The sequence below is a fragment of the Pagrus major genome, chromosome 13 (genome assembly GCF_040436345.1).
Source record: "Pagrus major chromosome 13, Pma_NU_1.0".
NCBI classification, from domain to species: domain Eukaryota; kingdom Metazoa; phylum Chordata; class Actinopteri; order Spariformes; family Sparidae; genus Pagrus; species Pagrus major.
This window is the reverse complement of record NC_133227.1, coordinates 985,080-1,106,975: the sequence shown is the minus strand read 5'-3', so window position 1 is coordinate 1,106,975 and position 121,896 is coordinate 985,080. Positions and strand designations below refer to the sequence as shown.

The following is a 121,896-nucleotide window of genomic DNA, read 5'->3' as shown; positions in this document are numbered from 1 at the left end:
AGTAAAACAGAAATTGTGTTGTCCTTTAAGGTCAGTTTGTTTATTCAGTTTATTCAGTCATGAAAACAAAGAGTTTGTTTATTTAGTTTGTTTAGGTATAAAAAAAAAAATCAGTCAATGAAGATCTTTCTCTTCTGATTTAAGTTTCTTCCCCAAAACTACATAATGCCTGGTGCCCCCATGTTAGAAAAACACTGCAGAACCCTTGGGTGCCCTTCCAGTGGACAAAATGTGCCCTCTGGTGCCCCACCGTATACAGCTGGTGCCATTTTTATTTTTTCGCCCCTCAAACATCTTCCATCGGCATAGATAATAGCCATTCTGGATGGCTGGTGGGTCAGTTTACCAATTTGGTCCAGGCTGAAATGCATCAACAACTATTGGATGGATTGCAGATCGAATTTTGTACAGACGTTTCATGGTCCCCTGAGGATGAGTGACTTTGGTGATCCCCCAGCATTTCCTCCAGCACCAGCATCAGGCTCACATTTGTGGCTCAGTGTGAAATGTCCCAACAATTCAGTCATGAAAAATGAAGAGAGTTTGTTTATTTTGTCTGTTTAGGCATTAAAAATCCAGTCAGTGAAGAGAGTGCACCTTTAAAACCATTGTTCCATCATTACAGCCTTAATTTACGCAGCATCTTGTGTTTGCTGCAAATCAGTCGCTGTAATTATGTGTGGGCAGTGGAGCCTGTTTAATGGGGCCTTGGTCGAGAAAACTCACTTTCGGGGAGCTGGTCACGCTCTCCACGTCTACAGTATAGAGTTGGCAAACAAATCAATAAGCTTGAATACATAAGCCGAGATTTGCATGAGGCATGCGGTGCAGGACAGACATGGGACTGATCTGTCGTAACTCAACCGGAAACGAGGAGATGAAACAGCCGAGTTTTACATTTAAGCCTGGAAGTAATGAGGGTGGATGAGTTCTGTTCTAATTAGGCAGGGTGGCTTGAAGGGGGCATGGTGCAGTGCATCTTTTATCTCATGTGGGAACTGTGACAATATTTTCAGCATTACCCCACAAACGGAGATAATTCTGTGCCGAACAAAGAGTTCAAGGAAGGACACATTAATTAGCTAAAGGCACAGATAATGTTAAGTTTAATGAAGTATATAAGTGGTCAGTGAGAACAAAAGTCCATAGTGAGAAAGAGAGTTAGAGGTTCAAAAAAAAAAAACCTTGTGATGTACTGTGTTCAAAAGGGAGCAAGAACAGAAGTAGCCCACAAATGCAACGATGAAAGGGAGGAGAGAACAAAAGAGGAAGAGGCTTTAGTTGCTTTTTAACCGACAACAAATACAGCACGAGCTGAGGAGGAAACATAAATAAAGAAGAAGTCAGAGAGAGCGAAAGGTGCAGCACCACGGATAGCTCCAAATGGCAGAGCGCTGCAGAAGAAAGGAAAGGAAGAAAGTCCAGACGAAAACAGAATCTGCACCATGGGCAGCACAGAGGAGGGAAGCACTACTGGAAATAATAGACTAGGGAGAGAAGTGTTCCTCGTTGTCATGTTTTAAGAGACACTGATTCAAAAATATCCTTCAGGATGACAAACCAGCAAACCAAGTTCATATCAAACTATTCAGGTTTTACTTAATTAATGCAGAGTGACAGTAAACTCTTATTCAACGGCCACAATGAGCAGAACTGTTCTTCTTTTTCACTCTTTCTGTGTGTGTGTGTGTGTGTGTGTGTGTGTGTGTGTGTGTTTGCAGAGTGAGTGAGAGCACACACCAAGACAAAGAGCATCAAACCATGCTGTGTGTGCTCCGTCCCGATAAAGCAAAAAAGTTTTATCTGCCATCTGACATTAAGGGCCAGCTTTTTTCAGTTATCTCCAGGCTTTCACTGAACCGCACAGAAAAGGAAAATATTCAATGTATAACTGGCTTATTCAGTCAAAATATTCATTCATTTGTGCATTGACATGGTAATCCGCTGTCCGTCACACTTGGCAAACTTACAGTAAGGTTAGCAGACTCAGTGTCTGGAGGTACAGACAAAGATCTTTGAGGAGATTCCAGACTCCCTAAATAAGAATGAGCTAAGAGATGACGCTGACCAAGAATCACACATACACTGTCTGGTACCTTCCTGTCAGACGACATGCTGAAACAAGCATCTGTATGTTACTTTAAAGTAAAAGGTTCACCCAAAAATGAAAATTCAGGCGTTATCTGCTCACCCACAAATGCCGAAAACATTTCTGGAGCCCCACAGCAAAACAGAATTCCTCAACTGAAGAAGAAAAACATAAAATGGCTCCAGTTTGTTGGGTGTAATCCAAATCTCCGGAAGCCCAGAGATCCCAAATTGTTTTGAAAAGATGTTATTTACACCCTTTTTTAAAGGTGCAATCTTCACTGTGGCTGCCAAGCTAAAAGCGTTAGCGTGCACCCCGTCTGGAGTGAGTGTCGAGGGTTTAAATATTGCCTTTTTACACATTTTGGGATCTTGCGACTTCTGGAGATTTGGATTACGCCGGATGAGCTTTATGGAGCCATTATATGTTTTTTTATATGTCTTCATTGTGAGTTGAATGCTGCAACACAGTTTTGCTGTGAAGGTCAATGTTTTGTGGACCTATCCTTTAAGCTTTTGGTGTCGCCGTGTCCATGTATACATGCCGTACCAAGATCTTCTCTGCTGACAGACTGTGTTTATATCAAACTCATATATTCGAGTAAGAACAACTGAGGTACATAGAGTTCATTCCTGTCTTCATCAAAGTGAAGCTAGACACAAAGTACCAGTTTTCCACATTATCATCTGTATGAATACTTTTCTTGTTATGAATTCTTTAAATGATTTAGACCCTCAGCACTATATATCCAGCCTATATGCTCGTCTCACAGGGCCAGCTGTAAATGCAGGTATACCACGTAGCCCCTAAAATTACATCCCTATTACCCTTTTCTTTCTCTCTCTAAAATCAATAGGCACTAGCTTACAGCTATAACAGCATCCAGACTTTTGGCTTTGCAATTTCCACAAGATTTTGGAACCTGGCTGCAGGGATTTGTACCCATTAAAGTCTCAGCAGCACTAGTGATGTTGGGAACTGAACTGATGTTTGATGGCACAGGTCTCAATTCAGACCAAAGGTCTGCGACGAGGTGGAGGTCAGATAAGTTCTTCCACACCAAACTGGTAAAAACATTTATTTTTGGACATGAATTTGTGCATTTTATTTTTAGATTATTATTTTTTTGGCTTTTTTGTGCTTTAATGGCTAAGACAGGCTGAGAATGACAGGAAATTGGGAAGAGAAGCGGTGCGACATGCAGCAAAGCTCCACGGTCTGGAAACAAATCCAAGCCGCTGCGGTGACATAGCCTTTGGACATGGGGTGCACATGTCAGATGAGCTATACAGGCGCTCTGGTTTGTGCATATTTTATGTTGATAAATGTAAGAAACTTCTGCAGACTGTTGCCACAAATTAGGAAACTTATCAGTGTATGCTTTAATACAAAAAAAATAAATAATATAGCTAACCATGAAAAACAGCCCAAAACCAAAAGTACACACAATCATCAATAGAGGGGTCCACATACTATTAGTACCATAGTGTACATACAGTTTGTTGATTATTGTTACAATGCAGTAGAATCATAACTAACTCAATGTTCTCTTGTTATAGTAGAAAGGCAAAGGAACAGATATGAGACTCCCAGCAAGAAAGCAAATAATGACAAACTATTTTTTGAAAGGACAATAGGAACCACAGAGGACATTTAGGCCTTGTGTTTGTTTGTATTTAACAGGGCCAGTGGCACTGGGGAGTCTTGAGCTGATTGCACTTCGCTGTCATGCCCAAGAGCACTAAATCTGGAACGGACGCACAGAAAGGGCTTTGGTGGGGGGTGTAAATATAGACTCTGGGAGACGGAGAGACAAGAAGACAAGAAGAGATAGAGAATGATGGCGAACGGCCTCACTGCTGGTGCTCCCGATAAGCACAAAAGGCCATATTAACGTCAGGTTGTTTTGCCTATTAAGGCATATGGGACAGTATTTCTTCCTCCAAACACACAAGGACATCTGCTCAGTCCTCCTCTTCTCCTCTCAGGACCCCTCCGCCTGCTCCACAGGTGTCTGCTCTATCTGCCGGTGCACAGTGCTGATTTAGTGGTGGCTGCTATTCACAGGCCGTTGCTGGGATATTGTTATGGTGCCCTCCTTGTGGCCTCTAACTTGACACTGAACCTCGTAATTGATTTACCCAAGGCTGCCCATCCCTATCTCCTGACTACAGTGTGTGTGTGTGTCTGTGTGTATTGTGAACTTGTGGGTGACCAGGTGCCAATAACCTTGGCAGGCTAGTTTTACTCCTATCCGCAGGTGTGTCTCTGGTGCACATGCTAAATTAGCAGCTACATACTGTTTTTATACGTGTACATATGCTCGATTATATTCTGTGTGTACTTTTGTGTACTATTATATCAACTGCAGATTGCTCCTGCGGTTCACTCACATTTTGATTCCTTCCTTCATCCTTGCTGCATCATTCGTCATTCATTAACCTTGTTTTTAACAGCCAACCTGGTCCGTCCTTCATCCTCTGTCCAGCTGGTACATGACTGACGCATGCTGGACTTACTCATTAAATATGATCGAGTATCACTCAAGGACACATTCATACATACTGTATGCCATGCAGGAGTCAAGGCCTGAAAATATCACCTGCACAGAATAGTTGGTACAGTAGATGTAGATCTGCTAGCATGACTAAACAAAATGTTGCAATTCATAAGCACAAGAACAAATTGGCATGAATGTGTAATTTTACTGAACACTTATTTTAAATAAATAACGGGGCTCACTGGTGCATTCAAAACAACTCGACTTCAGCGCAGCATATCTTAGTGAAAGAGCAGCGGGAGAGAGAAGGGACAGCTGTGCTTGCTTAGCTTTAATGTAATTTAAACGAGTGAGTTTTATAAAAGTCCACACCCACTTCAGTTGTCATGAACGTAGAAAGTAGTGATTCGAGACTAAAACTTTTTTTTTTTTTTTTTTTTTTAACCAGGCTGTAAACATGTTTATTCCTGCTGTAATATGGGGGTTTAAGGGTATTGACTCACTCGCTCTCGGAGCCAGCCTCGAGTGGCCAGTCAAGGAAGTTGTCAGTGCTTCTGTGTTGGCTTTATTTTTCAGCTCTGAGGCAGCCGCTTGGTAAATCAATATCTGCACTTTGATCAACTCTCTGGCACAGTATTAAACAGAGAGAATACTTTGAGAAGAAGCAACATCAGAAAATACAAAAAAATTATCTCGCGTCTTTATTGACACAACTAACATTTACTTTGTTGAAATCTCTTAGCGGGAGCTGTTGAAACCAGCATTTGTGTTTACTGATAAAGCTGGGATGGACACAGTATCACAAACAACTGTGTTATTAATGCTTATGATGCCAAATTTTGCTTGTGACAGGGTCAAAGAGATGTTATTCAAATGTTTTTGAGGCAGTAGTTTTTGATGTGGCGTTCACTGTAAGTCGTAACACAATTTTCTCCTTCCAGTTCCCTTTTCCAACGCCACGTTCATGCTGCATTCAGCGGATTGGTCTCTCGAACTACTGCGTCAAACTTTCTCCTTCAGTTTGCAGTATTGTTTCTTCAGTGGATTCCGCCCTTCTTCTTTCCTTTGACGGATTAGCAATGTTCATTTAAGTTTTGCATGAAAAGCACTTAAAGCTTGAGAACTAACTTTAATAAAAGGGATCATTTCCTTCCTGCTCTGCAGAGGCACAACTCTGTTAGCTATGAAAGAGACTCAAGGAGCTTTTGTACAGTATTTGCAGGATCATTACCGGCTTGAGGCGCACACACTTGTGCTGCTGCTGTCCGTTCGATGGATGCCAGGGGATGTGCTGCGGTACACCAGGGTGCTCTTGGGTAGCAGAAGTTTCATCTAAAATCCTCCCCAATCTCTCTCTCTCCAAGCAACCGGGGGGAGAAGTTGAAGGACTCTGTAGCAAGTGTAAATAATGTGGTTTACACACACACAAACACACAAACACAGAGGGTCTCATACTATCTATCTGACCAACAACATCAAACTCTTCAGAGAGGAGTGTGGGTGCTCGTAGGCAGGACGGAGATCAGAGTTCATTTATCTCCCCTCCAAACAACCCACTGCAAAACACCTCAGAGTCGAAAACACCATGAAGATAGTAACACATCACCCGCCTCACTCTTTATCTCCTTCTCCCTCCCATCCCAAATGCAGTCTATTTGCCTGCTCCACCTGTCTCTCAATCTGCCCATCTGTCTATCCGCGGACCTGCTCCTTAAACAGTACTCCACCACCGGATGAATAAGAGATGAGGGGATGAGTGAGGAGAGGAGAGGGAGGAGGTGAGGGAGAAGTGAAGAAGTGCAGCAGAGTCCCGTCAGAGCCCTTGTGGTGATGAGGGTGTAAATGGATCTTGAGGAGCCGGTGTCACCTGTCCCGGGACCATTAATTAGTCATTTAGACTTGTAATGGAGTGAGCCGTGGCCAGACAGACACAACCGGCCCAACAAAGCCGAGTCACTCAATCAGAGGAGTTAGTTGTGGCTGCTGATCACACTGTGAAGAAAACTATAGAGTGAACAGAGGAGTCATTGAGTCAATGTCATGTCATTATATTTGATTAACATGCAGGCAGAGGCACTGGAATATATTCTCATATATTCAGCAATTCTGTGGCTGTGTTTTGCAGTAATGAAGTGTTTGTCAAGCGACGACTTTCCCTTGGGTTCCACCACGATGTTTAGGGAATTGTTCGTCTTTAGCAGTCATTTTTCCTAGGTAAATGTGAGACGTTTGCCAAGCACATGTCTGCGTCCTCAAATCTGGAAACAAGGAAGTGAATTCGCTGAAGTCAGCGCATGACGTGAGCAAAGTGAACTGCTATGACTGGCGATTGGTCAAATTTGCAGGAAAGTTGTGGTGATTGGACAAAATTGCAAGGTCGCAAAGAATTCAGGGTGATTGGTTGAATTTGCATGAATTTTGTGCGATCGCAACATCGCCAAATCCTGGAGGGACGGAATAAGAACAATAACAATAAAAACAACAACGATGACAAAAACAACAACAACAATAAGAATATTTAGGACAATAACAACTATAAAAATTAAAATTACAACAACAACATCAACAACAGAACAAGCATGTTATTCATCTTCACATGCACAAGAGTCACACAACAAAACTTGAATGCAAACAAATGTGATCAAGGAATCAGGGGTGATAAGAGGCGATACACGTGAACAGACAGTCATGACTTTCTGTACCTTTTTAAGCCCCAAACGTCCTGATTGCTTTACATAATTGGTATTACACAATAACGGCTCCTCCGGTAGCCGGCTGGATTAGTTTACATCTCTTCCCGGTTCATAAAGAACATTGAGTTTTTAACAGTCACGACAAACGATATGGATACTTGGCTCCCAATGTCTATTTAGATTGAATTACAAAACGGTTGATATCTGATGTTCAGGTGACCGCTGTTTGTCCTTCTGGCTGTCATTGACCGACGCCACCAAGGCCCCCATGGCAGTTAAGACACTCAGGCTGAAGTGTATCAGTGACACCTTGGAAAGTGAACCAACTGCACCGGGTTCAGGCAGACACTGGCCTGCCGCCAGTCCTGTTAGAAGGGGTTAATCAGTCCTCGGTGATCCAGTTTCAGTGCCACTATACGGATAAAATGTTTTGGAAAAAGGAGAATTGCTTCCTTCTGTCTATTCGATAAAAGCACTTTAAAAACTGAGTATTTTCACAGAGCGGTATTTGTACTAAAGTAAAGGATCTGAATACTTCCTCCTTCGAAGGGCTGGGGTCAGATGTAACTTTTGTCAGGGACAGGGTGAGTTTCCAGAGTCCATAGAGGTCATCAGAGTCATCAAGTGACAATGTGCTGAAACTGGTTACCTAATACTTAAATACCAATGCTAGGCTATCCAAATATATAAAGTAAACTAAAGGACAAATAGAGAGAGTCATAAAATGTGTATTGTGGTGTCTTCAGCCTGACATCACTCCCTCAACCTCTTTCAATAAACCATGGTGCTGTCAGGCTGTCCTGAAGGGGCAAAATAGGGGACAATATTTATGTTTGGCAGGGCCAGGCAATCAGAGTAGTAGTACCCTCCATCCATCACCACTGAGACTGCTCATCACTTCGCCCCATAGTCAGGGTGAACTTTCCAGGGCAAACCGCTCCTGCTCTGCTCTGCACCCGGGGCAGCAGGACACTGAGGAGATGGACGAGCAGCAACCGGTCTGGTGCTCTCATTTAGTCAATTATTGATGCATTTGCAGCTGCTGGGAGATGTGGGTTCTCCAAGACTGTGTGTGGTCAAAGTCAGAAAAAGTTACAGGCCACAAGACACTGCTGGAAAGTACATTCAATCAAGTACGGTGCTCACAGTAAGCTCAATTTGGGGCATTTGGTACTTTTGAGTATGTACTGTATATTTACTACTACTGAATAGTTATACGCTACATTTCAGAGGAAGTATTGTATGTTCCCACTACTACATTCATGTGTTAGCTGTAGTTAAGACTCAGGCGAAACACGGGTGATGGACAAAGGAAGACAACTCAGGAGAGTAACACAGGACGAACTGACAAAGACATGACGGAGCACAGACTATACTGTATACACACACAAGGGCTGATTACAGACAAAACACAGGTGGACACAGAAAAAGGGCAGGAAATCAAACAACGGGAGGAAATGAACAGCAAAACATGACACATGAGGGTAAAACTTCAAAATAAAACAGGAAACCATAGAAGCACAACCAGAATCATGACATTTATAAAGGCTCAGATGAATAAACAAGAATTTTTTTAATGGTCTTCAATATTGAAATTTTAGGGAATGTAATGAGGGATTGTACGAGGCAAAAAAAAAGGTGTATACACAATAATTCAGTGTCATTTGTTAGTCAACATTTTAGTAATTTTTTTTCTAAGTGATGGGGACGCAATGGGTCATTCCAAAAAGTGGTGGGGACATGTCCTGACCAAGCTTTAGGACTCACACAGTCCTTGTATAAATAGTCATCACAGCAAGGACAGACGCATTTGACTTTTGGAAAAAAAAAGAACCTTAAGCAGTTTACTAGTGTTGATGAGGGAGTTTATCAAAATAATTGCCACATAATGAGAAAGGCAGAAAGGAGACCCCCTTGTCAACAGGAGGACCAGAAGCATTATCCCTGCTGAAGTGTCCTTGAACAGGACACCAAATCTCTACCTGCTCTGCAGCTGATCCAGCACTTCTTGAGAAGGGAAGAAAGTGAAAAGGAAATTTCCCTACAGAGGGCAATAAAGCATCACATTATGCATTAGAGGGAGGGACAAATGATGAAGGAGAAGCATGAGCGCTCATAGAGGGAAATGTCTTCATCATCCATCCACGTTTCAGCGCGGTGCTGAAAATACTCGTGCCATTACGGCTGAGGACAGAGGGGGACATTTGCAGAGAAAAGGAGGCATGGATAGATGGACAAGAGGGGAGAGATGATCTTTATTATGCTGGAGCTTATTAAGAAGAGGAGGTCATTATTTTCTTTTTTTTTTTTGGAGAGAAGAGGGAGAGGGACCTATTCTTAGCTTTTACCCCCATGGCTCGACAAGATCAATCTGCAGTTTTATGTGAGCCTGTTTTAGAAAACCCAGGCCCGACTACAGCTTCAAACAAACACAAAATATGTCCTGTTTATATTATCATTGCTTTGCCAGATGAATATACTTTTATCGCAGTTTTAAAAAAAAAGGGTAGCAGACCTTTTATTCCTAAGTTAACATATTTAGTACCTCAGGCGCCAGAGGGGAGTGCTGACACCACAGAATATAAACTAAGTAAATAAATAAATTTCCCCAAGGGCGACTTTCTCCTTAATATTTTATATTTGCTTTTGAGGTTTGAAGTATATCACCTTATTATTCCCTGGAGTGGAATGAATAATGTCAGCAATATTCAGCCTTCATATCTGGGAACATCATAACAAGCGAGCAGACTGTAGTCAGGGGACGGAGGAAAGCATTCCTCAGTAGAGCCTGTCAACAACAACTTGTATCATTTTGGAAAATAATGTAACGACAATGAAATTAAAATGATGCCAAATAAAAACGTCAATTTATGATTTAAGCTGCTAGAATCAGCTGGTGTAAGAAAGTTCAAACTTAACTTCCCATACTGTTAACACTGTTAGAAGAAGAAGCTTCATAAAGTCATGCAAAGTATGATGTAGTGAAACTGCTTCTCTGCATTTAATCCATCCCGGAGCAGCAGTGGACGGCCAACGTACAGCGCCCGGGGACCAACTCCAGATCTTAGCCAGTGCCTTGGTCAAGGGTGCTGACTGGAGAATTAACCTAATGTACATATTTTGATATTAAGTTAATTCTCCAGTTAGCACAGAGCTTTGGACTGCCTGGATAAGAAGATTTCAGGCCCGGGGTTGGGGGGACATAGCAGGGAAAGCTTTGCGGAAGGGTTGCCAGAATGGGACCAGACCGGCAGCCGGGCAAGTGGGCAATTAAATCAGGCTCAGTAGCCTCTCAATTAAAACAGTCCGACCAAGATCGAATACAGCCTCGGAAACTGAAAGAGGCAAGTTTGATGACAGGGAATACAGTACGGAGGTGATTTACAGTGGCTATGACCAGGACTCTGATTCCACGGCAGGTTCATGAGAGAGGAGTGAGACGGAGTTCGCCCAGAGGCCAGAGCTACGGTATACTATTGGAGTATCGCCTCTTGAGGTACAGAGCATTTTTACGGAAAGGAAAGGCCATGGCTGTCTGGTCAGCATGCTAACTTCAAAAGATATCTCTACAACACAATACACAGACACCTTTGCCATAACACCAAAACTGTTATTTCTTTACATTCTGTTGATATTTTAGGTAATTTTAGTCAATCTTTGACTGTTTTAAGACCACAAATGAGGAAAACTCATGATCACCAAAGTCAGAGGGATTTATCCTCTTGGGACCATGAATACCTTCACATAATTTCAAGGCAATCCATCCAGCTGTTGATCCAGTCAGATCCAAAGTGGTGAAACGACCCACTGACCCCTATCCACAGAACATTTCCGCTGCACCAGCATGGCTAAAACTGTTCAAGATTATGTGCCAATCAAACCCTAACCTTGTGTTTCGAACTGCTTAGTCATAGACGTGTGACTGTGCTCCAGCAAGGTGAACTGTTGTAGGAGAGTGATTGCCAGCGGGGCTGCCGCCCCAGCTGACCCTCGCCTTGTCCAGTACTGTACACACCTTTCATGCACAAGTGCCAAATTTAGCAAACCTCCCCTCTGCTCTCTGCAGCCGTAATTACACCAGCTCTCAAAGATATAGATCGTGATTATCATCCAACCAACAAGCACGTTCTCTCCTTTTCTAGTAATGATTTGGATGTTGAATGTGTAGCCTGCAAGTGCAAGCACAAACTAATGAGTCTTTCTATTTTTGTTCCAACAGAAACCGAGAACCACCCGAGTCTTTCCTAAATGTCTTAAATACATCATTGTGCTTAACATTCAGTCTCCAGTGACTATTATTTATCGTCAGCCATTTCCATATTAGTCAGTAATAACCTTGCCTATGTGAGAGAGTGATGGGGATTTTATTTTTACATGAGCACAAGCCAAATTACCATCGTCTGCATCATGTATCAGATGTCCTGTGGTGTGAAGAGAGGGGCTGAAAGATCGAGGAGACTGACTGAAGGAACAAATCCACTTAAAGGCAGACGCAGACATCGGAGAGCTTGAGGGGGTCAGAGCTCTCAGAGTGTGGAGTGAAGGGCTCATGTAACTGTCAGGATGGGAAGAAAGGCAGCAAGAGGGGATTTTTTCGTCTAATAAAGGTGAACATGAGACCCTCCTCAGGGGTCTGCATGGGAGGATTTAAAGTGCAGGTTGATGGAGAAGTGGTGAAAGGGATTCTTGCTGTGTAGGCATTAAAATAAAAGGAAGTTATGATCGCAAAGAGCAGCAGCAGCAACTTTACTCAACATAAAATTATTAAAGCTTCAAAAATTTGATAAGAGCTTTCAGCTTCTGTGTCTTTGGGGTTTTTCTGAGCTTGACCTTTGTGCTTTAGACAACCAGTTTCACAAATAAGGTTTGGTGACCAATTTGGTCGAAACTGGAATTTATCAACAACTATTGAATAGATTGCAAAATGAATTTTGTACCGACGTTGATGGTCCCCTGAGGATGAACCCGACTAACTTTGGTGAACCCCTGGCATTTCCTCTAGCAGAAGCATCAGGTTCTCATTTGTGGTTCAGAATGCAGGCATTTATGCTCTTTGCTAACACTGGTGATGGCTTTTCATTTGTATTTTGGTTGATCTATTTAATGCTTTGGTTTTATTTACAATGAGCATCGCAGCTGCACTTGGTCTCTGGTGTGGCTGTAAACTCCAACTTTTGAAATCTGTCTCATGTGAGTCTCCCAACCTAATACAGTGTACTCAAAAAATGCTGGATTGGTTAATGACGGGATTGGGATGGTAATCCAGGCTTTTGCTTCTAAAATATTTATCTAATAATATATAATGATACACGATATAATTAATTGTTTCTCATAAGTAAAAAAAAACTTGCATGCTTCTCACTGTATTATATATACTGTGTCTCATTGGAAGTTTTTTCCTGTTTCTGTGTTGGTGATTTCACAATGAGAACAGTACTATCACACGCTCTAACTGTGTGTCAGGTGAGGACTTCACTGTCAGTGCTTTTTTCTTCCACTTTACCGTTCCAGCCACACCTTCACGCTGGAGGTTAGAGTTCATTGTTATGGTTACAGCTGTGTGTATAATTCATGCAGGGGGTGGTTGTAAGGTTGATGACCAGCGGCTTACAGGAGACAGGGTGAGTCAGGCTCTGGTTGGTTGTAACTCTGTCGGTCTGTGTTACAGATATTGACGCAGGCTGCGTTACAGAATACACACGCGACTGCTTTTTGTTTGCGGTCTGGCCAGTTTTGATTGCATTATGTATAGCAAGACATCTGATAAGCCACTGGAAATGGCCTCAAATGGCACCGGACAGTCGACTAAGTAACCTGTGATCTGATACTAGTGCAGCGAAGGGATGTCTGCAGTCTTATTCACGCTCCTTCTCCCTCCTTATACAATATTCACAATTCACAATATTTAATCGGCTTTTGTTTTTCCTTTTGAACACGAGCTCATTTTCTTCCTGAGCTCCTGACTGATAGAGGTATACAAAAGCAAGCAAACAAACAGAAATACCTCAGAGATAAATGAGCAGTTTGTGTGATTTCAGCTCTTGAAATGAAAAGAATTGATGAGGGGAGAGCAAAGACAGACACAACTAGAGCCAGATTTAAAACAAAGTCCTTTTATACATCAATAGTCTTTTATCAGTGTGTTTAGAGAGGAATATTACTTGATTTCAACATCCAAATACTATATATTTATTTATCTATTTATTTATGTAATCAATGTTATTTCTAGCTTTATGTTCTCCAAATGTTAAGCTGCATCAGTGACTCTCCTACTGTAAGAAGACATTATCTGACATGTCATGTAAACATTATGTTAATATAAAGCGGCTCATTAAAAGGACAAACTCAAGTTCATTTGGATTTTAAAAATGTATTGTTTGCGGAATGGATGAAGACATCAGCAGGATTCAATGAGCCAATTCTCTGATTAATACCAAACAAAAGTGTTTATCTATATATGTATTACAGCTTGGAATTACTTTGACTTTATAGTCCTGTTTTGTATTGTTTGAATTGCTTTGTTTGGCAAAAAACATCCCTGAACTTGAACCTGTTTAACAAGTTTAACAAGACTTCTTTTAAAAATGGTTTTCCCAATCCCAATCTACTTCAGTTGTTTGGAGAATGCTGCAACGCTGTTTTGCTGTGAGGCTCCAGAAATATTTTGTGGACTCGGAAACTTTACACAACTTTTCATCAGCCTGAGGGTAGATAATGTAGATAGTAGATAATGACTGACTGAACTGTTGGTCGGACAAAACATGACATCACTGATGCCACTTTAGGCTCCTGGAAGTTATCGTGGACATGTTTCACTGTTTTCTGATGTTATACAGAACAAACCAAGTCAGCAGATTATGAAAATAATTGTTTAGTGCAGCCATAATCTCAGTTGTCTCAGAAAGCCTTGGGTGTTTTGACTCGTAGTTGACCCCTGTTTAGTTCCAGCAGTTCATGAATGACTTCCTTTGTACCCGAGGCGACCTCGTCACAGCAATAATCAGCAGGAGCCTGCCCCGTGGAGTCTTACATGACTCCTCAGCTGATTCCACCAGCTGCCTCTCTGAGGTTTCTGACTTGACCTTGACTTTCTGTAAGTACATAACAGATCCACGTCTGTCGAATTGGCTGCCCTCCAGACACCGGTGATGTCTAACTGGCAGATGCCTCAGGAGTTCCAGCTGTGATCGAGATTTCATTGTCTTTGCGCGACAGGAGCTGTCCATCATTTCCAAAACCAATGAACCTCTACAGCAAAGCTCACAGTGATCAGACCCTTTATTTAGCAGCTGTTTATGTGGCACACGAGAAATTATTCCTCATCATTATTTACATAGAAGGTTACTAATTGATTATAAGTTCAAAGAGGGGAAAAACCTTAAAATAATGCCATAATAGACTCATAAATACTACAATAATATAAGTTGAGGGTATAAAGGTCTTAATAGGCCATGGCGTGGGTACTGTAGGTTCAAGAGTCAGAGCTACATCCTGCCTTCTGGCCATCGAAGCATGAAATTGAATTTGTCAGTGGGTAACTGCTGCCACCTAAAGGTCAGAGGGCTACCTTTTTGTGTATGCAGTATAGCCAAGGGTATCTGCAGATTGTATAGATTGCTTAACTTGCTGGAGTGTAAATCAAATCTTGAGCACAATCATGAAAAACACACAAATTTACTTCAGTCTTGTTCAGAGGAGTGCATGCAACCTGGAAATACCTGATGGATAAGTTGCTTCACAGTGCAAGACCACCACTGATGCATGAAATTGAAATTATTGATGGATACATTCTGACACCAAGAGGTCAGAGAGCCCCAATCAGCTGCATGTATACCTGTGGCCATTTGGTAGCTGTGCAGACTGGCATGTCGCCTCTATAGCTTATATAGTCTACTGTATATCATTATAAAGTACCTGGAAGTATACGCACAAGTGCTTATATAAACAGGAATACATACAGAAGCATATAGAAAAATGTAAAGATTTTAATGTGTTTTCAGAGTTCAAAACTGTAACTTATATTGTGAGAGATTTACACTCTTGACTACCCTCGTAGACAGTTCTCCATGGCTTGCAGCTCCTGTAATTCATGAGAGCGAGGGCCACAGTGAAGGCAGAGGAGCCGTCTGACCTTGGGGATGACAGAGAGGGCCGGGCCTCGGGCACCACTGGGAGAAGGAGAGGAGAGAGACAGTAAGGACAGTAGGACCCTTGTGAAAAAAGCAGAAAAATATTGTACGGATACATTCTGTATTAAAACTGTAAGTATACTCCAATACTCTTAGAATGCATAAAAAGTATAGTTTTTAACAGTACACAGCGCTGTTTTTTACTAAAATATACCAATAATGAAGTGAAATTAAACATTTGAAGAAAGCATACTGACAAAGTGTTACAAAGGACGTGAAAGTAGTATACTTTCTATAAGCACACTAGAAGTATTTTAAAACTATTTAAAACAACAAAAGTACCACTTCAAGTATTGTTGAATTAGTGTATTTGTTTTTAGTACACTGAAGTTGGACTTAATGACATTTATTTCACTTACACTTTAAATACACTTTAAATTAAGCACAAAGCATACTTAGCAACCCTAAAATATATTTCTAATACATTAACGTATACTAGTAATTCAAATTTGTATTATTTGTACATTTAAAACACCATTCTCCTCACTGTCTGTATGACTCACTCACCCATTGAAGTGTAGCTGAGCTAATTTGAAGAGCTGATGACCCAGTTCAATGCTGTCTTCTCCGTACTGGGAGCCGATAGCTACAGTGCTTCGCTCCAGATGGGAGGCTGCATTTTTCCAGTCACCTGCAGAAAAGAAACAAAACAGTACGAGGACTGATAAATCTTAACTGTGTAAAACTCTGACTAAAGACTAAACAGAGCTAACCGTCAGAATGATTAATAAGACACCCATTTGGTTTCCAGGCCTCAGCTACATATCTATAATTAAACATGATACTATGAAGCATTTTAGCTAATTATCACAACAACATGTGGCCAATCATCACTGTGGCTGCTCAGTAGCTGTTAGTGAAGTGTCAGGACGGTTAGTTCTGACCTAAAAATAAGCCTTTCCCTGCCAGATTGTTGCTAGGGCTACATTTTCTCAGTGTCTGTTGAAAGGCACACAACGTTACTGCTGTTGCTTGATACTGTTTGTATATGTGTGTTAGAGTTTATGCCTGTAACTGAGAAACCTCAACCTCAAATATCAACATCATTTTGGACACTTTTAAATGTTTTGTAATGAAAATACAGTCACTGCTCAGATAAATCCATGGTGATACTTCCAATTCATGTTAATATAATGATTCAACAAAGCCAAATATAAGCACTGTAACAGCTGTGGACATTTACCATTGAAGAACCAAGAAGAGAATCCATTACCCCAAAAAAGAACTACATACAGCCTGAGTTAGCGTTACTTACTGCATTGTATATTCATTTTCTTTATCTTGATTTTCTAGTATTTCTCTTTATTCATCAAGATGTGTAATTAAAAATGGCTCTGACTTCACTTCAATGGAGACAAATCTATGCAGATTGACATCCCCGCTGCTTAACCAATAGGTAATTTTTCAAGCAAAAATAGCAAACATCTGCTGGTTCCAGCTGCTTAAATGTAAAGATTTGCTACTTTTCTTTGTCATGTCTGACAGTAAATGGAGTCTTCGGGTTTTGGACTGTTGGTTGGATAAAGGAAGCAACCTAAAGACATCACTTTGGGCTCCGGGGAATCACAATTTTTGGCATTTTGTTTAATCGATTAATACATATCGAAAATAATGGTTAGTTGCAGTCCTAAAATCTATCTAAACTGATGGTAACTCAGAACACCACATGAAGCCCCTTTGCAAAAGCTCAAGCATTCTTATTCTCACCCATTGTAGCATATGCTCTGGCTGTAGCATCTGCCAGCTCCCCCTGTAGAGGATGTGTCTCTGCGAGGATCAGTCCTGACTGACACTGGGTCTTTCTCAACAGCCTTAGAGCCTCATCTGAGGAAGGGCAGAGCAGAAGAAGAACATGGATATGTAACAAAATGAACAAATGATACACACATTCAGTACTGTATCTGTAGACTGTATTACAACCACCTGGCCTCTCTCTCTCCATGAGCTCTACAGCCTTCTCCAGGTCGACCCTGATCTCCTGCAGCCTGTTGCTTACTTCCGATGAAGACGTGCGATGACCACAGGATGACTGCGAACATGTAAATCCTATTCCTCTGCCCCCACTGCTTTTCTGGAAATCATATAAAGGGTCTTAACAGTAGTATATTTTCTGTCATTATAAATATAAACATAATAAATATAAATATATAAATATATATAATTAGAACAAGTTAAAAAATCCACAAAATAAACACCTACTATGAGAGATCCTTTGCACTTGCTACACAGCAGACTAGACTCATGTAGACTGCCTCCAGCAGCTGTCCTCTCCTGTCTGCCCTCTGTGCCCTCCTCCTCCTCCTGCTGCAGAGAGCAGGCCTCACACTGACACAGGAAGTAGTACTGTTCCCGCAGGAGACGCTGGCGCTCTTGGGTCGCCATCCTGCTCCTGTGGGGACCTGAGAGAGCGAGGAGAGGGCACAGCAGCACAAGTCATAGGTCACAAGATGGAAAGTAAGTGAACAACACTGCAATTTTAAAGCGGTGACACACTGATTTAAGTGGAGAATGCAATAAAAACTGTATCTTATTTTTTAGCATCCTAACAGTCCCTTCGCCCTCATTGGACTCTTACCATAGCAGTGCAGGATCTCTTGTCCAGGAGTGATAACTTTGGCGGCTCTGACAGTTACAGTGACTCCGCAGGCTGTGCTTCTGTCCTCAGCTACACTCTCACTGAGCTCTGCAGACACAACTGAACTGGAGGGATCAGCACTGGCTCCAGTGCTGAACGCCAGGCTGGTGTTGGGACAACAGGAGTGATTCAGAAGACTGAGAGTTGGGAATAATGCCGTAGCAATGCGGATTTCCTTGCTGGACTGCACTGGTGAGTTTGCTGCTCCTGTGAGAAGCAAAAACCAAATAAAGCAAAAGGTCATTCGTACCCGAAGATGCAGTTATTAAAAAAGCATACATTCTGCTATAGTGGATTATACCACAGTATAACCGTGGATGCAGTTACAGTACAGTTCAGTTCGTCTGAAACAAATACTACTATCCTTAACGGGACAAAAATTGAAAGATCAACTTCTAATAACTACCAAGTTTCTGACTAGATGACAAGCTATGCATTAAAACACATATTAATGAGGCCTTAAAAGCAGAACTGGCATTTTTCTGTAGAAATAACAAATATATTAGTCAAAACAGCTTGTCCAGTCAACATTTTTATCCGTTATGGACTGTTTTGGTGATTTATATGCATTCCCCTGCCTCCACCCTTAAACCTCTCAGTGTAGTCTATCACTCTGCCCTCAGGGTCATCACTGGGGATGAATTCAGAATGCATCAATGTTTACTATATGAGACAGTTGTACTGCATTCTGTTTATCTATGAAGCACTTCTTGGCAAACTTCCTGAGCATTTCTAATGTCCTCTTAACTGTGAATTAAGATGCACTTGGTCTTCAGACTATTCAGTCCTTGAGGATTGGCAAAATGGCTCTAAAATACTATGAACCACACAAAGGGAACCACCTGCAGAAACTCTTAAAACTCAAAATCAATTAAAATCTAGTGTAATAGCTATTGAGCAATGTGAAGGTAGATGTTTTAATCCCTTTTAATCACTTTAGGTAATGAGCTTCTCAAATGTTAACGTTTGAGGTTTTTTGAGGTTTTCTATGATAGAAAACTAAATGACTTAAAATTTTGGACTCTTAATCAGACACAACATAGAATTGAAATATGTCAACTTAGCTCTGGGGCCTTAAGACTGCCATTTAAAAAAAAAACTACTGTCATACATTTTATATACTAAACAATTGAAGGCAAAAAGTATTGAAAGTATTCTAAATTACAGAAAATAAGTCCTTTTCTAATTTTATTCTCAGGCGTTTTCTAAGATCATATTGTTTTAGTAAAATATTCAGGACATCAGGAAATATTACTTTTACGTGTGTGGAATCATCTTCTTCCTTCTGATTCACTGATATTCTGTGCTGATGCAACACTGATTAAACTTTAACATGCTTGAGGCAAGGTGTGAAATCTATACGAGAGTCACCTATATCCTGCAGCATGATGATCGCCTGGGCGTTACACCTCAGCTGCAGGAAGTGCCTCAGAACTGCACTTCCCAGCAGCCACAGCTCCGAGCTCCGATCTGCTCCCTCCTCCTCTGTTGATTGGCCGTTTGCCCCTGAGGGTCTACCGAGGTCCCAGGGTAAAGGTGTAGGTCCGGCCTTGCTGAGCTTTAGGTAGAGCGTTGCTACGGTAACCGCACACAGGAAACGCAGAGCAGGGCTGTGGCGATTCAGGTGGTGCAGCAGGTGGAACACACTCAGGTAAGAATCACCGTAGTGTGAGGAATGACATGGATCAGAATCACTGGACTGTCTGTCAAGCTTTGTGTTCTTGTCTCTGATTGGATCCCTGGCCATTCGGATGTTTTTTAACCCCGCCTTTAAGGTTACCCTCAGTGCGAGCTGCGACATCACACCCATCACCATCAGATCTGCTCCCAGCGGACACTCCCAGCGGTGATGTTCTTCCCAGGCATCTCGCTGACAGGAAGTTGAGCAGTATCGGCTGTAACTGCACCCCTCACATGGCACAGGACACAGTGTTTCAATCAAACACCTGTGACAGCGCCTGTGCTCCACTCTAAACACCCCTCTCTCTGTGTTCTGCCTTCCCCCCATCCCTGTCACCTCCTCCATCCCTGGAATAAGGACAAAGCTGTATGGCCTGTCGTTGAGGATCACCTCTCCAGCTGCTACTCCCTCTGTAGCCACCAGGTGTCGACCTTTCTCCAGGCTGAAGCTAGCAGCAGCTTGAGGACAGATCCCAAATGTGAGAGGTCCCTCATTCTGTAGACCTTTCTGATTCTTTGAGGCAGGATTGTGATGATCCTCTCTTGCATTTTGATCGGCAGAGAGGTGCTTAAGGCACTGTGAACGGCGGTCCTCTAGTTTGTGTAAAAGGTGAGAGGGATAGCCGTTTTTCAGAGCTTTGTCGATGTCATCAAGGGACGCCTGAAGAAAAACAGAAACAATGTGAGCTACTACAAAATCCAAGATTTGGAGCACAACATAAAGACAACTTTGAATAACTTTTTTGTTTGCATCAAACCCATGTAGCTGGAAAATGAGGTGAAGTTCTGTTCTTAACCAGAGAAATGTCCAGAAATGTTTGTGGACTACCAAACTTCACCCGCCTTTCCATCTGCATGGGAGTGAGCAGATAATGACAGAATCTTCATTTTTGTGTGAACTTATCCTTTGATAACTTATAACTTAACTTATCCTTTGGTGTTGAGACAAGGCTAGGACTGAAAGTGGGTGATTCTTATCTGAGAAGGCTATGAAAGGAATAATAAAGCGATTTTTGCGGCACAATAAGTGAGGAGTGGTCACTGTGGCATATCGGTAGAAGCATCATTTCCGCTCCATTTATACTTCAAAAGGCCATTCAATACCTGACTATCATGCACATTTCTGATTTCATCCGTAGAGTCTTTTAGCCTTACACGAGTAGTAACGATGGAGCATAACAGACTCTGAAATTTGTCTGAATTGCATTATTAAATTTAAAGAAATAAATTATTGAACCAAGGTCGAGTCAATTAGTCAATCATGAGGCCGACAGGCTTCAATTAAATTAAGCATAATAGTAGATTAAACCCATCTATCTTTAATAATCTCTGTTATACTACCTGGGAAAGGTTCCTGTAGTGAAAATCATGTATTATCTGAGTGGCTGAGTGACAGATGCACTTTAATGTCACTGATACATGTGAGAAGGTCAAATTAAAGACTGTGAGATCATTCTGAAATCAACTTTTTTCTGTGCTCTTACAAATCATCTGCTATTTGTGTGGACTTCGGTATGAACAGCATGGTATTGTTTCCATGCAATGCAAGGTGCTGTTCAAACTGATTACACAATGACACAATCTAAGATGCAGAACTGGTTTAAACAGGTTTTTTATGATACCACAAGTACGACACGACCTCATTATTTGATTGTTGAAAATGGAGCCAACTCACCTGGTAGTGCTGCAGATGGTAGAGCGCAGCAGAGCGGTTGGCATAGCACAGAGACAGCTGCTCCGAACTTAGGGGAGCAAAACACACGCCCTGTCATGACAGGAGACAAAGAAGCTGGATGTTGGTACATTTTAAGAAGGACTGGGAGGCATACTACTGTGCAATACATTTTACACTTTATATGTAGATTACAAGTTGATGAAGACGTTGTTATCATTAGCCATATACAACTTGATGATTACTATATCCTTGTATTGAATCAGAACCATTTCTACATGAAAAATCAGCCATCTTCTACTGATCTCATTACTCAAAAACAAACTAGAACAGTTACATAAGCATAAATGTAAACACCAATGTAAAACGAATGAAAGGGGGGCAATGGTTTTAGTGGGTTTGAACATGATGTTTCACTAATGTTTCTATTTTATAGCTCATATGGAGAAAGTGAATATCATTTTCACTTCACCTGTGAATAGTGCAGAGCAGCTGCAGTGTAGTCTCTGATCTTAAAGCTTGAGTTCCCCCTCTCCCTGCATTTGGCTGCTTGCTGTGTGTCCTTCTGTACTCCTGCAGAGATTGACTGCACAAAGTCCAGATCATCTTGGCTGTGAAACAGAAATGGAGAACATTACGAGCAACTACATTTAGTCACTCTGAGTGTTCCCAAGCCGCAGGAAAACTGGGGTTTAATGTTTATAGTCCCTTACAAGTGGTCCAACCAAAATCAACATGTAAGTTACTAATAAACTGTGTACTCAGATTGATCACACAGAGGCTGTAAACCCACATCAGTAAACTCCAGAAGTAAGCTAGCTACTCACGTTGTCAGAGTTAGGGTGTATTTAAAGACATCATCTATTTCAAGCAGGGATGTGAAATGCTCCTTTTGATCGGGGTCGAGTGCGGTCCATTTCTGTGCAACGTGATCTTGCCACTGGACACACGGAAGATCCATCATGAACTACAACGCAACCACATGGGCAGCGGAGGATCATTTGGGGTTTGTTTTGAGTCCGTGTCATGCCAGCTACATCCACAGTTAAGCTAGCGTGGACCAAAAGGAAGTTACCGACTGCAACATTCAATATAAAAGATGACCAATTAATGTCCAAGGAAAATAGAAGATTTAGGGCCATTTTCTTTTTTCAATCATACCTAAATTGATAGTAATTAGACTTCTAATTTGTTTATTTTGATACATGTATACTAGCTGTCTGTCTTATAACATCCCGATCGAATGTACTCCTTTATTTTGAAGTCATAAATGTACCATATCCTGTCTTGTTCGTGTTTTGACATACTTACGAAAATCTCGTTCGCCTCTCTTCTCTCGCGATATGTTCCACACCTCCAACTTGACTGCAACGTCTGACAAAAGCTGAAGTCTGCTGGCTCTGAGAAGCCCTGTACCCAGGAAACATGAGTGTAAAACTCTCTGAGGGGGCAGTTGAAGTAAGCATACATATTAATATGACTAAATTATTATTTTATTTGTCTTGACTCGATGTCTCGAGGCTGGCAATTAAGCAATGTAGCACTACCAGCCGCAGCTGCTAGCAGTGTGAGCTAACGAGATTTAATGTCAGCTGTCAACAGTGCCACTAACAACTCAAATACTTTGCTGTTGTTGTTGTTTTAACTGTCCAATAGTAAGTTTATGTGGTGAAATAAATGCAGGATTACTTAATTTACTTACATAACGACGCAGAACAAGACATACTTACGTGGTAAAGTCTTACCACTTGGCCAGTTTTTCCCAAACGTGTGGTCCTTTGAGTTGATTGAAACAACAGGACAGTCCCGTCCTGTTTATCCACTGATGCTTACCTGCTAGTGGCGAAACAAAATAATTGCCTCTTCATTAATCTATAATTAATGTTAGGCTGTACCTTTTCATTAGCAGCATGTTAATGTGATGGGACAGGATGGGGCCAGGCAGTAGATAATAACAAGTCCTTGTTTGTTATTGTCTAGGCCGTGTGCAGAGGCTTAGAGGTGCAAAATCCCGTGCTGCAGCTGCTGGTAAGTGCTTTAAGGAGTCCACTTGACCAACACATCCTGCTATATTGTACTTCAAGCTCCACCTTAGAAGTGTGCGATGAAACCCTTGTTAGACCAGACAAAATTTAAAGCATATAGGAATAATCTACTTTGTAACTATTTCTGTCTTATCTGGATTTTCCACATTGTTGCCTATTCATTCAGTAATCAGAATCTTAATAAGCATCTGCAGTTGAATGTGAAAAAAAAAAATCAATGTTGTTGTTTTGCGTATAATCCATCCTGCCCTCTGTTTGTTAGAACATCCGTCATATCCCTAGTGCTGCTGGTCCACCCAGGTTCCGGCTCATGATGAGTGACGGTCAGCACTCTTGGTCATGTGAGTATCTTAAAAGTAGACTGTGGGTTCAGTTTGCCAAGGTACATGTGGCGTCTTGTTGACAAACAAACATGTTGAATCCAACAAGGCTAATATCATGAATTATATTCCTTTTTAATCTGTAACTATTTATTTGCGTGTCTTTTGTTTTTATTGTCTTTTAAATGCTTTTTTTGTATCTCTAACTATTTATTTGGTTATATTTTCTTTTTGTTTTCTTGTCTTTTAAGTGCAACTTGAAAATTTTCTTAATGTCTTATTTTTAAGTTATTTCTATTATGCCCTGTAAAGCACCTTTAATTGCCTTGTTCCTAATCAGTGCTATATAAATAAACTTGCCTTGCGTTATAATGTAGAACAGTTGTGCTGAGGAAAATTTCTGCTCAGAAGATAGTCAGTGATAGATAAATCTGTCGAATTTTTTCTAAGATGTACATGACTCAGTGTGTGTGTGTGTTTGTGTGTGTGTAGCCTTCCTGCTGGCCACACAGTTAAACAACCTGCCAGAAGACAACCTCCTGGTACCTAACTGTGTGTGTAAGCTGAAGAAGACCGTCACCAACACATTGTCAGATGGCAGGTTTGTGTTTTCATTTTTGTGTCCTTCTATCCTCTCTCTTCTATTTGTTTGCTGCATGAAATCCCCTTTGGCTTTATTTTTACCTCCTCCTTCTTCTTCTTCTTGTGTGCCAGGACTGTGGTGATTGTGATGGACATGGAGATATTGCAATCGGCTGAGGAAACTGAAGGGAAGATTGGAAATCCCACTCCATATACTAAAGACGGTATGGTTGTTTTAAATTGTGCATGCACAAAGTTAGAAACAGTAATAAACGGCTTCCACAGCTCCCTTATGGTGTTTGTTCAACTTACAGGTAAGACGTCATCCCCACAGACTGAAGTGTCAAGTTCCTCTGTCCCACCTTCTCCTCCATCTGCTGCAGCACCTGGACCCTCCTATTCAAACAACAGCAGTGAGTTTCATGTCAAAACTTTTAAATAATTACAAATGGATGCTGTTACAATTATAACAGCTATGATAATGATAAACCTGCTGTTTTTTTTTTTTTTATTGCTGCAGGTATCAATTATTTTCATTATCCATTTATCTGCTGATTATTTTCACAATTAATTGATGGATCCTTCAGCCATAAGATGTCAAGATGTCATGAAAAAATGCCCATCACAATTTTCCAGTGCCCAAAGTGATGTCCTCAAATTGCTTCTGTTGTCCAGTTATTTGTTTTATCCAAAAAGCAGCTAATCCTTAAGAAGCTGCAACCAGCAAATCTTAACACTTGTACTTGAAAAATAGGGATAAATGGATTATCAAAATAGTTGTCAATTCATTTTATTTTGATCAACCACTGATTAATCGACTCATTGCAGCTCTTGTCCTGATACATTCAGTTTTTGTCAATCAGGACAAATCCAACAGAGTTTTCTTGCTTGTTGGTCCTTGTTTATCAGCTGCTTGCCTGGCAGTAGTAGCTCTTCTTTTTATTGACTTCACATTCACAGCAGCAGTAACTGAAGACAAATTGATCGGTGTTGAGCAGTTTCATACTCTACCCGAGTTTTTCCAACTAGAGCCACGGAGAACTTGTTTTCTAAACATTTTCTACAGCCAACAAAATGTATGACTTTAACTTGTATTTCTCAAGCACACACTTATTGATTATTGCTCAGACATCCTCCATAGAGTATATGTTATCCTTTGCTATAAACTTTTGCTTTCCATGTACCAGTGTGTGGCATGAGGCTGATGCAGGTTTGATACAATGCAGACAGAGGCAGAGTTTGGTGCAGTCAGATTAAAAAAAAAAGCTTTGGTCTGTTTTTTTTAAACCACTTGCACACATGGAGTATTGATGGTAGTACAGAAAATATATATGTTAGCTTTCCCAAGCTACTGCATGCAAGGTGAGTTCAAATCATTTTAAACTCAACTAAACAATGCACCCTTGAGTGCATGGATATTACATGTCAAATAGACTGATACTACTTATTTGCTGAGCAGATTACAACAATTAAATATCTCACTAATTTAAACAAGTTCTAATTTCTTCATTTAGCAAAGTTAAATGTACTGAGCAGTAGGTTGTTGCCCAACAACAATACAGAATACAGATCTGTCAACTAGAAGTTTATTATTTATTCCGCAGTCATGCAGACGCAGCTATTGAAATCTACTGTTAATGGAGGACCAAACCATATTTTGTCAAGTGAGCAGGGATCATTTTCAAGTACTAACTTATTCAACATTATTTTGGGCTTCGTGAAATATGAGCTTCTCAGTGAGATGATGAGCTATGTCTTTACTTTAAGTTCAACATAATAACAACATATTTTACTAGTTGTTTACACCAGCCATTATCAGGTCTGTTCCACTGTGGTAAGAACTGAGCAGTAATTTTGGAATAACAGGAAATTTTAGATATTAGTTGGATATTTATTGCAGTGGAATTTTGAATACTCTGTCAGGCCTGCATTTGACCAACAGAGGGAGCCATATACCCTTTGAGAGATGGCTGCTGATGAAGATTCGAAAGATTTGCACTCTTCACTGGTTTTTCTCCTCAGTACTGTTGTTCTGCGGCCATAATTTGGGACCAGCAGAGTCTTTGTTGTTTGGTTCTCAATCTTATTCACCATACCACACTTAAACCAGCACTACAGACTGAGAAATAAATCCTGGTTTTCCTTCCTTTTGATATTCATAGCACTTCAAAGGCTGTAGTCTAAGCGTGGGTTAAGAACTAGATGAAACAGGATCATATGACAACAGGGGTGGTTTTCAACCAGTTGAAGGTACCCGCAGGAAGTGCCAAATTAATGGGAGTTCCTTTAGTACAATTGTCCCATTTTCATATCACATTGTGCACTTTAGATATGATATGATGTGATCTGAAAAAGCTCCTGCTATAAGAGCAGGAAACTTATCTTGTTGCCCAGTAGCCACTGCGGCTGATGGAGTCTATAACTTTCACCTTTCACTATTTTACTACCAACCAAATATTTATAAGAGACTAGGGCCTCCAAATGATGGTTGGTTTTCTGCCAAAATGGCTGATGCCATGAATCATGCCTCAAGTAGCCTGTGTTTTATTGGATCTTCTTTTATTAGCTTAGCCTTTGTTTCACTCAGTTGTTTTATTCTACCAACTGCTCTCAGCACTGACATTGATTTTTGTTATGTGGCAGAAACATACCAATAGTCCTCCTCAGTGGAGGATGTAACCATGTGGGTGGATAATGAGTGCTTGGTATATATTGTGTGTTTGTGCGTGTGTAGGTGTGTGTGTGTGTGTGTGTGTTGTGACTGAGGGAGCTTGTGTGGGCCGATGGCTCCTCCAGTTCATGGCTTCATGAATATTGTGTTGTGGACTGAATCCCCTCGTAGCTATGCACAGACGGAGGGAGAGGGGGAAAGTCAACTAATTTGACTCAGAAAAGATGAGGCGCTGCATTAAGTAGTTCATCAGACTCTTTCCTCATTGTCTCCTCTAAATCATGTTACCTCAGAGATCCCGCCTGATAGAGAAAACCTGCTGCTCTGTTTAATTGTCCTTTTAATAAAATGGTCAAGCATCCTTCTTTAGAGCCAAAAACAAGCTTTGTACATAAAGTTAACAAGTATTTTCTCCCACTGAATGAGGCCAAGTGTTTGATTACTTTCCATTATTTTTGCAAATTGCATTTTCAGTAAGTCGATACATTTGCGTGCAGTCACAAGATTGCTAAATGCCACAAGTTAAGTGTTTCCAATGAGGTGTGGGCGATGTAATGTGGAGGGAGGTTTCTGTTTTATTAGAGGGTCTGAGTTCAAGCATCTGTTAGTCCTTGAGAAACACTGAATCCCTGGGTGCCTCCATTTGGCTAACGTGACTCCTTCCCTCCCTCACTTGCATTATTTCCTCCTGTCACAGCTCCTCCAGTTGGGATGTGAGAGAGGGGACATCCTCACCTACTCCAAGGTTATTAAAACTAAACTAAGAAATAAAACTAGGTGTGAAAAATATTTTAGTTGACTGAACTAAAGACAAATTAACTGAAACAATATTTTATACTTACTAAACTAAATAATGATTAAAATATAAAGGAAATGTCTTTAGTTTTAGTTGTTGTCAATTTGGTCAAATCTGTCAATACAACAAGCGTGAAGAGGCATTGGAGCATATGTTTATTGAGACCGGACACTTTACAGTGTGTTGTGTCAAAGTTTACTTATTGACTAATAAACTTGTGACAAAACAACACAAACACACTCACACACAACACCTGTTACACCGACTTCTTACAAAAAATAAATCACTATTTGCAAAGTGTGTTGCAAGCTGTGTTAATTTACTGCAAATGCAAACCGAGCATTTCCTTCTGTACTTTTGAAGGCAGATCAATTTTAAATATATCAGGGTGTAGTTTTATACAGTCTGCTGGGGTAATGGAACAAGAAGGAGCTGTTAAATGAGGAATTGAAGGCGACAGGCAACACACCTCCAACTTCTCTCCCTTGCCCTCATTTACGTTGCAGGTTCCCTCTACCATCATCTTGTCAATCAACTCTCCTTTCTCTCATTACATGATAAGTGGTGGACAAGTACTGTGATCAGTGTATGCCAGACTACCGTGTAACACAGGTAACGCCGACTACCGCGGCAAGCCTGCTGACAATTACCACCCATATTATAATAAAAGAGAAACTAAAACTGGTACTAATAAACACTCAATTAACCAAAACAATGTAAACAATTAAAACTCAACTGAAACAAGCAGCCCGAGCCAAACTCTAATAGACATGCTTTAGTGGAGAGATGCCAGAGTGACGTGGCTGCAACCTAGCCAGCGTCCAAGCGAAAGGGGTTTGGCAGCTTGCTCATGGGGCATCATGGCAGAGCCCGGGAGGTTAACTGGCACCTCTCCAACTACCAGAGAGACTCCATAACAAGGTCTGGTCTTGAACTGGCCAAGTCCCTGCAGACAAGCTACTGCTGCCTGCAGTAGTGAACTCTCACCTCTGACATCCTTGTAATGGGAGGATGTGGTTTTTCCTCTGGTGTCAGCAGAGTTGAAGGAAATAATTTCAAATGTTTCAGTTTAGAGTTAAAAATTGTCCGAGCACATCTTTAAGCTCTGTCAGTCGCAGGTGACACGGTACTCCCTCAGTTAAAAAAAAGCATTTAAGTCAGAATATTAATATTCTAAAAAACTAGTCCTTCAGCTGTAGGTGTAGAGTCAAAGGTTGTGACACAGTTGTCACTGGCGGTTCTGTGTTCACATTTAAATATTCATCATCAGCTCTCCTTGAAATAGACTACCTTCAAACTGCTTTGCAGATGATATTTAAATTCCAAAAGGAGACATGCACTTGCTGAAGTGCAGTTAAAAAAAATATTCATTATTCATCACTAACCAATCTCTGCAGGTTTCCTTTGTCCTCACAACTCTCTCCCTCTTTTCCTCTCTCTCTCTCTTTCATAAACACACGCACACTTTTACACACTCGCTTTCTAACTCACTTTCTCTATTTATTGCTTTTATGTTGTCTAAATATTCCTCTCATTCTCTTTTCCTACTGTATCCTCACCACCAATCACTCTTCACAAACAGGAGCTGTTGAATATGTTACCGGCATACTTATTAGGACTCGGTACTGATCCTAATCACAAAAAATGAGGATCCCTGATAAAACTGTGCCCCTGTCTTTGCTCTGTTCATCACCCCACCTACCCATCCCCACCTATCATCTCTTCTCCAATTTCACTACCAGCTCCTTCCCTGTACCGCTCTATCCGAATAACGTGTGTATGAATATTGATGTTAATTACCCCTCGCCTGAAAATAGCTGTTCAGTCTGTGATTTCCCCAAGGAATTTGCTCATGACACACACATACACAGACACATACACATCTGCAAAGGATGGTATCATAGAGGTGAGTGTTTGTTGTGCTCCATAACAGGAGCTTAAATCAGGGGAGTGGTCCATGTGGAATTGCATCTTTTTACCCCAAACAATTCTTTCCTCAAATGCTGTTCCTCAATATGGCAGATCATCCCTGCCAAAATGAGGCATTGCATAAATTATATTTTGTCAACAGCCAACAATCGAGCCTGAATCACTGCTGATGGGGCTGATGCTACTTTACTGTGGGAGGTGAGGTAACACCTTGTGATTCTGTGGGCTGGTCCGAACTGTTAAAGTGTTCTGGCATTATTATTTGTTTGGAAAAAAAAAAAAAAAAGGCTGAGCAGGTGTTTTAGAAACAAAGGGAACTTATTCTTCACTTTTTTTTCATATTTTCGTTGTTTCATTTGTATGTGAGACTTTGTATGAGATCTGAGTTGAGTAAGTGCACACCTCATTAGAATTCACTTCCACACAGGACAGAATACTGTGCTATTAAAATATTCTCAGCTTGATTAATTACACATAAGGCTTCAGGCGTTTATCTAATATCTGAAAAATTCAACATTAAGTGGCTAAAGTACCTATATATGTTCTTCTTACACAATATGATAATTGATTATTAAAAGCATCTGTGTGAAACAACCTATAATCTTGGGCCTCCTCATTTATTCCTGCTATTATATACTGTTCAGCCTATTTTAAGATCCCCTCCACACATGTATTAAGGCATACATAAAACTTCTCTAATGAGTGCCTGTCATGGTTTTTAGAGAAGAAAAAGTATATTTACCACAAGAGATGTGACGATGTCCATGAGACCTTATGATTCATGATACTTACTTAAGATTCTTTCATTGTTTTTGTTGGTTTTTGCTTAAAAAAAGATTTTTCTTCTATCAGTGATGCAATGAAAATATTTGTTCTCTAACAAAATGTAGTAGTAAGTTATTCCAGTTATTCCAATGTTAGGTTTTGTTTTAAAGTTTTAAGAATATTTAGATGGTTATCGGGATAATAATGTGACAGGCTAATCATGACATGAAATTTCAGTATCGTCCCATGCCTATTTACCGGATTGAAATCCTTAAAATGGCACCTACTCTTTCTCGCTGATTAGGAATTCCAGTATATATGAGTATGCAAATATTTTTAATTTCATGAGTTTAATTGCTGGGTACCAGCTTCACTGTTTGAACCTGGATTGGCATCCAAACTTTTTGTGATGTCACGCATCATGCTCGTTGGCCCACCTCTTGAAATCAGATTCTTTGTGCACAGAGAAAACTTTCACCTCGCCATACATGTGAAAACAGCCTTTTAATGTCAAACTCTGCACATACAGTACGTCATTCTACACAGTGAAGCTCAAACATTTAACTGTAGGAACAAGAAAAAAAACACATTTTGGACTGGAGGGCAACTTTAAACTAATCAAGTTTCCTTTAAAAATAAGCCTAAGGGTTTCTTTCTGTCTGGCTCAAACTAAATATAAATGGTCACGATGCATGATTGTGGTTAAGACTAGTATTTACAGATTAATGCCTGGTGTCTTGGCCACAAGACTGATATTCTGATAACAGATCCTAATTATTCTTTTTCCTATGACTAAAAGGCACAAGTACAGTAATTATGAAATTAATAATTGATTGGCAGCCCAAGAAGAAAAACACAGTTTAATTCATTGGCAAAAGCTGATGTTAACAGGGAATTGAGTAACTCTACAGAGAGATCTGTGGGGAGAGTTTAACTTTCTCAGGCAGTTTATCATTTTGGCAGCTGCTCTTAGATCAGATAACAGTACTGCCACTCGTGTTCAGTTAAGTTTCTACTGCCTAATGGCAAACTGGTAGGTGCTCTAACAATTATTATATACCATTGTCAAATTAATTTGTCTACGTCAATTCCTGTTGTTGATCACTTTGGTAAATCCTTTAAGGTAAAAAGTATCTCACAATGTGTAGAACTTCAAACCAGAAATTCATTTAAAGAGGAACTCCACCGATTTTGAATATCAAAGTCTGCTTGCAGGCTTTGAGGAGTACTACTCCATATGGGGAAAAAAGTTGCATAAAGTCTTTTGTGGCTCCAGAGGGAGCTGCATGAAGTCTGATAAAAGTGACATCACTTGAGGCAGCGTCGGCTGGGTCTGAAGACTACAAGTTTGGAGATGAGAAAAATCTGGGGGTGTGGAGTTAGAAAGAAGCGAGCGTACCAGACCTCCGTAGCCTGCTCATATCTGCTTGAGGCTAGAGGCTCGAGGCTACATTAGCTGACATAACACACCCAAATCTCAAACCAAACGGTTGACAGTTGAGTTGCATTGTGGGTAATGTAGGCGTCAGGTTTGACAGGGAAGAACGTGTGGAATAAGAGATGTTACCTATGGTTCTGCTGAATCTGAACAAAAATGTCCCATCATTAATCCATTATGGGATTGCAATGCTTTATCGATGGAGTGGAATTGTTCAATTTCATGGTATATTAGTGACAATGGCATGAATGATTAAGTACATTATTAAGTATTTGGCAGGGTTCAACATTAATGTGTTTTTTTCCTGACTGGGCAAGTGGGTCAGAAATCTGCTTGCTTAAATGAATCAATCCAATCCAACTTTGTTCATATTGTGCCTTTGGTGCAAAATTGCAATACAAAAGGTGCTAAACAATACAATTAAGTATAGAAAATACAATGAAAATAAAATAATACAATTTCAATAGAGTGAAATAATACAGTACAACTAATGTAGATAAATAACAAAAAATGATAATATAGGAAATAAGACAGACCAGAGTAGCACAGGAAAAAAAGCAAGGACACTGTCTGACATCGGCACAAAGCAACAAACATCCTTGCATATCGAAATTAGTCTTTATCTGCCTACAGAGTGCCTGATGGTATTGAAGATGTACATCTCTCAACACAAAAAACGGTGTGTCTGATTCTTTTTTTTATCACTTGCCAAATTCGGCCAGTGAGCTGCCAGATTTATTACTTGGTTTATTATATTTTTTACTTGACCTGGGTAATCTGGAAATCCTTGGTATCACACTGGTGGTTCAATTATAGGACTGAAGATCACAATTATTACCATTCTATCTCCTTTTTTTTTTTTTTATGATTTTCTTTTAAAGAAGTCGACTTTAAAATACCAGATAACAGTGAAAAGTCTTAACAACTTCCAAGAGCCTAAGGCAGTTCTGTGCTTGTTTTGCTCAACTAACAGTCCAAACCCCCCAAAAATATTCAGTTTACTTTTAATGAAACGGGAAAAGCATAAAATCCTCACAAACTACAGGGGGTGTAGAACCGGTAAATACATGTTTGTTTGTTTTTTTATTACATTATACATTAATTACCAGAATATTGTCAATCTCTGTCGACTAATGATTACTAATTAGCTAATCTTTCAGCAATATTAAATTGCCATCTTGTTCATTTGGAGTATTCAAATAAGTATCTCACTTTGTTTCCCAGGAGCCCTTTCTCCTCCCCGAGGTAGTGGAAGAGATTTTGTGGGAAAGTCACCCATGAAGGCTTCACCCTCAAGGTTTCCACCCTCACCCATGAAGGCTTCACCTTCAAAGTTTCCACCCTCACCCATGAAAGGTTCACCCATGAAGGCTTCATCCTCAAAGTTTCCACCCTCAGCCATGAAGGCTTCACCCTCGAAGTTTTCACCCTCGAAATTTTCACCCTCAAAGTTTTCACCCTCAAAGTTTTCACCCTCGAAGGCTGGAAGCTCTTCTCCAGGTTCATCAACCAAAGAGATTCCTATTGCTCAGCTGAACCCCTACCAAAGCAAGTAAGTTAAAGTGTGTGTCCACGTCTGCATGTGCCTGCTTTCATATGCATTTATAATACGTGTAAAATCCCTTCAACACAACTTCAGCTCTGTCGTGAATAATGGCACATTGAACCTAAGTTACATGCATTTCTACCCAAATTGCAAGTCAACTCTGTACTGTGTGATTTCACTTATATTTTTTCTCCTTCTGCTCATTCATCATCTAAACTATTTCCTCTCATGCTGTGACTCTACTTCCCTGCTTGCTGCCATTTCTGAGTAGCACTTTGGGGCATTTTTTGAACTGTGTGTGTGTATGTGTTTGTGCATGCATGTGTGAGCATTATTTTTTCCCATATCGAGGCGTGTGTGTGTGTGTGTGTGTGTGTGTGTGTGTGTGTGTGTGTGTGTGTGTGTGTGTGTGTGTGTGTGTGTGTGTGTGTGTGTGTGTGTGCGCGCGCGCGCATGTGTGCATGCTTGATAGTCAGCCCATCTGCATGGAAATGAAGTGAAATGACCGATCTTGCTTCAGAAACGAACACTTTAACGGCAGGTACTGCTGGCTCTTTATGGTCTGCTGCTGAGGTTTTGATTCTGTTATTTGGCCTGGTGGGGAATTGGCCAACTTCGTTTTTTTTTTTCATCCCCTTCCTTCCCTCTCACATTTTCTTTACCCCCTCCAGGGCTCCATTTTACCGCTGTTTTCCCCCCCTTTGCTTCTTATCATTTCTTCTGGCTTAAGTCTCTAACCTTAAAGTTTGCCAAAAAAAGACAAGAGAACTGTACAGCAAGATGTAGTTGTCCAGATTGGAGTAGAGGAACCCTGTCAACTCTCTGCACTATGTTTGGGCTCTGATAACGTAGCCCTGTTTGAAATTGCAAGCTGTAAAGATAACTGTGCCTCTAGGTGTTGTAATAAACTGATGACTGTTCTAACTTTGAAGTTGGAGGAGTACCTACAGTGAGTAAAACAGATGACTTCAGCAGCTGTTCCTCTATGTATATTTGCGTAAAATGAAACGCCTGTGTGTGACACAAAGCGTTACATCCAGTAGATTATGTAGGGATGCTGTGTACGTGCACACAGTCTTTTATGGCCGCGTGCATCGTTTTCTCATCCCATTCTCCTGGTGTTAAGTAATAGCATCTAGAGCAGACTTTAATTGGCTTTTGGCTGCCATAAACCTCGGTGTAGCAGTCTTATCCATACTGAGCAGGGAATGGGGTTCACTCTGGGCCAGCAGCTGCTCTCATGATAGGGGATTTAATTGCAGGCAAAGTTATGGTATGAATATCCTCCACTGCACAATTATCAACGCAGTCAAAAAGCTCACTGCTGCATAAACTGCCGAGCTTGGCTGGCTGTTGTTAAAAACAGAACAAGAAGCACATTTTAAATGCATCCAGGAGTTGGCGGATGTACAACACCTAGTTCAGTCTTTGAAAAGAAAAGTTGCTGGATGCTATTTCTTTTTCCTTTCATGGAACTTTAAAAAGACTGGAAAAGACACTCATCCAATTTCCTTGGGAATTGTTCTTTTGTGCTGTTGTGTTTCACATTGGTGACTGATGTGAGCTGAGTTGGGATGCTCATTAACAAAAAAAGGAAGCTTTTTTAAGTGTCTTTGCAGCATCTTTTGCTGTTTGTGCTGACCTTTAGACTGCAACTCCTGGTAAAAAAAAAAGAGACTACTTTGGAATAGAAAATGAAAACATGATGGAAGACAGGTGAAACATTTGCAAAGCTAAGATTTTGGTCAGTGATAATGTTTTGATTTAGATATTTTTCAGTTTCAAAGTATTGGGATGTTTCTCCCACCAAATCACTGAAATCACATTGTGTTTTAAAGGCTCATTATTTACAGTAGGATTCAGTGGCATCTATCAGTGAAAATAATTATTAGTTGCAGTCCTAGAAAACATAATTATGAATAATGTATTGAATTTATGGCCCTAAATCCCACTAAATCCTACACACTGGACCTTTATGTAAGTTAGTTTTGTCGACATATACTTTTTAAGAGATAATTCTTCATTACAAGTGTCTACCCTGTGTATATCCCTAGGTGGACTATCAGAGCCAGAGTCACCAACAAGTCCAGTATCCGCAACTGGAGTAACTCTAAGGGAGAGGGCAAGCTCTTCTCTTTCGAGATAGTGGATGAGAGTGTGAGTAGAGGACTTCTGTTGTGTGCATGCATGTTAACATACTGTACGTCACACATGGCTGTTTTTTGTTTTGAAATGAAATGTGGTTTAATGGAAATATGCTGGTCACCAGGGAGAGATCAGGATCACAGCCTTCAACAAGGAAGTGGACAAGTTTTACTCTCTAGTGGAGCAAGGCAAGGTGAGCAGATCCCACTCACCCATTTCCATTCTCACTTCAAGTGATAAGAGTTTCCTGGAGACTTCACTTAAAAATGATAAGTTTTGTACATATTGCACATCGCCAATTGCTTAGATCACTGCAAGGGAATGTTTGGTCTTACGTTCCAAAAGTGGTTCTGATTTAATTTCTTTGAAGCTGATTGAAAAAAAACATTTTAAGGACGATAAGACATTGTCTAAAGGTGATGGAAAATTAACTACTTGCAGATTCAGTCTCAGGTATTTATTTTGTGTGCACACAGCACCTCAAACAAATGCATCATTGGTAAAATAGCACCTAATAAACCCCTCTGCGAAATCCTCTCATGCCTGCAGGACTTCTGGCCAGTGAGTGAGCCAGAGGCAAGTATTAAAAGGATTTTGTGGAAGGGATTTATTAAGTCATTACTGAAATATATACTGTATGTGTGAGACATATTGAACATTTGAGTGGATAAATGCTGCAGTGTAAGAAACTTGTCGAATCTGATGTGTTGATAATGTTAAATGATATTGTGTATATTTTTTCTTATATTTTCTCTTCTTAAAAAAGAGTAATTGATACAGAGTTTATATTTTTTAATTTAAGTTTTCCTAGGTTAGGTTAGACTTTTTTATTTTTTTAAGTCTACCTCTATACAAGGCTCATATGCCAGATGTATGTTGAGAGCATCATGGGTCACTGCAATGGCTCCTCCTCTCCATGGTGGTAGTCAAGCAATCCCTTCATCGCGACTATTCTGGAAGAGATGGGGAAAAAAGGTCTATATTCTGTGCAAAAATGCATTCAAAAGTTTGGCCAAAGGTAATGTGAGACTTCAGCAGTAAGAGTTATACCACTTTTATTAAAATAGGCGATAAACTCCTTTCCCATTGCCAGGAAACGGTATTGCCTTTCTGTTTTTATCCTTGTGTGTCACGTTCGTCAAATGTTCAAGCGCTACTCGCGTGTGGGTATCTGTGGCTATGGAGTCGCATGTAGGTTTATTACCAGTGTTTTGTCTTGGCAATGTAAGTGCCAGGATGTATGAGCCACAGCTTAGTAGGAAGACATTGTCCAGGTTAATGAAAAGAGGGAATCATCGTTCTGAAATAATTCACAATACATCTTGCACTGAACAAGGACACTGGATTTTGTCACCTTGCCCTTACAGTGTAGTCATGGCACAAGGGGATCTCTTCCCAGCAAGCACGAGTAGAGGAGGAATGATCACAGTGACCAATAAATCTTTCAATGTACATTGGCTTGTGAATATTGTAATTCGGAACCTACCCGAAAGCTCTTTTTACATTAATCATATAGATTAATACTTGAATTAAAGTCAGTCAAACACTATTACATATGAATCTTCTTGGTCTTTTAAGAATGTTGGAGGTAGCATCTGGTGATAGGATCATCTTTCAACCAGAGCGCCCTGATTCAAGACCTTGTGTCGGCAAGCATGTGCTTTACTGTCCTTTAGTAAGAAATACCTACCAGCTCCTGTTGCATAACTGACACTGACGCTCACCTCTGACCTTGCTGGATTGCCTTAAATCTAAATTTTATACAAGAATTAAAGCATATACAGTAGGATCCTTAAAAGGATCATGAATATTAAGGGATCATTTGTATTTGAATTAATTTCTTGTGACTCTATATTGCAACCGAGTGGTTAAGCTAATGATAATAAGTAAAATGTCAGATGGTGTGTACAGATGCATGATGACAGACAATGAGATAAACAAAGAGAGAGTTAGCACCAGTTAACTCCCCAGTCTCCAGTCTCAGGGACCAGTTAAAAGAACCTCTGTTTGTGCTAAACTGGGCGGTCGTCAGTCTAAACACCCAGAACGTGCCCTTTGCATTTTCCCTTATACCTGTGCAATTACAGACAGGTAGAACACATGTTTAAGCTCTTGCTCATCTCAGTCTGGCCCCACAGAGCTTAATAACTCAATTAACCCCTGCCATCATTTTGCTCGTCACACTGGCTCAGGTATCAGCCACTCACGGTGACTCCCAACACAGCCCCACATCCAATTTGTGCCCTCTGCCCTCCAAAGATAAATAAAGGAATGAATCCGTCTTCCCTTCGTGATCTGAGTATTGACAGAACAGTGAGTGGCTGTGACTGGCTCTGAGCGACCAGAATGCTTATCACATTAGTTTCATGCTCCTATCTCTGTGTGGGGTAAATCAGAGAGAGCCATCGAGAAGAACTTAGAGGCAGAGAGAGAGAGGGGGGATATTGGAGAACGGGAGTAGAGAGTAAATGAATGCGCCCTGCATATTGAGTTTAAATTGTGCTGTTTAGCTGACTCGCTCTCAGCTCCTTCTTATTTTCTGGTGAATTAGAGAAGTGATGGGGCTGATATGACACCACATCTTAGTTGGACCTGAAGGTTTTTTCCATTCTTATTGAGAGTTTTTGGTAGAGCAGAAGCCGTATTGTAATTCTAATAATTTCCCTTGCAGGATCAATAAAGTAGTCGTCCAATTCGATCAGTCATAGTCGCTCCAGATTCACAGGAAACAACCGGTCTGAATAGATCAAATTTTATAATGCCAGTGCACCTTGCTCGCCCATTCTCTACAGGTGTACTACATCACCAAGGGTACACTGAAGGCGGCCAACAAACAGTACACCACAGTGAAGAATGACTACGAGATGACCCTCCACGCTCATTCATCCATTGTGCCATGTGATGATGGTCAGGGCATCCCTGCGGTGCACTGTGACTTTGTGCCCATCGCACAGCTAGAGAACAGAGACAAGGACGCCATAATTGGTAAGAGAAGAAGTTTATTTGTGCATTTATAGCATTAACATTAAGTGAGCAGGTAGAGCTTTAGTGCCAAGTGGAAAAAAGCTCAATTTTTGCAATCAAGACTTGAAAACCTGAATAGTCAACTGATCCACAAAATAAATGTGTCAAACCAATCAGCAATCTGCAGTGAGGGCTCCCTCTACGACCTTGTAACAATGTACCAATGTAACAAGGTGTCAAAGATAGAAATGACATCACAAAACGATCTTGACCTTCGAAATCAAAGGTGGAATCAACGATTTAGCCACGGCCCCAGTGTCACGTCAGAGTGGATTTAGATTGGATCTGGCGAAAACCCCAGGTTTTCCCATTCATTTTAATGAGGGTAGTCCATTTTGGCTACGGCGGTGCCTGCAGAAAAAGTTGAGACGGAGCCCGACGTCACGTTGCGTTGGCCAATCTCATAAGCTGGTGTTCATACTACGACTGAAGCCACAGTGGAGTGTAAAGTAATGTGTTGTGTGTATTCACTCAGTGTGGCTTTGTACACCAGTTTAAAACACACAGTAATGACAGTAATGACTTTATTGTTATTTTTAATCTGTCAATGAGGACAAACAATCACTAGTAGGTCCAGCATGCTAGTAGCAGAACAACATAGCAGCTTCGTCTTTCGGCCAACTGATCAGCGGTAGACAATCGATGTAGGTGGTATAACATGTAATGAAAATTACAGTTTCACACTGCTGAGCTTCAAGTCCTGCTGTCAGAAATCAGAAGATGAAAAGATAAGTTTGCAGAAATTGGTTTAAAATATTAATATGACAGCTGTCATCAGAGCAGTGCTGCACTGTGGCAGATATAAAGACTAAATGTCTTTCTAAACCAAAGCAGTCAATGACTAATATGTAAGATGGTCAAGTGACAGTCTGTGATCTGCAGGAAGACCCTGAGGCAGCTGTCGGAGTGAGAGAACTACTGACCTGTAAAAGTTTCTGTGCCAAAATATGCCGATATATGACGCACACAGTGCAGGGCTCCAATATCTACTTATTTAATGCAGCAGAGTAGTGATGTTTGGAGTCACACTGCTCTTCATCAGACATCAGTCTGCTCTTCATCAGACTGATGGAACCCTGCAGTGTGCAAGCCGTCTTTTTGTTTCATGTTTTGCTCACTTTCAACCCATCAGCTGCCCTTTTGGTTTGGATTTGTGTGTAAGCTCCTATTTCTCTGAAATATGCAAATAAAATCTAAAAGAGATCTCATTAATTGGCAGCAATGATGAAATAATCAACAGAATGATATATTTGCTTGGTTATGTTTTTTTTATTCCTGCTAATTTCAATAGCCTGTTCAAACTCAGATTAAAGCATTATGATTGCAGGTGAAATAAGTGTTTTTTTCCCCCCTGGAGAGAGCCAGACTATGTACATGATTGTACGATACTTGTGAATTGATTTTATACCTAGGAGAAAATTAATGGTTCCTCCATGAGGCCCATTGAATAACCAAAAAGTGGACCGGTGTTGTCAAGCGAGGAGACCATCTGGGTTATCAACTGCATCATTTCTCTGACTGCTCAGTCAACCCAGGCAATTACAGGTTATAGATATAGATGAAAAGAACATGACTGACAGGCATGTGCCAGTCAGTCATGTTCCAGGTGTCGTGGAAAATACATTATATATCAGGGTCGAAGGGAAGGTTAATTCAGGCATATTGTAAAGAGGAGAGATAAAAAGGTGATAATGCTCATTCCACTGTTTTTATGAAGGTTAGTTGCGGTGTCTGCCCTCTGCGTCTGACAAGAATGTCTTATCTCTGCGACAGGTAAATTGGGATGGTACAAGTGTAGATTGGGGTTCAAATTAGTGATTCAACAATCTGCTCCTGGCAGTCTTCTCAGTGTTATTAGTGAGATGATGCACAGGTATGACAGTGATGTTTCTGTGAATGTGGCCATGAGGATGTCATTTTTAAAAAACTGGTCTTGGTCTGTATGCAAGTTGAAGGGTGATGACATAACACTTCATGTTAAGTTTTTTCTGTGTCCATTTTTTGAAAATGTTGATTTTGAAAAAAAATGTATGATTAGGGCTGGGTATCATTTGAAGATTAGAATACTAGTGACGCTATAACGCTTACAGCAGCTTTAATACCCTACATTTGTTGGGGTCTGCACCAAACAAGAGAACCCGATTTGTAGATCAAGACAGTACTTCATTATAATGCTGTTTTGTCACACATTTTACCTTTATAAAATATTGCCATTGCACATTACCACTACTGCACAGGGTCAGCAAAGCATACAGCAACTGCTGGATGTAGCGCAAGCATGGCTATTATTTCTTATAAGTGTCGGACACGCCATATTACAGAGCGAATTAATGGTCGTAAAGAAGTGCAAACAACATGCCATAACCTACTGAGAGGAAGATTTGTGTGGGTTTATTCAATGCATGATTACATTGGTGTAAACTACAAGTAATGCACAACAGCACACTCCACAGTCAGTGTAGAGGTGCACTGAGCCGTTTACCTGGAGGAGTGTGTTTGTGTCGGTCACAGAGGGGCAGCGTTACATGTCCTGTGTGTCATCTGTTGTCTCTCCATTCACTCCCCCCTGAACTCCCTTCTCTCCTTGCGTCTTTGTTAAATAGGGGATTATAACACAGTAATGAGAACTGTCAGCCTGTTCCTGTGGTGATAATGGAGTTCAGAGGTGGATGACATCGTCTCAATCATAATGGAATTAAGGAAGGCTGAGAGAGCACAGACGGAGAGCAAGAGAGGAATGGGGAGGAGGGGGGGAGAGGGAGAGTTTAGAAAAAGGTTAGCATAGGTAGCAGACAGGAGGAGGACGACTGGTTTGCAAAATCTATATTATAATTCTGTAGAGCTGTTAGAGCTGCAAAGTCAATTACTTATTAGGTGGTCGAAAGAAAATACTTTTTTTTTTGTCATTTTTCAACCATAAGTGTTGAATATTTGCTAGTTCAAGCGTCTTCAATTCCATTAATCATGAAGACAATTGGCAGAATAATCGATAATGATCATGGACACCATGACATGATTGATAGACAATGATTAAGCCATTTAAAGGTGTCCTGTGTAGTCTCTGACCAAGAGTAGTGCTATGGAGCAATGATTTTACAGGAAGACACACGCGATGCACATACAGTATCTGCCGCCTGTTTCATGCATTTCTACCGATCAACAGATGGAGGCGATAACAAGCAAAGAAACTAAGCGGTGTGCCAACAAAGGCAATATAGAAGAAGACTGTAATATCGGAAACATAACTGTAAACAATTCACAATTTAAAATATTTACAAATGTTTTATTTGTAAGGACCGAAGGATACATACAACGTGTTTTGCAGAGTGACACTGAGTGTCAAGACAACTCCAGAGGGAGATTAAAATGACAAAACCTCTGATGCTTACAGTTTTGGCTTCCTTTCTCTTGTTTCTCATTTCATAGACTAAAGGTTTAAATTTGTACACATACTCTTAAAAGTGTGTCAGGGGTGCCAAAACTCCAAACTGAAATTGTATGGTGGGTGCCAAAAGTAAAGCCTATTACATTGTATTGTATTGTATTGTATTGTTAAAATGCAAAATGGTACTTGGATCTCAAGCTTCGTGAAGACTGACTTACTGTGCTTCGCCCGCTGTGGTCAGATTTAGAAAAATAATTAATGACTAGGGATCTCACTTATTTATAGACCAATTTCACTAACAACAGTAATCAAACAGTATAAACAGCGCTATATATAATACGTTTTTTAAAGTAATTTAAATTCCTTTATCCTCTAGAAACATCCGGTGGCCCAAATCGAAACCATATGGCAGGCCACCTTTTGGCCCACGGACCTTACTTTGGGCCGCCCTGGTCTATGTTGATGCATTAATCCTGTCTTCGAACACGATTTCTTGATTTAATCTTTATTCGTTTCCTTTGTTTTCAGTAACCTTGTGACAATCCCTTTTGTTGAACAATAAGCGCTTCATAAATTAATTTGATTTGTTCTGATTTAGTGTTGAATATTAGTCATGCTAGGCCAGGCTCTTCACCTTCTTAGAGCTCGGCGGTGACTGTTTCTCAGTGCAGTAATCCTGAATGAAGTTTTTAGGCCTTGAGCATGGCAGGAAACATGAATGAGGAATGAGTGTGTTTGTTGTGATTTGGAGTGTGGGTCTGGGTGTTAGCCAGCATGTTATGACATTTATGCCAGTCTGGTCTGACTTGGCAATATGAGAGGGGTGTCAACACTACACTGTATTGTGTTGTTACTGCTTATGATGTGATGCAACTTCATGTTATTTAGAGTATATCCAGGAGGCATTTTTACACTTCATACCATGTCGAGACATTTCAAAAGGCACTCGTCATATAACTATTACTTTCTTTTTCTTACCTCATTCAGAGCTTATTTATCTACTTGTATTCATGAGCTATCTATAGTTGGAGATGTAAAATGACTCTTTCTCTCTGCAGATGTGATTGGAGTGTGTAAGAGCGCAGATGATGTGTCCCGTATCACCACTAAGACCAGCAGAGAAGTCTCCAAGAGGGCCCTCAACCTAATAGACACAACTGGCAAAGAGGTGGCAGTCACATTGTGGGGGGAGGAGGTAATAACTATAATCTCTCTCTCTCTCCCTTCTTGCTCTCTCACTCTGTGTCAGGGATGGATTTGTGGTCTAACATAAAAACACGTAGAGCCGGCTATAATTAATTGTGTGTTTATGAAGGTGCCCATCCGTGTATGTGCCTATGTGTCCGTGTCAGTAACACATCTCTGTGCGTGCTCTTGCGTACAAAGCTGTTTGATTGGGTTTTCTGGGCTGTAAAATTTGGATCGGTCAAATCATCCCAGTGACCTTCAGGAGTGTTTTGGACCAGAGTCCCTGATTTGAGACAGAAGGCTAAATAACTCTCAAATGTGCATGAAATGGCACTATTCTTCTCTAAGCTCATTCAATCTGCAAGAGCTAATCCCTCCTCTTTGCCAAAATCCAAAAATGACTTTCAAATTAACTTGTAGGTTGTCCAATTATAAAAGCAAACTATACCACATATTACTTTCTAGTCTCTCCAACAAGCCGCAGACTGAACATATGAAGGACAATAACACAACTGCTTTTGTCGTCTCGTATTCACCATCTTCCTCTCCTCATTACTGTCATTGACACAGTTTTTCTCTCTTCAGGCGGAGAAGTTTGACGGGTCTGGACAGCCTGTGGTCGCCGTCAAAGGGGCTCGCTTGTCTGATTTCGGGGGCAGATCTCTCTCTGCTTTGTTCAGTTCAACAGTCATGGTCAACCCAGACATACCGGAGGCCTTTAGACTGAGGGCCTGGTGAGTCACGCTGGTGTACACGCATACACCACATCTCACACAAGCAGAATTGTCCACACATTGCAGTCACGCTGGCATGTACAGTGCACACAGACATTCAGTCGCTTTATCTCAAGCACCACACAAGACACGGTATGTCTAAACAGACAAATCAGAGAGATTGTATCTTCTTGTTGTTGTAATGCTCATATTCGTGAAATAACCTAAGCATGCACACACGTAGATGAAGAAAAAGTGCAAAACCCTGGTAATCACGTGTCAGGAGACATGGCGGCATGTGCTGCCTCAGTCCCAGCGGGACTCTAGACAGGATGTAGTCGGGATCGGATGGAGATAATAACAGAAAATCAGAACAGGGATATTTCTGGATCCCAGCTCTGAACTGCTACTTTACGTGCACAGAAAGATGGATTCTTGTTAGTAGTTCCTGTGGAGGGATTTTAAATTATGACTCATTCACTCATTAGGACTGTTCCCAACTCTGGCCACCGCTGAAATATATATGCGTTTATTCTTTTTTTCTTTGTGTGTGTGTACATATCAATCCTTCAGTGTGATTGCCTGTGTGGTACACCGAAAGCTATTCTTAGGTGGAAAATTGCGTCACAGCTTCAAAGTGTGAATGCAGTGCATAAAGAGGTGTGTTTGTAAGTACCTGTGCGCATTATTCTGTTCGTATATAACATCTGTTATATAAATTTGACAAACTGCTCCATCAACAATAGCTTTTTGGCCATTTTTCTGTTTGCGTTGCATTAGTTACAGCAGTGACTTGTGAGGGAGAGAGAAGAGGGGCAGGCTCCATTGCTCCAGCTTTAATCTTGGTCTTATTAGTCTCTGGTCAATACACCATCTCATCCTGACATTCAAAGGGCTAAAAACTAAAAAAACGGTGCCCCTCCTTCCTACCATTCCTCTTTCCCATTCTACTCTAATCCCCAGGTTTTTTCCCCTGATCTCTGTCGCTGCTTGGTCCTCTCTACAGTTTACATGCTGACAGTGGTGAGCGAATGATAATGAATGCTATTCAAGGAGCAGCCACACTGTTTTCTAGTCCTTTTTAACATTTAGGTCTGCGCTTTACAAAGACAAAGAATGTCTGTCTGACTCTAGTTCCTGTGGCGATGCAGTGCTTTGTGGGATTGTTTTGACCAGGCTTTGCTTGCATAATTGAAGGAAACTGATGAATTTGGATGATGCCTTGATTAGATTTCTCTGCTCGGCTAGAATACAGAGCAGGAGTCACACTGATGCATTAAGATTTGAAAGGGAATATTAAAAAGGTAGATAAATTAATAGACGGAGTGGGTAGACAGAAAGCGAGACGGTTTAGTTTTTCCTCGGCAAAGAAACAGCATGTAGGAAAGAAAAGTATGCAGATATGAAAAGCTGATTGATCTACGAATGCATTTGTCCATGACAGACAGCCATATGTCAGATAGAATAGATTGCAGAATACAGATGCAGTGCCTGTAAATCAGTTAAGGGATTAAGGGAGGTAATTCAGTCATGGCTGAAGATGCTTTCTTTAGATGGTGCAGTGTGTAATACAGTACAGTATCCTCTTCACAGAAAAAGTCTGTCAATGCACATTCATGTATGTAAACAAACACACACACTTGCTTTCACACTCTCATTATGATAAAGAGGTAGATACACTCCTTGACTTGTTCACAGATAACTAATATTGATCGTGTATCTTTTGTAGTTTAATAACCTCAGTATCCAGGGAACTCAAGCATTCTCACTTGACTCCAGAAACCCTCTTTTCTTTTTTATCTCATATCTATTTATTCTCTACCTTCAATGTAAACAATGCATGTCATATTTACCATATATATATATATGTTTGTGTTGGTGTAGAAGCATGTTTGCGCATACATTTATTTGTACATATGTGCTGTGTTTTAATGTCCACACTGTAGGTTTGATCGGGAAGGCTATGCGGTGGACAGCCAATCCCTGACACAGACGAGGTCAATGGGGAGCGGAGCAAGGATGAACTGGAAAGCATTGAGCGACATTAAGGATGAACAAATGGGACACGGAGAGAAGGTACAAGCACAGCGCATCCGACATCTGGGTGTAAAATGAACCTTTTTGTACCCTGAGCGAATGGCTTGTGAATGGTCAACTTTTACCAGCCATTGAAAAGATTACCATTGTTTGTTTAGATGGTGAGTCAGGCAAATCTACCAGCCTCATATTTTACCAGCATTTGGCTAATGGATGAAGCTGATTTTGAGCCCTGCGTGATGTATACATATAAAGGCTCACACAACCACATAGCAAGGCATTAATCTAAAAAGAGATGTCAGTATTAAACATTCAGCAAAGTCAGAAAAGTGACCCTTTAAAGGCTTGCTTCACCCAAATGACAAAGAATATCAGAAACAGACGTATAAAAACCAGAGCAGATAATACCAAAATTAATTCCATGTTGGTGAGACACAACTAAACCCCTTTCACACTGGCCAAAAAAAAGACCCACTTAAACCCGCTAACATCTGGCTTTTGTGTGCAAGATTTACTCCTGGGTCCCGGGTGAATGCGCTTATATCATCTCCTTTTCAGGTGCAGTGCTATGACGTGTGGTGAAGTCAACGCTGTGTTGAAGTTAAGGCTGTTAATATCTTTCCATCTGTCTCTGTCGAGCAGCACTTGAACATTGTTCAGTCGGTGCTGAGTTTGAAAGAGAGACTGAAGTAAAAGATATTTGAAAAAAAAAAAAAAAGTCACCGTTGTTTTCCATTTGGTCTGAGACTAGTCAGCTGCCCGATCGGTACTGAGCATGTGCAACTCTCAGAGTTCAGAAAGAAGCAAGATGTCTCACTCCTTAGTAACTATTGTTATTAGCTCCAGAAAAAAAACAATGTGTCTAATGCAGAATATTATTGATTAAGACTTTTTTCGTGATGACGATCTTGACATGCAAGGGGGAAAAAACAGAAAGGCATCTCGTCCACTGACAGTGTGAAAGGAGTCAATTGCTGATTATTAACGGGTTTACCCACATTTAAAAATCCTGCGTATACGCGCTAATTTTGGTGTAAAGGTGGTATTAGAGGTAAGTGGGAAAATATGTTTGTTTGTTTGTTTTTTTGTTGTTGTTGTTTGGATTAATTGATATTTTGAAGAAAAATCTACCACAAAACAGAGTCAAGTGATGTCTTCTTAATTTGTGGGTCCTTTTTAATATCATGTACTGTATTCACATGGATAATGGGCCTCACAAAGATAACTATTTTCGGTATTGATTGATCTAATAATTATTTTCTTGTTTGATTATCTAAACATTAAGAAATGCCCATAACATTTAAACTCTTAAGCCAAAATTGTTATCTACAGTTGAAACTGTCCAAATCCCAAATTTATTTTGGCTCACAATTTTATGGAAGAGAAGAATGTTTGGAATTTTTGCTTGAAAATCGATTTATTAGATCAATTTATCAATCCAGCTCTACAACTAAACTGTAGCTAAATCTGTCAGATTAATAGAACTAGGTCAGATCTTTTTATTCATGTCGTTGGAACTCATACTTTATTAATACACTATAAATGGTCTTGATCATTGAAAAGAATAAGTTGAAGACTAACTAAGTGGTGAAAATATAAACTTTGGTTTCATGTCTTCATTTCTCTAAATGTGTTCCATTTAACAGTTTTTCTATTTCATTGACTTTGATTGTAGATTGATTTAGGAACGTGACTGATTTAGTGCAGTCCACATTAAAGGGCCAGAATGTAAGATGTAAGAAATGTCGACTGTGACACTTATAATTTTACTAAAAACATTTTTTATATGGCTGTGAAACTGAAGTTTTTAGTCAGGTCTGTTACTTCAAAAAGTAAAATTTGTGTCACAGTTTCAGTCAGATCTCTGAGTCGCTTCTTTATGAGAACTTTGGCTGGAAGCAGATTGATATGTGAGTCAGAAAATCCTCCTTTCGCTCGGGCAGCTGGCTACTGTTTGAAGACGAATGAAAAGAAAAACCTCCACAGATGATGTAACATCAGCACAGCTACAGTACAGCAGTTTGATACCGGCAAATCTTCCAGCGTTGTAATACAAACACAGTAAACACCGGGTTTTGGTGTCAGTCGCTGAGAATCAAAGAGTTAGAACTTCACTGCCTTGCACCAAAGTTTTTGAGTCACACGGGACAAATCCGTCATGTTGACGTACTTTGACGTTTCCCATGGCTTCTTGTCGAAAACAGATTAAAATCCAATCTTCTGATGTTTTTCAGGAATGTCTTAAAGTCCCCCTCCAGGCAAAAATATGTTTTCTTCTTGTTCCTACAGTTGAATATTTGAGCTTCACTGTGTAGAGAGACGTATGTGCAGAGTTTGACACTAGAAAACTGTTTTCACATTCATCTCCCGAAGATGAATTTTCTCTGTGTTCATTCAATGTCTGATTTTAAGAGGCGGGCCTACGAGCATGATTTGTGACATCACAAATGTTCCAACTAATCCCGTATGTGTCCAAACTTGAAGCTTGGAGCCTGCCATGCACAAACACTAACAAAAGATAGTGAAGACAGTGAAGTAGAAGACATCTCCTGTGAAGCAGTTGAACTTTTGAAGTGACACATACTTCCATAATCATAGTTTCAGGATTCTTTAATGAGGGAGAAGGAGTTAATGTCATTTGAAGGAACTTACAAAGATAATAGAACACATTTTGCAGGGAAAAACACATTATTAGTCAAAGTACTGGGTGTTCTAAACATCTTAAAACATGTCTAGAGGGTCTTTAGATGAGAAGAAACCACAGTATTTTTCTAACCAAGTAGTTTACACCAGAAACAAACATAGAGGCCAGTTAGGGGTTTCTCTTACCACCTAGTGCTCGGAAAAATCTCCTCAAATCTCCTGCAATTTGCAGAGCCATTACAGAACTCTTTACCAAATCATGTTATTATAACAAATACCAGAGCTTCTTACTCATACAAATAATTGTACAAACAAACAGTTGACTCATCCTGCTTGCTGATAAATGACTTGATGACAGATCTTTGTAAGTAATGTACTGTCTGAATGTATAATGTCTAATGTATGTAATTGTATCAGGAAAAAACTACTGGAAAAAAGTCCAAGGTAGACTGGAACACACAGATACAGACCACAGACTTTTATTAAAGGACTAACATTTCAGCCTCATGTGCATCTTCATCAGAGTCTTTTGTGTGCTCCAGTCTACCTTGAACTTTGTTCCTGTTACAATAGTGCCCTGCACTGAGAGCACTGGGCAGGTGTCCAGCTCCATGTGAAGTGGTTTAGGCACTCTTAACTCCTTCTCATCCCGTATATGATTGTATGTTTAAAGGTGCGATTTCTGTGCTTGACCCCAGGAACGCTAGCTGATGAGTCCAACAGTGTTATAGGAGAGCAGTGCTCAACATGGTGCCTATATTACCTACAATACTTCCTCTGGCAAAGATGCAATAGTACTCCCCAAGACCTTTTCACACATTTTATGTGTAAAATGGTGGAGTCACCCTTCAGTAAAAAAAATAAAACTTTTCATGGTGGAGTATGGAGGATGAGTTCAAGAGGCTCCTTAGTCTGGTCGTACGATAGTGGATACTTCTGTATCTTTTGGCAGACGGCAGCACAGTGAACGGACTGAAGAAATAAAAGCTTGACTACCTGCTCGTACTACTCCATCACTATGGCTTATGGTTTTCTAGCTACACATACCATCAAAAGACATTCTGGAAACAATTTTTGAAATCACACAGGGAGACTAAAAACAACCCCTGCTACTGAATGTTAACAGGTTCTTGATACAGAACAGCTGAATGGTGATTTGTTTATTTAGCCATATAGAGATTACACTGAAGGCCTCATTTAAAACCATCACAGAAGATTTTCTGTGAACAGGTGAATGGATTTAGTGATTTTTAAAACTGACCGCTTCTCAGTCTCATTTGAATGTAAGCGTTTAGACAAACACAAATCCACAGTCAGTCTCCTATTCATTGTAAATAGAGCAGTTCTAGGCTGTGCCTCGCTTTGACTTAATGGATTAGAGTCATGCCTCTCTTGTTTTAGCTGTGGGAGGGCGATAGTGGAGCTCACATATATTAGCAATACTGATTGAGCTGCCATATGCTGTCGGAGGGGCACGTGAAAACTCTCACATTGATCCGTGTGCCAATTTAAGAAGTGTTATCACACAGACTTATCATGCTTTCGACTAAAAGTAGAGTGCATGTAAGTGGTATGTTCCACTCATAAACTTTCTGCCTAATTAATTAGGTTTATCTCTGACTAGTCTCCCTCATCCCTCACGTTTAATTAGAAGCCACTTACGAGTAAGCTTCGAGATCAGTTTCATTTCTAATAAAAAATTCTAATTATGCGTCGGAGGTGGAGAAAGCCTATAGGGCATAACATTACCGGAAGGAAAGCGGCACGGATGGTGGACGTGGGAGAGTGGGCAGAAAAGCCAGGCAGAGTCACTTAAACTTCATGTCACTCACAAACTTGCGTTGATGGATAGAAGGGAACAAGGCCACAGGAAAAAAAAAAGTGAGTGTGGTGACTAAGAGAGAAAAGTGACAGGAGGGATTGAGACGAGGATACAGATTGGAACGGTAAACTGGCAGATGTGGGAAAAGGAGTTGAAAGGTGAGAATGTGTAAATAATTCAAGCTCTTATTTCTGCGTTCTTCTTCCCTTTGTCTTCTCTTCTTTTCTCTCTCTGCCCAGCGTACCCCCTACCGCTTCTGTAATTGAACGGCTTTAAGGAGGTTGTCTATCACGTTGTCTGAGGCTACAGCTTTGGTAATGATAATGGAATCCAAACCATTAGCTTATAGTTTGAAGGAACCTAATTTGACATTCTACCTGTTTGCCTCCATGTATGTGCGTGACTGTGACTCTGTTTGTGCATCTGCTTGTGTGTGTGTGTGTGTGTGTGTGTGTGCATGTGTGGGATGTAAGTGTACAAGCCATTTCTAATTAACGTAGCTGTGTGTGTGTGTGTGTGTGTGTGTGTGTTGGGATTTTGGGACGAGCATTAAAGTTGGCATGTGCAGCCACGTCAATTATGTGAAGTAGATTTTCACTTGGTTGCCCTTCCACATACAAATTTTAATTGCGTTTAGGTGCCAGAAGGTGACACAGGGATTTGGTGTGATAAGAATGAAAACTATTTTCAGAATGTGTGTGTGTGTGCGTGTTTGTGTGTGTGAATTTATAGGTAAGCCCATGCGCATGTTATTTTTGTGTTAGTGTGTCTGTGAGCGTTGTGTGTGCGTTAGTCATGCATCTCTTCTAGGTTCTCCTCAGCGTACTTAAGGCTTTGCCCCAAGGCTTCTGTGTTCACGCTGGAATACAGAAGGAGAAGGAGAGAGATGATGACGAATGCAGGGGGATTCATTCAGAGTGGTCTCGTCGTGATGGAATTGTTATGGTCCCAGTCCTGCTGACCTCTATCTTCACATTCTGCTGAGCATCTGCCAACATCATGAGCGCTCAACAAGCCCCCAAAGAAAAGCATCTAGTTCTTCCTGCCACGTGCACCCTGCTACCACCTTCCCCACCCATCGCCTTCTCACCTCTTCCAGCCTTCCGGCGCTCCAATCTGCCCAAGTCTGCAAAATGTGATGAGGCATGCAATGGGGGCGGAAACATGGGAGTGGAGTGTTGTGGGGGGAGAGGGCTGTTGTTGCTAATGGGAAAAATTCTCCTAATTAAAAAAAAACCTCCTTAGTAAGTGTTTCGGAGGGTTTCTTGCTGTGTGGCATGGACGCCGGGTAGATGGATGGGTGGACAGATTATGAGGCTGTGAGTCAGTGTTAGCTAGCGGGAAGAAAGTGTCAGAGAGCTCTAAGTCTGACTGACAGTATCTGCAGAGGTCGCGGGGACACAGGGACGACATGAACCGCTCTCAGAACGGTTGCAGACACCACAATGGCCTTTTCACTTCCAATGCTCTTACTGAACACTTTACAGAAAGTGTGGGTTGTGTAAAGAAGGAACAGCATTGCTCAGTCAGTTTGTGTGAATTTGGCCAGCGTCCTAGAGAGACTCTTTGATAGACTCATTTAGGCCAACATTAGTAATGAGTCTGGCCCAGCTCTAGCTTGTAGTTGTTGTTTAGAATGCATTTTAAAGCATTTCATTTTAAATTCTGGCTGTAATTCCAACATCTTGTTTAGGGCCTGCTCTCCTGGTAGAAGATATCCCCTCTGGTGAAGCTAAGAAAAAGGATTTTTTTCCTGTGGATTCACACTTGTGCCTGTGTATCACATTTATCGCTTTGTGCTCCATCCACGTGTGCGTATGTTTGCATGCAGGCGCGTACACGTGTGTGCCTCTTCCCAATGAGACACAGTTCATCGGCTGTGTGCATTCTTTATATTTATATTTATGGAAATTGAACGCTGCGCTCCTCCACAGGATGAGAGAATAGCCTTTTTTCCCCCCAGAATTAGCATTTCTTTCCATTTTAGCTGTTGATTTTAGCAGTGTGAGTTCTGGCGCTTAAGGTGCTAATATCTGTTTAAATTACTGCAACATTGCTGCATTTTAATTTGATGCTGTTTGACTGTATACACTTTAATTTAAATTCATAAGCATATGCAAGAAGTTTGGCTCGTTGTATCTGTATTGCAAATGTGTAAGTTTGCGTCTTTGCATATAACCTTGCATGTTAGCCATGTGTCTGTGTCTGTGTGCTGGTTGTGTGTGTGTGTGTTTGTTTGTTTGTGTGTGTGTGTGTGTGCGTACATTAGCACAATTTATGTATTAGAGAGGGAGAGAGAGAGAGATTCGTCTAATCTCACATCTATTATGCATAGAATTCTCAAACTCCCTCTGCTCTCTTTTTAAACTGTTCCAAGATTGTTTGGAAGTCAAATAGAGATGTGTAAACAGCATGCATCTACCAGCTGGACTGACTTGTTGGCAACAGTTTTACCGATGACGCCAAGTTTGATCTTAGTTTATTTTTATTTTATTTAATGCTTCTCTTTGCACTCTAAGCAGCATATTCGCATTCTTTAAACTGTTGAAGGATGTACTGCGTGCACCAGACGGAGCACTTTGGCTACTCCTCGCCTCTTAAGTTGTTTTTTCCCCCTCACTTCTGATTGATGGGCTTTAGTTTCATGACATTTGTTGTGTGCTTCAGAGTTTATAAATACCAGTAATGATAACACAAGAAAATGCCAAATGAATACTACTGCCATTTGGATGAGAACAGAGCATCAACCCAAGATTATTCACCAAAAGGTTTGATGAGTAAATGTTTCGTTTTAAAGTTCCAGAGCTGTTTAATGGGACTAATATCACAGCAGTGTAAGGAAACATTTCTGCACGTGTTCTGTATTGATTTTGGCATTATCTTGTATGCAGTACCCATCACCTGAAGCTATATGGTGGTCACGAATGAATGAACATGGCCCGTACAGTTGTTACCATAACACGCTCTGTTGACCATAGTGGGTTTAACTGTGATTCACTAGACCAGGCAAGGTTTTATCAGTTATTGTCAGTTTTGTAGCTTGTAATAATTCAAAAAAATATCTGCCAATGGAACAAGTGAAAAGTGTCACTTATCTCAGTGAAATGCTTCTTCAATGTGATTGTGTCCTACATTAGCTTGAGTAGTGTAGCGAGATATTTTTGACTAGAAATATAGACAAATATACTTGGTAAGAGTTTTTGCAATCCTCTAGAAACGTGTTATGGTGGCCAGGAAACCTAGATTACCTTTACGTAATCTAAAAAGACTTTGAAGCATCTTCAAATTGTTCATTGTACCCGACCACCGTTATGCGATTTTGACTCTTGTACTGTGGACTAGTGATTACTCATTGTGTTCTTACGGCCTGAGCCACCTGGCGTCTTGTTCATCTACCAAGATGCAGCCTCCTACATAACAAACGCTTTGATGAGATGCCTCCTTCCGGTGCATTCATTGTGCACCTTTAAAATTATCTTTGCAATGCTTAGCATTGTTCTCTCCTTTCACACAAATATGCATTTTTAAAGTCTGTGAAATCACACCTGATTATATCCTGTTAATGTACTGACGTGTACAGATGGAAAGAGAGGATCCACTTCATCAGGATCAAATGAGAGAAAGATGGCACCTCTACCAGGACCTGCTGAAGCTTTACTTGATTTCAAGAGGAAAATAAGTTTATAAAATGTGCCAGGTTCAAGGCCCTCTGTTTTCATGTAAATTACTATGTCCTTATAAGAATTTTTAAGTGAAGAAGCACACAATTATCTGTTGCAAGTGCATAACTAGAGTAGTCCCAGGTGCTTTTGGCTGGTTTATTTACAATATACATATGCCACGTGGCCCTACACATAGAGCCTGAAACGAGAAGCTGTCTTATGCCTCTACATGAGCGGTGTGGGCCTGAACTCTTCACATTAGGAATGCAACTAAAAAAATGTCTTGGTAACACAGTTTCGCTCAAGTCCAAAAAAAGAAACAGATGGGTATGTTCTGAAATTTGAATGAAACAAGGCAACTATAAGGCAGTCAATAGGACAAGCTGCAGTAATGTTCATGCTTTTAACGTCTGCAGCAAGCACCAACACACTCAAAAGAGAGAGCAGCCAGTTAAACAGGGGAACTGGATGATCTATTAACCCTGGTGCTCTGACTCCTGTCATCAGTTCCTTTTTCCTCTAGTAGTTGTTCTGTATTCTGTCAATTTACCAGTTTTACTGACTTGAATTATGCTGTTGAGAGCCAGTGTTAATTAGCCGCTGAATCATTCTGCTGCATTGTCTTTTCTCACAGCTCCAGCAGGAATTATTTCACTGTTGCAGCACCAGTTTCCAAAGTGATGCATTTAATGACATGGTCTTGAAAGATGTTTGTACAGGATTTGGTTAGGGTGGCATGACATTTGAACAGCCACCTTCACATTGTCTATACAGAGCAAACACTGTCCATAATTGAATTGTAGTGTTTAAGGTTGATTTGTCTTTTCTTTTTCTTCTTTTTCTTTCTTTCTTTGGAAGATTTTTCCAGTATGTAACTTGGTTTCCAGGTTAGATAGTGACTACATTTACATGCACAAAATAGCCTGTTTTTTGCCCTTATTCCAAAGAAGACAATATTCATACCAAGCTGTTGACATGGCTAATTAAAATGAATATTCCTCTAATATCCCAGTTGTCATGCAGCTGTGCATACTCTAATTAATGTACCCTATCATGTCGTTTATCACGTCAGAACGTGGAAAAGTGGAGCTGCTGAAGCTGCTTGTGCCATTTTGCATCATATTAAGACTTTTGCCACAAATGGCAGACATATTCAACCATGCGCACACAACCTTCCTCTTTCATTCATTCCATCACCATCTTGAAAAGGTCGGCGTTAATGATTTTTGCACACATTGAAAAACCTGTTGATATCAAAGTCTTTCATAATGTCTTTTGTGCATGAATCTCTACCCCAGCCTTGCGAACTGTTGACACTGCATCCATGACAATACACAGGGCATAAAAGCCCCAATTGAGGGGCACAGTTTCTGAATGCGTTGTTTACATATTCAAAGAATGCTCCTGAACCTAAAAAATATCGGCATATCCCGCATGTTGATGAAATTCATCAACATGTTGCTTACCATATCCTGCATGTCGTGATCGGAAAATGAGGCCTAGTCCAGAATATCCAAACAGAATATGCTGTTTACATGACCTGTATCAAATTTAGAATATTGTCATATTCTGAATAATAGTGGAAAAGTGCTGTGCATGTAAACTAGTGATTGTGGAAGGGCTCAACACCTACTCGTCTCTCATCCCATTTCCTGTCACATCTCAATCCTGTCCTGTCAATAAGTGAAGGTAAAAATATGTAAAAAAAAAAAAAAAAGAAAGAAAATTGAAAAAGATGTTCAAATTGCACCATTCCATTTTCTTCTCTCTTCTCAGGCGGATTATTTCAACTGCATAGCGACAGTGGTGTACACTCGAAAGGAGAATTGTCTGTACCAGGCCTGTCCATCTGCAGACTGCAACAAGAAAGTGATAGACCAGCAGGACGGACTGTACCGCTGCGAGAAGTGTAACAGAGACTTCCCAAACTTCAAATACAGACTCCTACTTTCTGTAAGTGCATACAGTGCACATCATTAAGGCATATTTGTTGCATATGCAGCTGACTTTGAGAAATAATGTCTTTCATGCACTCATACATACATAATCTTGTAACCCCCCCCTTCATCCCTGTCTGTCTGACTCTCAGGCGAACTTGGCAGACTTCGGGGATAACCAGTGGGTGACATGCTTCCAGGAGACAGCTGAGGTCCTGTTAGGTCAAAGTGCAGAAACGTTGGGAGAGCTAAGAGAAACAGTGAGACACACACATAAACCTATATATCGTGTACTACCACACACAGTTCTCTTTAAACTAGTTTGTTCACACCTGGCAATTGCCTGTACATTTTTTCTAGGACGTCAAACTTTAACAGACATCTTCCTGTAAACCACTGGCCATGACTTAATATCTATCTTGTTTTGTGTGTGTGTGTGTGTGTGTGTGTGTGTGTGTGTGTGTGTGTGTGTGTGTGTGTGTGTGCGTGTGCGTGTGTGTTCCCAAGGACGAGGCTGCATTTGATGAAGTCTTCCAGAAAGCCAACTTCACAACTCACATCTTTAAAAACAGAGTCAAACTGGAGACGTACAATGTAAGTAGCTCTAAATGGGAGCACAGTGGAATTTGATACAATGCGATGCAATTTAGTTTCCCAGGAATAAAAAAGCAGACGATAATGACATACAATAGCGCTCATCATTGTCCTGCAAGCTGTGAGATATTATTTCTTTCAGCGATCTCTGCCTCGCAGGAATACTCGACCCTGATTGGCTAGTGCATGTCTGTTACAAACAGCTGTCTTATCAGTGTTCTGAACAAATACACCAGCAGGCATTTTTATTCCTCCCAAACTATAATAATGGTGCCGGAAAAAGGGCCTTTCAAAATAACCAGTATTGCAAACAAGTGGCATTGTTGTAAAAACAGTAAATGGTCTCATTTAGGGTCAATTTCACAATCTAACAGAAAAGTGGGAACCAGCCACAGTAAGTAGAACTTAGCTGTGGTAGTGTGTCTGTATTAGTGTGTAAAAGAAGTGTCTTTCATATCACAATGGGCACAGTTCAGTTTGAAATTGTAATTGGAAATTGCAGCATTTAGGGATTCTGTTTGTGTCAGATCCATGGAGCAAATCCTCTGTCTGTCCTCTGACAAGTTGTCTGGTGACAAATACAGAATGTTGGTTGCAACATGAAGCGATGGCAAAGTTTACAGCAGAGATGGTCTATAACAAATGATGACGCGTTACAAGCTGTGCCAATGGTATGAAATGGTGAATGCTTCCTATCGCCTAAGTGGGCCATCCTAATTAGGCATTTTGTAAAACTCACACATTACTGACGGTCTATTTTTTGTCCATGTCAAAACAAACCAACACTCGAATTAGTACAAAATGAATGTTGGCACCTTATTTTGCCACCTGTTTTTATCTGCCTTCTTTATATGCTCGTTCCAGATATTACTTATTATAATATGACTCATCCATGATAAGTATGTTGCTGAGACAGAGACGGGTCTAGAATAAAGCTAACTGTCTGTCTTAAAAGTGCCATTTTAGGCTCAATCCCATTTCCAATTTTTATCTCTTCCCATCATTTTTCTGAGTGCCCCCTCACCCCTCAGAACAGAGTTAGAAGGGATAGTGGTTAAAATCTCCCCTATGAAATGGGCTAACCCATCAAGACTCTCATACGTCAACAGTTGTCGTTGACGGGACATTTCTAATGTGCGTTACTGTGGCAATTGTGGTATTACCACATTTGGCTATTTGCCATTTATCTGATGGAGACAGAAAAGCATGGACGCTGGCAATTAGTTCCCAACCTCACACTATCAATCAAGTCATCAAATAAAAAAGACACGTCTCCATTAACTGGCCACTAGCGTTGCTTTATAAGCTAACATAAGCAACCCGAGCGGTACCAACTGTAGCAACTTCACTGCTGGACTTTAATTAAATTTCTTGCATCATATGCCTTCAAATTTGGGGAATGCAACTGTGAAATAGATTAAAATGCAGGACTGTCATGCACAAATCAGCAAATAACAATGTAACTCCAGCTAGGTAGTTAGCTATCGAGACATCAGCAAACTAGTAGCGATTGTTTTATGCTTGTTATAAAGAAAAGGACATAATACATTGAGTTTTTATAACCTTACCCATCGCTCTACCCTTCTATCCCAGCAAGAATCGGGACATCCAACCCTAGGTGCGAACTCTCAAAATGGAGAGGTAGAGCTAAGCGCTAAGGGCAAGGGGTGTTTTGGGATTTGGCCTTGTGTCAGATTGATGAGAAGATATGTGGCTTGTGAAAAAAAATGGGTCCAACATTTACTTTGGTTACTATGGGGCAAAAGAAACATTCATAATCTTTGATCAAGCTTACTTTTCCCTTTGGAGTTAATAGACCTGACGTTAGTCTCCTAAAAGGAGCGGGCCATGGCAAAACCAATGTGACACAGGTGCAGGAAATGACTTTTAAGTGAGTCTACTCCTGTCTCTGTTTACAGGTTTAGTGTTTTTATTGTCACAAATTATTTACTTATCAGCAGTAACCTTTAAGATGAGCTGGTTTCAGGCAGGCCGATGCTTTCCAAATAGTAAATAGCATAAAAAAAGTACAAGGAGCTTCACTGTAGAACAGAAAAAGTGAACATACACTGTCTATATTAACTCCTGGTATTAAAGGTTGATACATTGCCTTGTTTTATTTAATGAGCTACATGCCATCTGTGAATGTGTAACAACAAATCCTCATCAGTTATTATAGCTCACTAAACTGCTATCCAAAGTACGTGAAGCCACAAAACAAGACGCGCAAAGTGCAGTATAATCACAACACAATGTCAGTCACACAACATGAATCCAAAATCATTTCAATTAGTATCACAGTGACAAGGGAGTTGTTATGTAGCCAGTGCACTTTGGATAACACAAAACAAATACAGCTGTGGATTCATTTCTTTTAATTAGGCACTAATTAGCATTTAGCTATTGTCTGTCTAAGCCTAATTAGCTTCATTTTTCAGAGGCTAATTTGCTACTTGGGGCACATACCAAGAGTCTGAGTGGAATGATTGAGATGTAGGATGAGCTCTGAACGGTCTGTGTCCTGACCTCAAGAAAACCTACGAGGAATGCGGAGTTCACAAGCCGTTTTTCAGAGACTGGAAGATAATTTAAAGCCTTTTCAATGAAGGATTACAGAGAGTGTAGAGAAAGTATTGTTATTCAGTCTTTTCCACACAAATGCATAGTTGGAGTCTAATTTTAAACCATCACTAGCAGATGCTGCAGGCTGCAATTTTCATTGCAGCCCACAATGCAGAAGAGTGTCAGAACAAACAACATAATGATGATTTCCCTTTTAACAGCTTTACCAGTTTGGAGCACAACATTTACATTACAGAAAGAGTCATGGGTTCATCCAAAACAAATAGTGCAGGTTAGAAATATGACAAGCTTTACATTACATGCGCCAAATCAGTTTAACATACAAACACATTCATGCATTGCATAACAAGGCACAATAAGCCAAAGAGAGTGAGACAGACGATGTTTAGCGTTACACCCCGGACAAACGTACAGCTATAACTGTGCAAATATCTAATGTGTTAATTCATTTAACATTAAAAATTGGAAGTCACTTACAGCTATAAATTGATTAGGAAGAAAACTCACTTATGATCCCGCATCAAAGTTGATACTAAACTGTATGTGAAACAGCAAAAACATGCTGAACAGGTGTTGCTGACATTTCTGAGAATTGATGTCAAGATCGCCGTCTAGTTACAAAATCATGACTCTAACTTTTCTGTACCTTCTTAATTCATTCATTCAGTCACTGTCACATTTTTGTAATGTTTTGTAGGAAGGTTCGAGAATTGATCTGAAGCCCAACAGGAGCAATGTAGGACTGATCATTTCAGTATTTCACAGGAAAGAGATAATGATCTCTGAGCAGATTCATACACTACACAAGGCTTCTCAGTGCGTTCAGAATTTATTTTCAGCGGGTGTTCGTCAAAGTTGACTGTTTTTGTGTCAAAGCTTGTGATTCAAAAAGACGAGCACAGAACGGAGAGAGAGTCTGTGATTCACTTGTTCAGTGCGCCTTTCTACCTCAGCCTCAGTTCTTTCCCATAGACTTGTTAGACAAAAAGATCAGGCATCTATCTTGGTGTTTTCATAAAAATAGAACAATGTAATGAAATGTCAGAGCTTACCAAGATTAATGAAGATACAAAATGTGTGCTTTTTTTCATAACAGGAACAAGCAGATAGAAAGAACAACTGAGCTCATATTTTAAAGTTGCTGTTTGAACTTCTCTTCCATATCAACACAAATTTGTATTATTTTAGGGCTGACAGGAGATAACAAACTACAGATTTTTAGACTTAACAAGCACAATGCGCTCAAATCTTCAAAGTATTCTCTTCTATCAACTATAGATATTAAACCACAACTGTTAGACAGTAGGAGATTGTAGTGGTGCAGCACTGCTTCTCTTGATTTTCAGATTATTTTATTTTTTTTAGGATTTTTTTAACGTGACTTCCTGAAGTGTTTAAAAGATTTGTTAAAAGTTGAAGTAATTAACATTTTCATATAAATGTACCTACTTAATTATTGATATAGTGATTCGAAACTTAATTGATCACCAGAAGGGAAATTCATGTTAGAATAATCCAAGAAGCAGTTTAAAGTGGAAACAGATAAAGACCAAAATAAAAAAAATTAATTACATTCAAAAGTTACATGCAACACAGTACTTAGATGATTAATTTATATGCCATAGAAATGGGAATTATTATGAAATATGACTTTATACAAATTAACACAAATAACATATATTATTAAATACAAAAATACATACATATTTCCAATCAGTCAATTTGTTTGTACTTAGAAGGCAAAAGTGATTCTAGTTGTTCCCAACAGCCAAACTTGAAGATGGTGTGAAAAGCAGACCGTCATAAAGAGGAGTGAGATGTGATGTTTGTTGGGATAAAGGCACACATTTTGAGATGGGTGACTTTCAAAATGTTGCACTCTGTGGTGCACACAAAATAGGACAAATAGAATAAAATGAAAATGGGGAGTTAAAGGGAGAAGTCCAAGTTCCTGGCCTACTTTTCTCACCTCTGGTCACCTGGCTAAACCCTACGTGATAGAGACCTGATTGTTATATATTGTCAATTTCTGAAAGTAAGACATTGTCGGAGGCAGACCTCGCAATTCAGGCATTGGAAAGATGTGGTAGGGAGAGGGATTGAGACAATGTTCGATCCAGTAAGTGCCTGTTTTGAAACATACTGGCCACTTATCGATGCTGTAGTCTGTGTGTGTCCAGAGCTCCAGAGGTAGTTTTTACTTTTGATGGAGTTGTTTTGTAATCTTTGTCCACATAGGAAGGCAAATGTTTAGGCAACTGTTATTGAGAAAGAATGGGTTAACTAGATGTTGGAATGTAAAATCTCCGCAGCAATGACCACTAATTACCAGTAATGCTGTCAGAAAGATAGAAATGTCACATTTTCCACTTCGATAGCTTATGATATTCACCCTAAAGCAGATCAATCTTAGCTTATCTTCAAACCAGCTTCCAAAAAACGCCGTATGATGTAAAAATCATGTTTCATTAAGGTGGAGCCCCACAGAGGCAGGAGAGTGTGCATTTAATCAGACACTTGTGCGGCAAATTTCAGGCCCGCCTCACTCCGTCTCAGGTGGAGTTAATGGAATTTAAATGATGTTGAAGATCAGATTTGGACTGCAGGGATTGAATTTACTGAGCACAGATAAGTGCATTTTTCACATAAAATGTTAAACATTTGCATTTGTTTAAGAGACAATCTAAGGTAATGAATGCAAGTAGAATTTGGGAAAGTGCATCTGATTCCCAACCAGTGACAATGCATTATCTAGACAATGCAATATACAGTGTAGAGTGAATCTATTCCACGCTGGATGGTTGTTTGTGTTAGGTCCGTGATAATATAGTGTTTTAGTAATGTATGTGGATGTATAAATAGGTGTGTGTGTGTGTGTGGCTTTGAACGTGTGTGTATATAGCTGTGCATCTGTCTGTCTGTAGTGAATTAATAGATTTTGCCTCAGTGAATACACTGATGTCAGAGGGGACCTGTTTTTCCTGACTTATGTTAACAGACAGGCTGTTGAGAGCCACACACTCACTTTACATCTTCAAAAAATCAACACTCCTAGCAGGCCTCGTCAACATCACAGTCAGGTCATTTCACTGTCACTGAGCATGTGAAAAGGGATTGAGAAGATTCTTATGTGGCTGATGGAGAACGCTCTAATTATTTCTTTGACTTCTCTAACTTGGATCTGATAATAAGCACTTACGACAGCGTGGGTGAATAAATGAACAATTAACAATACAGTATACTTTTGATGAAGTTCATTGTGTTTTTCTTGAGACGGGAATGTTAATTTAACTTGACAGAAGTGTAGCTTGTAGGGTTGTTAAGATATTATGGCTGTCACATTGTAATAAGGGCTGTTTCTCTGTTTGTCTGTAATGTCACATTTAACAATGGTGCTAACTTATAGGTTTGATGAGATAAATAGAAATCGCAATATTATTTAAATTGCAGTATGGCCAAATGCAATATTCAATTTGCAAGAAGCTGCAATTTTTTGATAAAGTTAAAATGTGTGACATTAACAGCATTATAATGAAGTGCTGCAGAGATTTCCTGGCCCACAATGCTTGTTCTCCAGCTGTAAGAAAACACGTTTGTTTGGTACGGACCCCAACTAATGGCACATCATCATCATGAATACGTTTTTATTGGAGTGAAAATAAGAATTTGTGATGCACAAATGATCAATCATGAATCATATCGCAATATCTATAAAAATATTCACAATATTTTGTTTTACCATATAGCGCTGCCCTGCTTTGAAATGCACAGTGTGTAATAAGAATGACATCTCGTGTATACATTGTTTTGTGACGGACCAACATAGTGTTCAACGCAAGGTCATGTATTTCTTGATGGATGGATAGTAACTACACCGCCGTTACAGGAGATAAGCTAATTTTCTCTCTGTTATACATGCACAGAACATTATCTGGACAAAAACAGGAACAGGCCTCCCCAGTGAAGTATTTTATCAAACAGCATATGAACCACTAATATTATGCACATTTTCATTTATAAAGCATCTTTCTATGCAGACATGAAGCCCAAAATGCTTCACAGCATTTAGATAGATACAACAGACCAGCTGTCAGAGATAGCTTACCACAGAGCCACAACACTATCATGTCTGGAAGCTGAAGGTATAGCTGTAAATTTAATGTAATTCTCCTTCACATGTAACCCATCTGTGTATCACAGATTTACAGCTTCATTATGCAAATTTCTCAGCAGGGATCCTCGGCTTAATGTAATTTTATTGTTCGGTACAGTACAGTGACTCATTAATTCACTTTGGGTTGTGGCATCAGTAAGAGGTGTGTGTTTGGGTGTGAATGTGTGTCAACATCCAGGAGTTGTGCTGTTTAATTCCTCAGGGAAGAACCCCACCGTCTGAAATTGGGTTAGAGAATAGGGGTGAGTGTTAGGCCACGGAGTAATTGTTTTCTGCTGATGTGATTGGAATATTAGTGAACGCACATTCAATTAATAAGCCTTGTTTCTCACAGTTCCCCAGTCCTTTGGAAGACCATTATTTTCTAAATAAGTTGTCACCTTTTGTGAAGTGGCACCTTTGTCCCGACGGCCCCCCGTATTGTTTAATTTGCCTGCTATCCTCAGGTAGATGCAAATTGAAAATACTAATAGAGATGTTGAATCAAAAGGCAAATGTTAAATCCTTGATGCTGGTTACGCCTGCTGAATTGCTAATTGATTAATGAATAGTCTCTGGATTAAACCTTCTTATATAGAGACCGTGATTATAATAGAAATGAGATTTTGGCTTTATGTCTTCATGAGAAACCACTGCATCATTTGATCATATTTAATGTGAAACGTGTCACACGTGTCACACGTATGTGGCATAGGAAATCTGCATTATCTTTTAAATTCCACCAATGAGCCCCAAGTAAAACACAATTGTATCACTGTTTTTCTTGTTTATTAAAGCAAACATAAACACAGATTTAACATCTTGCTTTTGTAGACCTTTAGAGGTAGAAAATTCCATATTTCACCCTCTTTCTCCCGCAAATCACATTTAGTCAAAGATAGCGAAGACAGAGCGATCGATGGGAAGATTTTTCCCTGTGAAAATAGCTCAAAGAGAGAGTTTGAGATAACCAAAAGAACTGAAATTAGACTGTACTGTGAAATCTGGAGAAATGGGAGATTGATTGATACAGTACATTGTTGTGTATAGTGCATTCAGTGTGGTATTTCAAATCTCATTATATCTATGCAAGATGGCCTTCTTATTTCTGGTGTGAATGAATGAAAAGACAAGGACTTACCTGGCAGTGTAGTCCGACCTTGCTCTCTCCTCTCATAAGAAAACATCTTGAAAGGTGTGCTGTAGTTTAAAAGAAATTGGGATCACTGATCAACAGGAAGGCTTGTCAGCTGGCAACAAAGTCCAGCCAGCAGCAGATAGACGGCTCAGTACTGCAGAACCTGCTTCCACCATCAGACGACAGACTTCTGGTATAAGTCGGGCAATACAGGTCAAGTCATTGCACAGGTCGTGCAAGTCACAAGTCAAGTCGTATGAAATTACAACATCAGATAAAGAGGTTTAATGGCATCGTTATACTATTATCAATTAAGTTAAGAGCAAGCACCTTTGGCAGCTCTTAACATGCCCGCGTACCATAGTTTAACTGGTTTTATGGCTCTGAATTAGTCCTCCGATTGTCTTTTACAAATCGATTCGAAGCCAAGCACAGCTTAAATGTCACGTTAGCTTTTTCGCTAATGCTTGACCAGCCTAAAAGTAGCTAAAAAGTCACATCCGAGATTGTAGTGACAGATGGCTTTGGATGTTGTGGTAGTCATGCTTGATTTTTGGGTGTCAAGACCCTGTATACCACTATTTTCCTCTTATTATCAACAACATAATCCTATTTTTAATTCATTTTTGGACTTGCACCCTCCATGATAGCCGCCTTGTGTGTTTGGTGGCCCACTACATTTCACCAGAAATCTAGAAATTGTAACTTCTCAATATCTAGAAAACTCTATTTATTATATTTAATGTAAATGTCGAGTCCTTGTGAGTCATCTGTCAGTGTGTCAGTCATGTCTCAAGCTATGCATACCAAGTTAAAGTAAGTAAGTTCTGGTGGTTACTACTTAAACCTATTCACATGTGTTGGTTTCAGTCACTACATTCTCGTCAAACATTTGATTTTCTTGAATGATGCTGATCATGCAGGTTAGAAATGTCTCTTTACCAGATATTGCTGCACTTAACTCAAGATTTTTCTTCCCTCCTCAGGATGAGAGTCGAGTGAAGGTAACCGTAATGGAAGTCCAACCAGTGGACCACAGGGAGTACAGCAGGAGACTCCTCAATAACATCCGAAAATTGGCCAGATGAACTTGGTCTCGGTCATGATTGACCGCCTGGTGATTAAAAATGTCTTCCGCTGGTCTCTGACTGGTGTCCGACTTTTTCCAGCAGCGAGATAACAGCATATCTGACTGAGGCAGCAGAGGGGCGGCCAGTGATTCATCTGATCAAATGGCAGCCAAACAAAAGACTGATATTTAGTTGCTCACTTCCTTCACCAGGCCTGTTGTGAAACCGAGGAAATGCGATGGAAATGGCTTTAACCTTTTAATTTAATGACATTTTAACAAAGAGGTTTGACTCTTTCATTACATATAACAGTTTTAGAGCTGCTCTATTTTTTTTTTATTTCCTGTATCATATACATGCTTAAAATCACAGTCTTGTCAGTTGTTTACGCCTGTGACTCATCTCTCTGGTCTAAAATCTGTGTTGGTGATGCTCATTGTTAGTTGAGCAAGACGTAGATGATTCTTTTAATTTTCTTTGTTTCGTTTTAAATTTGTGGCCAAAATGCATGGGAGTGCTGTTTTCACTGTTCTCACTGTCTTCTGTTCTTTGTTCGAGTTTTAAAAAAAAAAGTAAATATTTGTTGTGCTGTGCTTCCCAAAAAAATGTCACTCAAAGTGATTAAAAGGACATCAAGATGAAAGCTGTGTTTGTCTTTATCACAGTTGTTTTAACTGGGTATCTGCAGGTTTGTGCACTAGCTAATGTTGCTAACAGTAATTAGCATTCGAAAATGATTGTTTTGTTTATGTTTTAACTAATAGCAAAGTTAAGGTTTGTTAGTTAACATTGGCTAGCTAGAAAATGTTTTTTGTACCTGATTGTGGGCAGTCAGGAGATGTTAGACACCTAAAAACAGTGTTGGGAGAGTAACATAAAAACTTACTTGAACACATTACTCATTACAATAGTAATTATATTGCTCTACTAATTATGCAGCGACAAAGAAATAGGTTACTACTCGTTACTTTGAGCTCATCATCTCATGTTAGACAATTGATTTTTAGCAAAAACCTAAAAAAAATTGTATCCATTTGCCGGCTTATTCTGATTCATCTCATGTAAAAGTAATTATATTATTGGGAATCATTGTTATACACTGCAGAGAAGTGCTGAAAAATAATGATATAATGTTAAATAATTCTAGGCCATATCGTCCCTCCTGGTCTCCAAAAGGTCTTATAAAGTCTAAAGAATTACACACATTTCACTGTTAAATTGAGCGTTTTACTGCTCTTAGATGCACCGTGCAGTTTTACACTGAACTGGAAAATGGCTTTCAAATTAAGTGTGTGTTTCAACATTTTAAACTACTTTATGTTCAGTGTGAGTATACATTCAGACACTGGAAAGCGAGGACGGTGCTTCAGCGGCATGCCTCTCTACTAAGGTGTGGCTCAAGGGCATGACACTGATTTATGTTGGCAGCGAGCCGCCTGCTCCCCTCACTCCCAGCACCATCAGTACCATCTCCTGCCTGCTGCGCGTGGAGGTTTGGGAGATTAAAACACACATACACACTGATCTTTTCATCCCGGTGTCACCTTTCCCCTAACTTCTTCCATTATCTCTTGTCTTCCCTTTTTACTTTTGTTCAGAGCGGTCTGAGGCCGAAGCCTCTAATCATCCCTTTGTAATGATAAGACGATCCCACTTAATGCATTAAACGTGCTAATACACACTGCATTTTGAGCACAAAGTGGACATTTTAAAAGGAGTTAAGTGAATGATTAAAGGTTGCTTTTGATTTATGTTTCACTGATGAAATGGAAATGTTCCCACGCAATTCAAACCACTAACGCTTCACATGACACCTACTTTTGAGCTTCGCTTTACTCTGAAACCTCGCCAGGTCAAAAATCAAATTGGGACATTTATTTTTTTAATTTGCTGGCATAAGCAGGTGCAGTGAGTGTAGCTGTGTTCTGGTTAAATCTAAAAAGGAGCCTGTGAGATCAGAAAGTTATTTCTAACTTAAAGCCTTGCTGGTGATTGAGACTTAAGATGGAGACACGTCAGTCTGCAGCCCCAAGGCATTATGGGATGGACGAGAACATAGTGAAGAGATTAAGAGAAATACATTTTTCTCTATTATCCTTGGAGAACTTTATCTGAATGTGACGTGTTAAGCAGTAGTGAACTGAATTGCTGGTAAGTTTGTCATATCTCCTTTCTGGGAATGTGGGACCTTCAGTCTGGTGAATGTGTCTATCTGCAGAACGTGTGTGAGGCTACAAGGACAGCAAATGGAAATGAGCTGCGGTTATCGCAGAGGTCGTAGCTCTGATCACAGTCTATCTGACCACAGTCTTATCTGGAAACACTGAAGTTCAGTCAAGCCCTTCTCTGTGCGAGAGACTTTGCAAGAGACCAACATTCCTAGAAAGCACGATCAACCCTGTTGGTGTTGGTATCCGTCCTCGACGTAATTTCAGCTGACCAATCACTTTTTTTTTAAATGTCTTTGTGAGTGTAATATAACATGAAGAGGAACTTACCCGACAAAATTATGATTATGATGATCTTGTGATGTTACTTTGTTTGCTCCAAAGAAATGTAATTTGTATTGGTGCTGTAAACTCATTTTAATGTTATTAGCCTGCTTGGACAACGGAAGCAAACAGACATTTTCAGTTCTTCAATGTCAAGTAGATTATCATAATTCTCTGGGAAATAAAAATAAATATTCAGTCAGGACACTTTATACGCTTAAAACTGCAATAACGGTTATCAGTCCTCCTTTCCTTTTTATTCTGAGGCAGTTCTCTTTGCCTCTTTCTTTTCCTCAAGCGTTTTTCATCATTAGGCCTGTTTGGTAGTATAAGCCGTCACCTGGAGCGCTGGCATTGTTAGCTTTCACTGTTCTGTCACTGGCCTGAGCAGACAGGACCGCCTCTTTATGGAGTTCTGGGTCCTGATTGGATAAAGTGGGCAGGGATACCAGAACTTTTCCTTTACCAGAGACATGGGTGCCTGACCAAACACAGTGATTACGGCTGGAATATAGAGCTATTTAACACTTATCTTAATAAGAAAACAATGCTTACAGCAAGTTAATTTAGCCAACTTCCTAGCAAGAAGTTGCTTATATACACATCCGGCTAACATAAAGCACCATTAGCATTCATTTTAACTCATGTTTGTTGTCACCTGATGAATATAAGTCCAGTATTCATTCTCTTTTAGCTCTGTTTTGGTCTCCACCAAACCCTATGAAAGTCAGCTAGTCTCTTAAACTGCTAAATGTCGTTTGTAAATCCAAGAAAAATATGGATTAAAGCTGCTTTAAAAAAGGACAAAACATAAACACAATGAAGCGCATTAACAAAGTACTGAAATAAGAAGGGAAAGTCCTGACTGAAAGGTCTACTGTGTGAGAATCTAAAGGCTGTGGAAGAAAAGTATGACAACAAAAGCAAATGAGTCAGTAAAGTTTCGGGGGCTGTTTTCTTTTTTGTCTGAACTTCAAATATCCAAATACCACACGCTCGGCTCATCGTCTCTTTATGTTTTGTTGATATATCTGAAAAGACTCAAACAAATATGTGAACATAAAAGTGCTCCAGGGGGTTAGATTCAAGTTTGTAAAAAAACAAAAAGACAAAACTTAATCCGGTCAGCACACAGCATCCCATCAACTATCAACATGTTGCGCTTTGTTGTGCGTAATTAAAAAAAATCGTGCTTCATCCACAACATGCATCCATCGGCAGGGAGAAGAAAATGTTTTCCCCCGAAACTCTGTGAGGACGGTAGCGCGCCAGTTTGCAAACTCCCTCCCTGCCGGTTTCACAGAGCGATTTGATAGACAGCTTGACTGCCTGTTTCTGCTCAAGGATTTCACACTGTTATCAAGGACACTTCACTCTCACAAGCGTATTTATAGGCCCTGTTTTCTGAGTGTATGAATGTATGCATGATCTCAGTTATCCCAGTTAAAAATGGCTCCAGAGGCGGCAGCAGCGCAGGTATTCTGCAGCGTTCTCTGGGTTACATGTTCAGAGAGCTACAGGTGCAGATTTTTGCCTCTAACTCTCATAACTTTCCTCTCTCATAACTTTCTTCTCTTGTAGGAGGCCATTATTTCTTCTGCAGCCCCCTCCTCTTGCCTCCTTCCTCTCTTTACATAAATTACCCAAACCCCCCCTTCCACGCCCAACTCTTTCCATTATTCTCCTCATCTGTCTTTTCCTGTCCACCTACAATATCTGTTGTTTTTCATCCTGTTTCCACCAGCGTCATCATCATTTCTCTGAGCTCCTCATCGATTTCTTTCTCCTCTCTGCGCTGCCTCTCATCTTCTCCTGTCTTTGTTTCTCTTTCCTACCCACCACCAGTTAAATAAACCTTCCCTATTGCCCTCTCTCTCTCTCTCTCCCTCCGTCCCTCTCTCTTTCTCCATCATAAACAGATTTGGCCCGGGGGCAGTTATGTATGTTTTTGTCTGCTCCACTTGAAGAGCCAGAGGCCATGCCGACACCAAGGCCAGCATGCACCGGTCACGCCATGTGCCCGTACTTATGCATGATAACTCTTCAGAGATGGAGGGATTTTAAATTGCCAATGTGAGCCAGTTTATAAATCTGTGAACAACATGATGGATCGTGACTTAAATGGTGAAATTATTGGATGCAGTTATGACATATGATATTTTAGGCGCACATTAGTGGCCTATCCAAGTAGGTATATAAGTGTAACTGGCAGATTCAATTGACAGTGGCATGTTTATATGACATGCATACCTAATAAGTGGATGATTAGATTAAAGAACACTCCCAGGAAGGCCGTGAGAGAGTGCTGGAGCATCACATTATATATCACAGTGGGACAGACTTCCCTAGAAATGAAAGCTAACACTGACACCATTAGATGCATCAAGCTTTAATAGACTGAATATTTACCGCACATCTGAATCAGGTTCTTTTTTATGTTGATTTAGATTTATTATTCTTTAAAAGCATTGATGTGTATGATTTTTATGCGCATTTTCTAGGATGACATAACATTTTGTTGGTGGAAAAATTAGACAGCTGCAACAAATGAATGTGGCACTGCACAGCATTTCTATCCCTTGCTGTGTCCCATGTATTGAGATGATGCCCCACAATTTGATTGGCTATAGTGCTCGATAGTCAAACCATTGCAGGACAGAGACTTTTGAAATGCTTTTCTAACTGATTTTTATCCAGTGGCTGTGAAGAGAAAATAGGGAAGGCTGTGATCACCGGGACTCTTTTGTTTTATGTCAGTCAAACTGCACAGATGTGAATCACCGTCTTCGCTACACCCGATGGTATTTAACCAGAATATTATGGAAACTAAGACTTAGAACAGCAACTGAAATAACTAGCATTTAAAGGTGCAATATCTTATCTTTTATGTTGTCTGTATTTTTATTCCAGAGATATCTACTGAAGTTGGCATGCTTGCCAGCTAGCCCCAGCCTGTACGGGTTCAAAGCTGCTGTGCTAGTGGTGTAAACACTAATACTTCACTTCCCCCCCCGAGCTCCTAATCCATTTTGCTAGCTGCACGGCTAACTGAGCTAACTAGCTAATGGCAGCTACAGTTTGCAGCAGTTAGCAGTTACTCTGGTGATACGCTGCCCCCTTTGTGTCGTGTGAATTCCACAGGTGGCCAATTCTTACATATTGTGCCTTTATGATGCAATTTGTAGCATTAAAAAAACATTCTTAATGAGATGTGAGGACAATTTTCAGCTATGTTTGTGGCGACTCATCCATGTAAGCCAAAACAAGACCTTTTCTGACCCGTAGTGTTTTTTTTGCCTAAACCTGACCAGACCATAAGCACGGTGTTGTCACAACATCAAATTTAAAGGCGCAGACATTGCTGACTGCATCAAACTGTAGCTGCCATTAGCTAGTTAGCTCACTTAGTCGTGCAGCTAACAGTACGAAACAGGAGCTCAGGGACGAGGAGAGTATTGGTGTTTACGCCACTGCTAGCACAGGAGCTTTGGACCCGTATTGGCTGGAGCTAGCTGGTTAGCATGCTAACTTCAGTCGATATTTCTGTTATAGCACACATAGACTAAAATTCTTAAATATTGTACCATTAACATTGAACGTAAAGTAACGAAATAATGTTGCAACATATCAAACATAAAGTTTCAATAAATCTGTGGTTTTCATATCCGTACATTTCCAACATTAATTCTGGCGTCTGGGTTGCAGTTAGTACATTTTATACTCAACTAATTGACAAAATCATGCACTGGGTTGGTGCTGGCAGGCTTTTTTTTTTATTACGCAATTGAATCCGGACACTACTTCCTTCATGATTTCCCAGAATGCCTTTCATCACCCCTCAGAGATGGATGAGAACATCTTGCTCTTATGATGATGGTGAAGAGAAGAGGAGAGTCATAAATTTAAGAGAAACCGATTGAGAGAAATGTGTGTGAATAAGAGGCAATACTCAAAACACTGTATTATATTTTGGTCTATTGTGGCTGCTGTCGACGGACAAATTGGTGTCTCTGGGCTCAGTTCTAAAGAATCAATGGTGCAGAGTGCTGCGCTCACGCTGTGGCAGCTGACTTTTGGATATTTCATTGCTGGAGGCATGAGCCACAATGAAGTGCGGGTGGAAAGGGTGTGATTATGAGAAATATATTATCGGTATGTGCAAGGGGCTCACGTCAGTCACCATCAATCAAATTAGCTTTTTTATCCCCCCGTTTCTTTTCCAAAGGGTTGGTCTCTGCTTCACAGAGCTCAGTATATGATACAGACAACAGTTGGGAGTGGATCCACGACAAAAGCTTCTCTCAAGAGGAAACTCATGTCCTTGTGTAGGAGGTGCAGGATTGCCTTGAGTGAATATGTGGTATCTTTAATTAAATTAGCTTAGATAATACATTGATGCACTGTTTGAAGGACAACCCTTATCCCGTGTATGAAACAGTTTGATGATATATTTTTGTTCGTTTTTTTCTGAGGCCTAGATGACAGTCCACAGTCCACGTTTAAAGTCACACTGTGACGGATGGATGTCAGAGAAAGTGTAGTATGTTAGATGACTGTTATTCACATCACAGCCAGACTAGCCTATAGCTCAACTGATAAATTTAGCCCCCGTCTATCAAGTCATTAGCAGCCTATGATCTGTAAAAAGTGTGTCAACTCTTTCGAACGGGAACCAAGTTTATCTACTTTCTCTTCGATTCACTTTTTCTTTTTTTTAGCAGAGTAATTAAAAAAATAGAAAGCTAAATGGCAACACGTTTTTTTTTGTCGATCTTTTATTGATTCTTAAATATTAAAGATCCCCTCCAGATATGTTTTTTCCATAAATAAAAAGATTTACAAGAGGTGGGTTAATGTTATAGTTTTAAAAATACATCGACCATTTAATAACTTTAATCTTCCCTGAAACAGTGTCCCTGATAACTAATGGGCCTACCACCAATTTTCAACAGCTTTCATTGGGACTATTTCTTCAAACCTGTGAAACACAGCAAATAAAAATGGATGTGAAAACACCTGTTTAGCAGCTATAATGTAATGGAAACCAAAACTATCACCAATGATATATTGTGAGTAATTTAAGAAAGAAAGAAAATCCATCCACCTCTACTGAATAAGGTGGACCAAAAACCACATCTTAAAATGTAATAATAATGATAATAATAACAATAATAATAATAATAATAATAATAATAATGATAATGATGTAGGTTAAACGATCACTGACTGCAGGCACCAGTGTCGTTCCTCACCTGTCCACCAGGCTCCCTGTCGCTGAGTCCCTCATCAGCCCCGTGACCTGCTGCCTCATATCAACATCAGTGTCTCTGTATATATATGTAGCTGACATTTTGCCGCTGTTTCCCGTCAGATTGTTCTGGCTGCCTTGTCTAATTTCTGGCCTCCCACCCACAACAACCTACCTCCTGACCTGCTTTCAGCATGTACATTTCTACTGTCTGTTTTGTTGTAGATTTTGCTGAAAACCTCGGTCTCAAGCCTCATTTCTGCTTTTGGGTCCTGCTAGAAAAAGATCCAATATTTTTATTAAAACCCCTCAAAGTGAGGGGAGCATGACATGTGTGTAAGATTTTGACATGAAGGAATATTTAAAAATAAACCCATCTGGTGTGTGAAATGTCTTTCAGTCGGTCCGTGTGACGCCGTCTCTGTGTGCACCTGTAGTGTCTTCAGGATGAGCCATTAGATAGCTGTTTTAAGCCTCTATCTTCATCACCTCTAATCTGATCACAGAGAGATGACTGCGATAACTCCTCCTTGTTTGGTTTGCTTATCTGCAGGATTAGACACACCTACTGGGAGAGTTCTACTTTCCCATTGCCAGGTAGAGAGAGGATGAGAGGTGCGAGCTTCTATAATGAAGTCTGCACAGACGACTGCGAGTTACCGAATCATACGTTCATGAATAAACTTGATGTTTTCCACCTTAACTTTGCATGTTATAGTTTTAACTCTTTCAGGTCTCACTTGATGGTGGAATAAATATAAAGGTAGGCTCGCATATGGTTTTTTTTGTGGAGTATTTGAGTTTGCACATTGATGGGATGGTTGCTACTTTGTCTATATTTAGAGGGACACAAATGGACATTGATAAAACAATAATGGATGCTGATAATGAAATGGTATTATGCCTGCTCCTTATTTGCATAAAGTTGAAGTCCGGCTACTTTCCGCCTCTGGAGACTCCAGAAAAAAAACGACTGTTGTCAAGTTAAAAGCCGGTCCGGTTTGAAATCCAGGAGCAAGCAGTCCACGAGTGGCGTTCGTCCAATCGGTGGCAGCCAGTAAGTGTCCGTGTGGTTGTCACAGGGTGCAGCCTGTTTTGGTCAAGCGTCCAATGCTGGGACATAGTGAAGCATTTAGCGACTACAGAGCACAATATTTCTCTGAGGAGTTGGTGGAGACCTAATAAAGCTGAAATGAGAGTGACTATTTGTCAGGTAGCCAAAAACAAGACCTCAAATGGATGCAAATATTGCTTTGTAAGTGCTGGATGTGTAACTGTGCTACAGTTTGCTAACACATTAGCCATATCAACTGTGTGACATGATAATATGTGGTGTTTACAGCTCATGAAAACATGATTAGCTATACAATTGAAGTCAGGAATAAACACAGTTTTTACATATAGTATAATATCTTCTATCTACCAACGATTAGGATGACTAAGATGACTCAGAGCAGCCTTAAGCTGTAAGTTCATATTCAAAATAATAGATGCTGACACGCTGACTTGTTGTTTATCAGAAGTTTTAGTGATTCTAAGATTTACAATCAGTCAAACAAAGTAAAATAAACTCTTACAAGTCTTAATTTAAGGTCTGCTCGCCAACCTTCGTTTGCAGTTGTGAAATTCCTTCAAAAATGTTTCCTGATTTGATTAAATCAACTGAAATCAGATATATTAGATGTAAGATTGTCTGAAAAGAACCTAGTGTGCTCCACAAGAACACGTCTTCTTATGCAAATACTGTGAATGAATGAGCGTGCAGATGTCCCTGTGCACGCCGTTTGTTTTGCCTCACGAAGGGTGCTTCACGAGGGGAGGGCAGAACATGAAAGGGAGCCGTGGTGATTGTATATGCAGCATATGGATAATTCTCATTATGCTAGCATGTGTTTTGTAATGATTTGTTCAGGAATTGCATTATCCTGTGATGGAACTGGAGTCAGCAGATGTGGTGATGTTTCTGTCTGCTGCGTTGCTCGCACCTCTCTGTGTTTCCAGCTGAGAGCTAAGTGGAGACAGGGCTAATTACCCAGTTTACACCACAAACATAATTACACCCCTATGGGAAGTTACACGATGAGCATGCAGTACGTACTGTTTCTGAGGAAGAGGGGTGGAGGGTGTGGAAGCTCTTTCCTCTGCCTCTCTGTGCGTGTATTCATCACAGGTACAATGAAGTGTTATTCAGAAGATCTTCTTTAAGCTTACAGGGCAGGTTAATATTTAATTAAGCATTCAAAGGCCCCTTTAAATGTTGCCATTCATGCAGGATTAAAATAAAAGAGGCGTTTGAAAAGGCGAGCATAATAGAACATGCCTGTCTTACTATTGAGCTTTCAATACCTGGTATCTGACTTGGGATAAAACAATGCGGCTTGAAGCTCATAAATCTGTCTCTCAAAGGGACGTGGCTAATCACAGACGCACCACATGTCTGAAGCTCAGTTATTTAGCCAGATTATCACAACACGTTCCTCAACACACAACATCCGGAGGAGGTGATGGCTGGAATTTTTTTGCAACCTTGTACCAAATTAGATTTTGAAGAAAAAAGAAGGCGAAGGCTTATATTAAATGGGGGATTGGAGAGTAGAGGCTGTCAGGGTGGAGTAAAAAAATGATCTTTTCTTCCCTGTGCGATGACATCAACCTGCTTCTTTTTTACCAACGCTCACATGTGAGGGCTCATATTTAATCACGCACACAAAGCCATCGACTAACCTATCCCGCTCTCAAAAATGCTGCAATTATTTCAGCTCAGTTATAACTTTTTTTTAATCATCATAGCCTCAAGTCTCCATGAAGTGATCATGGATTTCACACAAACACACAGGTAGAGATGAGAGACACAGAAATAGATAGTGGAATTACAGAAAAAGCCCCATTAAAAACCCTATCACCATTGCACATGAGGTATAAAATCACTGAACTGCAGCTATACCTTTTTAAGTCACATCGGAGAGGACGAGACAAGAGAGGAGAGGAACATTTAATTATCCCTGTAGGGAAATTTGCCTAGCACCTGACAGTTACAGCACTCATGTGACAGACATAACCAACATATTATTAAAAAACAGTTCACAGCGAGGTATTGTAGAGCAGCACAATAGAGAGAGAAAGCAAAAGATAGATAGAAAGCATCCTGTCACTGTTCAAACATCTTTCCTCTTGTACTACCTGCTACTTTTCTTTGTGTCCTAACAATCGGTGTTTGCTCTTCCATCCTGCAGGCTGTCACAGTACTGTTGAGAAATGTAAAAAGCAGCTTTGTTGGAGGACACACTTGAGAATCCTTTCATAAAGTAATTTTTACCAACTGGGAACCACATATGGCTGACTGTAAAAGCACTTTACAGGTAAAGGACATTTTTCAGCACTAATGGTGCGATTGTTGTGTTCGTGAGCAGCACGCCCACGTTATTTATATCTTACATGCACGAGGAAGCACACGTACGCTGCAGTGTGTCCTCATGTCACGGCAGCGTGATTCACAGTCCTGCAGACACATGCAGAGCTTTAATGCATTTTGACAGTTAGTGGCCCTTTGAGGAATGCACACCGGTAATGAATGTTTTCAAATGTAAGTTAAAGAGGATTCAAAAAATGTTGCAAAATTGAAATGGATTCATTAAGTTTGCAAGACATTAAGGACACCCACAATGCATTTTGGTGAGACCAAAGTTGTAAAAGGTGCCCTGTGGCGATCATTGCAAATAAACAGCACTTTCTCACTTCCATACGGCCTGGTCTGTGGTCTTTTGCTTCTTAGTTTGATGCTGTAGTTACCCCTCTAGCATCACTTCTTGAAGCGCCCCTCTGGAACAGTTCTCAAGAGTGAGTCATGTCAACGATGGGGGGCAGTTAGGATGGTTGAAGGGATCATACACAGGACTTTCAGCCCTGGAGGCTGGGTTTGCTTCCTCTGTGTGATAAAGATTGGATGATTATTTGTTTTCGAAGTTATGTTTTGTAAGTTAACATATGTAAAGTACAGAACATACGTTATGTAAGTGACGTGACTGAATGTAGTTATTTTAACACAACGCATTATCTTTTCCTAAACTCAGCCAAGTAGTTTCTGTGCTTAAACCTAACCAAACCAAGACTGTTTCACAGCGTTAAAAACAGCTCAAAAGTCATAATGGATCATAATATCTGAAATGTTTCTCAACAAACTTTACTTGGAAAGTCTAACCGGACGTTGTTTTATTGCTCACTTGACTGCAGAAACATTCACATGCAAAACTGAAGCTGGAATAAGTAGAGGGACATAGTTTGAAGCTTAAGCCACTGACCAATTGTTGTATTTGACGAGTTGGAAGTGAGAACGTGTTGTTTATTTCATTTAATGACTTCCCTTCATTTCACTTTTATACAGGTGAGCGTCACATTTTGAAATTACTGACCTCTCATAGAAGTACTTTAAAGCGTACTTTACCAATATGAGCTCCATATGAGCTGCATGAGCAAACAAGACCATCAGTGAGAAGACTGACTATTTCTATTTGTTTATGATAGTTATTCTTAATGCCTGTCAGCAGGTTGGACTGGCAGAGTGCTGAGGATGAACTGAGGAGTCTCACAGACTGAGGAAAGGAGCTGGTCTATAGTCTGGTGGTACGGTGCTAAAACTAAAGTTCTTTGCTTCACCATCATCAAATTGCACTTATTGATCTAAAATAGTCCCAGATAGATATATTACCTCATCGCAATGCATCCTGCAAACAGATGTGTTCAAAAAATAAAAATGGTATTAAAATATGTTACCTTCCTTTCACTCACTTTCAAAACAAAAGCACGCACTAGCCAGATCACGATCTTTACAGCAGGAGGTGGTGCTTCTAACATTTTTGTCCACAGGGGCCGCCAGAATTAACAAAAAATGAAAAGTTCCTTGAGAGCGCTTTAAAGACAGAGTTGTTTCTACTTTGATTGATTGACGTTAGGCTATCACACTCTGCCATGGTGGTTGGTGGTGATTTTCTCCTGCCACACCCCAGCCTCCATGCCCTCTTCTCTATCCAGCTCCATTTTAAGATGACATCAGCCACATTACACCGTGATTAAGTGCTTATACAAAAATATCCTTCTAAAGTAGATTACACCTACATAATCCTTATTTAATGCATATTTAGCGATAGCACGCTGGGTAATTTTCACAGTACAAATAAAACAATAGGAACCTGAATCCGTCCGGACATGATTAAGTCCTGTGACTGGCTAATGGACAAGCATCTTTTATCACCTCCTCTTCTTCCAAACCTTTTGGCAGGAGAGGAGTGCGTGTGCAGACAAAGGCTGGTATCTACATTTCTGTATCTTTTGGACGCATTATGGATGCTACTGCCCCTGACAAGTGTTGGAGGAAGAAGTTGACTAATGGTGGGCGAGCGGGGCAGGATTAAGAGTAGACTCCCCATCTGAAGTTGTATGTTTACTGTAACTTTATCAGCTCAACCACCACTTTACCTCCATTAGACTGTGACCACTCTGCTGCTCTTTTCCTCTTTCCATGGATCCCAATGTGCTTTTCTGCTGATGCTTTTAGCACCTATGTAACTATTTGTTTTTGTTTTTATCAGTGTTTTTTTAATATATATATAATATGCTCGCTGTCATTTTATTTAACCCTTAACTTCAGTGTCTTGTACTTAGCTGTAAGTACAAGACTGTTAGGGTTTCTTGTAATATAAGCCCTACTGTATGTGTAGTCCTATTAATGACACAAATAAGCATGAAAATGTGACCATATGTTCACTGTTCCATAGAAACATTTGCGACTCTTCAATCTGCATATAGCAATGCTGCATGAGCTCTGCATCCTGGCTGTTACACTGCTGCCTGTTTTTAGAAATCCTCAGCCTCCTCCAATATCAGGATCTAGCTGTAATTCTGAATGTTTCTTTCAATATGTGTTTGTGTTCATCAAATGTTGTGTTTCTCAGGCTCTGCCGGGGGCCAGTGTCAAAGTCCGTGTCAAGCTGGCTCACATCTCTAGCGCAGACTAGAGCCGCAGCCCAAAACTAACATGCATGTAATTGGTGCGCTCAGTGGTTAAAACCTTGACCTGGGTGTCTTGAGTGAGATGTTTATTTATCAATCCTCAGATATTTCAATTTTTGAAATCTTACAAACTTAATAAATATGGATGAATGCTGCCAAAATTAAGAGTCAAACATATCACAAAAGGCAGATTAATTTCTTGTTCCATAAAATTGAAAGTGATAAAATAAAAAAAAGAGATTTGGGTTTAATTTAATAGGCATTTACCCTTTACCACCAGCCTGTGGCATATTTTTCTTTCCTTTTGAAATGTAGCCTGCTTTGTAATAACATAACCACGATCCTCTCTGCTCATTTTGTCTTCAGTCTAATTAGAATCAGTCTCTCCTCAGTTCCTCTCCTTCTCATTTATCCCGAACCTTCTGCAAATGAGTCGGGCTTAATCAGGCATTCCATTTCACTTAGAAACCAATGAAATGTTGAGATCATTCACAAGTGAGTTTTCATTAAAAAAGAAAAGATTTCTCGCTCTGTCTTTAGAATAAAATAATTTTAAAAAAGTACAGCCGTTCTCTTTGCGCCCGTTCAGGAGTCACAGCAGATTACTTTAACACAAAGAACTCTCTTCTCGCAGCGTGTTTCTGGAGCACGGACGTAATTGGAGGGAAGGTTATCACACTGCGGAAGGGAAGAAGAAAGAGGTGTTTCATTGAGGAATAATAACATATTTCATTATGGATAGTCTTGTAGTCGCTGTGTTCAGGGGAATAGTGACTTATTGTGTTGTTTTAAGATTGTAGGAGGACATTGTTCACAAAGGATATTGTTCCTTCCTTCAGTCTCTTAGACCTCAGTTCTGAGGACCGCCAGAGAGGAAACATGCACTGTACATAGTGTGCTGCATTCAACAGCAGGTTCATATAGTGGACGGTAATGATTGATCAGTGTGGCTGATAAAATATGAGCTAATTTAATGCAATGACTCAGAAGGCGACATGTTGCGAGTGGGCTGCTTCGATCAGTGACACTCCTCCTTCTGCCACAGAGAGGTAAGGAGTGACAAACGTGAGTCAGTTTATACTGTAACAGCTGTCTGTTTAAGAAGTACAGTACATCACTGAAACCTGTTCATAACACAATTCTGTATTTGTATACAAGATATGTGTCAGCGACAAAGAACCATTGATCTAGTTTCAGAACATTTTTGCATTAAAATATCTAGAAATGACAAGACCTTTTGTTATAGATTTTTTGAGTTGTGTATTTTCATTATTCTAAATGATTTCAATCATGCTCAAACCCAGAAAAATCCATAATTTTAGGTAACGGTGAGTTTCATTTGGTCGCCTGTCGTTGTAACTTCCAGGAAAACATCAGATCAGAAAGTGAGGAAGAAAGTCGGCAAACATAATGTGAAATAAACCTAAATACACTGCCTCGTCCATGAACATTTCTGTCTAATAACATCATGGATTTTCACCTTACAGGATTGGAATTTAAATCAAAAGCGATCCTAAAAGCAGTCAATGACTGCATTTGAAACCTCTGTGGAGTTGGAAGTTTTAGAGCATTTGGACATTTTTGGATAGTGCACTTAACATCAAGTGATTATGAAGAGTCCACCGAGTTCAGCGGTTGAGTTATTCACTGTCTGGGTTACATTTGATCCGAGGGTTGAGCACACCGTTAGAATAAGTGTTGCGATAAAAAGTGGAGTCAGGCATACGGTTTTCATTCAGTCTAAAGCGAAGCAGTAAATGCAGTCAGTAAATTTGCCATGCATATTTGATATGCAACATTATTGCCATTTGTTTGAAACTTTTATTTTTGTGTCATGCATATATGCATGACTAATCAACTATTAAATAATGCAACATGAACAGCTGAGTACATTTCTGCCAAACCACAGGTAAGTTAAAATGTTCTTTTCTTTAGGTTCAATTTTCTATTTTTTCTCTCATCACAAGCTATCTTTAGGCACAAAAATCACTTGGTTAGGGTTAGGTTAACATCATGGTTTCGCTTAAGATACCCAAGTCCATGAAGGAAACTCCATAAATCACTTGGAGTTCCACTCGACTGTGTTTTGATTGGCTTTGAATGACAGCCCCCTCATTAGCATAATGCATACAGAAAAGTAAAAAAGAAATACAGGAATAAATCAGTTTGTGGAAATAAAGGTGAAAATGCAAAGGGGTAATAATACCGGTATAAATACAGGAATAAATATGTAAATAAATAAGAATCAGAATCAGAATCAGAATTCCTTTATTTGTCCCGCAAATGGGGAAATTTCTTAGTCACAGCAGCCAAAGGACAGTATCACACTTAAACAATAATAGTATCACACTTAAACAATAAGCACATTTTTGGCGAATTTAATGGCATATGAATTTATTTATTGAGCTGTTTATTTATTTATTTATGTATTTCTGATTTTGGTAGTTTCAGTCCTCCATATACTGATCGGTGTCCGGTGGTATCACACCTTGAACTCCACCATCCCCTGCAAGTCAGGCAAAAAACAAGTAATGTGAACGTGATATGACATGTTTGTACAAATGTTCATATGGCACTAAGCCTGTGACAGGTACATATGGACGTTTCTGTGGATTGCAGAAACATTACCTGCTTACTTGCCCTGGAGACTGGCCTGTAGTATTATGTTTCACATGTCAAGGTGGAACCTTGTTCTTAAGAGACGGGGTTGTGACGTCCCTCCCACTGTCCAGAAAGCTGTCCTTGTCAAGCCGAGCGGACAATCGGCCAACATGGTCGTCATTCAGTTCATCAAGTTCGCCTGAGCTCCAGGCTATAAAAGGACAACGACCCTTGTGCTTAGTCCTGCATTTCTTCCTTCAGCTGACATCCACCCTGCATCATCTTCTTCAACATCTCCCAAGCATATAACTCACAAATCCATGCTCTTATTGCTGAAGCTGCTGGTCTCACATCCTATTATTTTGTGTTGACTTTAATTTTAAGTAAATCTAGTCATTGTCTTGCATAACCTTGCTCCTCTTTTGCAATGTTTGAAATGCACTTAGTTAGAGGTGCAAAAAAAAAAAAAAAAATTGCAAGACATGAATGAATATTCCTAAATGTAATCAGTGCCAAATAAAAAGTTTTAAGCTTTTTTAATTGAAAACAAATGAGTTTTCTGCAGATATCTGGTGCAAATGGAAACCAAATGCTGCTTCACCGGGTTTAGTTTTGACGCTGGGGACAGTAAGCAGACTTGTCCCAGACAAGCTGTTCTGTTTTTTAAGTGATTTTTTTAAAATGGTAAAAATACAGCTACTATTAACATTTTTCAATAATACTGATTAAAACAAAATACAAACAACAACAAGAGATATAATCACAGTATCAATCAATCAAAATATAACGATCAAACAAAAGTATGGAGGGACTAGAACTAAAATGAGGTCCAGTTTTAAAAAAAAGTAGCACTTGAGTATCCCCATAACTTCCGGAGCAGTGTGGTTCTTTTCTTTACATTGTAGAGATCTCCTCTGCTGTACAGTATGATGCTGTTTCATTGATCCCGTCTCTTTGTGAGGCAGGGAGGTCAGATATCCGGTTCACTAAAATGCATTGTTTCCAATATGGACTGTTCTTAACTTAGCAGCGGGTCAGAAATGTATTTTGAAACCAATTCTTTGATTTTAAAATGCACACAGGAAGCCAACCACAGATCTGAGTACTGGAGTGAGGCTGACAGTCTTTTTACAGAAGCCCAGCCAACTGAAGATAAAAGCCTGGACAGGTTTTTCGAAATCCTGCCTAAACATATGTTCTTTTAATTCCTGACAGGTTATAGAAGCGCAAGCTCCACATTTGTCTTTATGTGGAGTCCAACAGACCCAGTTTCATTGCTTTACAGCTGTGAAATATCTTGTATTTTAGCCCAAAAAAAAAACTGGCTTCAGAGGCAGAAGAACAATACTGAAGACATGCTTTATGTGTGTGTGTGTGTGTGTGTGTTCACATTCATAAGATAGGGGGGTTTGCAGACCACCAGGCAGAACTAGGACGAACATACAATGTAGGTTAGCATTTATGAGGGAACAGTACTATCTGTCTGGGACAATTCACCAGGGACAATGTGTGCACATGTCAGTGTGGATTTATATGTGTATGTGTTTGTGTGTGTGTATAACCTAAGAAGTAATACCTGAGAGGCATATTTATATGTATATATGTGTGTGTGTGTGTGTGTGTGTGCCTGCAACCGAGAAGTCCTAAGAGAGCACATGAGCAAAAGTTGCCCGGCCTGTGGAGTAAGTTAGTTGTCATCAGTAAATAGCTGCCTGTGTGGTACCGGGCCACTGGGCAGGCAGAAATAACGAGGACTGAAGACGGAGCCAGATGGAGCTTCGCTTCACACAGCATGACTCCGCTCGACTTTCTAATGGGTGGCGTTTTGTTATGTGAAAGAAAAACTTGGGTCAGATCTCTGTCAGTTGTCTTTTAGGACAAAAATAGACGGATCTTTATCAGTGTTGAAAATGCTGATCTGGGAATACTGAAGACCTGCGCAAAGAGGTCTGTTCTGTTTTTTAATAAACTGTGAACATCGCTCTGTGCAGCAGTAAAATGGAGATTAACATGGTGCAACAACTTGCTGTAGTGACACGTTGCAGTGAGAAAAAATCAAATGGAAGCAGAAGGTTAAACAAGTCCGGATGAGTAATGAGTCAAGGCAGGTTTTCTCTTCTTCGGCGAGAGTCAGACATGAAATTTTAGGTTTCTTTCAACCTTGTTGCACCCCCAAAATGATCGTCCAAAAACATGTCCATCTTCCTTTTTCTGCAACTTTTATTAAAAGAGGGCTTGCAATTCAACACAAGGACAGTTTGTTTTTCTATTTATCCTGACAACCTGGACAGCGCTCGCATCTTAAAGGGCAAGCACAACAATTTATGTGTTTAAATACACGTATTTAAATCAAATCACTTCTGCAAAATCAGCTAGAATAACAACTTCAGTTTGCTTTATATGCTAGCCAATGTTAGCTTCAAGGGCAAGAATGTTTACCGTTGCTTGACAGCATCGTCAGCTGTTCCAGGATGCCTCTTTCATTGGTTGTTGTGGTCCGACTCGGAAAGTACCGATGTAATCATCCAGATTTTATATCGTAAAAATCAAACATGTTTGATAATATCGGTGCGGCCCCGATGAGCGTGTGAGCAGTTAAGGAGGCTTAAAGACTGGATCTGTAAACACCTCACATTACCAGATAATCTGTGCTGAAGAGCATGTCTTGAACAGGCACTGCACCAGTATAATAAAATCCTAAAAACAGGTTGTAGATATATTGTCAGTTATTTTGTTTACTAAGATCAGCTGAAAACAGTTTTTGACAATAATTGCAATTCAACTGAGAAATGTTGCATAAGTGACGTGAACAAATGGGATTTTTTTTTCTTTTTTGACAGACCTTGGTGCTAAGTGAACATCTTCACGCGCATGTAGGCGGACGTGCGTGTTTGTGTTTGTGTCTGGAGCATGTGTGTTTGCAGAACAAATGGTTTAGTGGAGTGTACAAGCATGGCCAGCTGTATTTGTCTGCTGTACCCCCCCATCCCCCATCTGGTATCACCAGAGCACACTGTCTGAGTCACCCAAGTGTGTGTTTTGCATGTGTGTGTGTGACTTAAGCTGGAACTCATTGTGAATTGTGGGAAATTGTATGAAAAGTGAAGGCACTGTGTTTCTCTGAGCCCTCTTTTAAATTTTGAACAACAGCCACGCAGCAGTCACATAGCATGAAGTGATTGCGGAGAAGCTGGATGTGGTTATGTGGATGCTGTAATATGTTGCCTGCAGTGAGGCCAAATATTACATCAGGCTGAAGTACTTAAACAACAAAGACTGTTACAGAACAGAGAATAACTATTTTTGTGCAGAAAAAGGCACATCTTTCATTCAATCCTGAACTGAGCAAGGAGAAAAGGTTAAAAGTCTTGATTTTGTAAAGCATGTTTACGGTTTAAAATGCCTGTAGACCATTACATAATTAAAAAACAAAACAACAATCATAAAAATACACGAAAAAAGCATTTGACACAAGTGACTCCTGTGGCACATACAGTAAGTATAAAACATGCAGCCCAGCAGCGTACTCAACATCTGTTCAAATGTGCCGAGATAATAAATAAAGGCAGATTTCAAGGGATACAAGACAAGTTAGAGCACACGAGAGACCACAAATCACTGAAGACGGCTTTATCCTGCTGGTTTTGAGACATCTTAAAAAGACAGTGGAAAGATACTCTTTTTATGGAACTGGGCTGTCTATGTATAAGAAGGATGCAAATATTTTTGAAAATACCACAGCCATTTTTCTCAGTTTTATCTGGTCAGCACCAGACCAGATAAAACTGAAAAAAATGGCTGTGGTATTTAATGCTCAAAACAGAGAGAACTACAGCCTACAACCAGAATGCACCGGGCCCCACCAGAACAATAACAGTCCTGTGTTAGGTGACACAGGCGACTGCGAGTTGGGTGTTGCCTGGTTTCGTTTTTTCCAGATTTTCCAGTTTTTCCAGTTTTCACAAACTGTCTTGTATTACAGCTAAACAAGCACACTAAATGATGTTTCTGGGAACATTTGAGATGAGAAATAGGCAATGCAGTAACTGCATCTTGACTCATATTTGATCAGCACTGCCTTGTTTACAGTTTGATCTGAGTTTTGTGAACTACCCCTCTCTCAATCTAACTGTCCCTGGAGGCAGAAGTACAATCAGCAGACAAATACGAAGGGGGATGACCAAAATGCACCCCCCTTGTTAACCTGCAAACCCACATCTTCATCTCCTAGTAGCAGAGAGAGTGCAGAGACAGAGAGGTTGTTTAGTTGGACATGATGAGGTTTGTGCAAGTTAGAATATATGGCCCTGCACCAGGAGTCTAAAATATCAGTAGCCTGACTGCAAACTAAATCCATGGCCCTGTCCATGGTGCTGAAGTAGGAGATGGATTTGTAATTGCGCCACAAATCACCTCAATATGTAGTTCGGACAATAGCCAGAGAACATCTTTTGGTGGCAAATGTGTGGGGAGCTGTGGGTGCAGGCAACACGAAGGAAAGTTAAACATTGTTCACTTGCATGTACTACCAACACTGTATGAATACAAAGCTGGTTAAAAATTGTTCCCTTTAACTCAGTGTATTTCAATCCTGTTCCTGGGGCTCCCCTGCCCTGCATGTTTCAGAGGTTTCCCTGCTCCAACACACCTGATTCAAATGATCAGCTTGTGGTTAAGCTCTGCAGAAGCCTGATAACGACCCATTCATTTGAATCAGGTGTGTTGGAGCCAGGAAAGACCTAAAACAGGCCTGTTCAACTATTTTATGAGGTGCCAGATTTGAAAAAAAACAAACAAACAAATTGTACATACATTTCCCATAGCTGACCTTTAGAGCAGAATTTAGCACATAGTTAAAATAAATAATGACATTTTTATTTTTTTCTCTGCTTTGTTTATTAGCTTTCACAAATAAAAAAGAAGTTGGTTGTCAGTTTGACTCTCAGAAATACTATTCTTGCACAGTCTGGCTAAAACTTTTTTATGAAATAAAAGTATTTCTGTACTAAGCAACAGATACAATTGATGAATGGGGTAATTAGCCAACTAACAAAAGGATCAAAGGGCCGGAATGAGGTTGTTAAAGGGTCACATTCGGCCCAAGGTCCGCCAATTGAATCGGTCTGATTTTATACATGCATGGCAGAGCATCACTACTTTACATCTTTGTGTTTCTGGTCATCAGGCAAAAGTAAGTTCAGAATTCACTCTCTTTCAGCTATATGTGTGGTCTCTACCAACTCCTGAGGAAAATATCTGCCTCTTTAGCTGCTAAGTGTCTCAATGTGTTGAATAGCTCGTCACTAATTATGTCAGCCTACCTTGTGGTGCTGAGCAGGTATTGGGGTTTTACAGCTTTTTTTCTGTAAACAGCAGCCCGCTGCAGCCAAAAACAACATTGACAGCTATGAAAGTGGACCAAAAAAGCAAGTTGATGGCTGCAAAACGTAAATAATTAGTTAAAAAATGCTTAATTGCTCTTCAGAGCTGATGGGGAATGCAGACTCTGGTGACCCCTTTAACATGCACTTAGTCTTTTGATCCACTGTAAGTATAAAAACATTGAGTATAGCAGCTTTAAAGGTAAAGATAATAGTGAGTGCGTCGTAATACTTATTATGGGCCCATGCTTTTGGTTTTGCCAACCAACCAAGCAACAAAAGAACCAACCAACCAACCAACCAAACAAACAAACAACCAGCCAACCAACCAACCAAACAACCAACCAACCAACCAACCAACCAACCAACCAACCAATGGAACAACCAACCAACCAACAACCGAACAACGTGCTCCTTCTCTAATTTATTCACACCTGGGAGGACTAGAATCCAAAGACTGAATGTGAACTCTCTCTTGATTGCCCACCTAGCTCACCATGCAAATTTCAAGTTGTTCACCAAAGTTTTTGCTTTTAGAAAAGTCACTAGAGGCTCATTAATTGTCTGAAAAGCAGCCTTGGGTTAAGAAGATATTTGTTTTTGCCAAAAACCTGAACTCAGGCATTGTATTTCATTTTCAGTGTAAGATAATCATAAGTTTAACCACATTTTTTAGCCCTCACTGCCACCTTTGGAGTAATTAAAGACACGACTACGATTAGGTCAGAACTTAAAAATACTGCAAGATTAGAGCCGAACACAAGACTGCTCAAAATCTTTAATATCAATGCATTATGTGTTTAAAAAGGGAACTTGAAACCCTTGTATTGGAGCCATCATTAGAAGAGGTTTAAGCTACTTTGTCACAGAAGAACGTAGAAAAAGTCTCAGGGTAACACAGAGGGGATGAGGTGATTTACTTGACAAGGATGGAGGAAACGATGGATCTCAGAAAGCTGCTGCAGAAGAAAAGATGGGAGGATTCCACCCGGCGGGATGAAGGGGGAGTGACAGGGTGACATGGATGGGTGTTGCACCCTCCTCCAGTTCTATTGGTCTTACAGTGATAAAAGTGTCAGCAGCGAAGACAGTTATCTGAGAGGCCCAGGAGGAGGGAGAAAAACAGTGGGAGAAGAAGAAGAAATGAGGGGAGAGCAAAGGAAAGTGTGAGAGACGAGTGAGAGAGACGGAGAAACCGTGAGGATGAGGTAAGAGTGTGAGGGTGGGAGGAAAGAGAGGAACAGCAGGAGGTATAAACACTTCGAATGTGAATCATAGGCATCTGGCAGGGAAGGAGAGGGAGGGGGGATTGAGATGCGAGACATAAGGAGAGGTGACAGAGTTGGAGAGTGGGTGAGGGAGACAAAAGTAGGCAGAATGATGGAGAAAACGAGAAGGTGTAAGGGTTTGATGGAGGGAAGAAACAGCAGTGGTGATGAGCAGAGAAAGAGATAATTCATGTAAATAAGCATGTTTATCCTTCCGTCCTTCTTCATGGCTTTCTTATTTATTCAGTTAGAGCTTGTAAGGGTGATGGGCTTCCCCTGCCCGAATGTCTCTCAGTGTGTGCGTGTGTGTGTGAGAGAGAAAGAGCAGGAGGGAGGTGGAGAGTGAAATGTGACAAATCTTGTCAACTTGCTGTCCTCCCACATAATCTGCTGACAGCTTTTCAGTCCAGTCAAAAAAACAAAAAAACAAAATAAAATAAAAAAGATTTCAATTCCATCATTTCTCTTCTGATATTAATGGGCTCTCGGGTGGGGAGCAGGGAAAAGCTTTAGAGAGAAACAGAGTGAGTGACAATGAGTATTGAATCGCTTTCTTCTGGGAGTTTTTGGCAGACTATAAGGAATTCATAGCGTCACTGAGTTTATCGTGAGACACCAAGTTATGGGTAGATTCACTCCGTTTCTGTAGTGTTTTGCAAAACAATAAAGAAAGTTGATGCATATTATGACAGCTGTGCATGAGCCGCATTCAAGCTAATAGCGCAGTTATCAGTGTTTTGGAAGAAGGAACACAAATGGGCTCTCTGCAGGTTCTGCTTCTGATAACATGTCTGTTTGAACTCAGGTTCACGTTCATCTTCATTATAACAGCTTGAATGTCAAAGATCTTGTGTAACTATTATCCCAGAGTTAAAAGTTACTCTGTAGCCGCTCTGCTCCACACCTGTGGATCTCTCTCTCTCACAAGACATCCACAATATTAATTCTCTCTCAACCTTCAAATCAAGACACAAAACACAAAATTTGCAACATTGGCTGGGTGAACAACTCACATCTTTTCCCTGTATATGCCAGGTGACGCTTACATGTTAGTATTTGTTTCTTAATAATATGTGTATTCTTTGCATTTTTCTGTCAATTCTAATGGAAAGAAAATCTGATTGTGAGAAGCCACCTCAAATTAAAAATTTGAGACCTTCATTTAAAACAATCATGAGTTCATTCATTCTTTATGAGAGATACTCTAAAACACATTTGCTTGTTTTTTTACATTTAAATTACCCAAAGAAAAAAATATGTTCAAACGTGTTGAATATCATAATTATTGAGTTGAATTATTATAATTCAGATTCCCCATCCGTCCCAGTGAATGTAAAAAGTAAAAGGTATGAATCTGTCATATGTACAAGTAATATAACATCTCATATACTTTAAACAAAGTTTGAATTCAAATTATGTGTCACTATTTGCCACTGATGTTTTTAATAACAGATATCGGATCAGATATTTATAGTTTTTTCTGATTATAAGAATGGGTGTTGTTTTTTATCTGATTGTCAATTAAAATAAATTAATTTACAAAATGTAGAACTGTATCTCTGATGCAGCCTTCAATCTGTAGAGAAACTTGACTAACTAAAGCTAAAAAAAAGTGTAGTGGAGTAAAAAGTGCACTATATGCCTCCAAAATGAAGTGGAATGGAAGTTTAAAGTAGCAGAAAATTTTAATACTCAAATAAAAAAAATAAAAAAATTGTACTTGATTACAGTACTTGGTAGCTACGTACCATCACTGCCCACAAACAGTACTCTCTGTGCTCTATTGTGTGGTGTGGGAGAAGTTTCCATGGCTTGTTTACAGTTTGTTGTCAGTCACAGCTGTCTGTCTGTCTTTTCCCTGCTTGAATAAAGAAATGGAAAAAGAAAAGAAGCATCACTAATGACTGCAGATGTTGCACACAGAGTTGTTGTAGGCAGGAGATATTATTGAGATATATGTTTAGGAGCCAGTGATGATCACTTAGATTAGTACTGCTAACATTCACTAGTCCCTAAACTACTTTCTGTTGGTCTACAAGTAAGCTGCCCACCGAACAAAATTCTTATCTGTAATGATGATAAATACTGTGGCAAACATCCCTGCAAAGGATTTGTCAATAAAAACCATGGCAACATGTTGTCAGTATTCCTGCCTTGAGGAGTTACATGGATGCTACATTAGCCCCAGTCCCTAAGGACATACTGAGTAGTCTTGTGACTCGAAATTGACAATAATCAAATAAACACTGCATTGTTTGTTGTAACCAGCCCCCTGCCACACACACACGCACACACACACACACACACCCGCACAGTGTAAGGTGATGGGAGACACAAGGCTGCGGCAGGCTCATAAAAAACAGATTAAACCATGATGGATCAGGGAATCTGCAACAGAAGTCAGATAAACAGGGCGATGTTATGAAGACAACAAGAGGATAAAGATGAGAAAGACAAGAAGCTCTTTGTTTCTCCTTTATTTTCCTGCTCCCATCCTGCTTCCTCTCTTCTTCTGGATGTTTTACTGCCATAAAAACTTACACACACACACACACACACACACACAGACACACACATGCACGCACACACACACACACAGACACACACAGACACACACACACACACACACACACACACACGCACACACACACACACACAAAAAGCTCAAGGCACAAGCCACCTACACGTAAATCATTGTTCTCTCTCTCTCTATCCGTCCCTCTATGTGGTTTTAATTTTCCAAATGCTTGGGCTTTAATTAATAAGGGAAAGAGAGAAGGCCTTAATTGAAAGCATTCCTGAGAATATCAACTACTACTCCTGAGGACTGCTCCATTTTCTCCTCTGAACAACAAAAAGCCCAAGCAAAGTCTTACATCCCTTATGCTACACATATTTCTCATCAGCACTGGATTATCTTGAAATACTAGGGTACAATTTTCTTTAAATCTCACAATATTTCTGATATAATACATCTGTGGGATTTTCTTTTTTGAATGAGTTCATTCAAAATGAGTAATTGCTGTTTTTTCGGAGCAGGCACACAGGTATTAAGTGTCATTCACAGTATGAGCTGTGATTATCCAGTTATATTCATGAATAATCGTGATTTTTGTGTTTTGAGTAAAAGAAGAAAGTGGTTCATAGTACTCTACTACAATTGAATTGGTTTTAAAGGCACATATTGGTATGGCAAATACTGCGAATTCAAAGAGAAAACAGAACTTATACTGTAATTAACAATAAAGTGTTTGAAATAACAGTAATAATACTCAAATAGGCAAACAGTACTAACAATGTAAAACTGTCATATGCTGAAATAATACTGTAAATCATAGTAATCATACTGTAAATGAAATTACAGTAAAAAATACTGTAAAACTGTCATTTGCAAAAAAGTCCTGTAAAGCTACTGTAAAGCATAGTAATGATACTGTACATGGAAATATAGTAAAATACTGTTAATCAAAAGCTGCAATTTATGATACATATAATAGAAATAGAAAATAGAAAGTAAGTACTATTAAGTACTATAAGTACTATTATAATACTGTAAATGAAAACAGGATTGATACTGTAAATTAAAATACAGCTATAACACTGCAAACTAAAACAAAGTAATGATACTATAAATAAGAATACAGTAGTTAAACTGCACATGAAAATACAGTCATAATACTGTAAATGAAAAAATAATAATCATACTGTCAATGAAAATACAGTAATGATACTATAAATAAAAACACAGTTATCATACTGTGAATGGAAATACAGTCTTAATACTGTACATGGGAAATAATGCTGTGAATGAAAACATAGTAATCAAACTATAAATCAATATACTTAGGTAATACTGTACACAGTTTTACAGTTTACAGCAACCTTTTTACGGTGTAGGTGTCAAATTTTGCACTGACTCTTGGTGAATGGAGATTAAATATAAAACCATGTTAATCTGTACTCTGCACTACACTACAGTGAGTGATATGATGAAATCTGTGCTTCAGAGGCCGCAGACACGGCAGAAAAATTGATGATGTAACACATGCATGAAAACATGTTTTTGGCTCAGCCATGTAAGTTACCTTACAGTCGGTGTCTGAAGCAGACGATCAAAATGGAGCGATGCAGGGTTGAAACCTGCACTCCGGGCTAAGAGGATTACAGCTCAACATCATCCAGCGTCCGCAGCCAGACGAAAGTCATTCTTGACTTTAAGAAGGACAGTCTCAGTATTGTGTGCTCTGAGGCCTGATTGGCCCTATTGTACATTGGCCTACTGCACTTTGAGATACTGACAACTCTCCACTGTTAACAGCTGCACCAGAGCTGCTACACTGGCAGGGAATGTAAACTGATATTGTTATTCTGTTCATTCCACTCTCATGCAGTTTGGTAAAGTATTGAACTTTGCACTCAGGACCAAGAGGTCTAAAACTGAACATCGCCCGATGTCTGCTGCACATTTATAATCATCTGTAACTTTCGGAGGAGTAGACTCGGGGCAATGTACTCTCGTCGGCCATATGGTGCATTTGTGTTCTGCAACCAGATGATAACTTCCCACACTTCTCAATGTGTTGGAGCTGCAACACTGAGACTTTAAAGCTACTTTAAATAGAATGAAGTCTGCCTCTTGGTTCAGGTACAACAATTTGGAGAAAAATCTAATTGTAATTTACCTGTCACACACATACATTGATTTCATAGTATTGAACAGGAGGTCCTGATTAACAGCCATGAAGGTAATGAGACTAAAAAAATGATATGTGTTCAAGAGTAAACTGAAATATTCATACAACTCAGAAATCACAATTAACAGCCAACTCAAGTTAACTGCTGTCTGAAAATGATGTTATCACGTATATATGTAGTTAAGGACTCCCCACTTTGTTTGTACTTTTTCATCCCAAAAGGCCACTGTTCATTCTTCTTAAACATAAAAAAAAAACAAAAAAACAGAGTGGTGGATTGAGCTTGATTAAACTATCCCTGAGTTTATTACCCAAAACTAAAGCAATATTTTCTAAATTTATACCTTGTGTAATTAAGCTAATATCATCACTTTGCATTTAAAATCTAAGGCTAATTTTAGCTAGCTACATCTGGCTATCTGACAGCAGCGGTTATCATTTCAGCTAATTGTTAAAATTGATGCTTTTCCAGTTTGACAGTTGCACTGTCTTAATTTCGACACAATTAATCGTTAGACACGGACAACTTTGTGCGCTGCTACATATGTAGGCTTGCTCCATCTGTACCACACTTATTCGTTTTTTCTGCTCAGCTGTTGCTGCCATGTGCAAATTACCCTGTGCACAAACACTTGCTAAACATCTTATAAAGACACTCACCTGCCAACAGTCCAATCTGTCGCTCCAGGATGGTTTTGTGGAGGGAAACATTTCTATGTGGGTGCACTCCATGCTGCAGCCGCGACTCCCCACCATGAATGTTGTCATACAAGCTACAGTATTAGCCTGAAGCACTACCGACTGGCATGGGATCACTGATTCACTTTGCAAAGGCATCTTATGTGCATGATAACATGCATGTAATGAGCGTTTGTCTGGGATCTGTTCATTCTGGGTTTGTGTGCTTGGTGATATGGCTGCTGGGTATTTTATTGTTGTACTTGATCCATGTTGTGTGTTGATTATATTCCAACTGGCATTGGTGTGTTTACACATTTTAGCTTCTTCCAGGTATATCCTTATTGAGGTATATGTGGGACATACAAAGTAGGAAACTGGAATGCAGAGATGCCTAAAATTTGTTTGGGTTGTAGAAAGTTTGATGGACTGATGATTGATGTCACATCAGTCATCAAGGAACAGCAGGTATAGAATCTGAGTGATATGCATTTTCTGAACAATGTTCATGTATTAGCAAGTATTGTTAATCAAAATGGACAGAATTAAACAAAAGTGGCCATACTAGCTATATACCCTTCCCCTGTAAGATGTTATGAGGGAGAGCTGTGTCAATTCATATTTTTTGACAAATACAACAGCTTCGGTCCTGAAGATCAACACACAATATTTCAGAGAACAGGATTTGCAGCCAGTCCGGGCAGAGACACAATTCACAAACTTCATAATTGAGCACAATTTGCCATTATCTGTAGCTGATGATGCTGGACCATCACTTATTAAGATGTAGCTGCCAAGCATTATGGCTGTGCCAGAACTACAATGGCAGCCATTGTAAGAACACTTGCCTTGAACATGAACAGAGTCAGCAGTAATCTTATGAGCCATTCCCTATGCAGTATTTCAACTAATGGTAGCACAGATAGGATGATGTCAAGCTTTATCCTGTGGTTGTCAGTGTGTATGATCCCAGTGTTGGCAATAAAAGTAGTAGTGCTGCTCAAATGGGTTGAGTGTAGAAGATCTACTTTAGAAGGCATCATGGAACAACTGTGTTGCAGCTGACAGTGTAGAGGCCTTGCAGCATTCATAAAGGCAGTGTATCTCCTTAACTACTTAGTCGGTTGTACATGTCACCTTATGCACGTTGCTGCTGAAAAGGAAGCAAGATGCGGATCATCTTATCACAATGTACTACTACATGTGACAAGAGCAGCGAGAGGAAATCTGTGCTGCCTTCCAAAATCTCGAAAGACTCTGAAGTTGTCCTCTACAAGATGGCTATCTCTTGGACAGTCTTTCAATCGCTGCTCCAGCAGTGAAGAAAATGAACCCAGCCACTTTAAAGAGCAAGCCCTCAGCAGCCCCCAAGTCCTTTCTTTTCTTACTCACATCTGCTCCAAGCTAGCTGACCAGAAGCCCAAGAAGTCTACCTCTAGCGTTATAAAGACCAGACTCTCCAAGCCCAGAATCTAACCGAGCAGCAAGTCAGCAGATGGAAACAGGCCCTCACCATCCAATCCCACACAACTAAAATCAGCTGTAGAAACCGGGCTAACATCCTCCAACCCGAAAGTGTTTGTTCTGATAACATTTTTCACACCAGTGGGTGAAAGAAGAAGAAAGAGAAAGAAGAAGAAGGAAAAGTTCTTCATTGGTCCACAATCAAAGCTTCATGCTCTCATATTTGAAATGGGCCAGTTTCTCTGCTTGAAACTGCAAAGCCAAACTCTCTCCTCAGACAGATGAACCCTGCATCCATACTCTTCTTCTGACATAAGAGCTGTATCTTAAAAATATTCTGCTCGCCTTCTGCAAAGCTGTTGTCAAAATGATGGACGAGGTTAGGGGGCGTGTAAGCCTGCTCTTTACAGAAACAGAGAATACCAGCAGACTGACAATGATCCATTGGCTAGGAGACACATGTATTCAGTAAAAGCCAACGTAATCTTCTGCTAGAAGGATTCTTCATTGATATGAGGAACTTTTTCACAACAGCAGAACGTCACATGGTCTCCAAGTCTTTAGGTATAAACTGCCTTAACATGCCGACATTAATCGATGCCAAACCACCACATTCTCTTCCCTGAGGTATTTTACTGATAGCTTTCCTTGGCTCTTGCCCAAGGAGGTGACCTGATGATGTTGAAGAGAAGTTCCTGGATGATGGTATCGTTTCCAAGAGAGCTGATGAGGCTTGGAGTGAACTTGGTCCAACAGGATGAGGGAAACTGATTGCGAACAAAAACAAAAACAACGAAAACAAACAAAAACAGATAACTGTCATGCTGGGTGGTCTTGTCCTTTTACACAGTCATGCAGACCGTGAAAGAGTCTTCAGGTTGGTGACCACAAACAACACCCAGTATTGTGCCAGCCCCAGTTCTGACATGCCAAGTTCTCTTGTCACCAGAAAGGCCATGATGGCTGCCGAAGACAGTGTGTGTGTGTGTGTGTGTGTGTGTGTGTGTGTGTGTGTGTGTGTATGTGTGTGTGTGTGTGTGCGTGTTTATGTGTGTGTGTGTGTGTGTCATGGAGAGTCTGCTTCGAAAAGACAAGTCTGTCACTTAAAAGTCCAAGCTGTGAAATGCAAGTGCCAGCAACACCTGAACTCTACGTTTTAGTGTAAACTGAGTAAAACTGACAAACTGAAGCCCATGTGTCAGCAGGATGTTGGCAATGGGGTGGAGGGTGTCAAAATCCTGCAAGAGAAAACCTTTTTCCATGAACTGACGGTAACCTGCTGCTGATCATTGTCAGATCCAAGCCATGGATTTGTGTTTCTTATTGAACTCAAGGTAAGTGACTAATTACTGTATGTGCAGTGGGTGTGTTTTAGCCTCCTGATTTAAATCAGGTGGATTGCTGTGTTTAGATTTACCCACATCAGTGCATTAAATGGTATATTCCCTGCACTGGTTGCAGTTAGTCTTTTGGGGAATAACCACATGGTGTCCACATAATATCTGCTGTTGGGCTCTGTGTGTAATGTGGTTTTGAAGGAAGTTTATCATCACTGTGCGATCTCTGCTGAGCCGAGTTGAGCTTGGTGTGAGCCTGTGGAGGATGATGAGATCAGAGCTTGGACATCAAATATGTCAGTAAATCTACTCTGTGTGAGTTGTCTGACTGTGTCATGTGTGTTGTATGTGTGCATGTGTGTTCATGTCTTTTAGAATGCATGCAGCACCAGTTTAGAAAGGATAGTTTGGCTGAAATCACTGTTTGTCCTCCTGTTCGTGTTATTTCAGACAGCTTGAAACAGTAAAACGGCTGATAAGTTCTTCTGAGTGTCACAACCCCCATGAAATAACTTAACAACATAACTGAATTAACATAATTTGATCCATTTGGTCAGATAACATTTAGACAGTCTAGAGGAGCTGCACGAATTAATCCTTTTATCCCTATACAAGTTAGCCAGAGGCTAAACTTGAAGTTACCCGGCTTGGTTGTCAGAAGACCCTAGTGTGCGCGCTCCATGGGCTGTAAACATTGGGTTGATGGTAAGAAACCTTTAGCAAATTCATGTATTGTATAGTCATTGTATTGTTTCCTTTGTACTTGAAACAGCTTTCAATGTGTTGTTTAAACTTGATAAAAACACTATAAAATGAAACAACTTCTTTTTTGTGTCCATGTTGCTCCCACATTCCGGCATGACGCAGATGAGGACACCAAAGTCTGAAGAACGACTTCCCAACTTAGGAAGTGGGACGTGAATGCAGCATAATTTTATAACTGGGATGTCAAGCTTTTTTGGCTTCATGTACAACTGAGCAGCTTTCATCGGAATGAACGGGGGCTTCGTCTCCACTGCTGTATCCAGATTTTAATTGTTAGAGTCATGGTAGAGCCAATAGCCTCTTCTCATACCCTCAAATAATAACCTACTGATGAGATGTTGAAAGCACTCTCGCTTCCTCACTGTGTTAGTGAGGAATGGTTTCCTAGTAATACGAGCTCAGAAATTGGGGCATAGTGACAAGATGAAAAATCAAGACAAGCTTTTTTATCAATGCAGGGGCTGAACTTAAGCTACTAAAAAACGAAAAAGAGAACGACTAACTGTCAAAAAGCTGCAAATAATTAATATAATAGAAGAATTTATGATGTAGGAATAAGCTTGGGACAGCATCTAGATGACAGGTAGAGGACTTTAAGTGAAATGCTGTCTCCTCTAGGAATGGTTTCAAACCACCAGCACAGCAGAGCGCTCAGAAATAATAGATAGGACCCCATTACTAGGGGATCGCTTGGTGATGTTTTTTTTTTTTTCATTTTTTAGGGGGAAAGTAGGAAAATACAGACATACAGATACAGAAAAAGTCTATTTTCATACTTCTTAGGGAAGGGAGGAGCTTAGAGTGTATGACATCACATTGAAGAGCTCTCTAAAGCTGTGGTTATTCTTACCATGATGACGCTCTGCTTTTCACACCTTGATCTTGAAGTGCGTCGTCCATATAGATCCCTGGACACAGGTCAACCTTTTTACACTGACGCTTGACTGGGGTTGGTGCGTATAACGTCGGACAGTCAAGCATTTTCTGCAGAGGTCTAATCAGCCAAGCCAACTGAAAACATCTCTCACTAAAGTCATTGTTCAGGCAACCAGCTAATCCCACACAGGTCCTTGTGGGAAGCCTTTGGGGTGGAATAGGCAAAACTGTAAAACATAACTGGATGTTCATTCACCTGCATGAGCCAAAAGGTGCTCATTTACATGTATTTGCATTCTAGTCAGACATTTTCCTCCAAATTTACAACCATTTACCACCACTGACATACTTTTTTTTAGCCATGCTGGCACTGTGGCTCGCATGAATGCTTCAGTCAGATTTTCAGTTTGTTAGTCAGTTCACCACTTTAGTCATTACTGAAATATGTCAACAACTTTTGGGTTGATTGCTATGAAATGTTGTACAGACATTCATTGTCCCCAGAGACAAATTTTGTTCACAAATTCATGTTCCCCTTCGGATGAATTAAACCAACTTTGAAGATCCATTAACCTTTCCTCTTGAATTACCATCAGGTCAAAGTGGTTTATGACCAAATACTTGCAAAACATTCCCATCAGCCTCAGCTGTACCTTGTGGTTAGAGCTAATTAACAAATGTTAGCATGCTAAGATGCTATTCTGAGATATTAAACACAGTAAACATTACCTGTAATCTTTAATTGTGATCATATTAGGATGCTAATGATAGCATTTAGCTGAACACACTGTGCTCAAATACAGCCTCACTCCCCACATTATTTATTATTTAAGCCCACAAATACCATCTTAGCTCCACCCCTGTTGGAGCATGGTTCGTTAGAGCTTCTCAGCTCCCAGATGGGAACCAGCATGGTCCCAATAATGTGTGTGCATGATGTGTTTGAATTAATTTAGACATCTGTTTTCGATTGTTTGTCTGAGGGAACAGTGCATTAAAAATGTAGTTAGAAACACAAATATTGTAACAGAGACAGCACGGTGCAGAGTCAGAGACTTCACTTATTTAAAACATTAATCCAGGATGATGAAACATTTAATAAAGCTGCAGCAAGACTCCAAAACTGATGAAAACACACTGACACAGTTTTGATTCACCATGCATACACAGATGATGAAGACATCAGCTGCATATTCAAATGTCATTTCTCAGATTTCCTTGTGTAAGACTGCTGCTGAAAGGTTGGAAATGTCTCCAACTGCGGGTGATTGTTCGTTCCCCAGTTTTGTTCATATGCACGTGAACTTTTGCGACCCTTTAAAACTGTGATTTTTGGACTTGTGACAGTAGTGTAGACATTGAATAAAGGAACAACTCAGTATGGTCTGTTGAGACTAAGATGGAAAAAAAAGGAGCCGTCAATAAATTCAAAAGTGCAATGTGATGAAAGTTTGAACTTAAAACAGAGGGGCGGTACATTTTTCCGACAGACCAAGTCAGATCTAGATCTATGGCTTGTGGTTTCATGGCTGCACATCCTCGCTTGGCTCCATTACGGCTCCACACTTTGACCTTCTTCCTAATTAGAATCAGATATCTGCCTGTAATGAGTGCAATGTAGCCTGATGGAGTTATGGGGGCGAAAATGCAGCTGGTGTTAAATGGTGCTTACAGGAAGGTAGTGTGATGCATGTGAGCTGGTGCGTGATCGATGCCATGCGCTCGGATAGCGACGGGAACAAAAATCAAAACACGTAGGGCGAATATCCTGCTCGATAAAGACAGAATGCAAGACACGTAGTGTATGCATCAACTTCATACATTTGCATCTCACTGAAGGTGTCCCCCATTTCTTACTTTTCAGGTTGTTTCACAAAATCTACTACTGTTCTTCAGAGCAGCGCTTTATTTCTTTTATTTTTCACTCTCCCTTGCTCTTTTCAGCTTTTCTTTTGCTGAGTCTCAACTCTACAGGGATTCATACGCAGAAATCAATTTTGCTTGGCCTCTTTGCCTTTGGAAGGGAACATAGGCATATATAAATATTCACATGCGGCTATTTCAGATCCTCAGCTTAGGGACTGAACTAGTGGATGAGCTGTTCTTCTGTTTGATCATGGAGCCTGTATACATGCGTCTCTATGGAGGATTTCTCTCCTGCCCTATGCATCCCTCGTTCCACAGCTCTCTACCTCGCCACCTTGTTTTCTCACCTAATTCCTTCCCTCCTTAACTCCTTACATTCCTCTGATTGTCCTCAGCAGCATCTTTATATTGTTTGATTTATTTAGCCTCCTATCACTTTCTCTTCTCGATCCTTTTTTTTCTCCTTTCTTTTTTCTCTGTCTTCTTCCTTTAATCCCTCTTTCCCTCTGTCGTTTATTCTCCCATTCTCACTTAAATTCTCTTTGTCCCAAACATTTTTCCTCATAGCCTTGATTTTCCTACTACTTTATTTCCTAACCTATTTCTCTTTCTTCGTTTCCTTCTGACTATCTTTCTGCCATCTCTCCCTCATTCCTTCTTCCTTAATAAGATCTTCCCTTGCTTCATCATTCTCTTTATTGTTGTGTTTAATGTTGCTTTCTATTTTATTACTTTAAAGGAGACCTTTTATGTTTGTTCGTTTTTTGTTTTCTTTTTAGTTTCCTTCAGTGTTTTCTTGTGCATGTAAAAGATCTTGAAAGTTAAAAAGGTCAAAGTCCGCATCAACAGAAGCTCCTCTCTCCCACAGCAAACACTGCTCCTGAAACGCCTCGTCAGTTGTCTCGCCTTTAATTCAGTGACTTTGTGACATCACACTACGTCACCATGTCACACATTTGCAAAATGTATGCCTAGCACCAAGTCGGCACGTAAGAATTGATTAGCAGCACGGGACAATATGAGAAAACTGATGAGTTTTTTGAACACTAAAGCATGTAAACCTGTTCTAGGAGTAACCCAGAAGAAAATTATGACACATGAAAACATATGTCTCCTTTAATTCTTCCTTTCTTCAATACTTTGCTCCTTTCACTTGTCTTTCCCCCCTCACCCTCACAGGTCATTCTATATTGTTCTCATATATGAAGTCCTTCAATATTAATGTGCCTTTACCAATGTGACTTCTGTTTTAGGATCTCATTCATATTTCCTGTTTTATGTGAAGCTCTGTGCTCTAATTTAAACGCTGCCCTCCATCACATTTAGTGTCCATACATGGATGAACGCATGTAAACTGCAGCCCAGGCTTTGCAGTGATTGACCGAGCACAGCTCCGAGCTGATGCTGCAGCCACCCATATTATGCCCACTTCCTCTCCCCTGGCTGCTGGTCTGTTTGGTACTGATAACTACTTCTTGGATTTCTTTCGTAGATATCTTCACCCCTCTGCCTTTAAATCCTTGAGCTTTGCTCATTCTTTCTCTCCCTCGCTCTCCCAGTTGTCAGCTTTGTTTTACAAACAGAGCAGTGATACTGTCTCTCAGAGGCACACCTCTTCCCCCAGCCCTAGCCTGCTGTCAGGCTGGATCTGCCGTGACAGTGTGCATACTTGGTACACCAGTGGACACGCACATATAGTACACAAACACACACGGACATAAAGCAAATTCAGTGCAGCGTGCAAACCCACATGCATAAATGTGAACACTGTGCAAACGATCAAAGTGGACGGAGCACACGCGAGCGCTCTATTTGACCTCACCTTGACCTGACACGAGACACCTCCCTCGCAGCTAATACAGCTCGACAGGTGTGTGTATTTGTGAGCTTGTGTGTGTGTGTGTGTGTGTGTGTGTGTGTGCTCACAGTCATTCTGATGCATATTTTATTAGAGGCTGCTGAGTGTATGAGTGAAACTAGGACATGAAGGAGGCCAAAATATACCCTGGTTAAATGTGGGTGTGTTTCTCTCCCAGCAGTAGATGAATTTGTGCACTTATTCCATTACCTTTTTCTACTTTTTACCCATTTTTTCCTTTCCTTTCATTGCCTTATCATTCAGCCTCAGGGCCCATTCTGGAGGTCTGTCTATTAGCCACACTCACACACACATACACACACAGACAGATGTGCATATGCACTACAACAAAAAGGAAGCAAACAGAGACCACCTCAGCCATTTGAGGACACTTTCTGTTTAATGTTATTTATAAACAGCTTTTGAGTCTGGCATTGTTTGATAACCACATACAAAACATTTGTGTTGCACAAATGAAGAGAGGAGAGGAAAAGAATAGAGAGATAGAGGGAGGGAAGGGAGCGGAAAAGGTTGAGAGAGAGGAGGAGAATAGGCAGACAGAGGTAGGGAGGTGACGAGGAGGAGGGAGGGGAAGACAGAGGGATGAAGAGGAGGATAGAAAAGAATAGAGGGGGAGCAGGAGGGGGCAGTGCAGTGTTTATCTTGAATGAGTCAGCAAAACAAAAAGACAGTCCTGAAAAAAAATATATAATGATGATAATCATATGAAATAAAAAAAGTTCCAGCTCCAAGCTCCCTGTATTTTTTAGGGAACGACCAAGACATAACAGAGTGTTTCATTTTTCTTTTCTTTCTTTCTTTCTTTCTTTCTTTTCTCTTCTTTTTTTGTTGTTTTTTGTTTATTTTACAAAAAAAAGTCATCCTCACAGGAATAAACAGACACAATTTACATCACCTCTGGGTTCACAGCAGCACAAACAAGTTCACCAGTAGGGGTCTCTAATCCTACATGTCGGGAGAACGACACCAGTGACAGGCTTCCTGTTCGTCCCCAACATTTAGATAGATAGACACAAAAAGGCGGGGCTCGGCAGGAAACACACACAGGCAGGGTACAAATGTAGCCCCCTGCTCTCGGATTCCCATCCAAACCACGCATCGTTAGGTTGTCAGCAAACCAAACAAATAATTTTTTGTGCTTTTGTCAGCATTTGTAGCTTCTTAGCTAGGTCCTTTGCATACAAGGGCAGCTCCTTTTAAAATTCACAACTTTGTAATGCTTTAAGAAATGAAGAGGCTTTTTAGCATTACTGGCTAGTTAAGGTACCCGGACGGCCCGTGTGCATCTGTACAGGTTTCACTTATTGTAATTGAGCACTTGAGACTTTGGGTGAATGATTCTGAAATAGTTCAGAAAACCTATACAGCATCCGTGGTGCTCTGCTCTGGGATCTGACAGGGGTTATGTGTTTGCAGTGGGGCCAGGAAGGCTGTGAAGGTGATCGGGCTTTATTAGGGGTGTGTGTGCTTGAACCGCTCCAGTTCATTCAGGGCACTGTATCCCATAGTCCTCTATGTCCTTGTTATTTCCTGAAGAAGAAAGCCTCGGAAAGGGCTCCTCTCAGTCGTAGCAGCATTAAAAATCCAACTCTCCAATCAGGGCTTACAGAGTGTCAAGTCCAGCTGTTTTGGAGCGCACTAAACACACCAGAGAGGACAGAGAAAGAAATTCAGTAGCAGTTTGTCAGTCCCTTCGCTCTGTGATGATCATCACAGATTCTGAACTGCTTTTGTTTTCCAGTATCAGCAGTTCATTATACCATCGCAGGAGATATATACCGCGGTGTTGTGGTGGTCATCTGTACTCCTTCCAGTATTCGAAACCCTCCTGTGATGATGAAGGGTATATTTTCTTTCTGTTATCCTCCACAGCATTTCAGAAAAAAAAGTGCATAACAGTTTCTGGGAGTCAGAAAGTCGGGTCCCAGCTTTTCCTTGGCCTGCGTGAGTTGACCTTTCAGGCTTGTTGAGGCCTCTGTTTTGTAGACAGTGAGGTCCAAGTGTGAATGAAGCCATACCGTACCTCCATTATTTGTACTCTTAGGCCACTGGCTCGCATTAGGCACTCTTGCTATCTAGTGTCGTTCTACCCGCATGGCTTTAGTTTTTTTTTTCTTTTGGTGGAGACACACTCATACAAACAGTAACACAGAAACTCATTCTCTCACCTGTTCATTTACACTGACTGTGACTAGTTGGCCCTTATGAAAGGTTAGTTCTGAATGGCTTTTAAGTTGATGGGTTGCAAGGACAACAGACACCTTTCAACAGGACTATTTGAAGACTTATCAGTTACATAGATGTGTCACAACTCCAGTGGTGTTTATTAAGAGTTTCGACTGAAAAGACGCAGATGTGCATTGAAGTGGGTTCACCTTTCTGTGAAGACATATAAGTAAAACCACTTTATTGGTGGATGTGTAGTAATTATAGTTATTAATGCTCAAACGATGACTCATTTTACTGTCACTTGTCTCTGCAGTATTTTGTGTCTTGATCTTTAGGTGCTGTTGAGTGACTGCCTTTGTTTCAGCATGAATGACAGATGGAAGGATGCGTTGAGAGAGCAATATCATGTCAAAGGGGCTAAACATAGAGACTGAGCCTTGAACTGCTTGATCCATATCACACACTCTTCTCGCTATCATTGCTATGATTGACTGGCTTGTTATTCTATGTGGCTGTACAGTTTTTGTAAGTACATAAATTCAGTTAAGCAATCGATGCCACAGAGACAAATGTAAAGTTTTCCTGTTATTTCCCCTGGTGACATCATCAAAGCTATGGGCTGAATTGTTTTCCCTGACTTCCATTTTTAGATTATGACTCGTTAAAGATTCCTGCCTTAATACCGCAGGGATAGTTCAACAGTAGATATTTGATAGTTGTTTATACACAGTCATGTACACACACAGTTATGCACACATGCCTCATTTAAAGAGCCAGGTCAGGGTGGTTCAGGAGAATGAATCAAAAGGTTGCATCACCAGCACAAAAGTCTCATTTCCTGCACATTTTCTGTCTCAGCGTATGATCACAGAGATCAGCGACATCAGCAGGGCTGACGGTAAACAGAAAAGATAATCTGCAAGGTGTGACCCTGCTTTATTATTGGCTCTCTGGACCCCGCTTGGTGGGCCAACAGAAGTTCTGGGGATGCACTTGTTCTTCCTCCTTGCAGATCCAGACAGGTCATATTTACCTCCATCTGGAGTATAGTCCTTCTCCCCATCCTCCCGCAGTACCTGTACCTCATTGAGCCCCCCTTTGGTCTTGCGACCCCGGCGCGTACAGTTTCTGCGGCCTCCCTTAGGTGGCCGTGGCAGGGGCGAGGGTGACGGCAAGCTGTACTGGTCCCCGTGAGGCAAGTACGGCCGCTGATGGTGGTTGTGATGGTTTCTGTGACGATTCAGGTGATTCAAAGACTCTCCGTGCTCCATCTCCCGACCTTGGCCACCACGTGCATGACCCTCACAACTGGGCAACTCCTCTTTCTTCACCGTTTTCAGGTCTTTCCCTGCCAGCTCTGGGGGCGAAACACATATCAGTGAGGAGGTGGAGCCTCTGAACCTCCGCAGCCAATCCCAAAGTGACAGGGCCTTGCAGTCACACTCCCAGGGGTTGTCGTTAAGTCGTAGGTACTCCAGGGCTGGCAGAAGCGTCAAGCTGCCACCAGATAGCTCAGTCAGGGAGTTATTAAACAGATAAAGGGTGGTGAGGCGTCGCAGGTCATGGAAAGCCTGCCGGTCAACCCACTGGATTCGATTCTGGTGGAGAAGCAGACGGTCCAAGACCCCCAGACCACGGAAAGTGTTCTGTCGAAGGCTCCATAATCGATTGCCATGCAGGAAGAGATGACTGAGGTTCAGTAAGTCGATGAACAGATCGTCCTCCAGGAACTCTAACTGGTTGTCCTGCCAGAATGAAGGGAAAGGAGAGAAGGTACAAACAGTAAGTTATAATATTTTCATTAAGTCACTGTGTTACGATATATTATTATAGGAAAAACTTTCATATGACCATTGTTACATTGATTTCAGCAATATACTATATTCGCCATTTTCCTTTGACGTCATGCTCAAGGTGGGAAGCCTTTAAGCTTTTGTTAAAAGGATAATGTCACACCACTGTTTTCCAGGTTGAAGGTTGTATAAATGTAGGGATTCTCACAAATAATTCTAATTTCTCTGCTTAACACCTGATCAGCAACTAAAAAATACAATGGATACTGAAAATCTGGAGGGACACCGGGCCATATTTCAAGATAAAACATCATATTTGCAGCCTGTCCTCATCAGAAAAACAGCCATTTGGGGTGAAAAATTAAAGCAGCGTATTACAATCCATTTTTAGGTTTGTTGTTAGGCGGTGACCTCTTGTGGCTGTAGTAATTATTACACCTGCAAATGAGGAAGTGACGAGAAGAAGTTTAGAGAGTGAAAAGTCTTTCAGGAGGAGGTTTGTGATGGATGGTTGGGAATAATCAAAAGACTTTCATTCAGGAGATGGATGTTCGTGTCCAGAGTTAAAGTTAACGGTGAGTTCTCTTAACTTATTGATGTAGTGAAGTTGTGCGATGTACATAACGTAATGTAAGATACTTAGATAACGGAAGTATGTTTGTAACGGAAGTTACAGAAGCAACGTAGTATTGTAACTCAATCGACAAAGTTTTCCTAAATCTAATCCAACTACGACCGTATATGGTATGCTGCAATGGTCACGTTGTTTTTGGGAACGCTGACAATCCACCTATTCAGTCATTGAGGTCTGAGGATGTGTTGCATACTTGATAACCCATTAGCTACTGTTTGTATTACATAACACAATAGCAAAGGTGTAAATTGATTCTGAAATATCACACATCTTAGACACAAGTTCTTAAAATCCACTGGATGTAATCAGGCTGGCAATGTAGCATAATTTAAGGAGGCAGGCATATCTTGTCAGCCTCTTCATGCCACACAAAGCACTAACTGTTAAAGTGCTTGGACCACACTGTTGTGTTGGATTCGAATGAACATTACAGAGACATGTGTGTTCCTGTGAGCATGATGTTACATAACGTAACATAACATAATTGACTTAACAAGAACATATCTGAGGTTGGGTGAAGAGACAGCAAGACATCCTGATCATCCTTGATAACATCCTGTCATAGTCAGAGGAAAATGGCCGCCATGTGAATGTGATTAACAGTACGTCCTAATGGCTTTCAGCTCAGTTCTAACATCCCACAAGAAGCCAATAACATCACATATAGAACACACAGAATAGGTATGTCTTTATTACACAGACTACATTTACAAATCCCATTGCATACAGGAACTAGTTGGACTACCAAGGAATTCAAAGTATGTGTTATTTTGATAGTGGATGGTTGGATATTCAGTGATCTGTACAGCTTCCAGAGGGCAGTAGCTAGAAGAAGCTATTGAGCAGTGTCAGAGAGGTCGAAATGATTTTCTTTGCCCTTGAAGTGGTGCGTTTCAGGCCAGGAACTCAGTGAAAGGAAGGGGTCAATGGCCGATGATTTTGATCTACTCACAACTAGATGTGGTTTTCTATATGTTTGACAAGCTGATGAGTAGATGTTACAGATGACATACAAATTGTAACCTTTACCCCACTCACTCTGTATGAATATAAATTGATTTTCCAATCAATAATATGGATGGGAGCTTTTCTCCTCATGAAGCCACCATGTAATTAATGAAATGATTTACTCCATCCAGGATTTCAAACCTGCAGTGGTTGACCACAGAAGCTATAGTGTGGATTACTTTGGTGTGAGGGCTGCTTTGTAGTATTTTCCCTGCACTCAGGATAACAGCTAACATTTGATCAGCATCCAATTCATATGCAGTAAGTGCTGAGCCAGGCTGACGGACAGATTACACCCTAATGCGATTGTGGCTGCAGATGCAATATACAGTAGAGATAAAAGGAGGCTATCATCCATGTACCTGTAGGTAGAGATACTGAAGATTATTGAGGCCCGAAAAGATCCCTGGAGGCAGGCTGATCAGGCCACAGTGGTAGAGGTGCAGGGCATGTAGCCTGCCCAGACCCAGGAAGGTGTCTGAAGCGACGGCCTTCAGGTGCCGGTTGTCCCCAAGGTCGAGCTCCTCTAGGCGATCAAAGCCGTGGAAGGTGGACGGTTGTATGTAGGAGATGTTGTTGGAGTAAAGCCACAACATGGTGGTGGTGGGCGAGAAGTGACCGCGGAGCAGCCGCTGGATCTTGTTGTTCTGCAGGAAGACGCGCTCGCTCTGAGCCGGGATGCCCTCGGGCACGGCATGGAAGTTGTGGGCTTGGCAGGAGACGGTGCTAGGTGAAGTGTAGCAGATGCAGTGTCGAGGGCAGGGCAGGGAGAGATCCAGGCCACACAGCACCAAGAGTAACTCCACCCCGCCATAACCTGAGGGACGAGAGCAGAGGAGAGGAGAGGTGGATGAAAATCAAAACAGTGATACAAAGAGATGGAGGGAAAGAGAGCGTGAGAGACAGACAAGCAGAATTAATTGAATTCATACAGCAGAGCTCCTGTTATCAGTCGCATCTTAAATGAAAAACTCATTGCTCTCAGTTTACAAGGACAACAATAGGCACGGTTCAGTGCAGACGAATTACAACACCGACACAAATCTAGTACAAACACACACACACGAATGCACACAAACATTCGTTCATTGTTTCGGGAGCCCATTCTCCTCGCACGTTTTCATTGCCGAACTGTTTACCCTCAACCTTAACCTTCAGCGTTATCTTCATCTTAAACTGTTTCAGAATCTAAACTCAGGGGACCTTTTGTTTCTCCACATTTTGCAAAAACCTTGAAAATCCTTAATACCAAAGGGGCCCCCTCACCACCACACAAAGACACATAAAAACACTGCTCAGGTGTACAAACACTTTTTGGAGCGGAGTGTGTGCGGCCTTTTTTATTGTGCTGTAGTATGATTGTCACAGAGGTACGCACTTTTGTATTTATGTGTTCCTCGTGCCGATCTGGATGATACGGCACACACAGACACACACAGCATGCTATCACACACCGCACAGTGTTATTTCCTTTGGTTATCCTCTAAAGGCGACAGAAAATCGATGCTTCTCCTGCTTACAAGTGAACACGCACCGCACCGTACATTCCCACATAAGGCAAACACAGGAAGAGGGATAGAGGGAGGGAGAGGAGGTTTAGGATGAAGCGGGAATCATCTGCAGCATGCCTGTGAAGTGGATATTACTTTTTATTTCAGATTCCCCCTCGTCTCAATCCTTATTCATTTGATTTTTTTTTTCCCGCCTTGGATCATTCCAGTGTTTGATGTATTGTGGGCCCGGAGAGGAAAAAGAGATGAGGGTGGAGACGTGCTGATCCAGGGAGTCATTTCCAAACAGGGAGATACAATATGAACATCATGTGCAGACATGTGTCCAACCTTGTGTGTATGTGTGTGTGTGTGTGTGTTTGTGTCAGTGACTTGGACAGATGTGATGGACAGATGTCAGGTTGACCAGGACACTGCTGCTCTGTAAAGAACAACATGTTCTGGAATGTCAGCAGAGGACAGATCCGTATTATCCTGTGTGGTACACATATGTTTGTATAGGTCTGTACACTTATGTAACCATGTGCACAAAGGTACCACAATGTGTTTGTGTGTCCTTGTGCTCCCTATGTCTTCCTATATAGGTTACATTTTATCTGAAACATATTGTGTGAGCAGTGTGTCTCTTGTATTTGACAAGGCTGACCTTTTCATCCACAAAAAGACCAAAAAAAACAGACTGAAACACAACAGCTGTTGTCACAGCAGCCCATCTTCTGTCCTGCTGTAATAACAAATCAATGCTGTGCAATCCTCTTTGGAAAAAAACTTTCTCTGTTCTGTATTTTTTCACTTATTGTTGTCATTATTTTCAACCTTCTCTTGTAAGCTTATGTTGAAGGAACGATTGTTTATTATATTAGCAGAAGTGGTAGTGTGGCTCTGTGGATGGTCCAGATTAGAGGGGTCAAAACTTCACTTCTAAATAAAAAAAAAAAATCAAAATGCTGACTTTCAATTATTGAAATCAAAAACATGATTCTCAGAGCACTTTTTTCTCTCCACTCTCGTCTACTTGTGAGCCTCCTGCGCCTGTCCCAAGAGGAACAAACAAACAAAAAAACCCAGAGTCACACTGAAAAAGCATGGGCTTTGCAGGTGAGGAAACTCAAGTGTTTTGTCAAGTACCCTTCTAAAATCCTGTGATTCTTCGTTAGCAGTTTGTTGACTGGTGAAATATATTACTACATTTTAGATAAATAATTTAAATTTGACCCTTAGCCTCAGTGTAGTACATTTCCATAAACATTACCATGTAGTGTTGTCAAAAAATATCAACATGTTGATACATAATGATTCAGTTTCCATACTCATTTTCCACTTTACACCTGTAAAAGCTGCGTATTCTTGTCCTCTCTCACTCGACAGCGAGTTGAAACACCGCTGCCCACATTTGCCTGCCTCCTTCCACCCTTCTGACTACCGCTGTACAGTCTCACAGAGTCATTAGCACAGCTGTGGACTTGTTATCTTAGTTGTTTAGATTGCAACAACTTTATGGTAATAAAACAATCAAAAGTAATTATTTTATTGAGCTTCATTTTGTCTTTTAATGTTGATAAGTAACCAGTGTACAAACTTATAAACTACCAGCTAATGAACACTCGGAGTCACAGTGACAACTATAATAAGTATTTGTAGCTGTGTCATACAAGGTAAATATATGATTTTCAACTCTTACATCAAATAAAGCACCATTTTATACACATTTTCATTCAGCCTGACGAGATCTTTTGATCTAAACAGTTTGGCCATGTGACATGTGTTTGTACTGATGTAGTGTTGGAGGGGGGTTGAATAATAAATATTAAACAGTGATCAATTCACATTTATTATTGATGCTTCATGCTGAGGACTCCTTTGCAGCATTTCACATGTGCAACCCTCTTCCCCCATCCTCTTCCTCTGACTGTTATCTGTTTCACACTGCTTTTTTTTTCTCTCGCTCTCAGTCAGCCCATGGGTTTGATTGGTCAGACGCTATTGTTATAAGCTGGAACATACAGTGTGTATTCAGTTCCTTGGGGTATCAAAGTGATTTTATCTTTCTGTTCTTTCCTCCTCTTCTCTACTCCTCTGCTTTATCTGTTCATCTGTGTTGCCCTTTGCTTCATGCTTCTCTGCCTCCTATCTCCACAACGTTTACACTTCTCTTCCTCCACAGCTTTATCTTCATGTGCTGCTCTGCCCCGCCTGCTGGGTCTGTGTTAATTAGGTATAAAGCTGCTATTTTCTCTTTTGTGTGTGTGTATGTGTGTGTGTGTGTGTGTGTGTGTGTGTGTGTGTGTGTGTGTGTGTAAAAAGGTGAACTTAAGTACATGCAAGTCAATGTGTGTGGAGCTTTGTGTCTTTGTGTCTCTTAATGAGAATCACTTGACAACACTTGACTAAATTTTCTTGAGCTTGTTTACACCTTTTTTCTCAAGTTTTATTCAATGCTTTGAGCCTTAAGATTTTTATTTTTCAAAATGACATGGCAGTGGCATTAAGCTCTTCGTTGTAGGCCCCTTTCTTGGTAAAGTGCGCTCTACATGCGACCAAACCGTTCCATAAATTAGTTTGAAGTGTCTGTTCAAACCTCAACTGCCTTGCAAATGACATGTGATTTCTCAGCTGTTAGTCTGAGTTTACAATGTTAAATTCACCATTGCGTTGTTCCCACTGGTCCCATTATTTCTTTTTCTACATTCAAATTGTCTACAGTACAAGTCTGCTTGACACGTACTTATGATAGTGCTTCTAGCGTTAGTTTGCATTTCCAATCGCTTTTGCTTCCTCGTTGCCTTCTGTTTACCCCTGCAGTCTTTCATTTTTTTTTTCTTTTTGTATTTTCATCATCGCCGCTTTAAATCTTTATTTCCCTCCTTCCTCCTCTTTGCCTCTTTCATTCTTTCCAATTACATCCTCTATCTTTCTGCTATTCACACGTGAGCCCATACAAGGAGAATACGGGCAGATGTGTGTGAATCTCGTCTTGCAGATTAGCCGTGGGTGTTTAAAGTTTACAGATTGAGTGATGGAAGTAAAGATATTAGATAGAAAAGCTGCTGACTGCCATATGGCTTTGACACTAGGGGCAGAAAATCTCCCACCAGCATCCGGTTGTTTTATTTATTTATGATTTGCTTCGTAAAACGTGGAATTATATCTATTCACTTGATAGTAAGGCGGCAAAAGAGACAATAAAAAAAGGTTGTCGGTTCAAGGTTTCAAACGTGTGAGCATTTAGATAATTCATAAGCTCTTCTCAGCACCAGTGCAGGAAAATCTCCAATCCTGCATCAGAAACAAGTTCTTAATACTGTAGCTTGTTAGAAACATGTTTTCAAACACCTTAACTCCAAGTAGGAAGCACATCCTTGGATTTACTACTTTAGATTTTTCTGTCTTCTGCTCCGCAGCACTAGCACAGTCTGGAATACATAAATTCACAACTAATTGCGAAACAGCAATTAGCCAAGGCATCAAGCTGGCATTAAGCCAGGCCTGAAACCTGTAACAACTTCCAGTGAGGAGCATCGAGATACATAAAAATCTGTTTTATCAGTAATTCTTCGTGATGCATTTCCCCACGTACGGCAGTTAAATAGGATAACGAATGAGGGTGAGTTTTCCATTTAAGTAATTCATACCTGGTGTGAGTCACTGGTGAAGGGGTGTAATGTTTTAAAGCTCATTTGATACCAAACACCTTCTTAAGATTGAAATATTTTCGAGTGGTTCTGCCAGCCAGGTGCGCTGCTCAACAAAGATGGAGAGCAGTATGTGGGCTGCAGCTTAATTGTCTTAGGTTTGCTTGTGTTAAATCTTTCCAAATTTGATTATGAGACCGTGGGAAAAGCAAAAAAGGGAGCAATTAAAAATAAGAAATATTTTCTCTACTGTTCATCTAACATGCATAAAATACCTGAGCAATTGCGGTAAACCTCACAGATGCTACATTAATTTATACACATGTACAGAATGTGGACACCCACATGGCATGTAATTGTTGATAATCCCTTTCCAAAACCGAGAGCCATCATTTTGCTGCTACGTAGCTCAGACAGACACTGACTGTGAACCACTGTGTCCACAGTTTCCAGCTGGAGACAGGCCGTCTCTTTACTGTCTGTAATACAGGCTTAAAATGGCCCCTACAAGAAGTACTAATAATCTTCTAATAAGCCTCCAATGATTGGAAAAAGCTTTACACGTGATTTTTTTACCTGACTTGCATTTCTGAGATCGGAGACCTTTGTTAAGGTCATTATTCCCAAAGGTGCTGGATTGTGTTGAGGTCACAGAGGTCAGGGATCTGTGTAGGCCTGGACCTCAAAGTAAACTGGGCAAACGTCAGCATAAATATTCTTTGTTTGTCTTAAAGTTTGACTTTTCGGTCAAAATTAAATTGCCTTGGTAAAGTATACGAGCCCCCTGATGATGTTGGCACTGTAATTCGATTGGTCCAATATCTGTGTCAGCCTGCACACATGAAAGAACTAGCTAGGTAGCTAAGGCTAACCCCTCCCTTGCTTGATGCAGGTCAAACACAGCACTTAGTGTGTGAAAGCCAAAAGCAGAGTCAGTGCTAACTGTGGAAAGCTAGGCTAACTATCTCCCTCTTTTTGAGTTGATGCTAGGCAGCCTAGCTTACTGGCTTCCACTCTCCCAGTGAAGTACAAACAGGAAGTTAAAGCTAAAACGACGGCATAGTTTACAGCAGCTGTGAAATGTCACTGTATGTTGTAGCATTAAGATGTTCCTTTTCAGAACAAAGCAAACAAAACCATGAAAAAAAACATCCCAGTCAAAAACTACATAGGCCTACATATAATGATATTAGCCTATTACAGATGGCATTAAAGGTTGAGAGGTTTAAACCTTTCAGACCGCCAAGGACAGTTTAGTGATCAGCTCTGCAGAGAATAAATCATGAAATATAGACTATATCAATCAATCATTCACTCAGTCACTCAGTCACTCACTCAATGAACCTTTATTTCTAGTCGAGAGATCATCGAGAGGTGACCCTCATTTTCAATGACATCAAGTCAAGGAGATGCTACTGGCAAAGAAAGGCAGTCCCATAATTGGCTAGCATAAAAAAACATTTAAAAGTATTGTTTCACATTTGATAATGTAATAAAGATTTAAATAATAAAAGGCAAATTTACATACAGTTATATAAAAGCCCTAAAACTTATTAATTACAGCAGATAATTTGATTTGATTTGAAAAATGTAACATGCAAATATGTTGAAATGTTAGATTAGGTTTCCTTCTACTTTCAGTTCTCTCTGAATGTACATCGTACACTTTCTGTTGTTTTAACCTGAGGCTATTCAGTTTGTCTTGTAAACAGACTGGTAGCCTGTAGTGCTCCATGCCATTTTGAATAGAGAACAATAAGTTGGGGTGTAGTCAATGTAACAAACAGACTGTGCAAAATGGATGCAACACGACCCCAGGGCAGAGGCTCTGTGGTGTCCACATACTTTTGGCCACATGGTGTAATTCTACTCTCGGAAAGCAAACTCTAGCAAACAGTCAAAGACATTTGGCTGTTCATATTCCAGCTTGATTTGATCATAATCACATGGACCATGTCCTTTTGTCCCCGGGGTTAGTATACAACCGCATGGCTTCCACTTTATACCATCAATCGTCCGTTTCAGCAAGTGATGCCTTTTTAATCAAACCTCTCTCTCTCTCATTCTCTCTCTTGCCCTCTCAGCCTCTGAGTCCGTTTCCCGCTGGTTGTTTGTCTAAATTCACTAATCTTCGCTTCTCAGTTAGATATTTGCTGAGAGCTTCATCAAGCACAGCCAGGGTTCAATTACAAGAGCCATCTCGCTCTTCCGCCTCTCTCCCATCGCTCCACACCAGCCATGATGTGCACGCAAAAACACACCGAAAAGGAAAGACAAACACACACACGGGCACGTACACATGCTGCCTGTCAGGCCATCATCACAACCGTCTCCCGACTACGACTCGGCATCCGTAAGAGACACCTGCCACTCATTTCGGCAAACATAAGGAGAAAGTGGGGAATGTAAGGGGGAGTGTGTGGGGGTAAAGGAGAGGAGGAGAGCAGGGGAGGGGGAGGAACGGGCAATATCATACTCAAAGGGAAAGAGGAGCTCTTAAAACATGAAAGCAGAGGCAAGGGGAGAGCGGCACAGCGTGGCGGTGTGGGAGGGAAAGAGAGCAGAGCGAGTGAGACTGAAGCTAAAAAAGGATGATGTGGATGACAGGGATCTAGTGCGAAGCGTAGACCATTATATAGGTAGGTGTGTAAATGTCTGTCTGCTCGGCACAGCGCACAACTGTGACTTCCGATGAATTGCCGACTAATTCTGTGACCTTCTGTGAGGTGAGTCAGATAAGCACTCGGAAATTGATTCCACATAACACACATGCGTACTCACATGGAAAAAGAAAACATCTCGTCACGCTGAAACACATGCATTCTCTCGTGCATCCAGGTGCACCAACACACACACACACACGTGCACGCAGGCCGCAGGCGCATACACCCACATACAGACACAGATAATCAACCTTAATTAAGAAGCAGTGGCAGGATTGAACCAGAGAAAAATAAAATACATTTTAGAAAGCCAGAGGAACACAGAGAGTGAAAGAGGAGAGGAATAAGAGTGGGTTTGACAAAAATGGCGAGGAGAGTGAGAAAGGGTGCAGGAGGGACGACGGCTCGCTCAGACACTCGATATAGATGCTGCTCCTCTCTTGTTGGTGGTTGATTTAGCTTAGCATAATCCCAAAGATCATTTAGCGTTGCTCATTCAAATGGTGATAAATCTCTGGCAGAGTTAATGAGAGATTTAAATGGCGTCATTGCCTCAAAGACATAGCTGAAATATCTCCGCACTATATAATCCTCCCCTCTCATGTAATATAGTACATAACCATTACATCCATCTTCATATTGGAGACAAATCAGGTCAATATTGCCGGCTCTGCACCACTGATCCTCTGTGGCCTAGGAATTACTACTTTAAAGTTTCTTTGGTTTAAAGTCCCACTTTTGTGACCCCAAACGCAAAAAATCTAACAAAGCTCACAAGCAAATCGCTGGCTGACGGGGGCAGAGTGGGAGTAAAGATTGATTTCTTGAAACAGACATGATAGTAGCTACAACCCTGTCCTGATCCTTGATCCTGTCTGACTGCTGCATCGCAGAACAAAAATATTGCAGACCCAGAAAGCATTTGTGCACCCAGATCCATCAGAATACTTTTATTTCAGTTTCTATGTTTCAATCATGTCTTCTTCATTATGCAATTTGGGACACGCCTTGGAAATGTTTTCACTTTACGTATTCATGAAGTAAGGCAGTTAAAGTAATAGAGACAAGAAATTATTCATCTCATTAACTACAAATCGTGTGTTTTAGAGTTGGAGCGATGACTCAGTTAGACCACTGACAGACACAACACATTTTGTGGTAATTGTCATGGTTTGGTTATTTCCTGTTTTATTCTGTAAGTTCTCTCCTCACGTGTCATGCTTTGCTTTACGCCTTCTGTCTTTGTCTTTGTCTTTTCCGCCTTTTCCCCCCTCCGTGTATTTCACCCTCTCTTTTTCCCTTAATCTTCGTTGGTTTGTCTGTTTTCATCTTGGTGTCATTTCTGTGTTTCCTTTTTCCCTCCTGGTGTCGATTAGTCTGCGTTCCAGGTTTTGTTACCTGTCACTTTCTTTTTGTTCTTTCTTTTGTATTCATAGTTTTTTCTAGGGTTCTCTTTTGCTTGCCTTTCACTTGCCTTTTTATGTCACCAGCCATTTATTGCCTACATTTTGATTTTTTGGATACTGGCTTTGTAAATAAAGCTACCACTTTGTCCACATTTGAGTCCTCAGCTTTATGCAAAACGTAACAAAAATAATCCATCCAATCTGTTTTCTGTTTTTCTCTGAGAGTAAACTTGTATAACTTTTGTAACTTTTGGATTTCGGATAGCTAATCTGATATTATATACCAAACACTTAATAGAAGTGCCCTCTCTTGAGCCAGCGTTTGGTTTGTCCGTTCCTGGCTACTGTAAAAACATGTCAGACTATATGGAAGACAATCTCCTCTGTAGATATACATAAAAGGCTCATTCTAAGTAATGAAAACAATAATTCTTATTTTCAGGTGATTATACACAAATGAAAGCCTAACAAACCCAAATGGTGGTTTTCATTGGCTACACCATGAATATTAACTTGGAAACCTAATTTATTAATAATGCCTTTGATTTAGAAACAAACAGATTTGATCCTTACTTGATGACAGAATACGAGAGTTTTCAACAGCTGACTGAAGTGTCCTTGAACACACCATCAAAGTTTTCAAATTGTCCTTGCTTGCCACTGTGCAGTGTCATATAGACGGCAACAGAGTGCTGACTGTGATTGACTGCCAATCTCAAGAAAGTTGATGACCAAGAACATCAGTGGCTGCCTGGAGAGGATGGAGTGTAAAAACGTCCAGAATGGTACACGATGGATGGATAAAAAGACCTGGTATTAGACAGGCCCCGGGGCTAAATGATTAAATATCGTAGTAATCAAAAGCTTCGATGTTAATGGTTCTTTTATCTGCACTTTTTTATTACATTATTTACAACTATTACAGAAAGCTACCGGTACAATAAAAAGAAAGCTGTTTGTATGTAGTCTAACTGATTAGCTTAGTTTGCCACGGACCGGTATCTTAAAATTTGGCAAACTCTTAAAAACTGCTACTGGCTGAGACCAACCAGCCCCTCCTGCTACGACCAAAGGTACCTGCAGGCAGTGAATCATATCAGCAGAGCACGGAGGACTGATACTGATTGATGTCTGTCTTCTTCATTCGTTCTAAATCTCCCTCTGTATTTATGATGCCAGGAATATCATTTAAATTATTGACATTTAAGGCTTGTTTCCTGAGAGATATCTATTGAGTTTATAGCGAGTCGTAAACATTACTGCTGCTGCTCTCTAGTTATATTTAAAACATTCAACTCTTAAATTTATTCTTTCTAAGAGTAGTAGAATCAATAAAGTCCTAACGATACTCATCCCTATTGTTAACACACTGACGCATGCAAATCCACCAGTTACAGTCTCTGAGATTTTGTATTATAATAGGAACCTGCAGACTCTTTAACCTCAGGATCTCCAGCACAGCGGTGTTGTCTGCCTCTGTCCAGCAGGGAAGCAAAGTGCTTAAAGTTGAAAGAAAAATCGATGTTCATTATCATGAAGCACCTTAAGTGGTACCTCGCCTGTTTAACAAATCCGAGCAGGCCTGCTTGAAAAGCTATTTTTCGAGGTATCTTATAATTAGCGCCGGTCCTGTGTGGTCCTTCCTTCCACTGCCTGATACTCTCACTGGTCTGATTCTCTGCTCCGGCCCCATCAGCCCCTTCGGCCCCTGGCCCAGCGTGTTACATCTGTTCATAGTGGCCCATTAAAAAAATACGCACACTCTACTCTGATCAGAGTGGGTGCATACGTCAGTGTGTGTGTTTTGGAGACAGTGAGGCAGAGACACTGAGAGAGAGAGAGTGAGAGAGAAAATGCAAAAATAACCTCTACCCTCTTTGCATGCAGTAATTGGGTCATTTGAAAGGCTAAGCTTATCTCAACACTAATCAAGCTCTAATTATACTCAGAAAAACTTTGCCCACCCCTCCCTGCCATACACACACACACACTCTGTCCATGCATAATCAGATGATGCAGGTCACAGCTTTCCCTATTTAACTCCTGCCTATTAGTGGAGGAAAGATGTGAGCGGGAGTACAGTGCCGCTGATACTGCCCTCTGTGTCGTCCTGCCTCACCACGATGATAACACAGACCGACAGGGTGACATGTGTCAATGGGAAACGGGGGGCCATGTTCCAACTTCGATGAGGAGGCGTGGCACCTCCTCCTCAGGCATTAAAGAATCAATCATTCAGGCACGCAAGGACACGGGAGGCTAAGACCCATGCACTCTTTAATCAACACAGAAACATAACATACGCTGCACTTGGAAGGCATGATTTTGATCATAAAATCGGTGAAAGCTGGAAAAAATCCAGATTAAAACTGTGAATCGAAGAACACCTTTTGCAGTGCCGAGAACTGTATTAAACTGCTTATGTGTGAATTCCTTGTAAGGTACTCAGGTGCACAATCATCTGCTCATTTGTGTTATCTCGCCATTTTTCTCTCCACTTTCTATTACCAGACGTAGGTTTGGGACATCATGACATTGTCCCGCCCAAATATTGCAATAGACGATCTTATCCTTGCTTGGCTAACTGTGTAAGGTGGTGGACTCCGAGGTGAGACTGCAAATTTGGGGGGTTGCCCTGTTAACAACTGCTCAGAGCAAGGACGACATGCCGCCTCATTCAAATCCCTTGGCTCTCCATTTTCTCCCACTCTAAACCAAAATATTGCAAAACTGGCGAGCCTCAATGTCTGTATGTTAACGCGCTGCTTGCATGCTGCTAAATCTGGCCAATTAACCTGTAGTAACCTCCCAAATATCGATGTACGCTGCCTCTGCTGCCATGACAGCTCTGCATGCATTTTCCTTTCAAAATAAAAGCCATAAGATGCTGTAACAGCTGTTTGATATTTGATATCATAAAAAATATCAGATGTGACCGCAAATATTGCAATATTCCATAATCTTGTTTTAGTATCTGAGCTGCTAGTAGGGCTGGGTAATATGACGATATTATATTATTATCATCATTTGAGACTATATAAGATTTTGGATATCATTAGATCATGATACGACTTAAGTTTTGGCTTTTCCTGGTTGTAAATGCAGCATTACAGTAAGGTGACACAATTTTAACTTATCAGGCTGTTTTACTTGTTGTAATACTTGCCTTTACCCACTTATTGATGGTATAATGTTGAGGTATTTGGTCAAAATGTTGTGATATTTGCTTTTTTGTCCACTATATCATTTTAAGGCCATATTGAAAGAGACTCTAGCTTACTGTAAACTGTAGTGATCAGAGTCATCTTAAGGCAGAAAACACAAAGTTTGGGTGCATAGAAAGTGTTTGAAACAAGTTTGCAGTTGCATGAATGCAGCTGCAAAGTGACACACACACACACTGACACACAGATGTGTACCCCCAACGGGGCAAATACAATACACACCAATCACAGGCATTTCACAGCTGACTGGCCCTGATCTAGCAGAAGGCATCTGTGTCAGCTGAGATGGTGTGTATGAGTGAGTGTGTGTGCGTGCGTGTGTACATCCACACACAGTAGTTTTGGCTGAGGCGCTGGCTGCCCTCCTGTGTCTTGCCATCACTGGATCTGGAGCACTCTTTGGCAGATATCCTCGGTGGAGAGTGGCGAGAAATGAGCTTGTCCAACAGGCCAATGAGAAGAGGAAGAGAAAGTGCAGCATGGGGGCGAGCTGGTTCTTCTCTTAATAGCTGTTTGTCCAATTCCCCCAGCATGAGGAAAATCTCTCTTCCCCTTCTTGTGACTAAATCATTCCCTGCACTCTACACTGCAGGTATGAATCACCCTTTGTCACCCTCCTCTGCTCCACTCCCTGTTGTTCGTTTAGTTTCCCATCTGTCTCTATTACAAAGACTGTTAAAAGTACATCAGGACATATTACTGCATAAATCTTTCATAGCAATGACTGCCTGTGCTCTTGCACCTTGGTTCCACAGTATTTGTTTTTGAGGCTCTCAGAGCGGGAAATTTCCGTCATGCTCGGGGATTACACTTGTAAATCAGACACGCAAGGATTCAAGAAAAAGAGAGAAGAAAAGAGGACAGAGGCAGAAAAGGGAGCGAGATGAAGGGTTACAAATCCAAAATATCCAGAATGACAAGTGAAGTGAGCGATTTCAGCACAGTGACATGTCCGAGGGATCATCTGTCATCGGGGCTGTTTTATCGGATAACACGCTGCTCTGGCACACTTGCCTTTGACTGAGCCAATCACAGGCAGGCATTGGCCATTTTTCAGACTGATTGGCCCAAACAAGAGAGGGAGATCGGCATCAGGTCCTCTCATTAAACGGGCTCCCTATGGAGAATGATTTCAAACACTATAGAAGTGTCAGCGCTTGATGCGATCAGTTTCGTTCCAAAATGAGTTATCCGGCAGCTGACAAATGTGAGGCCCACAGCAACAGAATGATTAATGACTTGGGAGCACAACTACATATACAGTACACTGCGCTGGAATGAAATTGCCAGATCAACCCCTTCCATCTAAATCCAGAGTGTCAAACTGAACTGTTTCTAATAGCTTTCAACTGACAGCAATTCAGCCGTTTGCACAACACCATTAGCATGATATTAGCGTGGCAAAGTGCTACACATCCCCTTCGGCCCGCCTTTTCTTGTTGACATTTTTCACACCGTGCCACTGGAGGAAAATACATTCAGGTGGAAATGACAGAGAAATAGCAGAGAGGAGACATCAGTCAGGAAATATGAGAAGGGCAGTGGAAGGGAGAGGAAGGATGTATGATGGGAGAACAGGAGGAGGTGTCACAGCTTTTCTACATCAGCTAAAGAGAGATGGATGAAGCGAGAAGAGCATGTCGGTGAGACGCTCTCG

At 40.5% G+C, this 121,896-nt stretch overlaps 3 protein-coding genes across 3 annotated transcripts; 1 reads left to right on the top strand and 2 right to left on the bottom strand.

Annotated features, from left to right (window-relative positions):
• Positions 1-15,249: 15,249 nt before the first annotated feature.
• On the bottom strand, positions 15,250-22,474 carry smyd4 (SET and MYND domain containing 4). Its single transcript, XM_073478767.1, has 10 exons — positions 22,286-22,474; positions 21,931-22,069; positions 21,462-21,551; positions 19,478-20,447; positions 18,047-18,313; positions 17,671-17,870; positions 17,395-17,542; positions 17,179-17,295; positions 15,979-16,102; positions 15,250-15,450 (listed from the first exon to the last, which is right to left on the bottom strand). Exons 1-10 carry the CDS (start codon positions 22,420-22,422, stop codon positions 15,327-15,329), a joined length of 2,316 nt encoding a protein of 771 aa, XP_073334868.1. The 5' UTR covers positions 22,423-22,474; the 3' UTR covers positions 15,250-15,326.
• Positions 22,475-22,798: 324 nt separating this feature from the next.
• Positions 22,799-66,287, top strand: LOC141007565 (replication protein A 70 kDa DNA-binding subunit-like). The gene is made up of 17 exons (XM_073479928.1): positions 22,799-22,916; positions 23,439-23,486; positions 23,766-23,844; positions 24,316-24,424; positions 24,538-24,629; positions 24,720-24,818; positions 33,229-33,556; positions 35,605-35,707; positions 35,820-35,888; positions 38,488-38,680; positions 43,163-43,299; positions 43,878-44,026; positions 45,952-46,081; positions 55,946-56,122; positions 56,259-56,366; positions 56,614-56,700; positions 65,561-66,287. Exons 1-17 carry the CDS (start codon positions 22,884-22,886, stop codon positions 65,660-65,662), a joined length of 2,043 nt encoding a protein of 680 aa, XP_073336029.1. The 5' UTR covers positions 22,799-22,883; the 3' UTR covers positions 65,663-66,287.
• A 38,935-nt stretch (positions 66,288-105,222) lies between these two features.
• rtn4rl1a (reticulon 4 receptor-like 1a) lies at positions 105,223-108,973 on the bottom strand. The gene is made up of 3 exons (XM_073479580.1): positions 108,943-108,973; positions 108,166-108,620; positions 105,223-106,113 (listed from the first exon to the last, which is right to left on the bottom strand). The coding sequence occupies exons 1-3, from the start codon at positions 108,971-108,973 to the stop codon at positions 105,223-105,225; spliced, it is 1,377 nt and encodes a 458-aa protein (XP_073335681.1).
• Positions 108,974-121,896: the final 12,923 nt, after the last annotated feature.

Bases quoted from the DNA above. Each gene is read 5' to 3' on its own strand.
- smyd4 (XM_073478767.1), bottom strand. From the start codon at position 22,422: ATGATGGATCTTCCGTGTGTCCAGTGGCAAGATCACGTTGCACAGAAA. The intron at 20,448-21,461 runs GTGAGTTGGCTC...GTTTTTCTTCAG, and splicing joins ACCATCTGCAGCACTACCAG to GCGTCCCTTGATGACATCGA. The intron at 17,543-17,670 runs GTAGGTGTTTAT...TATGATTTCCAG, and splicing joins AGTGCAAAGGATCTCTCATA to AAAAGCAGTGGGGGCAGAGG.
- LOC141007565 (XM_073479928.1), top strand. From the start codon at position 22,884: ATGAGTGTAAAACTCTCTGAGGGGGCAGTTGAA. The intron at 23,487-23,765 runs GTAAGTGCTTTA...TCTGTTTGTTAG, and splicing joins ATCCCGTGCTGCAGCTGCTG to AACATCCGTCATATCCCTAG. The intron at 56,123-56,258 runs GTAAGTGCATAC...TCTGACTCTCAG, and splicing joins AATACAGACTCCTACTTTCT to GCGAACTTGGCAGACTTCGG.
- rtn4rl1a (XM_073479580.1), bottom strand. From the start codon at position 108,973: ATGAAGATAACGCTGAAGGTTAAGGTTGAGG. The intron at 108,621-108,942 runs GTAAACAGTTCG...CTCGTCCCTCAG, and splicing joins GCTGAAGGTTAAGGTTGAGG to GTTATGGCGGGGTGGAGTTA. The intron at 106,114-108,165 runs GTACATGGATGA...TCATTCTGGCAG, and splicing joins TTCAGTATCTCTACCTACAG to GACAACCAGTTAGAGTTCCT.